General features: G+C 36.1%; 1 long non-coding RNA gene across 1 annotated transcript; it reads left to right on the forward strand.

Annotated features, from left to right (window-relative positions):
- Positions 1 to 12,848: 12,848 nt before the first annotated feature.
- LOC135970788 (uncharacterized) lies at positions 12,849 to 108,828 on the forward strand. Its single transcript, XR_010586640.1, has 3 exons — positions 12,849 to 13,052; positions 92,420 to 92,554; positions 106,641 to 108,828. It is a non-coding gene; the product is annotated as an uncharacterized lncRNA (long non-coding RNA).
- Positions 108,829 to 144,179: the final 35,351 nt, after the last annotated feature.

The raw sequence follows: 144,179 nt of genomic DNA on the forward strand, positions 1-144,179 counted from the left end.
TATGTTTTCTCTGGCCCCAGATGATAAGGATTTTGGCTTAGAGATGTGATTAAACTTTATTCCCATGAGACATGAACTTTTGGTAGAGTTATTTGTACAATGATGTAGTGGTATATTATTAAATTTTACCACTGGTTATGGTTATAGAGGATGGCACCAAAGAACAAAACCATTCATATCATTACTATTCCTTTCATTTCTCCTTCATTTGTACCTTTTATTGTATGTTTTCCATCCTACAGGGTAGTTTTAGCCATCCATAATGGTGTCCATCTAGTACCCTAAGTAAAAGCCCTCAACCATAGTAAGTTTGGTACTAGTCTTCTCATCATATCATTTTCAAGCCCCTGGCCATCTGGCCTAACCTTAACATTTGACACCAAATGGATGTACAGGATACATTAGGCTATCTTTCCTTCTAAGAGAAATAGACAATGAGATACACCACTGAAAGTTCTGCCTTCAGAGGAATTTTGAAAGGATTATGTGGTTTTCCAGGGTCTCCTCTTTATAAGTATGTAAAGTAAGAGCATGTCATTTTATTTTTTGCCAGAGTATTATTTATCAGACTCACAATTTTTTTTTTCTCGGATGATCATGGACAGTACTCACTGAGTCTGGAAGTGCATATTATGGAAAAGATGATAGATGTTAGTATGGGTAGAGTTACTTGTTAATTAAATTTATCTGTGGTTTCAGTACTAGCTCAGGTCTGGTACCAGACACTTCACTTTAAAATAGCATGTTACTGGATATGTTTGATATTTGGGCTAGATAAATATCATCCTGTGTATTATGGGCAGCTAGCTCCCTTTGTATAATGACATGGAGGAGGATAAGTCTCCTTCTACCGGTGCCCAACATATAGTGAAGAGCCATTTTGCAGAAGAAATTAGTCTATTGCACAGTAAGGTGACTATGGTTAAATAGTAAAATATGTGGATTAAAAATAGCTGGAAGACACACTTTGAATATTCTCAACACTAATAAATACTAAATGCATGAAGTAACAGATATATTAACTACCTTGATTGTATCTTTATACATCGATGTGCGTCAAAATGCCAAACTGTACCCTACAAATATGTACAATTACAATGTGTCATTTGAAAACATTAAAAAAAATGGTTACTACTTGATTAAGTGGCATTACTTTGCTATAAAAGTCAAGGGACTTCTGTCGTGATTTCCATCACCTCATTCAGCACAGGATCTGCCACAAACTCTTAGAGCATCATTATATTATTTGAATCACAAGGTCAGGGCTGCTTTTACTGGAGTCAGAAACCATGCGGAGATCTTTTCTCTTCTTTCAAAGCCCTACTGTGAGTTGGTGGCCTTTTGGTAAATCAGATGGCATGGAGAAAAAGAAAAACTTGCAAATTACTTCCAAAAGTCAAAGAAGCTCAATGAGTAAGTTTCTTTCTCCTTCATTAGTGATGATTATGCAAAGTCTAATGGATATACTGCTATAGTTCAGACCACAGAAACTTCACTGAGGTAACAGTCCCCTGTATGTTTGTGTGACATACCTATATCTTCTAACATGCAAGTGTCTCACCAAAACTTTTAGGTCATTTTCTATTTTCTGCTTTCGTAGTCAAGTGAGAGTGATGTCACCATCTGAAATGATTGTGTAACAATTAAGGTTTCATAGCCCAAGAGCTGATGTAACTCTAGCACAAAATGATCTGCTTCTCTTTCATAAGTAAATGTGAAATGAGGACATTTTAAATACCAACAACAGAAGAGAGAATTCACTATTAACAGACCTTCACTAAAACAAATATTCAAAGGAAGTTTTGATTGGTATTTACCTAATGATTAGTGATGTTGAGAGTTTTTTCATACATTTGTTGGCAAATCAAAACCCCAATGAGATTACCATCTCACACCAGTCATAATGGATATTATCAAAAAGTCAAAAAATAACAGATGCCGGTGAGATTGTACAACATGACAGTATAAGCAAATGCTTATACACTGCTGGTGGGAATGTAAATTAGCTCAGTCATTGCCAAAGGCAGGATGGCAATTTCTCAAATAACAAAACAGAATTACCACTCAATCCAGCAATCCCCATTACTGGGTATGTACACAAAGGAAAAGAATCATTCTACCACAAAGAGACATGCACGTGTATATTTATCACATCATGATTCAGAATAGTAAAGACATGGAGTCAACCTAAATGCCCATCAATGGTAGATTGGATAAAGAAAATGTGGCAAATATATACCACGGAATACTGCAAAGCCACAGAAAAGAATAAGATCACGTCCTTTGCAGCAACATGGATGGACCTAGAGGCCATTATCCTAAGCAAACTAACACAGGAAAAATAAACCAAATGCCATATGCTCTTTCTTATAAGTAGGGGTTGAACATTGAGAACACATGGACACAAATAAGGGAACAATAGACAGCAGGGCCTACTTTAGAGTGGAGGGTAGGGGGTGAAGGTCAAAAACCTATGTATTGGATACTATGCTTATTAAATGGGTGATGAAATTATCTGTACACCAAACCCCTGTGACATATAATTTACCTATATAAGCAACCTGCACATGTACCCCTGAACCTAAAATAAAAGTAAAAAAAATAAGAAAGGTCATTGAATATAAAAAAATAAGATATCTGAGAAAAAATTGTATGGGCACAAACAACAAAAATGAAATCTAGACATGATTAAAATGAAGGTATATATAAAAGACCTTCATAAAATTATTTATAATCTCTATTAAATATACCTTTCTAATGTAAAAATAGCAAGTTATTGTGAGTTTATAGAATATGTAACAATAAAATTATACAATGGCAATAGCAAAAGAAATGGAAGGAAGCAATATTTTTGATGAGTGCAACATAATCCATGAATGAATCCATTTAAGTCTAAAACTACATTCTCCTCTTTTTGTACAAACACTTTCAAAATTCTTGGCCCAAATATAAGATGCAAATTGTAGCCTTTTTATAAATTAACAAATCCCTGATATTGTTTTGCAGATATATCTTCTCATGGGTTGACTTTGTTATTATCATCTATAATTTTACTGGGACCTGGTTTAACTTATCACTATAGAGAGCGTTGCAAAGTAACTCCCTCAAGTTAGCGAGCTTTGGCATGGTCAGAACTTTGCTATGGCAACCAAATGAGATTAATTGAGTGTTATGCTTTTTATATTCTGAATCTCCAAATCTCCATTCAAATTATCAGTTGTCCACTCTTTGCTGACAAGGACTGGGGGAATCAGCCCCCAATATTTCAACATAGGTTCTTTCTATTTTCCCTAAGTGTAGGCCAATCTGAGAAATAAAGTGAAAGAGTACAAAGAGAGAAATTTTACAGCTGGGCTCCTGAGGGTGCCATCACATGTTGATAGGAGTGTGACGGTGACCTTGGGCCACAAAACCAGCAAGTTTTTATTAGAGATTTTAAAAGGTGAGGGGGTGTATGAACGGGGAGTAGGTCACAAGTATTACATGCTTCAAAGGGCAATAAAGATCACAAGGTAAAATCAAAATTACTAATGAGGGCCTATGTCCTGCTGTGTATCACATTGTCTTGATAAACATCTTAACAGGACACAGAGCTCAAGAGCAGACAACCAGTCTGACTAGAATTTACCAGGCTGGCATTTCCCAATCCTAGTAAGCTTGAGGTACTGCAGGAGACCAGGGCATATTTCAGTCCTTATCTCAACCACATAAGACAGACACTCCCAGAGTGGCTGTCTATAGACCTACCCCCAGGAATGCATTCCTTCCCCAGGGTTTCAATTATTAATATTCCTTGCTGGGAAAATAATTCAGCACTATTTCTCCTACTCACACGTTCATCTATAGACTCTCTGCAAGAAGAAAAATATGGCTCTATTCTGCCCAACCCCACAGGCAGTCAGACCTCATGGTTATCTTGCCTTGTCCCCTGAAAATCACTGTTATGCTGTTCTTTTTCAGGGTGCACTAGTTTCATATTGTTCAAACACACATATTTTACAATCAATTTGTACAATAGTGGTCCTAAGGTGATGTACATTCTTGGCTTATGAAGATAACAGGATTAAGAGATTAAAGTAAAGATGGGCATAAGAAATTATAAGAGTACTGATTGGGGAAGTAATAAACGTCAATGAAGCCTTCACAATTTATGTTCAGAGATTGCAGTAAAGACAGGCGTAAGAAATTATGAAAGTATTAATTTGGGGGACTGATAAATGTCCATGAAATCTTCAAAATTTATGTTCTTCTGCCTCGGCTCCAGCTGGTGCCTCCGTCGGGGTCCCTGACTTCCCACAACAGGCAGTCTGCTACATTTCACATAAAAGACTTTGTGGGCCAGGCATGGTGGCTCTTGCCTGCAATCCCAGTACTTTGGGAGGCTGAAGCAGGTGGATTGTCTGAGGTCAGGCATTTGAGAACAGCCTGGCCAACATGGTGAAACCCCGTCTCTACTAAAAATACAAAAAAAAAATAGCTAGGTGTGGTGGCAAATGCCTATAATCCCAGCTACTCAGGAGGCTAAGGTGGGAGAATGACTTGAACCCAGGAGGCAGAGGTTGCAGTGAGCCGAGATCACCCCATTGCACTCCAGCCTGGGCGACAAGAGGGAGACTTCATCTCAGAAAACAAACAAACAACAACAAAAAGACTTTGTTACCCTTTGAACTCAATTAATACTGTAAATATGTAGATTATACTTTATCCTTAATTCTTAGTTATCTTACTCCTGAGACTCTAACTAGCAGTTTCTTTTAACACTATTGTAAGGAGCCTGGGTTTCTACTCACGCTTTGTATTAAAGTTTTCTATTATTGTTTAACACCTGCCTTCCAATATAGTGGCATGACATAGCAATAACTATTTATTACTTCTCACTATTGTATAACTTTTGCAGGAGTCAACAGAGGCATTGTAATCGTTGCCTATTGTTGCTGTTACAGGTTAACAAAAACTAAGAGGCTTAAAACAACAAAAATTTATTTTTTTACAGCTTGACTCCTAGGTTCATGACTCCTTCACATCACTTCACTCCAACATCTTGCTTTTTACATGAATATAACTTTTCTTACACTAGTAAGAAATGTGCATGAATATTTACGTGAATATAACATTTCTTACACATGTTATATTCATAAAAATTGCTACTTTTCTTACTACTGTGAGAAATGTGTCTCAGACTCTTTGCCTCTCTCTTTAAGAACCTATGGGATTCTTACTTAAGAATAAATAAATTGAGCCTTACTTAAGGCTCAACTAGATACTCTAGGATAATCTTCCTATCTCAAGGTCTTTGACTCAGTCACATCTGCAAAGTTCCATTTGCCATAAAAGATGTCATTCATAGTTTCCAGGCATTAGGGTGCAGAAATACTTCAGAGGACCATTATTCAGCCTATTGACAGTGACTTGTCTCTGTTCCATATGGTGTTGTCCAGAGCCTCAGCCAGGACTGCAGGATCCCAGATGGCTACCCCTGTGTTTTTTAGAGCCTTGCCTAGCATGACTATATTATGGCTGGGGATCCATTGGTCCTTTCTGTTTCGTGAATTCTTTTATCACTCAAAGCTGTGATTCAAGCTTTTTTTCACAGGAGCTGAATCCCAATAAGTTGAAAGTGGAAGCTACTAGGATCTCTGAAGTGCAGGCCCTAGAAGTCGTACCGTATCATTGTTCATTCCTTCTGTTGATCAAAGTCAGTCGCAAGACCAGCCCAGATCTGAGGAGAAAGGAGCTGACTTTATCTCTTTATGAGTTGAGTGGCATAAGCATAGAAGAATTGGATAAATTATTAGTGTTCATTTTTGCAGTCTACCACACTGTGAACTAAGAATTTAGAGATTTGATATTATAATTTTTTAAATTTTTTAAATTAACTTATAAGTTCCATGACAAGTAGTCACATCACACAGTCTCGAATTTATCATATCCTTTGTTCTGTCTTAAAGAAGCTATAATTCATTTCATTCAAAGTTTTTCCTTCACTGGCTACTTGATTCCAGGTGATTACTGATGGGATTTTAGCTTAACAATTATTATATGCTGTGTTGTGTGAAGGTCTCATTCTGAAGCACTAATGGAGTTCCATTGTTTTTACCTAGTAGTTAGACCGGTCTAGGCTCTAAACTATTAGATTTTCCAATTTCCCTTAAGGTTGGTTATGTAATCCATTCCTGGAAGAGCTGCAGTCAATTGTTTTAACTTGTTTTAATTACCACTAACCTCCTCCACTAAACTCATCCCCATCCTTCATAAGTTTAAAACACGCACATAACACGCCCCCTGCGACCCTAGACACATACACATTTACTCAAGGGCTGTTTGTGTGAGTGTGGGTGCGTCCATGGGTGTTTGTTTTAATATGTTGTTTCTTGGTGGATTTTAAAAGAAAATGAAATCCAACTACTGACAACTCTTATATAAAAATCCAAAACATGGACCAAAGGCAGTGAAAGAAAAGGCATATAATGTCTTATTCTTTCATATACTTCAAAGACTGTAAAAAGTTATAAGTATCACTTCCTCTATTTAATTGAAGCTGCCAGTTCATTATAAATAACTTTAGCCTTCTAAAGATAGATTTCTTGGGAAACATCAGTGATATATCTATGTGCATAAATTAAGGAAGAAAGATGATTTATTAAATACAAGCTACAATCAAACAAATATTCCATTTGATGCATTATTAGTATAACCACTTTTAATGTACAAAGACATTCGTGGTTGACTTTTGATGGAAAATCTGATATTAGAATTTGACAGGTGATTTGTTTTTGCTAATTCCCTTTGGAAGCCTCTTTACCTTTTTTCCAAAAAAAATCTGTAATTTCATGAGTCCTTGGAATATGTTGATAGTGAAGTTCTACTAATATCCAAATACTTTTAGAATATAAATCTTTGTAATAGTCCACATTACATATATTTAAATGAATACAATTTAGTACTGTAAAATCAGTTTAAATAATATGGAGTTCTAAACATGGAAAAATCATCATAGTTTTTAGTATAAAATTCTAAAAGCAATGCATACAATGTTTACTTTAAGAACTTTAGTGAATTTATCTAAACCTGTAGGAGTATTTTCAGTGGATTTTATGAAATGTATTAAATTACATTTGCATTTGGATTACAATTTAAACATACACTTCACTCAGTCTCCCTTTATTCTTAGTGAATTGCAAAATAACAGGAAAAGCTAAAAGATGTTTTACCTTTCTCTAAGAAGAATTTGGTTATTGACATGTACTTCATTGAATTGATTTGTTTATATTGCATAATTCTGTAAAATGTGTGCATATGTATTGAATTTAGATACATTTTCAGCTGACACTAATACATACAACTTTAAAAGGTATTATAGAGTTTGAAAAATTCATTTTACAACTTGTAATCTAACAATCATGATATTATGGACTGTTATATTTAAAAGAGAGTTTCAAGTGCGTTTATTTTAGTACTTACTAAGTGTTTTAACCATTACAAATTCAAAGCTTATATTTTAACCCATGCTTTGACAAATCTCTAATCACAGTAGTGTCTTATTTTGCTTGTTTTGTTTTTCTCACTACTCACTTTTATTTCCTCAACTAATATATTTAATTTTGGTTTCCATCATGTCAGTCACCTCTATATATACCTTATATTTTCAAAGATTTATTGAAAATGTCATACCAATGATTAAACATTAGTTGATGTTTAACCCCTTTAAAATGTAATTGGATGATTCTTTCCTGTAATCTGGGTAATATAATTTTGACAATCTAAAACTGAGCTTCCTTTCCTTCCTCCCTCTCTCCTTTGACCCTTCCATCCTATGTTTCCTCCACCCTTCTTTATTTTCTTCCTTCCATTCTTCCTTCTTCTTAACTCACTGAAATATTTCACTCCTTTCTTCCTCATAATTTCACTTCTTTGCCTTTTTAATTTTGTGGGGGGGATGGATATGTAATGACAGTTGTAATGCTATGTGAGAACTGTATAAAACTTTTTATTCATTCAACAAGTATTTCTTGAGTGCTTTATTAGCTTTCTATTGCTGAAAGAAATAACCACAATTTAGCAGCATAAGACAACACAAATTTATTCTCTTATAATTCTGGAGGTAAGAAGTCCAGAATAGATTAGCAGTTTAGAGCTTTTCTTCTGAAACATTTAGGGGATAATTTGTTTCCCTGCCCTTTTCAGTTTCTAGAGACTGCCTGTATTTCTTGGCCTTTTCTTTGCCATCACTGCAACCTCTTGCTTCATCATTGCATCTCCTATTCACTCTGATCCTCCTCCCTTCCTCTTTCAAGGGCCTTTGTTATTACACTGGCCCACCCAGATAATTCACCATAAATTCTATATCAAAATCCATAACACAATCATGTTTGAAAAATCCCTTTTTACTATGTAAGGTAATATAGTCACAAGTTCAGGGGATTAGATGCAAACATCTTTGGGGACAGGCAGTATTTAACCCAACACAAGTGCCTAATATGGCCCTGCAGTAGTCAGAAAGCTGGAGATACAGTTTTAAACAAACATTATATTCTGTATCTGTGGCCCTTACATTCTAGAAGATCAAAAGTATTATGCTGAAGTCACAGAATAATGACTGAATTTAAAACTCCAAAATATTGTTTGGTGTAGGGAGAGTCTAAGATGGCCCTGAATCACCTCTGTCTCCTAATATTTATGCCTTTATGTATTTCCCTCCAATTGAGTGTGGGCAGAACCTAAAGATTCCCTTCCTAGGAATGGGATATGGCTATAATGATGGAATTCCATTTTCTGGAGTAGGTTACAGAAAGACTGTGGATTCAATTTCTTTCTTTTTTTCTTTTTTCTTTTTCTTTTTTTTTTTTTTTTTTTTTTGGAGATGGAGGTCTCTCTAGGTTGCCCAGGCTGGAGTGCAGTGGCTATTCATAGGCACCATCCCACTACTGATCAATACTGGAGTTTTGATCTGCTCTGTTTTCTACCTGGGGTGGTTAACCCCTTCTCAGGCAACCTGGTGATCCCCAGCTCCCAAGAAGTCACCATATTGATGCTGAACTTAGTGCAAACACGGATCAGCATAGGGCACTGCAGCCCAGAACTCCTGGACTCAAGCTATCCTCCTGCCTTAGCCTCCAGAGTAGTTGGGACTGTAGGTAAGCACCACTGCACACATCCGTAGGCTCCATTTTGCTCACTCATTTTCACTCACTCACTAGCTTGTTCTGAAGGAAGATACTTGACAAGTTGTGAGCTTCTCTCCGGAGAGTCCTATGTGGCAAGAAGCTGAGGGAAGCCTGAAGCCAACAACCAGTAAGGAACTAAGGTCTTTTTTTTTTTAACAACTCACTAGGAACTAAAGTGTGACAACAGTTATATGAGTGAGCTTATTAACATCCTTCCCTCAGTTGCAGCTTTGTGAGGAACCCTGACCTAGGGGAGCCCAGCTAATCTGCACCCAGACTTGTAAGCCACAGAAACCATGAGATAAATGCTTGATGTTTACATTACTAAATTCTGGGGTCATTTGCTATGTAGCAATAGATAGCTAATGTAGATTTTGTTTAAACTTGAATGTGAATGCCATAGAAAGGCAAATAAGTTACCAGTGGAAGGTGTCCAGGATCTTGGCATTTTGAACAAAGAATTGGACAAAATGCACAAACAAAGCAAGGAAAGAATGAAGCAACAAAAGCAGAGATTTATTGAAAACAAGAGCACACGCCACAGGGTGGGTGGGAGCAGGCCTGAGCAAGTAGCCCAAAACCCCGTTACAGAATTTTCTGGGGTTTTAATGTCCTCTAGAGGTTTCCCATTGGTTACTTCGTATATGACCTACGCAAATGAGAGGATAAAGTGAGATTATGAAGTAATTTACTTGATGTACACACTATGCAATTGAAGAGGATGTTTTCTGCTATAGCTGAAGTGAAGTTACAAAGTTATTTACTTGGTCATAGGAAGTTATTGTTGTTGTTGTTGTTGTTGTTTTCATTTGATTTACTTCTAGGTTCACTGCCCCCAGACCCTATTTTCCTGCCTGAATAGAGAAAGGTAAATACATTCATAATTTATGTATCTCTTGTTGTGGGACAACAGTACACCCACAGTAAATATTTAAAAAACAAAACAAAACAACAAAAAACCACAATTATCCTATTGCTTTAATCGCATTTTTTTAAAAAAAAATCTCAATTAAAAACAATTCTCATATCCACAATAAATACAATGAAGTGAAAAAATAGTGTCCTGTGATAGTAAATAACTGAGAAACTGAATTAACTATGAAATCAGGAAAGTTCTCTCTGTGAATATCCTTTGTAATTCAAGAATTAAAAAAAGAAATAGCTAGCCAAGTAAAGGTTAGAAACAGTGTTTCATATACAATAAATGATTATGCATAGAAACTAGAAGTAGGAATGAGCACAGTCTTCAGATATTCAAACAAAAACAAAATATCCAAAGAGAATAATCAAAGATGAATCCTGATTTTTGTTTGAACACATTGGTAAATATTATCTCATTTATTTAAATATTATAAAGAAAAAATAAGTTTTAAAGCATAGAGACAACTAAAAGTCTAGCTATGACCGTAATATATTTTATTTGAAACATTCAATTATAGATGTCAAATAGGAATTTCTTAAAGATATCAAGTTTTTTTATTCATTAATTAGTTAACAAATATTCACCCTGTGCAAAAGATGTGGCAGTTCACAAGAGTTCTGAGAAAGGTAGGTTAAAAAGCCAACATCATATAGATCGTATATCAATTAGATATTCTATCCCTATGAGTAACAAAATGCTTAACAAATAGTGGCTTAAATAGCAGGAGTTGATTTTTCTCACATAGCAAGAATTTTGAAGGTAAAGGCTTGCTAACATTGGTCCAAGGACTCAAAAATGTCAAGAATCTGTGTTTCTGGGTGTTTGTTTATTTGTTTGTTGCTTTTTGATCTCCTGCTCATAGTAGCAGGTTCACTTACTTTAGTAATCTCTAATCTTATACTCGTGCAATTCTTTGAAAGTAAAAAAATTGATAATAAAATTTTTATTTACTCTCGTGAAACTACATTATCTCGGTTTTACACAAAAATGTCATTCAACTCATTATTTAAACAAGGTTTATGATAGCTAGTATTAGTTCTGCTTTTCTAGCTTCTTGGATCTGCAATTGTGGTAAACATATATTTTCCATGAGATTGATGTTCGACATTGGTCTGCACTGAGCCTAGAACAAAGATCTGTAGCCCTCTATAGAACTCTATTAGGATCATTAGCAGTAGGAATAGTTGGTATGTGGCGTGTGTGTGTGCATATGTTTGTGTGTGTGTGTTTGTGGGTGCATGTGTAAAATATTCAAATTTGTTTTCATTGCAGAATTCAAAATTGAATCAAATTCATGATTCCAGAAAAATCTAAATCGTAATCAAATTTTTACCAAACTTGATTTTAAAGGTGAGAATTCCATTAAAGTGTATTTAAATATTATTCCAATGTAGAAATGTTATTATTTATAGGCAACATATATCTGACTTCTGTTTTTCAAATTATCTATTGCCATTCAGTGGAGTTTCTTTTTGTTTGTTTATTTTGTTTTCTTTTTCTATAAAACATATATTTCACAACAATTATTATTGTTAGGCTATTTTCAGGGATGTATTTCAATATCAATTCATATTTCCTGCTTCTCTAGGGGTGGCATGAAATTCAAGAATATGAAATTTCCTCATTCTGATATTTATTCATTATGTGACCATTAAAAAGTTATTATATCCTCTCCATATTAACAGATAGGGAATAATTATCCCATATTCAGATAGTAATTTGGATAATAAAAGTACAAACTACACAGTGTTACTAACAATAGCTAAAGTTATTTAAGGATTATTTATTACAAGGCACTATTCTAAGCACTTTAGCTGTATTATTTCATCTTATCATCATAGCAACCCATAGAACAAGTATACTGATAACCCTATTTAATAGATTAAAAAAATTTAAATAATTTGCCCCTGGATACCCAGTTGATAAGTGGTAGAACTGGAATTGAACCTGAAGCACACTGCCCTGAGAGTTCACACATTTAAAATTCTCTAAATCTCAGTGGTTAAGTGAAGTTCATAGCTAGTACCTTAAAAGAAGGTATCAACTGTTATCATGATTATGTTAATAAACTTTTACAATTTTGCTCATTGACCTTGGACGACATAATTCTACCTACAAATTTGGTAGGCAACCAATCAATTTATCTATACTGAAATCTCCTCGAATCTTTTGTGAATTGACGTAGGTTTTGAATGGCCATTAATAAAAACAGCAATCAAACCAATCCATAAAAAGCAGGTAAACTGAATGGCTTACTTTATAATTCAGGCCATAGTGTAGTCATTATATGACATTGTAATATTTGAAAATAAATTTAAATACATAAAATTGCCAGTTTATAGATCTGTTCATTTTGACTCTCAAACATTTTTTATCAATACATGAGACGGTTATTGAGCAGCCTGAACCTAGTATGTTCATAGTAAAGTTTTATGTGTCTTCAGTCACTTCTCTCTTACCTTGCTTTTAAAACATGTAATTACATTTTAAGCAAACCCTATAGCTTTCAGGTCATTTTCAGTCACTCACAATAATCTAATGCAGTTTAAAACATCAGTAATCACAGATATGGATGAGCCAGCTGTCTCAATACTATTCCCTCTTTCTGCCCCATCATCTCTCTTTAATCCCTGCTCAAATTGATGAGAAAAGAAAATCAGCGCACAGATTTCCAAACAGAGAGATTCCCTCATTCACTCAAAAATATGTATTAATTACCATTTGCATGTACTGGGGATTTAACAGTCAACAAAACTGATAGAATTCCTGCTTTCATGTAATTTATATCCAAATGGGTAGAAACGATGTCAGGTGGTGATAGTGCTTAAAAGAAAAACTAAAACTGGAAAGACAATAGAAGTTCATGAGAAGTTATTCTCTAAAGTTTATCAGGAAAAGTCTTTATTGATAATGGTTGGATACAAGATGTGCTGATGCATTTATGAAAATGTGGAAGAACAAAAGAGGTCAGTACTTACCCTAAGATTTGTTTGTTGTGTTTGTTTTGTGGTGAATAGTAGTGCTATTTTCTGAGCTAAACAGCAAGCTGGAGGGATATCAATAGTTTAACATAACACATTTAAGTTTAAGGTGCCTTTTAGATAACCTGGTAGAATTACAAAGGTCCATACTATGCTGATGAACATAAATTGCGTTTAAAATTTAGAAAGACACGAGGCGGAGCAAGATGGCCGAATAGGAACAGCTCCAGTCTCCAACTCCCAGCGCGAGCGACACAGAAGACCGGTGATTTCTGCATTTTCAACTGAGGTACTGGGTTCATCTCACTGGGGAGTGCCGGACGATCGGAGCTGGTCAGCTGCTGCAGCCCGACCAGCGAGAGCTGAAGCAGGGCGAGGCATTGCCTCACCTGGGAAGCGCAAGGGGGAAGGGAATCCCTTTTCCTAGCCAGGGGAACTGAGACACACAACACCTGGAAAATCGGGTAACTCCCACCCCAATACTGCGCTTTAGGAAACAGGCACACCAGGAGATCATATCCCACACCTGGCCGGGAGGGTCCCACAACCACGGAGCCTCCCTGGTTGCTAGCGCAGCAGTCTGTGATCTACCGGCAAGGCAGCAGCGAGGCTGGGGGAGGGGCGCCCGCCATTGCTGAGGCTTAAGTAGGTAAACAAAGCTGCTGGGAAGATCGAACTGGGTGGAGCTCACAGCAGCTCAAGGAAACCTGCCTGTCTCTGTAGACTCCACCTCTGGGGACAGGGCACAGTAAACTAAGACACACAGACACCTCTGCACAGACGCAAACGACTCTGTCTGACAGCGTTGAAGAGAGCAGTGGATCTCCCAACACGGAGGTTGAGATCTGAGAAGGGACAGACTCCCTGCTCAAGCGGGTCCCTGACCCCTGAGTAGCCTAACTGGGAGACATCCCCCACTAGGGGCAGTCTGACACCCCACACCTCACAGGGAGGAGTACACCCCTGAGAGGAAGCTTCCAAAGCAAGAATCAGACAGGTACACTCGCTGTTCAGAAATAGTCTATCTTCTGCAGCCTCTGCTGCTGATACCCAGGCAAACAGGGTCTGAGTGGACCTCAAGCAATCTCCAACAGACCTACAGCTGAGGGTCCTGACTGTTAGAAGGAAAACTATCAAAAAGGAAGGACACCTACACCAAAACCCCATCAGTACATCACCATCATCAAAGACCAGAGGCAGATAAAACCACAAAGATGGGGAAAAAGCAGGGCAGAAAAGCTGGAAATTCAAAAAATAAGAGCGCATCTCCCCCGGCAAAGGAGCGCAGCTCATCGCCAGCAACGGATCAAAGCTGGACGGAGAATGACTTTGACGAGATGAGAGAAGAAGGCTTCAGTCCATCAAATTTCTCAGAGCTAAAGGAGGAATTACGTACCCAGCGCAAAGAAACTAAAAATCTTGAAAAAAAAGTGGAAGAATTGATGGCTAGAGTAATTAATGCAGAGAAGGTCCTAAACGAAATGAAAGAGATGAAAACCATGACACGAGAAATACGTGACAAATGCACAAGCTTCAGTAACCGACTCGATCAACTGGAAGAAAGAGTATCAGCGATTGAGGACCAAATGAATGAAATGAAGCGAGAAGAGAAACCAAAAGAAAAAAGAAGAAAAAGAAATGAACAAAGCCTGCAAGAAGTATGGGATTATGTAAAAAGACCAAATCTACGTCTGATTGGGGTGCCTGAAAGTGAGGGGGAAAATGGAACCAAGTTGGAAAACACTCTTCAGGATATCATCCAGGAGAACTTCCCCAACCTAGTAGGGCAGGCCAACATTCAAATCCAGGAAATACAGAGAACGCCACAAAGATACTCCTCGAGAAGAGCAACTCCAAGACACATAATTGCCAGATTCACCAAAGTTGAAATGAAGGAAAAAATCTTAAGGGCAGCCAGAGAGAAAGGTCGGGTTACCCACAAAGGGAAGCCCATCAGACTAACAGCAGATCTCTCAGCAGAAACTCTACAAGCCAGAAGAGAGTGGGGGCCAATATTTAACATTCTTAAAGAAAAGAATTTTAAACCCAGAATTTCATATCCAGCCAAACTAAGTTTCATAAGTGAAGGAGAAATAAAATCCTTTACAGATAAGCAAATGCTTAGAGATTTTGTCACCACTAGGCCTGCCTTACAAGAGACCCTGAAGGAAGCACTCAACATGGAAAGGAACAACCGGTACCAGCCATTGCAAAAACATGCCAAAATGTAAAGACCACCGATGCTAGGAAGAAACTGCATCAACTAACGAGCAAAATAACCAGTTAATATCATAATGGCAGGATCAAGTTCACACATAACAATATTAACCTTAAATGTAAATGCACTAAATGCTCCAATTAAAAGACACAGACTGGCAAACTGGATAAAGAGTCAAGACCCATCAGTCTGCTGTATTCAGGAGACCCATCTCACACGCAGAGACATACATAGGCTCAAAATAAAGGGATGGAGGAAGATTTACCAAGCAAATGGAGAACAAAAAAAAGCAGGGGTTGCAATACTAGTCTCTGATAAAACAGACTTTAAACCATCAAAGATCAAAAGAGACAAAGAAGGCCATTACATAATGGTAAAGGGATCAATTCAACAGGAAGAGCTAACTATCCTAAATATATATGCACCCAATACAGGAGCACCCAGATTCATAAAGCAAGTCCTTAGAGACTTACAAAGAGACTTAGACTCCCATACAATAATAATGGGAGACTTCAACACTCCACTGTCAACATTAGACAGATCAACGAGACAGAAAGTTAACAAGGATATCCAGGAATTGAACTCATCTCTGCAGCAAGCAGACCTAATAGACATCTATAGAACTCTCCACCCCAAATCAACAGAATATACATTCTTCTCAGCACCACATCATACTTACTCCAAAATTGACCACGTAATTGGAAGTAAAGCACTCCTCAGCAAATGTACAAGAACAGAAATTATAACAAACTGTCTCTCAGACCACAGTGCAATCAAACTAGAACTCAGGACTAAGAAACTCACTCAAAACCGCTCAACTACATGGAAACTGAACAACCTGCTCCTGAATGACTACTGGGTACATAACGAAATGAAGGCAGAAATAAAGATGTTCTTTGAAACCAATGAGAACAAAGATACAACATACCAGAATCTCTGGGACACATTTAAAGCAGTGTGTAGAGGGAAATTTATAGCACTAAATGCCCACAAGAGAAAGCAGGAAAGATGTAAAATTGACACTCTAACATCGCAATTAAAAGAACTAGAGAAGCAAGAGCAAACACATTCGAAAGCTAGCAGAAGGCAAGAAATAACTAAGATCAGAGCAGAACTGAAGGAGATAGAGACACAAAAAACCCTCCAAAAAATCAATGAATCCAGGAGTTGGTTTTTTGAAAAGATCAACAAAATTGACAGACCACTAGCCAGACTAATAAAGAAGAAAAGAGAGAAGAATCAAATCGACGCAATTAAAAATGATCAAGGGGATATCACCACCAACCCCACAGAAATACAAACTACCATTAGAGAATACTATAAACACCTCTACGCAAATAAACTGGAAAATCTAGAAGAAATGGATAATTTCCTGGACACTTACACTCTTCCAAGACTAAACCAGGAAGAAGTTGAATCCCTGAATAGACCAATAGCAGGCTCTGAAATTGAGGCAACAATTAATAGCCTACCAACCAAAAAAAGTCCAGGACCAGATGGATTCACAGCTGAATTCTACCAGAGGTACAAGGAGGAGTTGGTACCATTCCTTCTGAAACTATTCCAAGCAATAGAAAAAGAGGGAATCCTCCCTAACTCATTTTATGAGGCCAACATCATCCTGATACCAAAGCCTGGCAGAGACACAACAAAAAAAGAGAATTTTAGACCAATATCCCTGATGAACATCGATGCAAAAATCCTCAATAAAATACTGGCAAACCGGATTCAGCAACACATCAAAAAGCTTATCCACCATGATCAAGTGGGCTTCATCCCTGGGATGCAAGGCTGGTTCAACATTCGCAAATCAATAAACATAATCCAGCATATAAACAGAACCAAAGACAAGAACCACATGATTATCTCAATTGATGCAGAAAAGGCTTTTGACAAAATTCAACAGCCCTTCATGCTAAAAACGCTCAATAAATTCGGTATTGATGGAACGTACCTCAAAATAATAAGAGCTATTTATGACAAACCCACAGCCAATATCATACTGAATGGGCAAAAACTGGAAAAATTCCCTTTGAAAACTGGCACAAGACAGGGATGCCCTCTCTCACCATTCCTATTCAACATAGTGTTGGAAGTTCTGGCTAGGGCAATCAGGCAAGAGAAAGAAATCAAGGGTATTCAGTTAGGAAAAGAAGAAGTCAAATTGTCCCTGTTTGCAGATGACATGATTGTATATTTAGAAAACCCCATTGTCTCAGCCCAAAATCTCCTTAAGCTGATAAGCAACTTCAGCAAAGTCTCAGGATACAAAATTAATGTGCAAAAATCACAAGCATTCTTATACACCAGTAACAGACAAACAGAGAGCCAAATCAGGAATGAACTTCCATTCACAATTGCTTCAAAGAGAATAAAATACCTAGGAATCCAACTTACAAGGGATGTAAAGGACCTCTTCAAGGAGAACTACAAAGCACTGCTCAGTGAAATCAAAGAGGACACAAACAAATGGAAGAACATACCATGCTCATGGATAGGAAGAATCAATATCGTGAAAATGGCCATACTGCCCAAGGTTATTTATAGATTCAATGCCATCCCCATCAAGCTACCAATGAGTTTCTTCACAGAATTGGAAAAAACTGCTTTAAAGTTCATATGGAACCAAAAAAGAGCCCGCATCTCCAAGACAATCCTAAGTCAAAAGAACAAAGCTGGAGGCATCACGCTACCTGACTTCAAACTATACTACAAGGCTACAGTAACCAAAACAGCATGGTACTGGTACCAAAACAGAGATATAGACCAATGGAACAGAACAGAGTCCTCAGAAATAATACCACACATCTACAGCCATTTGATCTTTGACAAACCTGAGAGAAACAAGAAATGGGGAAAGGATTCCCTATTTCATAAATGGTGCTGGGAAAATTGGCTAGCCATAAGTAGAAAGCTGAAACTGGATCCTTTCCTTACTCCTTATACGAAAATTAATTCAAGATGGATTAGAGACTTAAATGTTAGACCTAATACCATAAAAATCCTAGAGGAAAACCTAGGTAGTACCATTCAGGACATAGGCATGGGCAAAGATTTCATGTCTAAAACACCAAAAGCAACGGCAGCAAAAGCCAAAATTGACAAATGGGATCTCATTAAACTAAAGAGCTTCTGCACAGCAAAAGACACTACCATCAGAGTGAACAGGCAACCTACAGAATGGGAAAAAATTTTTGCAATCTACTCATCTGACAAAGGGCTAATATCCAGAACCTACAAAGAACTCAAACAAATTTACAAGAAAAAAACAAACAACCCCATCAAAAAGTGGGCAAAGGACATGAACAGACATTTCTCAAAAGAAGACATTCATACAGCCAACAGACACATGAAAAAATGCTCATCATCACTGGCCATCAGAGAAATGCAAATCAAAACCACAATGAGATACCATCTCACACCAGTTAGAATGGCAATCATTAAAAAGTCAGGAAACAACAGGTGCTGGAGAGGATGTGGAGAAATAGGAACACTTTTACACTGTTGGTGGGATTGTAAACTAGTTCAACCATTATGGAAAACAGTATGGCGATTCCTCAAGGATCTAGAACTAGATGTACCATATGACCCAGCCATCCCATTACTGGGTATATACCCAAAGGATTATAAATTATGCTGCTATAAAGACACATGCACACGTATGTTTATTGCAGCACTATTCACAATAGCAAAGACTTGGAATCAACCCAAATGTCCATCAGTGACAGATTGGATTAAGAAAATGTGGCACATATACACCATGGAATACTATGCAGCCATAAAAAAGGATGAGTTTGAGTCCTTTGTAGGGACTTGGATGCAGCTGGAATCCATCATTCTTAGCAAACTATCGCAAGAACAGAAAACCAAACACCGCATGTTCTCACTCATAGGTGGGAACTGAACAATGAGAACACTCGGACTCAGGAAGGGGAACATCACACACCGGGGCCTATCATGGGGAGGGGGGAGGGGGGAGGGATTGCATTGGGAGTTATACCTGATGTAAATGACGAGTTGATGGGTGCAGTACAGCAACATGGCACAAGTATATATATGTAACAAACCTGCATGTTATGCACATGTACCCTACAACTTAAAGTATAATAATAATAAATAAATTTAAAAAAAAAAAATAAAATAAAATAAAATTTAGAAAGACACTATATTTAAAATATAGCAGGAGAATTGTTTTACGTGTTAAAACCTGTTTGATTTTTTTTCACAAGCGTAAAGTAATTCAATAGAAAAGATGTTGGCAATAATTTATTAAGAGCAGACTTGCAATTACGCTAGTGTGTTAAATGCAGTCACCCTTATAGATGTGTGCAATTGACCAATATAATGTGCTGTTTGCTAGGTCATTCAGTTTAAAAGGGTTATAACAGCTCATCATTTTAGCAATCAAGAGGATCTTATAACAAATAAACATTTAGGAAAGGGATGAATTTTAACTAGTGAAAGCAAAAGGGAGTATGATTTTCTCAACCTTGAAACAACATCTACATTCTTCCCACATAAATAAAATATGAAATGTTAATCTCTTTTTCTCTTACACTCTCTCTCTCTCTCTGTATGTGTGTGTGTGTGTATATATATATATATCCATTGTCACCTCATTTCATCCAGTCTGAAAAGAATCTGTCTTTTCTCATGTTCAAATAAATCCCACTACTTGTGCTTCTGAAAAAGTTTCTTGCCTTTACTCCCTTACTCGTAAAATAGATTGCTGTCTTCCCCCTTCTTGTATTTTTAACTTTTTTTCCTCTCCTTCATCACTGTTTTTTAATATGCAACAAAATGTTTGTCTTTGCAAGCTTAAAAAATGGAAAATGTCCTTTGTTTCTGCAATTATAGCTTTTTTCTTCCTCCCACTGTGAAATTTTCGCTAAAAAGAGAATGTTTGTTACATTTATTTCAAATCGGGAGATCTCACATTCTAGTTACTTCTTACCATTCTGCCATCAGGCCTCTGCCTCTATGATTTTACTGACACTACTCTCTAAAAGGTGACCAGTGGGATTTCAATAAATTATTTTTTTCTTTCACGTTCCTTGGATTTCTTTAATTTATCTTTTCATAAAATTATAATTCTTGGCTTTTCTCATTCCTTGGATTCTAAAACATCAATTTCTACTCTAAAATTCTAGTTCACTGTTTTTACTTTTCTAAGCATTTAATCTACTTTGGCAGTGTTTCTACTGATGTCCCTTAAAGGTTGAAATTTACCCGTTCCATTTGAAAACCTCCTCTGTTTCTCACTTCTCCCTTTCCCTTTCTCTTTCCCTCCTTGTTCCTCTATCTCTCCTCATTTTATTTGTTACAAAAATGATCATCCATCCTTATGAGGACAACTTCTGCTGTTGACTACTATACTTAGTCTAATGCAAGAGGCTCCTTCAGGGAAGGGTTATTACTCATCACTGCATCCCCAGAACACTACCTGATACTTAGTAAGTTCTCAAAAATGTTTATTAAACTAATCCGTATTTACTCCATAAATTCATCCTCTGAACTCTGTTCCTGTATATACAAGGGTATAGAGGATGGTTATAAATAGCTTCAAGTTACCTCATACACAACATAGAGAATAAAATCATCTTTCCCCAAATGTTTATCATTATTCACCCACACATTTAAATTCTATATCAGGGATGCAATTTAGATAGTCAACTCTCTCTTAAGCCCACAGATAATCAATCAGCCAGTCCTGTAAATTCTACCTTCTTTTTTTTTTTTTAATTTATTTATTATTATTATACTTTAAGTTGTAGGGTACATGTGCATAACGTGCAGGTTTGTTACATATGTATACTTGTGCCATGTTGGTGTGCTGCACCCATCAACTCGTCATTTACATCAGGTATAACTCCCAATGCAATCCCTCCCCCCTCCCCCCTCTCCATGATAGGCCCCTGTGTGTGATGTTCCCCTTCCTGAGTCCAAGTGATCTCATTGTTCAGTTCCCACCTATGAGTGAGAACATGCGGTGTTTGGTTTTCTGTTCTTGTGATAGTTTGCTAAGAATGATGGTTTCCAGCTGCATCCATGTCCCTACAAAGGACACAAACTCATCCTTTTTGATGGCTGCATAGTATTCCATGGTGTATATGTGCCACATTTTCTTAATCCAATCTGTCACTGATGGACATTTGGGTTGATTCCAAGTCTTTGCTATTGTGAATAGTGCTGCAATAAACATACGTGTGCATGTGTCTTTATAGCAGCATAATTTATAATCCTTTGGGTATACACCCAGTAATGGGATGGCTGGGTCATATGGTACATCTAGTTCTAGATCCTTGAGGAATCGCCATACTGTTTTCCATAATGGTTGAACTAGTTTACAATCCCACCAACAGTATAAAAGCGTTCCTATTTCTCCACATCCTCTCCAGCACCTGTTGTTTCCTGACTTTTTAATGATCGCCATTCTAACTGGTGTGAGATGGTATCTCATTGTGGTTTTGATTTGCATTTCTCTGATGGCCAGTGATGATGAGCATTTTTTCATGTGTCTGTTGGCTGTATGAATGTCTTCTTTTGAGAAATGTCTGTTCATATCCTTTGCCCACTTTTTGATGGGGTTGTTTGTTTTTTTCTTGTAAATTTGTTTGAGTTCTTTGTGGAACCAAAAAAGAGCCCGCATCTCCAAGACAATCCTAAGTCAAAAGAACAAAGCTGGAGACATCACGCTACCTGACTTCAAACTATACTACAAGGCTACAGTAACCAAAACAGCATGGTACTGGTACCAAAACAGAGATATAGACCAATGGAACAGAACAGAGTCCTCAGAAATAATACCACACATCTACAGCCATCTGATCTTTGACAAACCTGAGAGAAACAAGAAATGGGGAAAGGATTCCCTATTTAATAAATGGTGCTGGGAAAATTGGCTAGCCATAAGTAGAAAGCTGAAACTGGATCCTTTCCTTACTCCTTATACGAAAATTAATTCAAGATGGATTAGAGACTTAAATGTTAGACCTAATACCATAAAAATCCTAGAGGAAAACCTAGGTAGTACCATTCAGGACATAGGCATGGGCAAAGACTTCATGTCTAAAACACCAAAAGCAACGGCAGCAAAAGCCAAAATTGACAAATGGGATATCATTAAACTAAAGAGCTTCTGCACAGCAAAAGAAACTACCATCAGAGTGAACAGGCAACCTACAGAATGGGAGAAAATTTTTGCAATCTACTCATCTGACAAAGGGCTAATTCTACCTTCTTATATACCTCATCTAACTCCTCCTCTCTACTTTCATGACTTCTGCCATAGTTTATACACTCATCTCTCACCAAGACTTGTGAGTACAACTGGTCTGTTAATGGCACCCCCTAGTCCAATTCATCCTCCACATTGCAGCCAAAAACTCTATCTGAAATATAAACCTAAAAATTTCCTCCACTGAATTAAAACATGTAGTAAGCTCTATCCTACACGGTGACTATAACTAGTAACAAAGTATTATATGCATGGAAATTGCTGAGAGAGTAGATTTTGTGTTCTCACCACAAAAAAGACATATGTGAGGTAACATATAACTAATATAAGATAATTAGTTTGATTTTAGCCATTCAAACATTTCTAAACATCGGGTTGTACATCATAAATGCATATAGTTTTTATTTATTAATTGAAATAAATAAATAGAATAAAATGAAAAAGAATATTGCCTTCACCTGGTATTTTAAAAAGTAATACTAACAGCCTGTCATTTCCCCAAGTTTGGATATTTTCAAGGCTGAATTTATATGAAGATACTAAAACCCATTTGTCAGCTAACTTTCAATGAGAAAAACAATGATCCTTAAATTATAAAGAAACTTATGTAAAGCAAACAACAACAATGAAATACAAACTCAGAAACAACCTCATCTCAACTTACTTAATACCACAACAATAATAGTTCGGGACATTCCTGAGTCAACTCCTGTGGAGTAGAACCAGATAGTTATACTTAGAGGGTTAAACTGTTACTGCGTATAACCCTTTTTCTGTCCTGAGTGCAGTTCAAAGTGTAGAAGAGAAACATTTTTTAAAAGGCTGAAGCTGGGGTGCTGCTTTCTTTGTACATAGAGTAAAAAATAAATGCTTTTGTCTGATTTTTAAAAATATATTTTATTTTATATTATTATTATTATTATTATTTGAGATGGAGTCTCGATCTGTCACCCAGACTGGACTGCAGTGTCACAATTTCAGCTCATTGAAACCTCTGCCTCCCAGGTTCAAGGGATTCTTCTGCTTCAGCCTTCTGAGTAGCTGGGACTACAGGCACGTGCCACCATGCCTGGCTAACTTTTGTGTTTTTAGTAGAGACGGAGTTTCACCATGTTGGGCAGGCTTGTCTCAAAATCCTGACCTCAAGTGATCCACCTGCCTCTGCCTCCCAAAGTGCTGGGATTACAGGCATGAGCCACCGCGCCAAGCCTGATACATATTTTTTTCATTTGCAGACATTTATTGCTCAGGACAATGTCCAAACTCTTTGGTGGCATACATAGGACTGTCCAGAATTGGTTCCCTGTTTAGAGCTAATGTCTTACAATTTTACAATCTTTCTTTCCTCCAGATCCTTTAAAACTTATATTTCAGCCTAGTTTCTCAAACAAAAATCAGACTCATAAAAATTAAGACATTTTTAAACACGACAGTTTTCATCTTCTCTTCATACTGCCAATCTGACAATCCCTTCCTATTTTCATGACACAGTTCAAGTGTCATCTCCTCTGAGATGACGTTCTGAGACCCTGCTTCACAGATAGGACTAAACACTTCCATATTTTTTTATGACAGCTTTATTTACCTACCACCTGATCATTGACTGCAGATCCCTTAACAGTATTTTTACCTTATCTGCAACATGTTTTACTGGTTCTTATGCATCGTAAGTTATAGAATTTTTCAAATGGAGCTTGGCTTTTAATATTCGTTTTTGCTGTTTCAAGTCAGACAAGCAATACAGAAGGAAAAAATTCATGTGGACCACACAATACATTATAGAGAGAGTTTATATAAATTGAAAATTTGGACAAACTGAAACTAAGAACCTACATTACAATTATGTATCTGGAGAAACTACAACTAATGCTCGTTTAAAAAAGTCAGATCACCAGCTTCTGGTGAGCCAAAAAAATATGTGATTGGTTTTGAATATCACTTTGTTTTTGAGATGGAGTTTTGCTCTAGCTGCCCAGGCTGGAGTGCAATGGCACCATTTTGACTCTCTGCAAACTCTGCCTCCTGGGTTCAAGTGATTCTCCTGCCTCAACCTCCCAAGTAGCTGGGATTACAACCATGTGCCACAACGCCCAGCTAATTTTTGTATTTTTAGTAGAGATGAGGTTTCTCCATGTTGGTTAGGCTGGTTTTGAACACCCGACCTCAGGTGATCCACCCACCTCGGCCTCCCAAATTGCTGGGATTACAGGTGTGAGTCACTGTGCCTGGCTTTGAATATAACTTTTAATAAACCATGAGTCAGGGCACAGTGGCTCACGCCTATAATCCCAGCACTTTGGAAGGCCAATGAGGGTGGATTACAAGGTCAAGAGATCAAGATGATCCTGGCAGACATGGTGAAACCCCATCTCTACTAAAAATGCAAAAATTAGCTGGGCATGGTGTAGTCGCCTATGGTGTAGTCGATACATACTCGCCTGTAGTCCCAGCTACTTGGGAGGCTGAGGCAGGAGAATCTCTTGAACCCAGGTTGCAGAAGTTGCAGTGAGCTGAGATCTTGCCACTGCACTCCAGCCTGGTGACAGAGTGAGACTCCGTCTCAAAAAAGAAAAAACAAAACAAAACAAAACAAAACAAAAACAATGAAAGCTCGCCAATAAATGCTATTTAAAAGTTGTTTCAGATAATTAAATATTAGTATTCAAGAATTGTTTTTTAGAACAGCTTTTGCAATTATCATCGAAGTGCTGCCTAGAGAATTCTAAGGTGAGAAGGTCACAGCAATTGGTGCAGATTAATTAAACTGATAATCTGCCTGTACAAGTATGGTTGCAGGATGTGGTTTGGCTCTGGGGTCCTCATCCAAATCTCATCTTATATTGTAATCTCCATAATCCCCATGTATTGAGGGAGGGACCTGGTAGGAGGTGATTGGATAATGGGGACAGTTTCCTCCATGCTGTTTTCATGATTGTGAGTGAGTTCTAATGAGATCTGATGGTTTTATAAGTATCTTAGAGTTCCACCTTCACACACTCTCTCTCTCCTGCTGCTTTGTGAGAAGGTACCTGCTTCCCCTTCTGCCATGATTGTAAGTTTCCTGAGGCCTCTTTAGGCATGTGTAACTGTGAGTCAATTAAAACCTCTTTCCATTATAGATTACCCAGTCTTGGGTAGTTCTCTGTAGCAGTGTGAAAACTGACTAATATAGGAAAATGGTACTGCAGAGACTGGGGTACTGCTAAAAAGATAACCTGAAAATGTGGGAGCAACTTTGGAACCGGGTAACAAGCAGAAGCTGGAACAGTTTGGAGGGCTCAGAAGATGACAGGAAGATATGGGAAAATTTGGAGCTTCCTAGAGACTTGTTGAATGGTTGTGACCAAAATACTGATGGAGATATGGACAATGAAGTCCATACTGAGGTGCTTTCAGATGGAGATGAGGAACTTCTTGGGAACTGGAGTGAAGATCATTCTTGCTATGCTTTAGCAAAGAGGCTGGCAGCATTTTGCCCCTGCCCTAGAGATCTTTGGAACTTCAAACTTGAGAGAAATTATCTGAAATTAGAACTTATGTTTAAAAGAGAAACAGAACATAAAAGTTTGAAAAATTTGCAGGCTGATCATGTGGTAGAAAAAAAGAAAAAACAAAAAAAACAAAAAAGCATTTTCTGGGAAGAAATTCAAGCCAGCTGCAGAAATTTGCATGAGTAACAAGGACTCCAATGTTAATCACCAATACAATGGGGAAAATGTCTCCAGGACTTGTCAGAGACATTCACAGCAGCCCCTCCCATCACAGACTTGGAGGCCTAGGAGGGAAAAGTAATTTCATGGACGTGGCCCCAGGCTCTATAGCTTTGTGAAGTTTTGGGACTTGGTGCCCTGCATCCCAGTTGCTCTAGTTCCAGACATGGCCAAAAGGGGCCAAAGTATAGCTTGGGCTATTGCTTCAGAGGGTACAAGCCTCAAGCCTTGGCAGCTTTCATATGGTATCGGGCCTGCAGGTGTGCAGAAGTCAAGCATTGAAGTTTGGGAACTTTTGCCTGTATTTCAGAGGATGTAAGAAAACACCTGGATGTCCAGGAAGAAATTTGCCACAGGGGTGGAGGCACAGGTAAAGCCTCTACTAGAGCAGTGTGGAAGGCAAATGTGAGGTTGGAGCCCCCACACAGAGTCCCCACTGGAGCACTGCCTAATGGAACTGTGAGAAGAGGGCCACCATCCTCCAGAACTCAAAATGGTAGATCCACTGACAGATCACACTGTGTGCCTGCAAAGGCCACTAGTTCACAACACCAGCTGTGAACACAGGCAGAAGGGCTGTACCCTGCAAAGCCAAGAGGGTGGAGCAGTCCAAGAACATGGGAGCTCACTCCTTTCATCACCATGCCCTGGGTGTGAGATGTAAAGTCAAATGAGACTACTTTGGAGCTTTAAGATGTAATGACTGCCCCACTGGATTTCAGACTTGCATGGGGTCAACAGCCACATTGTTTTGGCCAATTTCTCCCATATGGAATGGGAGCATTTATCCAATGCCTGTACTCCCATTGTGTCTTGGAAATAACTAACTGGATTTTTATTTCACAGGCTCCTATGCAGAAGGGACTTGCCTTATCTCAGATAAGATTTTGGACTTGGATTTTGGGTTAATGCAGAAATGAGTTAAGACTTTGGGGGACTGTTGGGAAGGCATACTTGATTTTGAAACATTAAAAGGATGTGAGATCTGAGAGGGGCCAAGGGTGAAATGATGTGTTTTGGCTCTGTGTCTCTACCCAAATATTATCTCAAATTGTAATCCCCATAGTCTCCAAGTGTCAAGGGAGGGACCTGGTGGGAGGTGATTTAAATATGGGGGCAGTTTCTTCCATGCTTTTCTTGTGATGATGAGTGAGTTCTCACAAGATCTTACTTTTTGTAAGTGTTTGACAGTTCCTCCTTCACACACTCTCTCTCCTTTCACCTTGTGAAGAAGGTGCCTGCTTCTTCTTCTACCATGATTATAAGTTTCTTGAGGCCTCCCCAGCCACATGGAGCTATGAGTCCATTAAAATTCTTTCCTTTATAAATTATCCAGTCTTGGGTAGTTCTTTATAGCAGTGTGAAAATGGACTGATACACTGCATTTATTTCGTAAATAGTTATACTAAGAGGTAAAAGCAATTATTTCTTTTTATTTTCTCTGTAATATAGTTCAGTATCTGTAGGAGGGCATATTCTTAAAGAGCATTTTTTAGACAGATAGAGGGAAAGAAAATCATCATTTAAAATGATTTATTAATGTTAAAGTACATATTCACTTAATTAAAGAACATGAAAAAGAATTATAAGCTACTAAAAGTTAAATATTATTGAACTTATTAGAAAACAAAATAAATATCAGTTAACCATTGTTAGTTTGGGGAAAAAACATTACACCTTGTGGAAAAGTACAATGTTTAAATTAAATTATGAAAATTTAATTTTTTTTCGTTTCTTTTGTTTGTTTGTTTATTTAGTATACTTTAAGTTCTAGGGTACATGTACTCAACATGAAGGTTTGTTACATATGTATACTTGTGCCATGTTGGTGTGCTGCACCCATTAACTCATCATTTACATTAGGTATATCTCCTAATGCTATCCCTCCCCTCTTCCCCCTCCCCACCATAGGACCGAGTGTGTGATGTTCCCCTTCCCGTGTCCAAGTGATCTCATTGTTCAGCTCCCACCTATGAGTGAGAACATGTGGTATTTGGTTTTCTGTTTTTGCGATAGTTTGCAGAGAATGATGGTTTCAAGGTGCATCCACGTCCCTACAAAGGACACAAACTCATCCTTTTTTACGACTGCATAGTATTCGATGGTGTATATGTGCCACATTTTCTTAATCCAGTCTGTCACTGATGGACATTTGGATTGATTCCAAGTCTTTGCTATTGTGAATAGTGTCACAACAAGCATCGTGTGCATGTGTCTTTATAGCAGCATAATTTATAAACCTTTGGGTATATACCCAGTGATGGGATGGCTGGGTCAAATGGTACTTCTAGTTCTAGATCCTTGAGGAATCGCCACACTGTCTTCCACAATGGTTGAACTAGTTTACAGTCCCAGCAACAGTGTAAAAGTGTTCCTATTTCTCCACATCCCCTCCAGCACATGTCGTTTCCTGACTTTTTAATGATTGCCATTCTAACTGGTGTGAGATGGTATCTCATTGGGGTTTGATTGGCATTTCTCTGATGGTGAGTGATGATGAGCATTTTTTCATGTGTCTGTTGGTTGTATGAATGTCTTCTTTTGAGAAGTGTCTGCTCATAAATTTTGCCCACTTTTTGATGGGGTTGTTTGTTTTTTTCTTGTAAATTTGATTGAGTTCTTTGTAGGTTCTGGATATTAGCACTTTGTCAGATGAGTACATTGCAAAAATTTTCTCCCATGCTGTGGGTTGCCTGTTCACTCTGATGGTAGTTTCTTTTGCTGTGCAGAAGCTCTTTAGTTTAATGAGATCCCATTTGTCAATTTTGGCTTTTGTTGTTGTTGTTGGTGTTTTAGACATGAAGTCCTTGCCAATGTCTATGTCCTGAATGGTATTACCTAGGTTTTCTTCTAGGGCTTTTGTGGTTTTAGGTCTAACATTTAAGTCTCTAATCCATCTTGAATTAATTTTCGTATACGGAGCAAGGAAAGGATCCAGTTTCAGCTTTCTGCTTATGGCTAGCCAATTTTCCCAGCATCACTTATTAAATAGGGAATCCTTTCCCCATTTCTTGTTTTTCTCAGGTTTGTCAAAGATCAGATGGCTGTAGATGTGTGGTATTATTTCTGAGGGCTCTGTTATTTTCCATTGGTTTATATCTCTGTTTTGGTACCAGTACAATGCTATTTTGGTTACTGTAGCTTTGTAGTATAGTTTGAAGTCAGGTAGCATGATGCCTCCAGCTTTGTTCTTTTGGTTTAGGATTGTCTTGGCAATGCGGAGTCTTTTTAGGTTCCATATGAAATTTAAAGCAGTTTTTTTCCAATTCTGTGAAGAAAGTCATTGGTAGCTTAATGGGGATGGCATTGAATCTATCAATTACCTTGGGCAGTATGGCCATTTTCACAATACTGATTCTTCCTATCCATGAGCATGGTGTGTTCTTCCCTTTGTATGCGTCCTCTTTTATTTCACTGAGCAGTGGTTTATAGTTCTCCTTGAAGAGTTCCTTTACGTCCCTTGTAAGTTGGATTCCTAGGTATTTTATTCTCTTTGAAGCTATTGTGAATGGAAGTTCATTCATTATTTGGCTCTCTGTTTGTCTGTTACTGGTGTATAAGAATGCTTGTGATTTTTGCACATTAATTTTGTATCCTGAGACTTTGCTGAAATTGCTTATCAACTTAAGGAGATCTTGGGTTGATACAATGGGGTTTTCTAAATATACAATCTTGTAATCTGCAAACAGGGACAATTTGACTTCTTCTTTTCCTAACTGAATACTCTTTATTTCTTTCCCTAACTGAATACTCTTTATTTCTTTCTCTTGCCTGATTGCCCTAGCCAGAACTTCCAACACTATTTTGAATAGGAGTAGTGAGAGAGGGCATCCCTGTCTTGTGCCAGTTTTCAAAGGGAATGCTTCCAGGTTTTGCTCATTCAGCATGATATTGAAAAAAACTGGATAAGAGCATCATAAATAGCTCTTATTATTTTGAGATACATTCCAACAATACCGAATTTATTGAGAGTTTTTAGCAAGAAGGCCTGTTGAATTTTGTCAAAGGCCTTTTCTGCATCTGTTGAGATAATCATGTGGTTTTTGTCTTTGGTTCGGTTTATATGCTGGATTACGTTTATTGAGTTGCATATGTTGAACCAGCCTTGCATCCCAGGGATGAAGCCCACTTGATCATGGTGGATAAGCTTTTTGATGTGCTGCTGGATTCAATTTGCCAGTATAGTATTGAGGATTTTTGCATTGATTTTCATCAGGGATATTGGTCTAAAATTCTCTTTTTTTGTTGTGTCTCTGCCAGGCTTTGGTATCAGGATGATGTTGGCCTCATAAAATGAGTTAGGGAGGATTCCTTCTTTTTCTATTGATTGGAATAGTTTCAGAAGGAACGGTACCAACTCCTCCTTGTACTTCGGGTAGAATTCGGTTGTGAATCTGTCTGGCCGTGGACTTTTGTTGGTTGGTAGGCTATTATTGCCTCAATTCCAGAGCCTGCTATTGGTCTATTCAGTGATTCAGCTTCTTCTTGGTTTAGTCTTGGGAGAGTGTAAGTGTCCAGGAAATTATTCATTTCTTCTAGGTTTTCTAGTTTATTTGAATAGAGGTGTTTATAGTATTCTCTGATGGTAGTTTGTATTTCCGTGGGGTTGACGGTGATATCCCCTTTATCATTTTTTATTGCATCTATTTGATTCTTCCGTCTTTTCTTCTTTATTAGTCTTGCTAGCAGTCTATCAATTTTGTTGATCTCTTCAAATAACCAGCTCCTGGATTCATTGATGTTTTGGAGGGTTTTTTGTGTCTCTGTCTAATTTAGTTCTGCTCTGATCTTAGTTATTTCTTGCCTTCTGCTAGCTTTTGAATGTGTTTGCTCTTGCTTCTCTAGTTCTTTTATGTGTGATGTTAGGGTGTCAATTTTAGATCTTTCCTGCTTTCTCTTGTGGGCATTTAGTGGTATATATTTCCCTCTACACACTGCTTTCAATGTGTCCCAGAGATTCTGGTATGTTGTATCATTGTTTCCATTGGTTTCAAAGAATATCTTTATTTCTGCCTTCATTACATTATGTACCCAGTAGTCACTCAGGAGTAGGTTGTTCAGTTTCCATGTAGTTGAGTGGTTTTGATTGAGTTTCCTAGTCCTGAGTTCTAGTTTGATTGCACTGTGGTCTGAGAGATAGTTTGTTATGACTTCCTTTCTTTTACATTCGCTAAGGAGTGCTTTACTTCCAACTATGTGGCCAATTTTGGAATAAGTGTGATGTGATGCTGAGAAGAATGTATATTCTGTTTCTTTGGGGTGGAGAGTTCTATAGATGTCTATTAGGTCTGCTTGGTGCAGAGTTGACTTCAATTCCTGGATATCCTTGTGAACTTTCTGTCTCGTTGATCTGTCTATTGTTGACAGTGGGGTGTCGAAGTCTCCCATTATTATCGTATGAGGGTCTAAGTCTCTTTGTAAGTCTCTAAGGACATGCTTTATGAATCTGGGTGCTCCTGTATTGGGTGCATATATATTTAGGATAGTTAGCCCTTCCTGATGAATTGATCCCTTTATCATTATGTAAAGGCCTTCATTGTCTCTTTTGATCTCTGATGGTTTAAAGTCTGTTTTATCAGAGACTAGGATTGCAACCCCTACTTTCTTTTGTTTTCCATTTGCTTGGTAGATCTTCCTCCATTCCTTTATTTTGAGCCTATGTGTGTCTCTGCATGTGAGATGGGTCTTCTGAATACAGCAAACTGATAGGTCTTGACTCTATCCAATTTGTCAGTCTGTGTGTTTTAATTGGACCACTTAGTCCATTTACATTTAAGGATAATATTTTTATGTGTGAACTTGATCCTGTCGTTATGATATTAGCTGGTTATTTTGCTCGTTAGTTGATGCGGTTTCTTCCTAGCATCGATGGACTTTACATTTTGGCATATTTTTGCAATGGTTGGTACCTGTTGTTCCTTTCCATGTTTAATGCTTCCTTCAGGATCTCTTGTAGGGCAGGCCTGGTGGTGACAAAATCTCTAAGCATTTGCTTGTCTGTAAAGGATTTATTTATCCTTCATTGATGAAACTTAGTTTGGCTGGATATGAAATTCTGGGTTGAAAATCCTTTTCTTTAAGAATGTTGAATATTGGCCCCCACTCTCTTCTGGCTTGTAGAGTTTCTGCCGAGAGATCTGCTCTTAGCCTGATGGGCTTCCCTTTGTGGGTAACCTGACCTTTCTCTCTGGCTACCCTTAACATTTTTTCCTTCATTTCAACTTTGGTGAATCTGACAATTATGTGTCTTGGAGTTGCTCTTCTCGAGGAGTATCTTTGTTGCATTCTCTGTATTTCCTGCATTAGAATGTTGGCCTGCCTTACTAGGTTGTGGAAGTTGTCCTGGATGATATCCTGCAGAGTGTTTTCCAACTTGGTTCCATTTTCCCCCTCACTTTCAGGCACACCAATCAGACGTAGATTTGGTCTTTTCACATAATCCCATATTTCTTGGAGGCCTTGTTCATTTCTTTTTACTCTTTTTTCTCTACACTTCTCGTCTCACTTCATTTCATTCATTTGATCTTCAATCTCTGATACTCTTTATTCCAGTTGATTGACTCTGTTAGTGAAGCTTGTGCATTTGTCACATAGTTCTCATGTTATGACTTTCATGTCTATCAGTTCTTTTAAGGGCTTCTCTACATTAGTTATTCTAGTTAGCCATTTGTCATATCTTTTTTAAAGATTTTTAGTTTCTTTGCGCTGGTTACATAGTTCCTCCTTTAGCTCTGAGAAGTTTGATCGACTGAAGCCTTCTTCTCTCAACTCATCAAACTCATTCTGTGTCCAGCTTTGTTCCATTGCTAGTGATGAGCTGTGTTCCTTTGGAGGGGGAGATACTCTCTGATTTTTTGAATTTCCAGTTTTTCTGCACTGCTTTTTCCCCATCTTTGTGGTTTTATCTGCCTTTGGTCTTTGATGATGGTGAAGTACTGATGGGGTTTTGGTGAGGATGTCCTTTCTGTTTGTTAGTTTTCCTTCTAACAGTGAGGACCCTCAGCTGCGGGTCTGTTGGCGTTTGCCTGAAGTCCACTCCAGACCCTGTTTGCCTGGGTATGAGCAGCAGAGGCTGCAGAAGATAGAATACTGCTGGACAGCGAGTGTTGCTTTCTGACTCTTGCTCTGGAAGCTTTGTCTCAAGTACCCCACTGTGTGAGGTGTGAGGTGTCAGTCTGCACCAAGTTGGGGATGTCTCCCAGTTAGGCTACTCAGGGGTCAGGTACCCACTTGAGCAGACAGTCTGTCTGTTCTCAGATCTCGACCTCCATTCTGGGAGATTCACTGCTCTCTTCAAAGCTGTCAGACAGGGATATTTACCTCTGCCGAGATTTCTGCTGCTTTTTGTTTAGCTATGCCCTGTCCCCAGAGGTGGAGTCTACAGAGGCAGGCAGGCCTCCTTGAGCTGTGGTGGGTTCCACCCTATTCGAGCTTCCTGGTGACTTTATTTACCCACTTCAGCCTCAGCAATGGTGGGCGCCCCTCCCCCAGCCTTGTTGCCGCCTTGCACTTAGATCTCAGACTGCTGTGCTAGCAATGAGGGAGGCTCTGTGGGCATAGGACCCTCCGGGCCAGGTGTGGGATATAATGCCTTGGTGTACCATTTGCTAAGACCCTTGGTAAAGCACAGTATTAGGGTGGGAGTTATCCAATTTTCCAGATGTTGTGTGTTTCAATTTCCTTTGGCTAGGAAAAGGAATTCCCTTCCCCCTTGCACATCCCAGGAGAGGCAATGCCTCGCCCTGCTTCAGCTCTTACTGGTTGGGCTGTATGCGCAGACCAGCACCAACTGTCCGACATGCCCCAGTGAGACGAACCCGGTACCTCAGTTGAAAATGCAGAATCACCCATCTTCTGCGTCGCTGACACTGGGAGCTGGAGGCTGGAGCTGCTCCTATTCGGCCATCTTGGGCACGTCCCCTGAAAATTTAATTTATATTTCAAGTCAGAATATAGTGTTTTTCACTCTATGCCTAATATATAGTTTCCTGTCCTTCAAATTATATTAATGCCATTCAAAGTCCAAAATAATTTCATACAGAACTAGCACATTTATGGGAGAATATAAAGTAGAAAAATACTTTTTATTTTATCTTTCTTTTATTCTCTAGAGAATATAAAATAGAAAAGTACTTATTTTATTTTTCAGATCATATGGTCTTTCAAAAAGAAATATTTGTTGCACTGGGATATTTTAATTAGCATATTTGTGTTAGGTTTCTCATCCTTCTAAATTTTTACATCATTTAAGTTTTTATTTCAGAAGAACATATTAACCTCCCAATACCTGTTCTATTCATGTTACCACAAAAGAAAAGGAAAATGCTCTTCCAAAAGATGCATTGAGTTCAGATCTCCCTGCTGTTTTCTTTGTGATATTTTAATTTATCCTTCCCTCTGAACTGCTTTTAAAAGTTCTCTCTCTGTCTCTGTTTGTCTCTCTGGCTCTGATCTTGCCCTTTTTCACTCCCAGAATTCAAATGTACATTTTTCCTACCTCTGATCCAGCCTAAGAAGGACCCTGAGGAAGATGCTTTCTCAGATCTGCAAATCTGTGGAACCATTTATCTGCTGTCATTTTCCAACTTTCAGTTATAGATCTTTTTTTTTTTTCTTTCTATTAGTTTTCTCATACAGCACATAAAGTTTTGTTTCTTACCAAATAAATCAAATTTTGCATCAATACAGTCTTACATCTAATGTAGTTCAATTCCTGTAAGGGTGAGTAGTCAAAGTTACCACTAAGTACATCAACAGTTCTCTTTGCAGCATCCACCCTGACAACTGTGATTCTCTCTCCTCTCTTCAACTGACTATTTTAAACTCATTTTAACATGTTCTTGCTCACTCACGTAAATTCATTAAAGGATTACTGTCCCTTCCCAGACTTTTCATTTGGGCAGACATTCGGCATCCACATTCATGATGTTATATTTCATGTTGTTTCTTTTGGTTTCTTAGTAGCTTAAAATAATAAAACAAAAATATTTTGAGTATTGGCCTCTAACATACATATTTCGATCTCAATTATCCAAGGTAATAGCCCACATGAAAAAAAGGGATGTAGTTTACAAAAGAACCCTAGCTTCTTGATTTAAAACTGCAATTAATTAACATTAGCCAGGTTTTCGTTTCCTTAAGAGACGTGAAACAAGAATCAGCTGAATAATTAAGTTCCTCAGAATAAAATTTATGAAATTTCAGGCTCTACAAATGGTGTATTTTAAAACTTATTTTGGATATATCTCAAAATGCTACTGTTAGTATCTATAATTGGAAGTTAAAATGGTTTTATAAATATTGCTTTTGAGTCACTATGTAGAAATATGAAAACATAAATTAACTGGCAAGTGACTAATATTCAGAGATTGGAGGAGAGAGTATGTGCTGCCTGTAGAGGTCAATAAAGGGAGAATACATACAACCACTGTAATTGTTTTTTAAATGCTTTCCCATAAGGATGGAGATTGAGAATATTCAAATTTTAGAACAGAGGCAGCTTTATTCTCTAATTTGAGACTGAACAAACATACATACACGTGTTGAAGGTTTGTTTTTTACTTTAAAATAGTTTGGCTTTCCATATAGTAGACAATTTTTTGAAATCTCACAAGTCAATATGTAGTATAATGATCTCTAATGGATATTAAATAGACATTTATGTGTGGAGTTCCTGAACCATTTTGTTAATGGCAATAGGGATTGAGAATTTTACAATTTTGTGTATTGATCAAATAATTGATTCCACCAGCTTTCATTTTTTTTTTTTTGATGTAAAAAGTTGAGAAAAGTTTGAGTTGCTTTTTTTTTAAACTGGTGTCCTTGCTGAAAGAAATACACTTAGGACAAAAGCCAAAATAGACAAATGGGATCTAATTAAATGAAAGAGCTTCTGCGCAGCAAAAGAAACTATCATCAGAATGAACAGGCAACCTACAGAATGGGAGAAAATTTTTGCAATCTACCCATCTGACAAAGGGCTAATATCTGTAAACTACAAAAAAACTTAAACGAATTTGCAAGAAAAATACAAACAACCCCATCAAAAAGTGGGCAAAGGATTTGAACAAACACTTCTCAAAAGAAGACATTTATGCAACCAACAGACATATGAAAAAGTGCTCATCACCACTGGTCATCAGAGAAATGCAAATCAAAACCACAATGAGATACCATCTCATTCCAGTTAGAATGGTGATCATTAATAAGTCAGAAGAAAACAGATGCTGGAGAGGATGTGGAGAAATAGGAACACTTTTACACTGTTGCTGTGAGTGTAAATTAGTTCAAGCATTGTGGAAGACAGTGTGGCAATTCCTCAAGGATTTCTAAATAGAAATACCATTTGACCCAGGAATCCCATTACTGGGCATATACTCAAAGGATTATAAATCATTCTATGATAAAGACACAGGCACACATATGTTTATTGCAGCACTGTTCACAATAGCAAAGACTTAGAACCAACCCACATGTCCATCAATGATAGACTGGATTAAGAAATTGTGGCACATATACACCATGGAATACTCTGCAGCCATAAAAAAGGATGAGTTCATGTCCTTTGCAGGGACATAGATGAAGCTGGAAACCATCATTATAAGCAAACTATCACAAGAACAGAAAACCAAACATGTTCTCACTCATAGGTGGGAGTTGAACAACGAGAATACATGGACACAGGGCAGGGAACATCACACACCAGGGCTGACTAGGGGGCAGGGGGCTGGGGGAGGGACAGCATTAGGAGAAATACTGAATGTAAATGATGAGTTGATGCGTGCAGCAAACCAACAAGGCAAATTTATACCTATGCAACAAACCTGCACGTTCTACACGTTGTGCACATGTACCCTAGAACTTAAAGTATAAAATAAATAAATAAATAAATAAATAATAAAGAGTTCAGGCCTGTCACAGTGGCTCACACCTGTAATCCCAGCACTTCTGGAGGCCCATACTTCCCAAGTGTTGGGATTACAGGAGGGAGCCACCACACCCAGCCAGTAATCATTATTAAAAGAAGTTGTTTAATTAATCTTCTGGTCTTCCCTTTTGGTGCTAAAATGCTAAAGTAGCATGGCTTTTTTATATCAATACTTTCAAATTGTGTTTTATTGCTCAAAGTTTCAATCGATATTTTTAGTTACCAAAAAAAAAAAAAAAAAAAAAAAAAAGCCAGAATAAGACCTTGTTGTATTAGGAAAATAAGATTGCATTAAAGGACATAAGGTAGATTGTAGAATCTCTGGAATGACTAGAGAGTGGGGCTCCTAAATTATGCAGAAATCTCTGGAATGACTAGAGAGTTGGGCTCCTAAATTATGCAGCCAGAATCCCTGTAGGCATTTTTGGGGATGTTCTGGCAAGAACCTCACAGCTACTACTGATGGGCACCTCACCATAATGTACACGGACTCTCCATCTTGCACATACGAAGCTGGAGGCACAGCTGTTATTCATACTGGTGGAGCATGGCAGCTCATTTACAGGTGTCCATATGAAGCTACATTTCTATGTTATCATACTCTCAAAGCCAGGGGTTCCTCACCTATCCACTTACTTTTATCACATCACAGGTTATGCAGGTGCTTGCTTATGCTGAAGCTTTGAATACAGCCTAGAAAACATTTTTGTGTTGTTATTTTCACTGTGATAAGCTGGGACACACATTATAAAAAATGATTTTAAAAATGAGAAGGATGTTCAAAGATGATCAGCCACACATGCCTGTGGAGCTAATCCTTGCAGCCTTCACATCATCACACAACTTCTATCATATTTAAACTTTCCATCATCAGCAAAAATTGCATCACTGCCCACTAAAAATAGGCAATATAGGAGAGGCAAATGTCTGCCTCTACCCTCTACTTCTTTTTTTCAGCTAGAATTAAATTGACATAAGACAGATTTCCAGGAGAAAGGCATCCAAATTTATGTAAGTTTTGAGTGACATAGGAGCCCTCATAAGGAGGAAGTGAAGGCCCAAAGAGCTGTCAAAGTCTTAATGCTTTTATGCTAGATTGAACAAGGAATATTTTAAAAAGTAACTAAATAATGTGGGAGGTCAAAGGAAGATAAGAATTATTTTAACAAGGTCTGTTTGTACAGGATTCTCTTGGTCGTGACTCCCCATCAAAAAACTTACTATTTTCTCCTGGTAGAAGGGAGGCATCTTTCACATGGGGGTTCTAATCTTCTGTTTTCAGAAAGAAAAGGAAATAATTAGAACTCCCTTGTTACATCTGCTGTTTCTTCAAGTGTCTTTAGCCCAAAATAATCCTTACGCAAGAGTGGCATGTTTTAGGTGGCATATTCTGCCACTTTTCGGTAACTTTCCTTTATTAAATGGTAAACCTCCCTCCACACATACCAAACAGCACAAATCAATGTCTAATCTCTGACTGTAATCACTTCTAGGTCTGACTTTGTTAGTTCTGTGGCAATCTTGTCTTGGTATCTATAATCCATGACTTATGTAAAAACAAACAAACAACAGCAACAACAACAACAAAAACACTACTCCACTTTATATAAAATGGTTGAACATGATGGGGAAAAAGGTATAATTAAGTTAAATATATAAATGACACAACAAGAGTGAAGGTTGAGAAGACAGTAAACTTCCTGTTTTTGTAACATGTTATGAAACCACACATAGATTTAATAACATCACAAGCCTTTCAATGTTTATTTCACTCTTATCTAGCAGCTCCTCTGTGATGCTTTTCCTGCTGTGAAAATTGGGTTTTTAGTATGCAAATATTTGAGTCCTGGTGGCCCTTCCTGAAAGAAGTTGTTAAAGTAATCCATGTGCTTTAACCATTGGACGTGACAATATTAATAAAATTCTGAGAGAAGCCCCTAACTTTTTGACTTATTTATCCATGTGCTTAGAGTATAACATCAGATCCCATAGTGATAATGATGTGAAAAATAGTTTTGCGAGAAGAGTAAAAAAAGTAATAGGGGCTGGGTGCAGTGGCTTATGCCTGTAATCCCAGCACTTTGGGAGGCTGAGGTGGGCGCATCACGAGGTCAAGAGTTTGAGACTAGCCTGGCCAATATGGTGAAATCCTGTCTCTACTAAAAAAAAAATTAAAAAAAATACTAGCCAGGCATGGTGGAATGTACCTGTAGTCCCAACTACTAGGGAGGCTGAGGCAGAAGAATCACTTGAACCTGGGAGGTGGAGGTTGCAGTGAGCCAAGATCATACCACTGCACTCCAGCCTGGGCGAGAGAGTCAGACTCCTTCTCAAAAAAAAAAAAAAAAAAAAAAAAAAAGAAGAAGAAGAGTAATAGGGAGAGAGATACCACTTTCACTCCTTGGATTTTGGAATTATAATTTTTGACTATAGGAGAACTACCTTATACATGGACTGTTAGCTCAGTATACATAAGACATGCCTCTCAACTTCACAAGATGTCCTTCAGCCGATGCACCCTTCAGTGAATCTTTATTCTCTTCTGTAGGGCCAATTTCTGCCTGATAATGATACCTGTCCAAAGTGAAGTGAGGCTCATAAAAATTAGCTCATTGCCTTATTTTGTGTGCAAAGGATAATGAATATGCAAGCTGGAATTTCTTCAAACGGTAGAAAACATTATCCTGCTTCCTATGGATATTGTGAGGTTTAAGTAAAAGAACAAAAGAGTAAGCTGACTTCCAACATCAGAGTGAGCTTGTTAGTGAGAAACCTGGTAGCTTCAATTTGATAAAAATAAGAGCCACTAACAGTTATTGAGTACTTAGTTTATGCTACAAATTTTATGTGTTACTATATTTTATTCTAAAAAAATCTGATTGATTAGATGCAACTATGTTTCCCAATTTATAGAATATGAAACTGAGTCTGAGACAAGTGAAGTCATTTGACCAAGGACCATCTGAAAAACAATTTCTAATTCTTCATGGAAAATTTTGTAAATTTAATCTTTAGGTATAATAAGTGTAGAGCTTTGGAAGGCAGCAGTATGCTGTGATTTTAGCTTGGTTTTATTTATTTATTTATTTTTTTCGAGACGGAGTTTCTGTCACCCAGGCTGGAGTGCAATGGCATGATCTCAGCTCACTGCAACCTCCACCCCCCAGGTTCAAGTGATTCTCCTGCCCCCGCCTCCCTAGTAACTGGGATTACAGGCACATGCCACCATGCTCAGCTAACTTTTGTATTCTTAATAGAGATGGGGTTTCACCATGTTGGCCAGGCTGGTTTCAAACTCCTGACCTCAAGTGATCTGCCCGACTTGGCCTCCCAAAGTGCTGGGATTAGAGGCATGAGCCACCACACCTGGCTCTTGGCTTGGTTTTCTATCCTGGGAAATTTACAAAGGTCAACTTTCCCAAGGTATTTGAGTCTTTTATTCTTGTTAAACACATATTTGACAAATATGTCTAAGATGGATAGATAGATAGATAGATAGATAGATAGATAGATAGATAGATAGATAGCATATCATTCATGTGGGTTGGGTCATAATGCAAGTCATTTGAAAACCTACATAATAAATAAAAACAGGTTAAAATATCAAAGCATTCCATAAAGATCCCCTCACAGAGTCAAAGGATCTAAGCAAAACTAACACTGTGCTAGTAAGTTCTAGAAAAGAACTTATTAAATTAAGAGTTGAAAAGGAAAGACTGTAAAATGGACTGACTTGATCCAGATCCTAGCTCCACCATACTCCAGCTTTGTGAGTGTGAGCAAGCTACACAAATTCTCCATGCTCAACTTTCTTCATGTGTTCAATGTAGATAATAATGCCACTCTCTCTTGCAGGGTTGATTGAGGACTAAGTGAATTAATACATTTAAAACACTTTCACATGTACTATGGGTTTGCCCTTATTATGAACACAGACATTTTAGCCACTTAAGATTGCAATTTCTAGGTAATGCATTATTTTATACCAAATTGTAAATGCATTGCAAAGCAAATTTACTTAAATATCAGGAAACGAGATGAAGATGAGGCTCCTGGCAGTTTGGGAAAAGAGAAACTATGGTAGATGAACATAATAGAAGGGTAAGATTCAGGATATGTGACTATGGTAAGAGGAAAAGGAATCTGATAGAGCTCTATGATGCATGTAAATATGAACCTGAGTGAAAGCCTTTTTATGGCCTCATGTCATGCTAATATTCATGTTGTGAGCTTCAGGCACTTTGTCAATGGGATCCAATCTCTAAATCATTCTATTACCAAGGCTATAGTCACAGCTTCTCCCGCTAAAACTACACGTTTATGATAGTTTATCTCTGCCCTTTGCAGCACACTGTTAATGGGATCAATTCTTCATGTCAGGCAATACTTTTAGGTCTTCTTAAAAGGATGTCAATCCATCTAAGTTTTATACCCGTGTAAGTCTACAAAAATTTATAACTCTTTTCCTCTTATACTTTACAACTTTATAGCAACACTACAAAGAAATTAAATGACAGAGAGAGAGACAACTGAATTACAGGAAAACTGGAGGTTAAGGTTCAGCCTTTGTAAAAAAAAATCACTGACAATGTTTAATTTATATTACTTCACTCTCTGGCACAACATAATATGTGGATTGTTATTTTATAGAAAAATAATTCTTAAAATGTATTTTACATTGAATTAGTCTCATTGACTAAAAAGTCCCAAATAACGTCACTATATCAGGTGCATAGCAGTAAAGACAAGATGACATAGCTTAGAGACTCTTCTTTTTAAATTATCATCTATTTTCTTTTAAAAAAATTTTTTTTAAATTGATTATACTTTAAGTTCTAGGTCACATGCGCACAATGTGCAGGTTGTTACATATGTATACATGTGCCATGTTGCTGTACTGTACCCATTAACCCGTCATTTACATTAGGTATATCTCCTAATGCTATCCCTCCCCCCATCAGCTCCTCACAATAGGACCTGATGTGTGATGTCCCCCTTCCTGTGTCCAAGAGATCTCATTGTTCAATTCCCACCTATGAGTGAGAACATGTGGTGTTTGGTTTTCTGTTCTTGCGGTAGTTTGCTGAGAATGATGATTTCCAGCTGCATCTATGTCCCTACAAAGGACACAAACTCATCGTTTTTTTATGGCTGCATAGTATTCCATGGTGTATATGTACCACATTTTCTTAATCCAGTCTGTCACTGATGGACATTTGGGTTGATTCCAAGTCTTTACTATTGTGAATAGTGCTGCAATAAACATCCGTGTGCATGTGTCTTTATAGCAGCATGATTTATAATCTTTTGGGTATATACCTAGTAATGGGATGGCTGGGTCAAATGGTATTTCTCGTTCTAGATCCTTGAGGAATCGCCACATTGTTTTCCACAATGGTTGACCTAGTTTACCGTCCCACCAACAGTGTAAAAGTGTTCCTATTTCTCCACATCCTCTCCAGCACCTGTTGTTTCCTGATGTTTTAATGATTGCCATTCTAACAGGTGTGAGATGGTATCTCATTGTGGTTGTGATTTGCATTTCTCTGATGGTGAGTGATGATGAGCATTTTTTCATGTGTCTTTTGGTTGTATGAATGTCTTCTTTTGAGAAGTGTCTGTTCATATCCTTTGCCCAATTTTTGATGGGGTTGTTTGTTATCATCTATTTTCTGTGATTTCAGCCAGTAAAATTGTTAAGTGAGGGAAAAGTTAACTGAATTAAATGTTCACTATTTACCTGCCTTTCATTGATTCTGATCCTAACATATTTTAATAAGAGGTTTTCTAGGAAAAGTGAGAAAATTTTTTAAAATAATTGAAGTCTTTCAGTTACACTCTCTTGGATGTAGGGTATAATCACAACAATAATACTAATAGTAATAATAATAATAACTTATTTTAATACCTAACTTTTAATAATGATAGCTAACTTTGAAAGGCTATTTGCTAAGTCCCAATACAGTTTTAAATATTGTATATATAGTGACTTATTTAGTCATCATGACAGTCTAATGAGGTAGGCATTGCCATTTACCCCATTTCTCAGGTGACAGAAGGTAACCACAAAAAGGTTAAGTAATTTGCCTGAGGAAATCTAGCTAATTAGTAGCAAAGCCAAGATTCAAATCCAGTCTCTCGAATCATAAAAACCCCTGCTTTTTAAAAGAACCACCATGTCAGTTTGCCATGTGTACCTGCAGATCTCCATTCTGGCAGTATGTGTGGCATTATAAGGGTCTTCCCAGTGCACTTACTGAGGGTTGAGTCCAGGTATTTCACCTTAGCTTCCATTTTATCTCTCACTGTACTGGCATAAAGTGAGAATTACAGATGTTACTCAACTCAAGCTTATAGGAAATGTAAGTTGATTGTTCTGTATATATGTCTTCCCTCAGATTTGTGGGACTAATTTTAGGAAGTATCTGCTCATATTCTACCTCCTCAGATAAATCTCTGATAAACTCTGGATGTAATCAAAAACTAGATTTCTGTCCCCTTAGCTTGTTACATGTTTTTCTTCATAGCATTTTCCACTGACATTTTTTTTTTTTTACTTTTATACTTGGTTTACCTTATTTTTTTACTTAACTATCTGTCTCATCATTGATATTGTAAAGTTCATGACAAAGTTTGTGTTGTTCACCTCTGTATCCCTAGTATCTGGAAAATTACCTAGTACATAGTAAATGCTCAATAACTATTTGATGAGTAAATTGTTAATGAACAAGAGTTCAAGGTTCGGTGGAATAAATACCTGGAAAAAAATCACTCACAGGGAACTCATAATAATGATTAATTCGAGAGAGATAGATTATATAAATGAAAAATAAGAAAAAAATAAGACTTTTTCTTGTAAAACTTTCTGCTGTTAGGATTTTATTAAAGTAAATATAGATGTTTATTATTTTTAGTTTAACATGATTACCATTCAGAACTACTTTTTGTTTCCAAAAAGATTTTGTAAGGCCTATGCAACCCAAACAGATATATTTTTATACCAATATAAATTAAATACTGACTGTCATGCACACGTTTGTGGCGTCTTCTGCTGCCCGGTTGGAGATGTGCACAAGCATGTGGACTCCCATCAACTTGCCACTCCCTTTGCAAAACACTTTTGATGAGCACCATCCATTTGAGTATTGTTGCCAGCAGACTGAGAACACCTCTGATCAACTAGCACAGCAGGTGCTTAACCTCCAGAGACCAGATAACAAAGCAGTGGACCAAGTCCTAGCCCTGCAAAAGTTACAGCATGCAGCCCAGGAGTCCCAGCACTTTCCCACTGAGATTATCAAGAAATGAAGCCAACCAACTAAACCCAACTTACACCACAGTCAAATCCTCAAGGGCATCAAAAAATATAGAAACAAAAAGCGCCATATTCAAACATTAAAGGATATTCCAACATTAAAGCCCACCTAGATGAGAAATAACCAGTGCAAGAATTACAGTAACTCTTAATGCCAGGTTGTCTTCTTACCTCCAAATGCCTCCACTAGCACCCCAGCAAAGGTTCTTAATCAAACTGAAATGGCAGACATAGAATTTAGAATCTGACTGGCAATGAAGATCATTAAGATTCAGTAGAAAGTTGAAACACAATCAGAGGAATCTAAAGAATCCTATGAAATGATACAAGTGATGAAAGAAGAAATAGCCATTTTAAGAAAGAACCAAACTACTCTAAAGCTGAAAACTCACTACAAGAACTTCATAATACGGTCAGAAATATTAACAGTAGAATAGACCAAGTTCTGAGAAAAGAATCTCAGAACTTACAGACTGGTTCTTTGAATCAACTCAATCAAACAAAAACAAACAAAAAGAATTTGAAAAATGAAGAAAACCCCTGAGAAATACGAGATTATGTAAGGAAATCAAACCTATGACTCATTGCCATTACAGCAAGATAAGGGGAGAAAGCAAGCTATTTTGGAAATATATTTGAGACTATTGTCCAGGAAAATTTCCATAGCCTAACTAGAGAGGTTGATAAGCAAATTTAGGAAATTCAGAGAATCCCAACAATATTCTATACAAGATGACCATCCTCACGGCATAATCATCAGAATCTCCAAGGTCAATGTGAAAGTAATAAGTATAAAGGGCAACTAGAGATAAGGGCAATATCACATACAAAAGGAACCTCATCAAGCTAACAGTAGATATTTCAGCAGAAACCTTACATGCCAGAAGAGAGTGAGGGCCTACATTCAGTATCCTTAAAGAAAAAATTTTCCAACTACAAATTTTATTTCCAGACAAGCTAAACATTATAAGTGAAGGAGAAATACAGTCCTTTTCTGACAAACAAATACTAAGGAAACTCATTACCAGAACACCCCCTCTACAAGATGTATTTAAGGAAGTGCTAAACATGGAAACGAAAGACTGTTACCTGACTGAGCACAGCGGCTCACTCCTGTAATCACAGTACCTTGGGAGACCAAGGCAGGTGGATTCATTGAGGTCAGGAGTTCGAGACCAGCCTTGCCAACATGGTGAAATCCTGTCTCTACTAAAAAAATACAAAAATTAGCTAGGTCTGGTGGCATGCACCTGTAATCCCAGCTACTTGGGAGACTGAGGCAGGATAATTGCTTGAACCTGGGAGGCGGAGGTTGCAGTGAGGTAGGATCATGCCACTGTACTCCAGGCTGGGTGACAGAGCAAGACTTCTGTCTGAAAGAAAAGAAAAAGAAAGACTATTATCTGCCACCACACACACACACACACACACACACACACACACACCCCAAAGTACATGGTCCACTGACACTCTAAAGCAACTATACAATCAAGTTCACATAACAATCAGCTAACAACATGACAGAATCAAATTCTCACATATCAATATTCACTTTTAAAGTAAATGGACTAAATGTCTGTTAAAAGACATAGAGTTCCAAATTGGATAAAGTAAGCAAAACTCAACTGTTTCCTGTCTTCAAGAGACCCATCTCATATGCAATGACACCCATAGGCTCAAAGTAAAAGGAAGGGAAAAGATCTATAAAGCAAACAGAAAACATGCAAGAATGAGGGTTGCTATTTTTATTTCAGTGAAACAAACTTTAAGCCAACAATGATCAAAAAGGACAAATAAGGGCATTACATAATGATAAAGGGTTCGATTCAACATAATCATCCTAAATATATATGCCCCAAGTCAGGAGCAGCAGATTAATAAAATAATTTTTAGAGACTTAAAAGAGACTTAGATAATAACACAATAATAGTGGGAGCCTTCAACATCCCACTGACAGTATTAGATCATCAAGGCAAAAAACTAGCAAAGATATTTGAGACCTAAACTGAACACTTGACCAAATAGACCTAACAGACATCTACAGAATATGCCACAGAACAAGAGAACATACATTCTTCCATATGCACATAGCCAATACTCTAGAATCAACCAAATGCTCAGCCATAAGGCAATTTTCAAGAAATACACACACAAAAAAAACCCAAAATTATACCAATAACACTCTTGGACAATGCACAATAACAATAAAAATCAATACCAAGAAGATCTCTCAAAACAATACAATTAGATGGAAATGTAGAAACCTGCTCCTGAATAAATTTTGAGTAAATGACAAAATTAAGGCAGAAATTAAGAAATTCTATAACAACAATGAAAACAAAGATATAACATACCAGAATATTTGAGACACAGGTAAAGCAGTGGTAAAAGAAAAGTTTATAGTGCTAAGTGCCTACATCAAAACGTTAGAAAGATCTCAAATTAATAACCTAACATCACAATTAGGGGAAGAAGTAAAGCAAGAGCAAATCAACCCCAAAGATAGCAGAAGAAAAGAAATATCCAATATCAGAGCAGAATTGAATACAATTTAGATGTGAAAATCCTTTCAAAAATCAATGAAAACAAAAGTTGCTTCTCTGAAAGAATAAATAACATGAATAGACCACTATTTAGACTAATAAAGAAAAAGAAGAGAGAAGATCCAAAACACAATCAGAAATGACAAATGTGACCTTACTGCCAACCCCGTAGAAATACAAAAAACTCTCAGATACTATTATAAATACCTCTATGCAAACAAACTAGAAAATCTAGGCAAAATAAATACATTTCTGGAAACATGAAACCTCACAAGATTGAACCAGGAAGAAACTAAACACCTGAATAGACCAATATGAGTTCTGAAATTGAATAAGTAATATAAAACCTACCAAACAGAAAAAGCCCTAGACTAAATAGATTTGCAGCCAAATTCTTCCAGATGTAGAAAAAAGAGATGGCACCAATCCTGAAACTATAGCAAAAAATTCTGGAGGAGGGACTCCTCTGTAACTCATTCAAAGAGTCAGCATCATTCTGCTACCAAAAGCTGGCAGAGACATAACAAACAAAGAAAAAATTTAGCCCAATGTTCCTGATGAACACAGATGCAAAAATCTTCAGGAAAATACTAGCAAACTAAATCCAGCAGCATGTCAAAATCTAATACACCAGGATCAAATAGATTTTATTCTTGGGATGCAGGTTTTGTTCAACATATGCACATAGGCTTTTTAAAAATTTTAACATCATTTCCTGTTAAAATCCCTCAACAAACTAAGCACTTAAGTAACATACATCAAAATAAAATGATTCATCTATGACAAACCCACAGCCAATATCACACTGAACAAATAAAAGTTGGAAGCATTCCTGTATTGGTCTCTTTTCACACTACTATAAAGAACTACCTGAGACTGGGCAATTTATAAAGAAAAGAGGTTTAATTCAGTCACAGTTCTGCATAGCTGGGAAGGGCTTAGGAAGCTTAGCAATCATGGCAGAAAGGGAAGCAAGGCATGACTTACATGGTGGCAGGAGAGAGAGAGAGAAAAAAAAAGAGAGAGTGAGCGAGCAAGAGGGGATGTGCCACAGTTTTAAACCACCAGATCTCAAGAGAACTCACTGTCACAGTAATAGCATTGGGGAAACTGTCCCCATGATCTAATCACCTTTCACCAGATCCCTCCCCTAAAATGTGGGAATTACAATTTGAGATGAAATTTGAGTGGTGACACAGAGGCAAACCCCTGACCCAACCCAAATCTCATGTACTTCTCATATTTCAAAATCAATCATGTCTTCCCAATATTCCTCCAAAGTCTTAACTCATTCCAGCATTAACTCAAAAGTCCATGCCCCAAGTCCCATCTGAGAGAACGTAAGTCCCTTTCATCTATGAGCCTGTAAAATAAATGAAAAACTAGTTACTTCCAAGATAAAATGGGGTTCAGGCATTGGATAAATGCTCCCATTCCAAATGGGAGAAGTTGATGAAAACTAAGGGGCTACAGGCCCCATGTAAATCTGAAATTCAGCAGAGCAGCTATTAAATCATAAACTCCAAAATAACCTCCTTTGACTCCATGTCTCACATCCAGGGCATGATGATGCAAGATATGGGCTCCCAGGGGACTTTACTCTGTAGCTCCACCCCTGTGGCACTTCAGAGTACAGCCTCTGTTGCTGCTTTTATGAGCTGATGTTGAGTGACTGCAACTTTTCCAGGTGCACAATGCAGGCTGTTGGTGGATCTACCATTATGGAGTCTGGAGGACAGTGGCCCTCTTCTTACAGCTCCACTAGGTAGTGCCCCAGTGGGGACTCTGTGTAAGGGCTTCAACTGCATGTTTCCCTTTTGCATTGCACTAGTAAAGGCTCTCCATGAGGGCTCCATCCCTGCTGCAGACTTCTGCCTAAACATCCAGGTGTTATGCTAATTTCTGCAGATGGCTTGAATTTCTCCCCAGAAAATGGTTCTTTCTTTCTACAATATGGTCAGGATGCAAATTTCCCAAATTTTTATACTCTACTTCTCTTTTAAACATAAGTTCCAATTTCAGACCATCTCTTTGCATATAGTCATATGCATTTAGATACAGTTATGTTACTTCTTGAATCTTTGCTGCTTAGAAATATCTTTCATGAGATACCCTGATTCATCTTTCTAAAGTTCAAAGTTCCATAGATCTCTATAGCAGGGGCACAATGTCATCATTCTCTTTACTAAAGCACAACAAGAGTGACCTTTCCTCTAGTTCTTAATAAGTTCCTCATCTCCATCTGAGACTACCTCAGCATGGGTCTCATTTTCCATATTACTAACAGCATTTTGGTCAAAACCATTCAACAAGTCGTAGGTAGTTACAAACTTTCCCACATATTCCTGTCTTCTTCTGAGCCCTCCATACTGTTCTAACCTCTGCCCATTACCCAGTTACAAAGTTGCTACCACATTTTCACATATCTTTATAGCAATGCCTCACTCTTGGTACCAATTTTTTGTATTAGTCTGTTTTTACATGCTATAGAGAACTACTTGAGATTGGGTAATTTATAAGTAATAGAGGTTTAACTGAGTCACAATTCTGCATGGCTGGAGAGGCCTTAGGAAACTTACAATCATGGCAGAAGGGGAGGAAGCAAGGCACAACTTACATGGTGGCAGGAGAGAGAGAAAGAAAGTGAGGAAGTGCCACACTTTTAAACCATCAGATCTCATTAGAACTCACTGTCATGAGACCAAAATGGGGGAATCACTCCCATGATCCAATCACCTTCCACCAGGTCCCTCTATTGACACATGGGAATTACAATTTGAGATGAGATTTGGGTGGGGACATAGAGCCAAACCATATCATCAATTCCCCATTGAGAACTAGAAGAAGACAAGGATGCCCACTCTCACCACTCCTATTCAACATAGCACTGCAAGTTCTAGGCAGAGCAATCAACCAAGAGGAAGAAATAAAAGGCATCCAAAAGGAAGAGAGGAAGTCAAAATATTTCTCTATGCAGACAATATGATTCTATACCTAGAAAACCCCATGGTTTCTGCCCAAAGGCTCTTAGATCTGATAAACAACTTTAGCAAAGTATCAGGATATAAAGCCAATGCTCAAAAATCAGTAGCATTTGTATAAACTAATAACTTCCAAGCTGAGAACCAAATCAAGAATGCAATTCCGTTCACAATAGGCACAAAATGAATAAAAAACCCAAATGAACACTCAAAGGAATATAAATCATTCTAACATAAAGACTCATACATGCTTATATTAATCACAGCACTATTCACTATAGCAAAGACATGAAATCAACCCAGATGTCCATCAACAATGGACTGCATAAAGAAAATATGGTACATATACACCATGGATACTATATAACCATAAAACAAATTATATCATGTTCTTTGCAGCTACATAGATGTAGCTGAAGGCCATTATTCTAAGAGAATTAACGTAGCAACAGAAAACCAAAGACCACATGTTCTCACTTATAAGTGGGAGCTAGACATTGAGTACACATGAACACAAAGAGGAGAACAATAGACACTAAAACTTACTTGGGGGTGGAGGATAGGAGGGCAAGGATTGGAAAACTACCTGTTGGGTACTATGCGCACTACCTGGGTGACAAAATCATTTGTACAACAAACCCCAGTGACACACAATTTACCCATGTAACAAACCTGCTCATGTAACCCCTGAACCTAAAATAAAAGTTAGAAGAGAAAAAATAAGAAAATAAATACTGTCTGAAATTAAACTAAATTTTTTTCCCATAAACCCCATTTCAAATTTTGTATGTTTCAAAATATTTATGCTTTTTATATATTAATGTTATAACAGATAAACTTCATAAATTTGAGATTATTAGTTACATGTATACTAATGCAACTGTAAAGCTGCCTTCATATTGTTACTTTTCAAATATGGTCAGATAGTACATTTTAAAAAGTTGAACCAGTTTTCTTCTCTAAAAATATTATTTTAATTAGAGGCAAGGTAATATTAATTTTTAAAAATGTTTTTTAATGAGACTAATGAGCTATTTTTACTTAAAGACAAAAAATATAATTTAAATATATCATTTTAACTTTGTTGCCAAAGTTAAAATAAGTTTTAAATCAATTATTTTTGTTGTCAACCTAAAAGGGAGATATTCTATTATTTCAAACCTCAATGTTATAATAAACATTCATGAGGACTAAATTTATTTAAAATTATCATATTTCTATCTTTATTTTCATGAGGAAGTGATTAAATCCAATTGCTTAACTTTAGTATATTTTTAAGAAAAATTTAGGAAAGAAAATAAAATCCCCAAATATTACAAAAATTAAATCAGCAGTAGTGTGCACTTCCTGTAAGGCAATTATAACATTTAGCATATTACCAATATAAACCTTGGAAAAATCACTATTTTTCTAATAAAATGTTTAATTTTCTTTGATTATTTAAAAATAATATTGAATCAATTTCTATTAAGCAAAAAGTATTAAAGCAATCTCACAATTATAGGTGAGTGGTACTTAAATTTTCTTTGTATACTATAGAAATTTTGTTGATCTAAGATTCCAACCAGATCATTTTAAATAGTAGAAATATGTTTAAGCCTGCAATTCAAAAGTAAAACATAATTTGTAAAAATCAGCATCATTAAAGTTTCAAAGATTTATTCAGTGCGCTCTCTCTCTCTCTATTATATGTGTGTGTGTGTGTGTGTGTGTGTGTGTGTGTGTATATATATATATATATACACATTTTTTTTTTTTTCTGAGACAGAGCCTTGCTCAGTCACCCAGGCTGGAGTGCAGTGGCATGATCTCGGCTCACTGCAAGCTCCACTTCCCAGGTTCACACCATTTTCCTGCCTCAGCCTCCAGAGTAACTGGGGACTACAGGTGTCCGCCACCACACCTGGCCAATTTTTTTTTGTAATTTTAGTAGAGACAGGGTTTCTTCATGTTAGCCAGGATGGTCTTGATCTCCTGACCTCATGATCCACCCGCCTTGGCCTCCCAAAGTGCTGGGATTACAGGCATGAGCCACCACACCCGGCCTATTCAGCTATATATTTTAAACATTTAAAAATATGGCTTATTGTATAATGTACATTAAGATAATATATCAAAACATAACTGCACACAAAATTTTATACATGCATATGTACATATTATGCATTCTATAACACTGTGCTTTAAAACTAATGTGAGTTGAGAGCTGTTATTTTCATCACAACTTGTGACAAAATTCACCTATACTCACAAAACCAAAAAGTTTTATTCCTATACTTTAATTTTCTCCACTGATTGTTTTCTCACTTCAGTGACAAATCCTTCTTCCAGGTGCCTTAGGCTGTAATATTTACTCAATTTTTCCTTCACATAAATAAGTAGGCATTATATGTGCACACAAATTTCATAATGTTAATGTATTCATTCCAAAGAGCTTTATTTGCATAAACAGACTTTCATTTTCCAGACTAAAATACAATCACTCATTCATCAGTTCAATCATTATTTCTCATTTTCATTTATCTATTTATCCGTTTATTCACTCATTCAACATATACCTAATAAGATTTTTCAGAGACAATGACACATTAGTAGAGATTGCAATTATACGAAGACAAAAAGTTTTCATGGAAAGGTTCTGAAATACCTATATTCAACGTAGAATGTATAGTAATTATATAGGCACCGGGGCAGGAATTAGAAGATATGTTTGAGAAAGAGTAAGACAGTCAGCTAGTTAGAATAAAACAAGAAAATGGGAAAAGGTGGTATGTACTGAAAACTGACATATCACATATATAGTGAGAGCTGTATTATCTAAGGCTTTGCAGGCCATGGTGAGGGGTGTGAATATACTACTGAGTTAGATAAAACACTATAAAAAATTATGAATCAGAAGATATAGTTTGGCCTATATTTTTGAAGAATAAATGATATGTTGAGTATATACTGTACAATGAAAGAATAAAGGTGGGAGTAAGTAGAGACTGGTATAGTCACATCATTAATAGCTAAGCTCAGAAGGCCAAAGCAGAAAGAGCAAATGGGAAGAAAAGCAGTGATCTTAACACGGGAGCAAATTTAAGTGTAAGTCTTTTTTTTTAGCTAGGCAAAAGAAGAGATGAATCTGAAAAAAATACAAACAACAATAAAAACAATGGTAATAGCCAAAAGTTAAATAGTACTTAATACATACTAATAAAATTTTCACATATTAACTTCTTTATTTCTGTAAAGTGTAAGCCAAATTCACAGGACTCAGAAAAGTGCTATATTTGCAATTTCATTTTTATTGTCACCAAAGCATACAATCAATACCTACCACAGGAAGAGATTGGGTGGAATTTGAGACTTAAGAGCCTTCCAAAGACAAAGCTTCCATGTCCTCAGGGATATGTTATTTCTCCAGTATTAATGGGTAAAAATATGTGAATTGAGTATTGCCAACATAAGATACTCACCCGAACTTCAGTGTCCAGAGATTTTATTGAGGTTTCATTACATAAGCATGATTAATTAAATTATGATCTAAGTGGTTGAGTTCAGTCTCCAGCCCCCTTCCTCTTCCTCCAGAGGTCAGGCTGATTGATATTTTCTTGGCTCAATATCTCAACTCTATAATCACAAGGTTGATCTTTCTGCAAGATCAGCCTTCACCCCAAGACTATCAGATGTGGCTGGCATCATCTAGAGTCATCTCATCAGCATAAAGTTTATATGTGGTTTGATGGGTCTATTACGAATAACAAAGACACTCCTATAACCTGAGAAGTCCCAAGAGTTTAGAGCTTACCTACCAGGAACTGGGACAAAGGCCAGATCTTTCTTTGTGTAAGATTAATTTTTCACTACACTACTATTAGTACTACTACTACTACAAGCAACAACTAAAATAATGGTAATAGCAAATAATTGGAAAGTGCTTACTACATATTGAGAAGATTTGTTTATTTCCCATAACCAATAAGATTATTATCTCCATACTGTAGATGAAGAAACTGAGGCACAGCTTAATTAACTTGCTCAAAGTTAAAGATCAAGAAGGATGTGGTGAAAGAATGGAACTCTGGGACATAGTCTTGAATCTGTGCTTCAATGGCAATATGGTGCTGCTTGTCTGTAAGACTATCTGAATTTAAATCTGGATACAGGAGATCAACATCAGGAGGCAGGGCCAAATAGGAAATGAGTGCCAAACGTACTAACCATCTTAGACTCTACACCTTTAAGCTTACAAGAAATGGCCAAACCATGAAAGAGACTCTAAATCATGTGATGCCAAATACATGATGATTAATGTTACTTGGATCCTTAGTAATACCTTAAAGTCATGCTGCTTTCCTCCAGATCACTTTCTCTCATACTCCTCACAATCACGATTTTAAATATTCTTCAAACTCTATTTAATGTGCTCATAAATTGCAATTAAAGCCTCTTCTGTTTTAAATGTTCAGAGAAGATGATTCTCTGATATTTAAATTTTTTAAACAACATATTCTTTTGAGAAGAGCTTGAGATATAAAATTGCTGATCCCTGTAAAATCTCCTGGCTTCCAGTCAACCAAATTTCTCAACTTACTAGGGACAAAAAAAACTTGATTGGTCTTTTGTAGGTTACCCCATGACCTAAAGAAGACCTTAAGAGTTTAGGAATGACAGTGATTGTAGGGAGTTTAAAGGGCGGATAATATACTTCAGGGTCTACCCATGTTCTCTTCTTCTTGCAATCTATGCACCATCCCTAGCCAATCTCTGGAATGCTCATAGTTTGAAATAGCTGTTTTAGTTGTGAGAAAGAAAAGAGCAATCCTTGATATCTATCAGCTGATATCTATTCTGCTCTAACAACTAGATTACAATTTTCCCTACTCAACATAAACAATTTCATAGAAAACCACTGTCAAACAATTTCACGCTGTGACTGGTGGAACAAGAAAAAAAAAAGTGTAGCCATGTTTGAGTGAACAAATAAAAAAAATAAAAATAAAAAACTAGAACACTTAGGAAACGCAAAAGAACCAACTATCCCATTCTCTGGGATAAGAGAGATGACTGCTGCTTCTTCATCAATTACAGTTCTGTCCCCATTCCATTACTCAAACGTCCTAAATAAAAATTATTGGGATACTGTCTTAGTTCATTTGTGCTGCTATAACGGAATACCAAAGGCTGGGTGATTTATAAATAGAAATGTATTGGCTCACAGTTCTGGAGGCTGGAAAGCCCAACGTCAAGGCACTAGAAGATTTGGTGATTCTGTTCCAAATGGTGCCTTAAACACTGCATCCCCTGAAAGAGAGAAGTATAATACTTTGTCTTCATATGGCAGAGGGTGAAAGGGCAAAGAGGCAAAAGGGGGTTGAACTTGATATTTTATAATGACATCAATTCTACCCATGAGGACAGAGCCCTGCTATCCTAAACACTTCCCAAAGATTCCACCTGGTAAGGTCGTTACATTGGCAATTAAATTTTAGCATGAGTTTTGAAAGTGACAAATGTTTAAATCACAGCAGCTACTTAGTCATAGAATGACCATGCTTTCTGAAAGCGCTCCATTGAGTATACATTCCTTTGCATCCTGTCCAAAATCTCCCCACACAAAGCCAACTTCCTAATACCCCTTGCGTGAAACACCCCACAGTTTCCCACAGTACATGGTTTCCTTCACTGTAAGAAGTCAATGAACCTAACTGTATTTGAACACAGGTATGTTCCTTGGTCTTTGACAGTTGGACATTGGCAATCTGGTAACTTCCTGGTATTTTCCTCAAATTTTCTATTTCTTTGTAAAATCTAGAAACATACAACAACTCTCTACTGCTCAGTCCCAGGGCCTACATCATAGGTGCCTCGTAGTTTGTAGATTTCAACTGAAACGTTATATATCTCCCTCATTCGCATTTTTTCTATATTCTTTATTTGAATAGATTACACTAGTTCCCACCAACTTTAAGAACAGAAATATTGATTTGTTACCCCACATATTGGCACTAAATTTCTTGTGTCCCAGGAAATGCCTCAGTCCCAGACAAAATGGGACAATTAATTATTTATATTGATTTACCCTTTTTAAACATCTCTAAAATGTACACATTTAAAATTACGGCAAAATCCATAATTGTTATCATAAGTGAATCAGCTATTTGATCAGTTATTTAGCGAATTCAGACAATGGAGGCAATCAACTGTGTTTTAAAATCTTTCCTAAATAGACTTCTATTTGAACTTGCTCTTCCTGAAAAAGAATCAAGCTTATTATTAGCTTCTATTCAGTCCAAGAAATGCCTTTGCTTCTTTATTAGAAATAATATGTACATTTATTTGCTTTCTGGAACTCTTGACATGTCCAGCTAGCTCCTAGAGATCCATATTATTCCTCTCCTCAAAACCCTTCAGAAGTCATTCATGCCTGATCACTGGATGTCCTGGTGGTTAAAGGAGGAGCAAGCTCTCTGCCTTCACAAGTTTCTAATTCTAAATAATTTGAATAATTTTTAGAGCTGCAGTTATTGTTTGTTTATTAGAGGATTAAATTATTCAATTTATCTAGCTTTGTGTGCTCTCATTAATGACTCTTCTGCATAGTTTTATTAAGATGCACAGGCAAAGATATTGATGACACATATTAACTAATCTGATATAAGATATTTTTTACTTGTAAATGAGTAAATTTCTTCATTATATAGCACTAGTGATTGCAGAATTATTTAATGTTGTCCTGTAAATCTTCCTGTACTAATAGTGATTATTTTAAATTAATTAATGGAATTTTCTATATTATTCAAATACCACCACACATACACACACATGAAACCAGTGAGCCATTTTTGTGCTAATATTTCTTAGAAAAGTCACTGTGAATTCTTCTTGCTACATTATTTTATTATGAATATGGAAAAGTTATATTACACAAGGATGAGAAGCACTCAAATGATATTTAAAATATTTCATGTCTTCCAAGAAGCAATTAATTCAGGCACACTAAAAGAAAATTCCATCTTCACATTTTAGTTAATATCTTGGAAGACAATATAAGCTCCTCCAGGAATTCCTGTGCTGAGTCCCAACCTTAAGGCAGTGGCCTCACATGCATGCTCTTTCTGTAATTTTCCAATAAAGGTATTTATCAAAATTGTGTAAAATGTCAGTGGAGTAAGAACAGTCAAAGGGGATATTAAGCCAGTACTCTTGGAAATACATGAATCCTGATCCAGATCACAGCTACCTCTCCCCCATGGGAAAATGGCAAAGAGAAAACACAGTATTGGCTTACATGTAGTTGACCTTGAGCCACGTTGCTGATACAGAGCACTATATTGAGCTTAACAGGAGCCTGGATAATAACTTAGAAGCCTAACAGGCTTCTTAATTTTCATAGTAGGCTGAAAGAAGAAAGTAGAGAAAAGATTTCTGGCATGGTTAGGGTGAACTTTAGATGAGGGAGAATACTGAAAATAAAGGAGAGGTTTATTAAAACTGTCCTTAATTTATTCATGTATTCCATGGGGTGTGAACAATACATGTCATTAGATTCAAGGATTTAGCAGTTGAGAGAGACAGACATAGTCCCTGGCCTCCTGGAGCTTAAAATCTTCCGGTATTGCTATAGCACTTTTGTCTCCCCTACCTGATCTCAAATTCTCTGAGTGAAAACTGGTCATTCTGTTCACCAGTTATAATGTCTCCAACACAGCAGATGTGCAGTGACAATCTGCCCACTTACTGTGCAGAATAAATACATAGGTCCTTACACATGTGTTCATTGTTAATAAAAGAAGTATGAATATAGGGCAAAATTAGATCTGTAAAGTCTGCTACATGTTTACAAATGTAGAAAACACTTACCCCATTTCTTCAGTGAAGTGCTCACTACCGAGGAGACTTTTTTCAGGTTTATGAGCTCCAGTTCACAAACAAAAATGTAGAAAAGCCCAGAGTGCACACACAGTAGAATTTTCTTGAGACTGCTTTTTTGCCAGTAAATATACTCACAAACTATTAACAAGAAAGGATCTTTGAATTCCTGAGAAATAAAAAATTTAATTAAAGATTGCCAACCAAATGGAATTTGATGCTTTTATTAATGGAGTCCTGCCCAAGAACAGGAAAACTGAAGAAACAGAAAAGAAAAAAAAATTTTTCTCATTTTTGTGATTTCAAAGGATAGTTTGTTATACCCCTCCCCCCCATAAAAAGGGTATCTGATAGGGCATTGTTAAAATAGTTGAAATTCTAACACCCTGAAAACTTATATAAGGCCATTTCTGCCCAACATTCCACTGAAATACAGGGGAAGTGCACAGGTTGATTTTTCTGCCCACCCTAATTCGCCTTCTCTTATGTCAGAGAAAGATTACATTATACTTTTGTAGTGTGGTGGAAACAAAGGAAGGAAGGAGGGAAGGAAGGAAGGAAGGAAGGAAGGAAGGAAGGAAGGAAGAAAGGGAGGGAGTGAGGGAGGAAGGGAGGGAGGGAGGGAGAGAAAATTTAGTTCCCTAATATCACAAACGAGTTGTGATCTCATTGGGAACTCATTGAGAATGGTAGTCTCACATTCTTTTTCTTTAGATATTTAAAATATTTTTAAATAACTCTGAAATATAAGCTGAAAAAATAGGTACTCTGGGAAAAGGAATAAATGAAGAAAATTCTTTATCTGTACTGAAGCCAAACACTTATTTTCCAGGACATATGAGGAACAGGAAAGTATTTCTAATCTGTGTTTTTTTTTGTTTGTTTTTTGTTTTTTGTTTTTTGTAGAACATATGAATGTGGAGAAAACTGAACAACCCTGTATCTGTCAATATTATCCAATAAAAGCAAACTGAAACAAAAGGGGTAAATATTTTAAAAGAAACTTGCTAAAATTCAATAGATAGCAAAAGCTGAATACATGTCACAAGGACAATAAAATAGAATGAGGATGTTAGACAACTTTGACAAATATTTTACTGTTTCTAATATCAAATATTATAAATAATAATACACATGATCATGCAAAAATGTTGATCACAAACAACAACACTAAAGATTAAATTTATTGAGAACACTTCATTTTTTAAACCATTCATCTATCTGCATGTTTATCATTTGTCCTTCTTTGATATGCATGGTTTACTTCAAGAATTTTAAAAAGAGAAAAATGGATTAGAATGTTATGAACAAATGAAATAACTTGTTTTATTAGTCTCATTACTAGAAGAAGAAAATGATAATATTTCATATTATTAGCACTGTTGACTTCAAAAAACACTTTGCAGTCACAGACTCACAGTAATTTTGTGAAGAGGTCGTAACAAATGCTGGCCAAATCTTAAGGATATAGAGGTCCAGAAAAGAGACCGACCTTCATGTAGGACACTAAGTGATAAATACCAAACAAATAGAAGTGGTTCCTCATTGTTAATTCACTGCCTCTGTTATAAAATTCTACTAACTGATTAGCAGTGTGTTGAATACTCCTTACTTCCAATCATGTAAAAACACAGCAAACCAACCAACCACAAGGTCAGTGTCAATATTCCCATCCACCAACCATCATCATTTGCTCTAAGCATGTGGGCAGACTTGAGGTTTTCAATATATTCTCTTCTCACAAGGTGCTACAAAATGAACCTCAGAGATAATGAGGCCAGAGAAGTTTTCTATTTGTAAGCTCGCAGAGATGTATTGGAACAAGTCTTACTGACTGGTCAGTGGTTCATAAACTTTGCTGCATATTAAAGCTTTAAAAAACCCCAATGCTCTGGTGGCACTATATTCCAATTAAATAAGAATGTCTGGGGTGGGAAGAATTAGTACGACTTTTTTTAAAAGTCCATAATGAAGTCATGTTTGGAACTACTCAGCAAAATCAAGCAAGTGGTCAGTTATTTGTGAATAGATATGGTTTGGCTGTGTCTACACCCAAATCTCATCTTGAATTGTAGCTCCCATAATCCCCACGTGTTATGGGAGGGAGGCGGTGGGAGGTAATTGAATCGTGGGTGGGGGTGGGTTTTCCCATGCTGTTCTAATGATAGTGAATAACTTAAGAGATCTGATGGTTTTATAAAGGGCAGTTCCCGCACATACCCTCTTGCTTTCCTTCATGTAAGATGAGCCTTTGCTCTTCCTTCACCCTCCACCAAGATTGTGGAGGGTGTAGCCAGCCTTTGGTATATCTTTATTGGTAGCATGAAAATGGATGAATACATGAATCCTAGATTATTCCTCTCTGTACATCAGTGTCTTTCAAGTTTCCCTCACCTCAGGAGTCACGGGGGAACTTTGTTAAACTCCTGATCATCTTTAACCCCTCTCTTGTACATTCTACTTTAGGCGATAAATGCCTAGTAATGTGTGTTTTAACAAGTGCTGTCTGGTGACTCTTAGCTCAGTTTGAAAGTTTGGGAAACATTGTTGACAGGTGATGGTGACAGAAAATTTACTGTAAACCAATGCCCCTCTAAGTAGAAATCCCAGAGAATTTTAAAATCTCCTTCATCAAGAGAGAAAGCCCTGCTGTGGAGGTAAATTATGTCTCCATATTTTCAAAATAAGAGTATATTAATTCTAAAATAATACAAAAATGAATAGTAACTGATTCCCCTGATCTCTACTAGGTAAATAATCCCTCCCTTATATAAGTTCAAAGAAGGCATTCAGAATTATGAAAACACAGCAAAAAGTCAAAACACTAGACTTGTTAATTTGTACCTTCTGTATTTTTAAAAAATATTTTAAAAATAAGTAATTGTTCCTATCACTAAAGACATAGATACAAAATTCTCTGGAAGTTTGATTTTAATTTGCTAAGTAGCAAAGTGATGGGAAAATTACATGGCTTACAAGTTGATATAACTTTCCCTGTCTAATAGTCACAGCTTCACAAATATTATACAGAGTATTGTAGTGAAGGGTGTTTGGCATTTTGAAGAGAAAATTAGAGAACTAGATAGTAAATGAGGAATTTAGAACAGTAATTCTCAAAATGGTATCCCGGGATCAAAAGCATTTTTATCACTTAGAGATTTACTAAAAACACAGATGTTTGGATCTCATCTTACCTTACTGAATCAGAAATTCTAGGGCCCCACAGTCTGTGTTTTAACAAGCCTTACAGATGATTCTAATAGAATAATAAAATTCAAAACTAGTTGTTTAGAAAACATTTTTGTATATCTGAACAATGATGGATGTTAAAATATAATTTTATGAGGTAAAATCATAACAAACATAAATATAAAAAGAACATGTATCAAAAATTTTATACAACAAATTAATTAAAGAAGGAACCAATAGAGGTAAAAACTGGTGCAAAGAACAATTATAAAACTATATATCGATCATATATTTATAGGGAATCAGGATAAAATTTCTAGGTTACATAAACAGCTAATGTTTAACAGGGCATAAACTATAACTTTTGAAGGTGACCATTCCACTAGGCAGAAATTCTTCACGTTTCTAACAGGAAAATTTTAACCATAATGTCTGCCGTGAAAATGTTTTACAATATGCTAGGCAGTAGAAAGTCACAACCAGTACTTTTCTGAATAAACACCCAGTAATCATTATTTTTCCTATTTTCAATGTTCAGATCATTCTTATGACATGAGTATTTATATGTGTCTATTCATGGTAACTTTTAAAAAATCGAATGGATTATTTTAGAAATTCCTTCGTCTCTGGAGGTGATCAAAAAGAGGTAATGTTGGTTCCTTACCGAACGTTACAAAAGGGAGATCCATATGTCAAATAAGTGTGATACATTACCTTGGTGTGTTAAGTGATAACCAAGCTGTAGTCAAAATACAAATAAATATATGGTCTCTGAACTTTAGTGTGATGTACGGTGAAGTGTGGAACCAACTAAGAAATGTGATACAATGTACAGCCAGCTATCTGTATTAATACATTCTATGTTTGCAGATTTGACCAGCTACAGATAGAAAATTTATTGGAAAAATATATAAAATAACAATACAACAAAAATATGCAAATAAATAATATTGCACCTATTCATAAAACATTTACATTGTAGTAGGAATTGTAAGTTATCTGGAGGTGATTGAAAGTATATGGGAGGATCTGCATAGGTTTTATGCAAATACTATCCCATTTTATATCAGGGACTTGAGGATCTCTGGATTTTGGTCACATGAAGGCTCCTGGAACCAATTTCCAGCAAATACTAAGGGAAAACTACACTTCTTCAATTTAGCTGAGTAAGAGCAAGATTTTGAAATGTTGGGCTGAGAAAGCATGGTATATTTTTGTAGTCTGACTAAGATGAACAGTAGTCAAAAATGATTCATTTTGCAGCCACAAAAGAGAAAACTTTTTTTTCTCTGCAATATAATGCTACCTCCACCCTCTAGCTCAAATTTATATTATGTGCTAAAGCATGCTATTTTGAGTTATATTTGTAGTATTTGTGGTGAGTTTCTTCTAATCTATTCATATGTTCTAGTTCACAATCTGAGCTATCAATGGCCAAAAACAACATGAGTATTTGGAGAAGATGTATAAACCATGAATGAATGACAATCATAAGATGTTAGTCTCATTAACATAGGTGTAATTTTACATTAACTTTTAAAATGTTGCCTCAAATGATTTTTAAACATTTCTCTAGTTTCTGTTCTGAGAAGAATATGGAAAATAAAAATAAATAAAATTTTTGCGCATACTTTATATTAGGCTGGAACACTCAGGGTAGGCTCAAGAATCAGAACTCTGTTATTCTGCTGTTGTTTGTTTTTGAAGGAGTGACATTCTAAGTTTGTTTAACAGTCACTGTCTCCCATTGGTGCTATCCTGGGCTTGCCTTTTCCTTCCAATTGTTGGAGTATTCATTATTTTCCACACATGATACTGTGCTATCTTTTGGCCACATAATCTAAGCACTTGGTTCTATGCCTAGAAGGGAAACAGAAAGCTCCTCTGCATTGTGGAGAAAATAATCCTCCCAGAAATAATGATGCTTCTAGGAAAAGTTCCACCTATTTCTTTCTGTTTTACTGGAAAGAACACAGCATTTAATGGGTGAAGTATAAAATATTATATAGAAGTTAGCAGGAGAAATCTGCTTAGGCTGGATGTCTTTTGTTAGAGAAGCGCCAGTTGGGTGAAAATGGCAGAGCAAGGATAAATTGAGTGGCAAGTAGTTAAATGCTAAGACCTTGCTCAGCTCTAGGCATTAAGCGGTAAGAATAAACCATGTATTTAAGTTTCTTTATTTCCCAACTCAGACAATCAAGATAGAAAAACAAAAACCTAGGGATATGGGGCCAAAGACCTAGCCAGAAATTAGAAGTGTATATGCAGTGTATATGGTGTCTCCAGAATTATGTTTCCTCAGTAACTTAATGACGTAGAATAGGTGTACAAGCAGTCATTTGGAATGTAATGATTTGAGATCCTGTTTGCACCACAACTAACGCAAGGTGTTTCAGATTTTAAATTTTCATCATCCAGCATTATACATTATACACACATACACACACACACACACACACACACACATCGTTCTTTTGTAGTTTTGAATATAACTGATAATATTAGTCTTTAATTTTAACTAATCTGCTATTTCTGGTTTTCCCCAATAACTTGTATTTGTGCTTTGGGGACTGTGTATTTTTGTTTCCATAAAAGAGTGAGCCTATCTTTGACTCTACTTATAATCTTCATTGAATTTGAGATAGTAGATATTCACCAATAGACTTTCTGGGTATGAAGCTTTAAAAATGTCAGTGTGATTAGAAATAAGAAACAGCTAAAATGGCTTTCAAATAAAAAGTCTAAATTACGAATTCAAATCTTATCCTTTTTTCCCCCTTTGAAAAGGGCTTTTATTTAGCATTAAAGAATTTATGTTGGGAAGAATATGGAGCTTAGCTAAGTCAGAGATTAAATCTATATCAATAAGGATATATATATGTTTCTACATATGAAGCATTACATTTTAAAAAGCTATTGGTAAAGAAAGCTCAGTATCTTAAGAAAAATAACATTTCTATAATCGTATGTTCTAGGCAAAGTCTCTTCTATGAATAACTACCTTATCCTTTATGAGTAAATTCATATGTTCTCCCGTTGCTGTCACGAATGTTACGAACTTTTTAGTGTTCTTTCCATTAGACTCAGATTTCTGATTCAGTATCTGTTCCCAAATGAGTAATATAGAAAATATTTGACGTATCTAATAACGATAGCTGTAAAAGAAAAACACATTTTATGTGGCATGAAAATAAACATAACATGTTCATTTGAGGCAAATAGAGATGCTTTTAGGCAACTTAGGAGTTTGAAAGGAAGGAAAAATAGAATGAGTCAGATCACTTAATGCTAGAAGCAATAACAAATACCTGGCTGAGGAAAGAAAAGGAAGGAAGGATGACAAGGGGGAGGTAATTAAAGAAAAAAGAAAGTTGAACAAATACAATATTCAAGTATGACTTCAAGTACCACCTCAAGAAATGCTGTGGTTTACTCCCCAATATTCCATTCTATAGAATGTTTAGGACATTCTATAAATGACCCTACCCTTGATCAGAGGTTAAGACGCTGAGACTCAATTGAGAAAAAAGGGATGAGGGCCTAGTTGTTAGGTTATGCTCTGTGGAGCCTCACACTGTGTTACTATACAACAAAAAGTCTCTGTACAACTATCAGCAGCACGTGAGTTAAGCAGATGGGGCTAGTTGCCATCTAGGTCAAGGAACAGTATAGATGTATTGTACACCTTGAGCTGCTGTCCTGAAATGCCATTATATCCACATATATTCCACATAAAATACCGCTTCCTTGAGCAAGCCATGCTAGGATTATAGTTTCCCCAATTCCCTGGGGAAATAGGACACATGTCTCAGACATGAGGCAGCCTGATTTCCAATAAACTGTGACAAAGATATGCAGAAGAACATGATCTTTAGTGCTCAACACAGGCCTAATAATAAAAAGTAATAATCATGATTTTTTAAGTAAATATTTTAGATATTCCAGTTAGGCACCATTCTAAGAAATTTACATGTGTGAATTCATTTGAATTTTACTACCCTATGATATAAATACTAATAATATTCTTTCTTTACTGCCATAGAAACTAAGAAGTTAAGTGAATTTCTCTGAAGTTACAGAACTAGTAAGAGGCTGAGTCTAAAAATGAATTGAGAGACTCTGGATACAAAGATTTTACTCTTAACAATTGATGAACTGTGGACATATCTAAGGTTTTCAAGTAACAAAAATTTCATACCATAGACAGTGGTATAACAGCAAAAACTTGTGTCTGCTACAGGTAAAAGTGATAAAATTGAGGTCAAATACATAGTTCATCAATACCAAAGAAGTATTTAAAGTGGTAGTGTGCCAGTATATGTCAACAACTAATTCTCTAGACTAAAAATATATGCATATATATAATATATATATTTGTGTGTGTGTGAATATATGTGTGTGTATGTATGTAAAGTTACATACACAAAGATTTTACTATTAACAATTGATGAACTGTGAACGTATCTACAGTTTTCAAGTAACAAAAATTTAATAGCTATAGACATCAGTATAGCAGTAAAAACTTGTGTCTGCTAAGGGTAAAACTGATAAAACAACTGAACACATACACATGCATTGTGTAAATGCACATACGTGCATGTAAACACATGTATGCATACATACATGTATGTAAGTACACACGTATGAAAACACATACACATGTGTTCATATAGAGCTTGTTTTAAATTTTACTGATATAAAATATATGTAACACATAACTTAATAATTATAATAAATGCAATATTTCTATTGTAAATTTTACACAGCCAAATGATTTTTGCAAAATGCTTTTGTTGACTTTTGGTGAATTCATTTATCTGAAAATAACCAATGTCTGCAATTCAACTATGGTTGACAAACGGAATTGCATTTCAACCCACCCACTCTTTCTCAATAATTTAAGATATGATATGTGATCTACTCTTAAACAATTCCTGACCTTCACATAAATTATACTAATTGCACTGAAATTACTTGTATCATTTAGACTATATATGTCACACTTTATTCTTCAATTATGTGAAAACTGATGTATCAGACAATAGTTGTAAAATATTGAAAAAATATTTTGTTTTTTGTGCTATTTATAAGGTAATAGCTAGAGACACAACATACTTCTAACTACAATTGGCATTATTAACACTTTCTTCATCATTTCATTAAGTCTAGCTAATCAACAAAACAATCAACTAAGCCTCATTTGGTAGCTTTGACTGATTTCTATGGTCTACTTTTTCACCACGGCAAATGTCAAGCTATTAATGTGATGTTACTGAACATGGAGTTGGAAAGAGATGGGTGGTAGCACATGGTGAAACAGTAATCCCACCATACAGCTATGGTAGAGGCAAATAATCTTAAGAGTATAAGCAATAGTAAAACATTGTGAAATAGCTAGGAAGTGATATGTAGAGGATATAATTGTTTTTTTTTTTTTTTTGAGACGGAGTCTTGCTCTGTAGCCCAGGCTGGAGTGCAGTGGCGCGATCTCGGCTCACTGCAAGCTCCGCCTCCCGGGTTCACGCCATTCTCCAGCCTCAGCCTCCCGAGTAGCTGGGACTACAGGCGCCCACAACCGCGCCTGGCTAATTTTTTGTATTTTTAGTAGAGACGGGGTTTCACCGTGGTCTCGATCTCCTGACCTTGTGATCTGCCCGCCTCGGCCTCCCAAAGCGCTGGGATTACAGGCGTGAGCCACCGCGCCCGGCAATTGTTTTGAATATAATTAATTTAATTATAAGTTTGTAAAATTTAATTTTGAATATTGCATGTGTTTAAAAACTGGCTCAAAAAATTTATGTAAAACTATTGATTGGCTCTTGTAGGTCAATATTGAACTGACTTCAGCACCACACTATCAAGGACAGCAAGATCTGGAATGCCCAAAGAGAAGAGAAACAGATAAGACAAGAATAAGAAACAAGTCAAAAAACAAGGAACAGGAGAAATCAAGGTTACGTATTAGAGTGGTGCTGAAGTTAGTTCTATTGTCCCTAGAAGAGTGTGATGAACATGAGTGAATTCCAGATATTGGACCTACAGAATGAATGACTGGTACCCAGGTATTCTCTGGAATAGATTCCTCCTAGGGCACTATTTTGGACCCTATGTTGCCAAGAACCAACAAAAACAACTCTCATGAATTCCTTCTGCACAAAATGTTGGAATCTGTCACAGGTGTGCTATACTAAGGGGCCAGTAGTAGTGGAAATCACAAAACTAAGAGTGAATTGACTCAATAAAAGGCAGCAGAAAGGAACTCACTGTGTTAATCAGCTCAGTTCCTGGCAGTGTTTTATGTGAGTACTTTCTAGCATAAAGCAAAACTGGATGGCATAGAGTTTATATTTGGCGAAATTATTCTTTTATCCCCAAATTGCTATGATTAGGACAAGTATTCATCTATTTTGCTCAGTGCTATCATCCCAGAGCATAGAAAATGAAAAGCACCTGGAATGAACACATGAATGACATGAATAAAGATGAAAAAGCATACTCAGGTGATATCTGGTTATTCTCACCATGTGTGATATTTCTCACCTATGGTCCTGCATCCTTTTACGGTGACTGGTCTTCATGTCAGCATATTTGGCTTCTCTTTTGCAAAGTTGTTGACAAAGGTGGGAAAGGCTTTCGGCTTGAGTTATTTAAACCTGAGTTTGATTCCCAAGTCTGTCACTCTGTCACTTACTGTGTGACATTGAACAGGGCACTCACAGCTTTAAGCCTCATGTTCCTCACTTTTTAATTCAGGATAAAGTGTGATTCTCATACTTGTAATGATAAAATTATATGGGGGTGTGTGTGTGTGTGTGTGTGTGTGTGTCTGTGTGTGTGTATGTGTGTATTACCAGACATGGTGCTGTAGGAAAGAACTCAGTTAATTACAACTATTATTATTACTGAAACCGCACAAAGAATGTGTCATTCTGTGTATGTGCGAGGGGTGATTTTTTGTTTTAGTTTTGTTGTTACTATTTTAATGATTACTGTTCTAATGTTAAAGTTTGTATAATTAGCAAGATTCAAATCAAACTAAAGCATACAGCTCTTGTTACTTGTCATTTTCTTTCCAGGTCAGATCTTCATATATCTGGATAATAGCCTTTCATGTAGGTAAATCCCGTACATGTACATGGTATTATCATATTTTAATTGGAAATGATATATCGGAGAACAAGAAATCAGCACTCTTTCGTTTAAGGGGTAGAGCCAATACTTGCAGCTTGTCTATGGTGGGCATCTCTTTTGCCTCCTGACCTTAAAGCCTTGTTCTATGTACTCTCCTCTTCTTATTCTACACCCCTTCTCTGTGAAATATCATTCCCTCCTATGGCTTTAATAAGTATCTGTTGACTTCAACAACCCAAATATATCTCCCTAATCTGCTAACTTAATCCACATAGGTAACTAATACCTGTCTATGCACCATGTCAAGCATTTTATATATACTATTTAACTTCATAGTTAAAAAAGAAGTATGATTTTACCGGGCACAGTGGCTCACGCCTGTAATCCCAGCACTTTGGGAGGCCGAGGCAGGTGAATCACGAGGTCAGGAGATCGAGACCATCCTGGCTAACACGGTGAAACCCCGTCTCTAGCAATTGAAACCATAGTTTTTAATTTAAATTCATAATTAACTAAAATCAAACTTGCTTTCATCCCAGTGTTTCCTATATCTGACTTGTTTATCAGACTAGTAGTCTGAACCTCGTGAATCATCCTTGACCCATCCCTTTCTTTTGGCTTTAATAATCAGCAAACATTAAGATCTGCTGATGATTCTGTCTCCAGCAATCTTTGCATTCCATCTATTCTTCTCTACCCTAGTCTAGGTCACCAAAACCTCTGACCTACAATATTACACAGCGAATTGCTTATGATCTTTTCATTTATAACCAAATTTTTATGAAATTGCCATAGTGAAATTTTGAAGACATACATCAGGTTCTATTCTTCCTGTATTTAAAAATCCATCAGTGCCTTCTCATGACCCACAGTATAATGTACAAAATTCCCAACATGATCACAAAATCTTGCATGGCCTAACTCTTGTTTCCTCTCAAAAGAATCAACTCTTCTAACAGTAATAGCTCTACAGTTCCAGTTGCCCCAATCATACTAAACTTATACCACCTCCTTATCTCCTATTCATCTTTCAAGCTTTATCTTTAACATTATCTCCTCAAAAAGCTCTCTCTGACCTTAACCCATTTGAGATTAGGTTATTTAGAATACTTTTTATGTTTTCAGAGAATACAGTATTTCTCTTTTGTGACATTCCAAACATTTATAAAAGCTGAGTTAGCATCTGCCTTCCTTACTAGTTGTAAGTTTCCTGGTGGTGGATGCAGTGTCTATAAAGCTCACCAGTATTTCTCTAGTAGCCTCCAAAATCACATCTGTCAGAGAAGGCATTTGATCAGTACTGCTTGATTGACTGGATAAGTTGTTTCCATCAGACTAGTGATATCCTCTTGCTTGTACCAGCTACCTGATTAACACAGTATTTAAAAATTTTTATTTATTTTTATTTCTTATTGTTTTTCAGTACAGAAATGTTTAATTATGCAAAAGGTAATATTAAATCCACATGTGTTTTAGCGTTTATATTTAATGTGCAGATTAATCATGGTATGACAGATACTGTGATTTGATGTAAACAATATTTGCTCCAACCTTCTCATGAAAGTTTCAGCTTTTCTGAAACTAAAAGGCTGGACAGATAAGAATTCATGACACTTTTTCAATGATAGCTGTAGATTTGATTTAAGGTGTGCCAATAAGGCATACTCTGACAAATTCTGAAAAAAGGTAGGCTGTGAGGCATCTGTTTTGCAGAGGTGGTTGCAGATATGGATAACAGCAAACGAGGCATGGACATGGAGATGGTAGCTAAAACTTCTGACTCTATAGCTTCCTGGTGTTGCAGTAACAGCAGATTCCAGGGGGTTCAGTCAGTGGTGTCACTTGGAGAGTCATTACTGTAAGCCAAACCTAGAATTTATATCTTTACCTCTCTTAATAACTTGGTATGTCCTTTTTCACACTGCCATAGGATATTTTCTGCTCAAATTAGCTGCAGTAGAATCTGTCATTGCAACTGCAAACTTATCAATTTGAGAATTATCACCTCCTTTCACGTTTCCTATGGAATTTTCCATTCCACTCATTATTGGATACCCAGGGATTGTAGTTGCATGGAATCATGCAGAAAAATGGAGGCATTTGACTGTGGTTGTACTCAATTGTATATTTTAAGGAAGCATAATTCATATGAAAATGTTCTAGTGCCAAGAAAAAAATTCATGTACAGATGACAATGATAAACAATACAGTAGACCCTTGAACAACACAGGTTTGAGCTATACAAGTCCACTTATACATGAATTTTTTTCAACAAAATTTATACCAAATGTGCTGCTTCTCCTACAGCCCCTTTACCTTTACAGGTCTTCTGCTTCTGCCACCACTGAGACAACAAGACCAAACCCTCCCCTTTTTTCTTCTCTTCAGTCTACTCAACATGAAAACTACAAGGACAAACACTTATGACAACCCATTTCCACTTAATAAATAGTAAATATCTTTCCTCTTCCTTATTATTTTCTTAATAACATTTTATTTTCTCTTCCTTACTTTACTGTAAGAATACAGTATTTAATATATATATATATAAAACACATACAAAATATGTCTTAATTAACTTTATATTATTGGTAAGGCTTCTAGTCAGAAGTTATACACAAGTTTTCAAGTTCTTGGGTGGATTGGTGACCCTCACTCCCTTATTGTTCAAGGGTGAGCTCTATATGGAAATATAAGCTGCATGGTCAAGAGAAACCATTCAAGGGAGCATTAAAGTTTAATAAATGGTAAAATTGAAAGAAACAACCCATTACTGGGTATATACCCAAAGGATTATAAATCATGCTGCTATAAAGACACATGCACACGTATGTTTATTGCGGCACTATTCACAATAGCAAAGACTTGGAATCAACCCAAACGTCCATCAGTGACAGACTGGATTAAGAAAATGTGGCACTTATACACCATAGAATACTATGCAGCCATAAAAAAGGATGAGTTTGTGTCCTTTGTAGGGACATGGATGCAGCTGGAAACCATCATTCTTAGCAAACTATCACAAGAACAGAAAACCAAACACCGCATGTTCTCACTCATAGGTGGGAACTGAACAATGAGATCACTTGGACGCGGGAAGGGGAACATCACACACCGGGGCCTATCATGGGGAGGGGGGATGGGAGAGGGATTGCATTGGTAGTTATAACTGAAGTAAATGACGAGTTGATGGGTGCTGACGAGTTGATGGGTGCAGCACAGCAACATGGCACAAGTATACATATGTAACAAACCTGCACGTTATGCACATGTACCCTAGAACTTAAAGTATAATAATAATAATAATAATAAAAGAAACAATCAGATAAGATTCAGGTAAGTCAAGGGCTGGCTCAGAATACATCTCTTCAAAAATTGTTCTTGTGTTTGGTATATTCTATGAATTGGAAGTAAATCCTTAAAGCTAGCAAGTATAATAGTTTTCCTCATGAAAATAACCCTCCAAAAACATTCCTACAAAATGTTTCTCTTCAGTGATAAATTACATCTAGTCCCACAACACTGGCTTGGTTAGTCAGTTGCTTCAGGCTCCTGTTGATCACACCAGTTTTGCCCCTCTTCATTGCATCCTACTTAGTTACCTCACACATAGCATGGTTTACACAAGTAATTTATTAATTAATGAATGTCTGTGCTTTGCCACATGGCAATATTGCTTTTACTTATCCATATTGTATTGCCCAAAATTGTAGCATATTGTTCAGATCTACTCCAAAACCATCAGTAGATAAAAGAACAGCACCCATTAATCTCATGTACCATAAGAAAATATAAGAAAGCATATAAGAGTTCTTAAATATGAATTTCCTTTTGAAGAGGACAGAATATAAATACCTTTTAAGTGTTATACAACTTTTTTTATTTGTTTTTAATAAATGTAATTTTTTTCCAACTCTTAGATGGTGTTTTTCAGTAGTATGGCTTTACACTTGTAAAGTTGAAGTTCTGCTTCTATCAAAGCTATAACTCAGCAACCTACTATGCCCAGTGATTCTGCAAGAAGTACTCACAATTTGTCTATTATGATTTCTCTGAGTGTAAAACTTTAATTCCCCATTATTTTCCAATTCAATTTCATTAAATTCAAATTTTATTCTTAGTCTGCTCTATGGATGTGCTAAAAATTCACAAACACTTAATAAACTTGAGAGACAGTATATTAAAAAAGGATGTTACAGAATTGAAAATATTTTTCTTGTCATTATGTCCTTTCTTATATAATCTCCAATTTAGTAGCTCACCAGGAAATATATTTAATATATTTAAAAATATATCAATTCCATATTGTCCTTTCTCTTCTAGTAATATTACACAATAAATTGACTACAACTAAACATGAAAATGGTAAATAAAATATTTCTGGGGACTCTCGTTTTGATAAATTTTGATGAATAAGGCAGAGAATTCCAATTATTATTATTATTATTTATTTATTTATTATTATTATTATTATTATACTTTAAGTTCTAGGGTACATGTACATAACGTGCAGGTTTGTTACATATGTATACTTGTGCCATGTTGGTGTGCTGCACCCATCAACTCGTCAGTACCCATCAACTCATCCTTTACATCAGGTATAACTCCCAATGCAATCCCTCCCCACTCCCTCTCCACATAATAGGCCCCAGTGTGTGATGTTCTCCTCAGTTCCCACCTATGAGTGAGAACATGCGGTGTTTGGTTTTCTGTTCTTGCAATAGTGTGCTGAGAATGATGGTTTCCAGCTGCATCCATGTCCCTACAGAGGACCGAAACTCATCCTTTTTTATGGCTGCATAGTATTCCACGGTATATATGTGCCACATTTTCTTAATCCATTCTGTCACTGATGGACATTTGGGTTGATTTATTAATGAAAATAAGGAAAATGCTCACCAAATTTCAAATGATGCTTCTACCAGAATGCAGTTAACGAGTCAGTAGGTATAAACCCATAAAGAGGGCATAAAACAATCACAAGTAGAGTGATTGGGAGAGGATTCGTGTGATTCTTTTTTCAAATTATTTCAGCTCTGATATAAGTTTTACATACACACTCAAGAAAAAAATGCTGGTGGGTAATTCTCTCCTCCTGAAAACATCTTAAATTGAGGCTACTTGGAATTTCTTGGGAGGTGAAAAGGGTGTATATGTTTTTCCTGTGTACCAAACAAGAATCATGAGGAGAGTTGGCATCAGTTCCTCTTGATATTGTCACATAAACTGTTCTTCAAAGAGGTTTCTTCCTCTATATTTTTGGCACCTCAGTCTCAGCTTAGGCCCAGACCTTCATCATCTTACACTTCTGTTATTTGTGACTCCTGTCTTGTCCCTCTTTCCCATAGTCTATCCTAATTTAAAACAAATATCCATAAAATGCAAATCTGATCCTGCCATTCACCAACTTGAGTGCTTTCAGTGACTCAGCCTAAAAAAAATCATCCTACAACCTCCTTGTAATGGCTTACAATAATTTATCACTCTATAATTGTCTGCCAAATTATTGAGCAAATCAATCAATACATGAACAAATATGGTAATCTCTGAGTTATTTGATACACATAAAGTAAACATATTCCTCTTCAAGCCTGATCTGGATTCTTGGCAAGATGTATTAGTCCATTCTTGCACTGCTATAGAACAATACCAGAGATTGGGTAATTCATTTAAAAAAGAGGTTTAATTGGCTCACAATTCCACAGGCTGCACAGGAAACAGGGCAGGATCTGCTTATGTGGAGGCCTCAGGAAAATTTCAATCACGGCAGAAGGTGAAGGGGAAGCAGGCACATATTACATGGCCAGAGCAGGAGGAAAAGAGGAGAGAGGAGGAGGTGCCCCACACTTTTAAAGAACTAGATCTCACAAGAACTGACTCAGTATCATGACACAGTACCAAGGGGGAAATCTATCCTCCTGATCCAATTTCCTCTCACCAGGCCCCACCTCCAACATTGGGGATTATAATTCGACTTGAGATTTGGGTGGGAACACAGATCCATACCATTTTTTTCCTCCCCTTCCCCCTCTAAATCTTTGTTCTGACATTGCAAAATACAACCATCCTTTCACAACAGTCCTCAAAGTCTTACCTCATGCCAGTATTAAGTCTGAAGTCCAAAATCTCATCTAAAACAAGGCTAGTCCTTTCTGCACATGAGCCTGTAATATCAAAAATAAATTACTTACTCCCAAGATACAATGGGGGTATCATTACTCCCATTCCAAAAAGGAGAAATCACACAAAAGAAAGGGGCTGCAGGCTCCATGCAAGTCTGAAACCCAGCAGAGTCGTCATTAAATTTTAAAGCTCCTAAATAATCTCTTTTGACTCAATGTTTCACATCCAGGGCATACTGGTGCAAAGGGTGGGCTCCCAAACTCTTGGGCAGCTCCACCCCTGTGACTTTCCAGGGTTCAGCCCCAGTGGTTCCTCTCAAGGGCTGGCATTGAGTGCCTGTGTTTTTCCAGGAGCGGGATATAAGCTGTTGGTGGCGCTACCATTCTGGAGCCTGGGGGATGATAGCCCTCTTCTCACAGCTCCAATAGGCAGTGCCCCAGTGGGGACTCTTTGAGGAGGCCCCAACTCTGCTTTTCCCTTTCATACTGCCCCAACAGAGACTCCCCATGAGGGCTCTGCCCTTGCAACAAGCTTCTGACTAGACATTCAGGGTTTTCCATACATTCTCTGAAATCTAGGTGGAAGGTCCATAGCCTCAACTCCTACACTCTGTGCACCACATAGAAAACACCAAGACTTATGTCTTGCACTCTCTGAAGTAGCAACTTGAGCTGTACTTAGGCCCCTTTGAGGATGGATGCCAGTGAGGATGTGGGGAACAGTCATCTGAGACTGTGCAGAGTAACATGGCCCTGAGGCCCTAAGTCCTGAACGTTGAAACTCTTTTTCCCTTTTAGGCCTCTGGTCTTGTGATGGGAGGGGCTGCACTGAAGGTCTCTGAAATGCCTTGGAGGCCTCTTCCCCAGTGTCTTGGCTATAAACATTTAGCTCCTCTTTCCTTAAGCAAATTTCTACAGCTGGCTTGAATTCTTCCCCAGAAAATGGGTTTTTGTTTACTATGTTAAGGGCAGACTGCAAATTTTCCAAACTTTACTATCTGCTTCCCTTTTAAATGTAAGTTCTAGTTTCAAGTCATTTCTTTCAAGCATGTGAGCATAGGTTGCTAGAAGCATCCAGGTCACATGTTGAACACTTTGCTGCTTAGAAAGTTTTTCCATCTCTTAATCATCTCTCTTAGGTTCAAAGTTCCACAGATCCCTGGATTGGGAACACAATGCTTCCAGTCCCTTTGCTAATGTACAACAAAAGTGACCTTTCCTCCATTTTCCCATAAGTTTCTCATCTTTATCTGAGATCTCCTCAGCCTGGACTTAATTGTCTATGTCACTATTTGCATTGAGGTCACAACAATTTAACAAGTCTCTAGGAAGTTTCAAACTTTCCTAGCCAACTTTCCCTCAGCTTCCAGCCTTCTGAGACTTCTATGCTCCTCCAACCTCTGCCTGTTGCCCAGTTCCAAAACTGCTTCCATACTTTCAGGTATCTTTATAGCAATGCCCCACTCCTTGGTACCAATTTTCTATATTAGTCCATTCTTGCTCTGTTATAAATAAATATCTGAGACTGAGTAATTTATTTTAAGAAGAGGTTTAATTGGCACACAGTTTACAGGCTACACAGGAAACATGGCAGTATCTGCTTCTGGGGAGGCCTTGGGAAACTTTCAGTCATGGCAGAAGATGAGGGGGAAGTAAGCACGTCTTACATGGACAGAGCAGGAGGAGAAGAGCGAGAGGAGGAGGTGCCATACACTTTTAAACAACCAGATTTTACGATAACTCACTCACTATTGCAACACAGTACCAAGGAGAAAATTCACTGCCATGATCCAGTCACCTCCCATCAGGCCCCCCTCCAACATTTGGGTTACAATTTAACATGAGATTTCAGGGAGGACACAGATCCATACCATATCACAATGCAAAGGCATTACTATAAAAGATTCCTCTAATTATATGGCTGGAGGGAGTTCAATGGCTCATGTCTTTAATCCCAGCACTTTGGGAGGCCAAGGCTGGAGTATTGCTTGAGGCCAGGAGTTTGAGACCAGTGTTGGCAACATACTGAGATCCTGTCTGTATTAAAAATACAAACGTTAGCTGGGCATGCTGGTGCATGCTTGTATGCCTGTAGTTCTAGCTACTCTGGAGAATAAGGAGGGAGGATTGCTTGAGCCCAGGAGTGTGAGGTGGCAGTGAGCTACAATTGTACTGCTGTGCTCCAACCTGGGTGACAGGGAGAGAGACTCTGTAACTAAGAGACTCCTAGTCAACCTGGGTGACAGAGAGAGACTCCTAGTTAATAAGGAAACAAATAAATAAAAATCTGTCTTCATATAGATCTTGTTTATTGAAAGGAAACAATTTGACAGCCTTCTAAATTTCATATATGGACGATATCAATTTTCTGATATGTGATTAAGAGACATAAATTATCAAGCTTGGTGATGATTTTGCAAATGTTTAAAGGTTTAATCCACAGAAAATATGTACTGTTAATGTTGTTTTCTGATAGGCCAATTCTCCAGAACTATTTTTAAAAATTAAAGAGAATTCTTTCCAGGTAAAGTTGTTATTGTCACAATTTCATTATGTTAAGCAGCGATCTCTGGGATAACTCTAGCAGCGGTTTCACTTACATCGTTCAGTAATGGACAGCATTAGAAGTATGTCTTAATTTGCCTATCAAAACGTATCTTTATTTTTTCTATGCATAATGAAAACCATTCAGCAAAGCCCTGTGAAACCTACACCCATCCTCAGAATTACAATCCGTGAATAAAATTAGCTTTACAAATAATTTATACAATGGCGTTTCTGGAAAAAAAAGATAAAATAGTTTGAGTTTCTGTTTAATATATGAAATAAACTTCTGAGTAATGATAAATTATATTTTTCTCTGCACGATCTGTGAGATTTTTTTCTATAAATATATAACGTGCGTGATAGACTTAATGTCCAGTTCAGTGCTCTTTTTTTTCATATAGACAGGGACTTCTTTCAAGATAAAATCAAGCTGTTCCAGAGAGAATAAAGGCATTACAGCCTCTGATATATCTTTATGGTTATCTGCTGATAATCATGGGGATCTGCTAATCCTGATCCCTCATAACCCTCCCAGGACTCCTTCAAGAAATAATCAACCTAATCAGGAAGTCATTTCTCATATATTGAGAAAATGAGTATCCATTAAGAAATTACCAGAACAAATTCATTTTAGAAAGCTACAAGTCATCCCAGAAACTGTAAATCTTGGGAACTATCTCTTTAGGACTTTCTTCGGTTTGATATAAACACTGCACTTCACAAACTGTTTATCTTACTAACAGTTTCCCTCTGAAGCCTTTCCATCAAACATGTTAATATATCATTTCCATGATAAAATATTTAGGTATTTCTTCTGGCCTATAGGCACTGTGATAAAAATTACTGAGACTTAAGGGCACTGTGACTCAAGACAGTTTAGAAATCTTTGAAAAACTGTGTAATTTCCCAAACTAGATGTGAAGAGAAGGTACAGAATCTTATTGAGGGATATAAGTTAAGACAAAGTATGGAGAGAATGGGCCGTGAAGATTTTATATACACAAGAAAATGATTAGCAGAGTGTGCTTCTCCAGAGGGTTATATGTTTTCTTTGGCCAGGTGGCTGTGTTTATGCCCCACTCTCTACTGTTTCTTGATTTGTTGGAATGAATCTTTTGTTCATTCTATACATTTACCTTTATGAATTGGAGAATTGTGTATTTTTTCTTTATTTACACTTGATATTTTAATGTTTTTTCAAATTAAACTCTAAAATTTCAACATCTTTACCATCTACCAAAACATCAAATAACTTTGAGTCTGTTTCCTCAAATACCTTCTCCTAATTTAATATGTACGTTACTCAATAACTAATTCTATCTTTATTTGTGTTAACTCCACTAATCAGACACATAGTTATTTTTATATAGTCCATGCTTGTTTAGGTTTACCAGTGTGCTTATTAACACTTGGAAGAAAATTTTCCACTTTACGTTATGCTTATTTTTCTCTTGTGGTTATGTTTGTTTTTCACATATGAACTTTAGCAGTTTCTTTACTGAAATCAATTAGTAGCAAAATTTTGTCTATAGCTTTATAATTTGATCATTTTTGTAGAATATATATAGCCCATGTTATAGAATTTTTGGTTATTGGCAGATATCTTTCCTGCAGTGTTTTCAAAATAAATCTTACAAGACCTTGCCTTCTAAACCTGTTAAATAAACTATCAGTCTAATTTTAATTCATCTGTGGGGAATCTGACATATTTCTGACTTCCCAGACCTCCATATCTTTGACAATCCTCAGTTTTATTACCAGGTGTGTATGTATGCATATCTTTTTATCTTTCTTGCTTGGGATTCATGATCTTCCTGGCTCAGACAATAAGGGTTTTTCATCAATTACAGAAAACTATCAGCCATTATATGATTTTTCATGTTGTCATATGTTCCTGAGGATCCTCTTTGGCTTTGCATTACAAATTTTAATTTTGTTCTCCACGTTATTAACTACATTCCCAAATTTTCCTTCTCTTTGTCTGTGTGTGCTGCCTTCTGTGTAATTTTCTTGAAATCTATTCTCCAGGCTGTTGTATTTACTTTTTCCTTTTATCAGTTATGTCTTATCTATTTTTCATTTCTAGAAATAATATTTGATTTACCTTCAATTTTGCCTTGTCATTTTGCTAGACACCTGGTTCATATTTTGTTCACTCTTTTTATTTTTCTAACACATATCAAACAAACTTACTTTAAATTGTTTTCGTTCACTGTATTATCTTCAGTCTTTACTTGTCTGATTTTGCAGTTTGCTGATTCTGCTTATTACTGTTTAAATGGACTATACAAAAATTTTGTGATTTAAAAACAATACATAAACTCATAATTTGGAACTTTTTAAGTGGGAATTCTTAAATACGGAATTAAAACAGTTTCTTCCAGAGAGGATTTTTGGTTATTTCTCAAAGACTCCTGAGAGTAGAAATAACAACATCAAACCAATTTTCAAATTTCTTTTAGAGCCCATAGATAATATAAATTCTGGCCCTAAATCTTTGTAAGTATAGGTTTGTCGTAGGGAAAATTCCAGAAAAATTTCTGTCATCTTCCCCCTTCATCCTTCAACATTGACAGAAGCATGCATTCAAAATTTCCCTTTCCATGGAGGGATTGCTTTTTTATCTCAAGTCAATATGTGGTTATCTAGGTTTTATACAGAGATTTCCAGTCCAGTCTCTAACCAAGCTCAAGTCCCTGACTTTGTGTGTTCTTTTTTCTATACACAGTCAATTAATATCTACGTACTCCACAAATGCCATAGGGCAAATTCTACAGGGAAAATGCCATAATCAATGCTAACTTGTTTCTGTGGAATAATATGTTATTGTTTTTTTACTGTCTGAGGAATATTTAATGCTCTAGGAGAATGAAAATGTTCTTAAAACTTTAGGTTTTACTATATGATAGAGCCCATATAATGCAAAGGTACATGTTAACTTGATTTCTGACTGATAAAGAAGAGGACATCAAAGCTGATGATTTCACTTGCCCTATAAAATGTTAATCATTCTCTTCTAATCTAGCAATCTTATTCTAAGATTTTTAAACATGTCTGCAAACACCCCATTTTACTGGTTCTCTCATTAATGATGAGTTAAATTTTTATGTGTTCATTTGCATTTGTATGATAATCATGTTTTTATTCATTTGAAAATTACATTTTGATAAAATACAATTGACTATCTTGTCAATTTTATTATTCTGCTTTACTTTTGGAAGCACCCACAACATCATTCTGTTCCATCTCTCCAAAGCAGAAACAAGAATTATGCAACACCACTTATGCACATGCACACACACACACACACACACACACACACAAACACACAAGTTGGTATAGCACACAAATTACTTAACTTTTTCTTTTTTAGAGCAGTATTTTTGGTATTGTTTATTAATTCTATTAATTCTATAATACTTATTGATTAACATTTTAAAATTCATTATCTCATAAATAGCCCAGTTCACTACTTTTGCTAGCATTTAAGGGTCATTTTTAAGATTACCCAGGTAAGCAGAATTGCAGTTACGAACAGGGCCTTGGTTTTCTGATTTTTATTCAACCAAACATTCATCATAAGCGTTTTTTTAAATAGGGATTATATATTTATCTGAAAGCATAAGACTGTTAAATTTTGAGTTACTTTTCAATATTATTATCTTCTGATGTGATGTTTTATAACATAGCTAGAGACTATTACCTCCCTATCTGAAGAGCATACCTTCTAATTTTATTTGAGCAATGTTTGTATCTGTAGTAGAAAATATTTTACACCATATTTACAGTAACTACTGTATATTGAAGGATGCTTTTTGGTTTCTGCTTTTGCTACATGTAAAAATGTGTTTCCTGTACATCAGCTTACTGGTCTACTAAATGCCAATGTTTTTGGACGTTGAAATGTCTGTGACACTAAATGGGGTATTTGCTGAAACTGATTAGATCAATGCATCTGTTGCAGGTTTTAGATCATCCTTTTATGACAGATTTATTGAACAGTTCAAGAAACTTGGCACAAGGACACTTGGCCACATTGATTCAACTGGAAAGTTAAATATGGATGTGATGAGCATTAATTTTGATGACGTTTTATCCAGAAGCAAATAAAATTCTTTCTAAAAATGAGAAAAATAAAATTTTAAAGCTTCTGTAAGCTACTAAGTACTGTTTCTTCTATTTGTTTAGGCAAATGTAGCAGAAAACTAGTGGTTGACAAGAGATTTTATTTATTTTATTTCTTAAATAGTTATACTTAAGTTTCATTTATATTTCTTTTCCTGCCCTCCATAAATTTTTGTCATTTTGTCAATTTGCACTTTGTGTTACTGTCGTTTCCTTTTTCTGTGCTTTCCACACAAATATTTATCATGTTTTATTATCCTAATTTGTTTTATCTTTTATTCCTATTTCCGTATTTTAGGAATACTTTTGTTTAGCATAAAGAATCATCCTAATTTGAGACAACTTGGTTTCCTTAAATATTCAATTCAAAGACAAAATTATAAACAAAAGAAATAAAAATTAGTGCTCATGAAACTCTTATTTCAGCTAAGGACATTAACTTCATAGCAATAAAAGCTCTTCATGATTAGATTTAAGAGTACAAACAATGATTACTTGCAGGAGTGTGATTCCAAATCAAGCAGCACTTGATACTCATTCTTAGCTCATTATCAAAAATCAGAAAGCAGGAGTGCAAACTAAACATTTTGAGAGCTATTTAGTAGGCTAAGGTCAAATAGGTTTCTTGATATTATTTCTGGAAACTATTATAAATGAGTTTAGGAAAAGTAACGAATTAATAATAATTCATGTGCAGTAGTGGCATAATGCAACTTTGATTTTAACCAAATAGAATTTCAGGCCCCTTCTCTCCACCTTTCTCTCACTGTTGCAACGTACCATATAGTACTGGTGAAGGAAGTCGGCTCTGCAGCGGAACTGGCTAAGTTCCAGTCCTTGCCCTACTATGTACTACCTGCATGTGATGGTTAATATTGAGCGTCAACTTGATTGGATTGAAGGATGCAAAGTACTGTTTCTGGGAGTGTTCATGAGGCTGTTGCCAAAGGAGATTAACATTTGAGTCAGTGAACTAGAAGAAGCAGATTCGCCCTCAGTCTGGATGGGCATCATCTAATCAGCTGCCAATGCGGCCATGATAAAAGCAGACAGAGGAATGTGGTAGGATTAGACTGGCTAAATTTTCTGGCCTCCATCTTTCTCCTGTGCTGGATGCTTCTTGCCCTTGAACATTGGACTCCAAGTTCTTCAGCTTTTGCATTCTTGGACCTACACCGGTGGATTGCTAGGAGTTTTCAGGCCTTCAGATGCAGACTGAAGGCCGCACTGTCAGCTTCCCTACTTTTGAGGTTTTGGACTTGGAATGGTTTCCTTGCCCCTCACCTTTCAGGCAGCCTATTGTGGGATGTCACATTGTGATCATGTGGGTCGATGCTCCTTAATAAACTTCCTTTCATGTATACATCTATCCTATTACTCAAGTCTCTCTAAAGAACCCTACTAATACACTGCATGACATTGAACAACATATGTCATCTTTCATTGCTTAGTTTTTTCATCCCTTAAACAGGGAATTAATATCTACTTCATGTGGTTATGTAACAATTAAATGAGATAATATATGTTTGGTTGTTACTGGCACTATTAAATGAGATAATATATGTTTGGTAGTTACCAGCACTGTTTACCAAATATTTCTGGCTCGCTTCCCTTCTAGAAAGGTGACAGAATTGACCTTCATGATCTTTTATGATTTTATAGCTTATAAAATTACATGTGTCACCTCTGGATCAGAACATTTACTAGACTGTACAATCACACAAGAAGTACCCTTTCCTCTCTCACAGCAACTGCTGACATTTAAAATGATGACTGCTCTGTTATCCTGTGTCCCCAAGTGACTAACAATTGGGACCTTTTGAAAACCCATGATGAACATATATAATAGATGAATAATAAGCTCTTGTTTAATTAAATCCCCAAGTTCTTTTTATCTTTTAATTTTTCTTAGCACCATATAAAATCTTCTATCATGACTGATGCAAATAACAACAACTAGAAGTGAGTGATGCCATTAAAAACCCTAAATATATGGCATTGGCTTAGGGACTGGTTAGTGGATAGGGAAGAAACTATTACCAAATGCTAGAAGGATGTAAATCACTCTCATGTAGGGCAACATCTTTTATAATTTGCTTCGGCAATAACGCAGAAATTAGACAATGTGCCCAATGGCAACATAACATTAGGAAAAGAACCTGGACAATAGAAAGTACTACATAATAGTTGCTGTTGGCTACATTTGGCAAGGTATTACAAAAATTGTATAAGTACAGTTTGAAACGGGAATGGAAGGGAGTAGAGAGAGAACCAAAATGTGGGAACTTGCAGTGTTTGAAGAGACAACACAGGCACCTCATTCTTAAACCATTTGTAGGAAACTGAGAATGCCTCTGAACAACAAAGTCCAATTAGTTGTCATCCATTTTTTAAGAAATCAAATGAAGATGTGATTAGTTCACTCACTGTTAAAACCTCTAGATTAATTTCTTGCCTCAAAAATCCTTTTATTTAGACAAAATGGCTTAGAGAATGGATGAGGGAAGGCTCAAAGTATCTGTAATTAAGTTGAAAATAACTGCACGTGGACCTTTGGAACTAAAACTCGAGTTAGATGTGTAACTACTATTAAGATCTTCAGAAAACTGTACTAAAGAAAACAATCATGACCTTATGTTAAAATTTTATTTGACCAAGACAAAAACTAGCCCTTGGTCTCCCAAGTTTCTAAGGATAGGGGATTCAGAAATTTGCTCAGCCCCCAAATAGATGTGGTCATGAAGAATAACGGAAAATGAATAATTCTATAAGAAATAGGACATTACGAAGGTCCAGCAAAAGCAAAGGATTGGGAAGCACATCTGATAAATAATATCACAGATCTAATTAAGGAACAATCCTATACCCCAAGTACGGGAAGTCTCTTGTTATATTTGTCCAGGCAGAGTTTTAATTCCTGTAATCCAAACAAACTTCTGTGTCCCTATTCTTGTCCTTCCAAAATAAGAGTGTTCTTCAAAATGATCCTGTTTTTCTATAGTTGTGGTAGATGGTTTTGAAGTGCCTCTAAATGTTGTGTGTCCTTCTAATGTTCATGCCCTTGTAAAAATCTTCTCCCTTTGTGTGTGGACTGGGCCTAATGACTTGTTTCTAACAAATAGCAAGTGGTAAAAATGTTGAGATGTCACTTCCAACATTAGATTATAGAAGAGTAAGACTTTCTTCTGGCTTTCGCTCTGTCTCATCCTTTCACTTACTGGCTCTGATGAAGCCAAATTCTATATTAATACCTACCTCAGGGAGAGGCCCACATAGTACGAAAGACAGAGGCCACCAGTCAACAGCTTGAGAGCACACCAGACCCTCCATTCAATGACCCAAAAGTAATGAACCCTTTCAACAATCACTGAGTGGCCTTAGAAGATGATCTTGCCTCCAGCAAACTTGAAGTGACTGAGGTCTTGTTTCAACAGCTTGTTGTCTTGCAAGACCAAGACCAGAGAACCCATTTAACTCATGCCCAGACTTCTGATGTACAGAAACGGCAGATATAAATGGTTTCAGGTAATGTGTCACTCAGTAATAGATAACTAATATAATTCTTTTTGTACTGAATAAGTTAAAAAGCAGATTCAAACTGTTTAAAGTTACTATTTCTTCAGATCATGAGCAGTTACATCCAGACTTGACATGAAAACAAGAATTTATTTCTCTCAGGTGCTAAACGTTCAACGTAATTTCATTTTGGAACGAGATTTACTCAGTGAGCAAGAAGGGAAGTGAATTAAATATCCAATGACAAAAGGAAAGGTCTCTGGAGGTCTATAGAGCTATTAACCAAATGTTTCTTGTTCTTTTCTCTTCCGGACATGAGGTAGGATAACTTCTTGAGCTTTTTGGGATTGGGTGGGCCATTTGACTTTTCAAACTGTTAAGCTCCGATCATATAAAGGGATCTTTCCAGCATAGAAACTGGCAACGTTTGAAATTGTTTCTTTGTTCCTTGATATAGTGAAAAGAGTACCTCTTTTGATCATCAAAGAGTATGTAGCATGAATAGTAAGTAAATTATCCATGCGGCAAACCACAGAGATATTAGAGATGTTTCTTTGTGTAATATAACCTTGTCTATTCTGATATGCTCAATACATGAAGTACTAAAAGTTTTCTTTACATGAAGAATATAAATAATACATGTGTGTTATTCTTGTCTGCATGAATATACCACTGTAAGTCTAGAACCTCTTATATATTTAAGGCCAGCTCTAGATTAAGGCAGGATCCACAAACTAATAGGCAGATTGTAGTTATGGGACACTAAAAAACCATGGAATTATTTTTCCTTTATGTTCTCTATTTAGCAAAATGTCAACTCATACTTGAAATTTAATAATTCTTGAAGAAATTTCATACAAAAAAGTGAAAATGTAAAATTGTACAACTATTTGGAAGCGAACTGGGCAATTTAGAAACATAAGAAACGATTATCCCAAAAGACTCAGACAATTTAGCTTCTGGGTATCTGCAGCTTGTTCCTGTTTGTGAGGATAATTGGTCTTTAACACATCTCTCATAGAGTAAATCTAAATAGAAAACCCATTACAGTTTTATTAAATGTTTAACAAAGCCCACAGTGTAGTGGCTCATGCCTATAATCCCAGCACTTAAGAGAGGCTGAGGCGGGCAGATCACCTGAGGTCAGGAGTTTGAGATCAGCCTGGCCAACATAGCGACATCCTGTCTCTACTAAAAATACAAAAAATAGCTGGGCGTGGTGGTGGGTGCCTGTAATCCCAGCTACTTGGGAGGCTGAAGCAGGAGAATCATTTTAACTCAGGTGGCGGAGGTTGCAGTGAGCCCAGATTGCATCATTGCTGTCCACCGTGGGAAATAAGAGTGAAACACCCTCTCAAAAGAAAAAAAAAGAAAAAAAAAACTCAACAAAGCAACAACACAAACACAAAGTCCACCAAACAATGAAAATTTTACAGATAATCACTATTAGAAACTGATAATGAATAATAAGGTGATATAGTTAACATGCATTAATGAAATGGTTGCATAGTAAGCACAGGATTATTCTCACTTGTTTTACTTATCTGTGTTTCATGGGAGTGATATCCAAGTTGTTTCTTAAAAATTTGAAGAAATGACATTTCAGATATATCATTTTACAAACTCTTCATGAAGTCAAAATTTTGTAAAACACAAAACCTTATTTTTTTAGGTTCCTTCACAAATATTTCTTTTGTTTCTTATTTCATTAATTTATACCCATTTTCTATACAACCTTTGATTTTCTTTAGGCTTTCTTTGGTTCTATTTTTCATTTTTTACTTGTTTTAAATGCATTTGACATCATAAATTGATCTTTGTTACCTATTTAGATGCATTCAACTAGTTTTGTTAGGTAGTACTTTCATTATATTTCACTTTAAATATTTCGTATTTTATAGTTATTTCCCTTAGATAAAACTGTCATTTTGAATTTCACTTTTTTTCATTAAAAATAAAAATGTTTAAATATATTTTATATAAGTTATATATAAATTGTTTAATTGCACTTTAGTCAGAGAACTTACCTATATGATCAAATTATTAAAACTTTATTGAATTTTTAACTTAGATTTTAAAGAATTCATTCATACAATTTATACATGAAAATCTTGTATGGTCTTTATGTATTTGTGAGTTATATATGAATTTATATATGTGTGAATCCCCCATGACACACACACATCCATACATATATACTTGTTAATTTTTGCTAGTGTTTACTACAATATATAGCCATTTCTGATGGAGGCAGGTTAAAAGTTCTTGTTTTATGGCCTTATGAATTTTGTGATATTGTTACTTCATGCTTTATACAATTTTTTCATACACATAAAATATTTGTTTATGAATACTCTTTATAAAAATAATTTTAAACATCCCTATATAAATAATTCTGTGTCATTTATTAGTTTTATGTATTTAATATAACATAAAAGTATATAAGTATATTTACTTAGCTGAATTTATAATCTGTCTTTTAATGGATACTTTATTCTGTTTATGTTGATTGGATATATTGCAGTCAGAGAGGTTGCTGAGCAGAATTTTGGAAGTTGTCATGGCAACATAGGTGATTGATTATTTCCAACTGCTGCAAATTAAGATCCGCCATATCATTCATGCCAAAGTCACACTTCCCCTGGACTGCTACCAGCAATAACTGCACAGTATACTATTGCTGAGCCATGGATGCCTAACACAGGACTCCTCCAACAGACATCTCTTACATGAGGTATCGACAAGGACCAAGACTTTTCTCAGAAGTACATAGTAACCTCTCCTCCAATTCAATTCTTCCTCCTTTTTCTCCACTCACTTTGGTCAGCCCTCATACCGTAAAAACCTCCTTTTCATTCTTCAAAGACATTACTTATGTGCCCAATTTATCTAAGCATCAGTGTTTAGAAGGTTTAAACTGACACGTTACTAGACAGACAGATGAGGATTTATTTTTTCCACCCACTATCTTGTGCCTTTTAAATCTTCTTTTTATTTACCAGTTCATTTCTTCCTTCCCGCTTCTGTTTAAATTGATAAAGCTTCTGTATAACAAATAAATGTTCTCTCTATATTTAGAAACTTTGCCCTGATATCTATTCTTCTATTGTAACACCCAGTTTTTATTTGGTTGCAATAGCCAACCGAAACAAAAAACCCAAAAAACAGAACAAAACAAAACAACAAAACAATGAAACAAACAGCAAAAATAAAATATTTTTAAGCTAACTAAACTAGATGTGGCCTTGTGACTCTATGCTGACTTACAAATATTACCTGATGTGGTAATAGAAATTACACCAAACATGACCCAATAAACCAGCAACAGAAAGAACACGTTGAAATAAAAGGACAGCAGTCCGAAATGGCAAGGGTACTGTGCAAAATAAATATGGATTAAAAGAACAATAAACTCATGATAGCTCAACTAAGATTTTAGAAGAAATTTACAAAAGAGAAAGCAATGCATACTTTGTAATAGTGGTGTAGACCACAAAATTAAGAACAAAGGGCCCAAAAAATCAGAGGAATGGTAGATAGAAATGAAGAGAAGAAGATAACTGTAGAAGTAAATAATAAAAAGTGGTTATCTCACCTAAGAATTATAGATATGCACCTAACAATGAAGTCTGAACAACTAGTAAAAATTGACACTAAATTTTCTAGAAAATATTTTGAGGTATGATATGAATATTCAGCTAGAAAGGGCTTTCTTACTTGAAAATAATTCAATAATACAATATATACACAAGGATTTCCTAGCAGTAGTTTTGAATTAAATAATAATAAGCTATCTTGCAGATAAATATCAATGTTACATAAAATTTCTTTGTAATGCTAAATGTTAGAAAATGATTAAGTAGGAAGCTTTGACTGAAACATTATTATATATAATGTTTATATATATATAGCGCCAGACTGTATTTCATGTGCAAAGGCTATGTCAAAAATTATCAGATATGATACAGGTCCAGCCTATGTAACCTCAGCAAAAGTGTGTAATGATTCAATCCATATTGCCAAAAAAAAGAACTAAGCTAAGCTTATAATAAGTAAACACATGGTCAGAAATGACTGACAATTGCTTTTGAACATGAATTTTTATCTAAGTAATTATTATAGTTCTAAACTTTGTAACATCAAAACCCATGAGGTAAAAATGGTAGAAAATGCAAGTTGCCTGACATAACAATGGGATATTAAGAAGCCCTTGTTAACTTTAAGGAAAATACAGCTTGAAAAATACTTTTGGAAATGTTAAACATAACCTGTTATCAAATTGACAAAATAATTCATTAATCTATTTCTTCACCTAATATTAATACATTTGTATTATATTTCTATTAAATATCAAAAAATGTCCAGTTTCTAGAAAGATAAATGAAAAATATTATGCATCTCATGCACTCAAGAATATCACAGTTCAGTAAGAAAAACTGACACAAGCAGTTAATTATAAAAAGTGTACAAATAACTATAGTATACCAAGAAAACACTGTCAAAGACTATAAATCCCTGTTTGAGAATAATCAGGGGAATTGGAATTGTAGCAAATGGGACTGAAAAAGCATTTACAAAATAAACATTAGGTCATTGTCAGTGGAAAGCAAAGCAAAACAATCGTTTCCCAGGTAAAACACACAATAAAAATTATAAAGGCAAGGAAAAACATGGTAGAGAAAAGAAAATCAGATTGGTGATGCTAAATAGTAATGGGACAGTGACTAGAAATTAAAATGGAAAGGCTCATCAATAGGTCTTGCCTGAGGCTGCTGTTCTAATTGCTGTGGTGCGATCCTGGCTCTATGCAACCTCCTCCTGTTGAGTTCAATGGATTCTCCTCTCTCAGCCTCCCAAGTAGCTATGGTAACAAGTGTGTACCACCGTACCAGGCTAATTTTTGGATGTTTTTGTAGAGACACAGTTTCACCACCTTGGCCAGACTGGTCTCGAACTCCTGACCTCAAGTGGTCCACTTGCCTCAGCCTCCTGCCATGGGTTGGCATTTTATTTTATTTTATTTTATTTCATTTCGTTTCATTTCATTTTTGGCAACAATTGTGAAAGGAGTTGAGTTCCTTATTTGATTCTCAGTTTGGTTACTGTTGGTGTATAGCAGTGCTACTGATTTTTGTACATTGATTTTGTAACGCAAAACTTTGTTGAATATTTACCACATTTACAAGCTTTTTGGATGAGTCTTCAGGGTTTTCTAGGTATACAATAATGTCATCAACAAATAGCAACAGTTTGACTTCCTCTTTACCAATTCGGATGACCATTATTTCTTTCTCTTTTCTGATTGTTCTGGCTAGGACTTCCAGTACTATGTTGAATAGAAGTGGTAAAAATGGGCAGGTTTTTTTTTTTTTTTTTGTCTTGTTTTAGTTCTCAGGGGGAATGTTTTTAATTTTCCCTGTTCAGTATAATGTTGGCTGTTGGTTTGTCATAGCTGGCTATTATTGCCTTAAGTTCTGGCCCTTCTATGCCTATTTTGCTGAGGGTTTTAATAATAAAGGGATACAATATTTTATCAAATGCTTTTTCTACATCTATCGAGATGGTCGTATAATTTTTGTTTTTAATTTTGTTTATGTGGTGTATTACATTTATTGACTTGCATGTGTTAAATCATCCCTGGATCCCTGGTAGAAAACCTACTTGATCATGATGGATTATCTTTTTGATATGCTGTGGGATTCAGTTAGCTAGTATTTTTGTTGAGAATTTTTGCATCTACATTCATCAGAGATATTGGTCTGTAGTTTTCCTTTTTGTTATGTCTTTTCCTGGTTTTATTATTAGGGTGATACTGACTTCAGAGAATGATTTAGGAAAGATTCCCTCTTTCTCTGTGTTTTGGAATAGTTTTAGTAGTATTGTTACCAATTATTCTTTGAATATTTGATATAATTCGGCTGGGAATTTATCTAATCTTTGACTTTTTTGTTGACCAGTTTTCTATTATTATTTCAATCTTGCTGCTTGTAATTGGTCTTCTCAGGGTGTCTATTTCTTCTTGGTTTAATCTAGGAGGGTTGTATCTCTCCAGGAATTTATCCATCTCCTCTAAGTTTTCTAGGTTGTGCATGTAAAGGTGTTCCAGTTAGTCTTGAATGATCCTTTGTATTTCTGTGTATTGGTAGTAATATCTCCAATTTCATTTCTAATTGAGCTTATTTGGATCTTCTTTCTTCTTGATTAATCTCACTAATGGTCTATCAATTTGTTTATCTTTTCAAAGAACCAATAAAATTTTTGTTTCATTTTATATATATATATATATAAAATTTCATTTATTTCTGCTTTTATCTTTGTTATTTCTTTTCTTCTTCTGGGTTTGGCTTTGGTTTGTTCTTATTTCTCTAGTGCCTTGAGGTGTGACCTTAGATTGTATATTTGTGCTCTTTCAGACATTTTGATGTAGGCATTTAATGTTATGAACTTTCCTCTTAGTACCATTTTTGCTGTATCCCAGTGATTTTGATAGGTTTTGTCACAATTGTCATTCAGTTCAAATAATTTTTTAAATTTTAATCTTGATTTCATTGTTGACCCAAAGATCATTCAGAAGCGGATTATTTAATTTACATTTACTTGCATGGTTTTGAAGGTTCCTTTAGGAATTGATTTCAAATTTTATTCTACCATGTTCTGATAGTGTACTTGATATAATTTTGATTTTCTTAAATTTATTGAGAGTTGTTTTGTAGCCTAGCAAATGGTCTGTCTTGGAGAATATACAATGTGCTGATGAAGATAATGTATATTCTTTAGTCTATTGTGTCTGTTATAAGAATAGCTATGTCTGCTTGTTTTGGTGACAATTTGCATGGAATATCTTTTTTCACCTCTTTGCCTTAAGTTTACATGAGTCCTTATGTGTTAAGTGAGTCTCTTGAAAGCAGCAGATTCTTGGTTGGTAAGTTCTTATCCATTCTGCCACTCTCTATCTTTTAAGTAGAACATTTGGGTCATTTAAATTAAACATTAGTATTGAGATGTGAGGTACTATTCTACTCATCATGCTACTTGTTGCCAGAACACCTCGGGTTTTTTTTTTTTTCTTTATTTCATTGTGTTATTGTTGTACAGGACCTATGAACTGTGAAATTTATGCTTTAAGGAGGTCTGTTTTTGGTGTATGTTGTGGTTGTGTTTCAATATTTTGAGCTCCATTTAGCAGCTCTTATAGTGCTGGCTTGGTAGTAGTGAATTTTCTCAGCTTTTGTTTGTCTGAAAAATACTTTATATCTCCTTCAATAATGAAGCTTAGTTTCTCTGGATACAAAACTCTTGGCTGATAATTATTTTGTTTAAGAAGGCTAAGGATAGTATCCCAATCCCTTCTAGCTTGCAGTGTTCCTGCTGAGAAATTTGCTGTTACTCTGATAGGTTTTCCTCTATAGGTTACCTGATGCTTTTGCCTCCTGTCTCTTAAGATTATTTCCTTCTTCTTGACCTTAGATAAGCTGATGACTACGTACCTAGGTCATAATCTTTTCGTGATGAATTTTCTGAGTATTCTTTGAGCTTCTTGTGTTTGGATGTCTATATCTCTATCAAGGCCAGGGAAGTCTGTTGGGGTCCATGTGTTTCCTAAACAAAGGAATGAACACACAAGACAACACAGGACGAGACAAACATGGCGGCCACCCCAAACGGCACGCTCTGCTTTATTTTATACAACTGGTTGTGGAATGTTGCCAAGTCACAAGTCACTTGTTGTTTTTCTGACCTTTTCCTGACTTTCTGGTTTCTCAAGATGTTTACACATTAACCAGTCCCCAGGGCCTGCTGTTTGCAGCTGGCTCCTTTGTCCTCCCTGTTTGCAGGGAAGGAACGCCCTGCTTTGTTTGCAAGAGCAGGACTTATCGGGAACATCTCGTTTGCGAGCATGTAGTCCTCTACATCTCCCCCTTCTTTATTTACAGGTTTGAATTTCTTTTAAAACCATCATCACATGTTGGGCTCGCTGGGATTTGGTGTTTGCCCTTTGGCACCATCTCCAGCAGACTGTGAAAATGACAAAGGCAAGAACAACAATCAATACATTACTAGAAACAGAGGTCAGTAAAGTTTTCACAGGACTCATAGGGTTCAAAGACGTCAAACTTTGTGCAATACCAGTCATTAAATCTGCTCCGGTCAGCAATGGTAACTGATTGCGAAATGTTTCAGAAATGTTTTGTGTTAATTCTTGTATTTCTAGGGAAAGATTATTATGGCCAATTAAAGACTCTTTATCTCAGTCCAATTATGTACAGTGCTGTTAAAAGGAATAGGCGTAATACAAAATTGGGTAGTATTCCAATCACATTTTAACAAAGCTCAAGTATTCAACACTGTTAGCTGATCTCCTATCCAAGAAACCACTTGTTCCAAGTTATCCACTCGTTCGGTCAGATGAGCATCTATGTCTCGTTGTTGTTGACACAACAAATGAGATTGTTCATGCCATTGTTGTACGAATTCTGCATTTTGTATGCTCTGGGGTAGAGCTAGTCCAGCAACAGCAGCGGTGGAAGCAATTGTTACAAATCCCACCACCGCTGCTACGACAACCCCAACCACTCTCCAGCTGTGGTGGACAAGATCTTGCATTACTTTGTAAATTTGAGTAACCCCAGCAGATTCACTCCAGGCATGTGTTAAGTTCACAGGTAGTCAGGTTTCTTTTCTGGCTCTTAGTATATATAAATTGGAATGACACTCATTCCAATTATTATTCCACCAAGTAGTATTTATACAACTTAAGAATGTACAATTGTCCATACAGTTAACTACCCCTGTATAATTATCCCATTTAAAAATTCCTGTTAACAACAAATAAGGTTTTCTTTCACATGCAATAACATATCTAGAACTATTTTGATGCAAAGATATATGGAAAGGGTTAGCAATATTAGTAGTAAGATTTAAGGACATGTTTCCCATGAAAGTGAACATTGGTTTATCAGCAGCTAGCAACTTCCATATATGACTTTGTATTTGTGAGGTATTAGCCAAATGCGGCATAGGGGGTGATAAACCACCATCATGCCAAATAATAGTTTCATTGCCATCTGCAGCGATGCTGTGATTACACTTATGCCAGTGTAGGTTGACATGACTAAATTTAGTTTGAAAATCTCCATGTACACTCCAATCAGTAACAAGGTATTTACGACCTTTCCCTTTTACTTCAAACAACAGTCGCGGCCCACTATCTCTACATCTAGTCCACTCTAGTTGGGAAACACCTCCAGACACATCAGGGATGGGGCATAAAGATAATGTAGTTGGCAGAGTTTCATTAAGTAATGCAGTATGATTATACTTGAAACTTTGAGCAACAATAATCATAGTAAAGGCAGAGATATGACTATGGTTATAGCAGACAGCCCAAGCCTCATGAGAAAGATGCAGATAATGTGGACTACTCCCAAGACATATAGGTAACCCTTCAACCCCAAATTGATATGAACTATTTACTGTGCCAGTGTCTAATTCAGGATCCTGGTTTAAAAAAGGTGATGGCATCCAAGCAGTATCATCAGTAAGTACTGGGACTTTTCTCTCTCCCCAGGCCACACCTTGATATAAGGGTGGAAAAGGAATATAAGCCCAGTATGTAAATTCTTCAGCCTTTACCTGGCAATTTACTATGGCCAGCATAGCCAGGAATAAAGTCAGTGGGGTTTGGGGCTGCCCAGCTTGTTGAACAACCCCTTCAGCTTTCTGAGTAAGCTTTTTCAGTTGACCCCATGTCGGGGGCTCTGCACGTCAAGTCCCGAAGGTGAATGTTCTCTGAGCGCTCAGATTCAGCTCCTGAAATTCCTTGAGGAACTCTTCGGATTGGCTCCTTTTCGCCATGGCACTGTTTCAATCATCGAGATGGAAACCACTGATCTCCGGCACCTGTACGGACAAGAGCATAGCCTCGGCCCCATTGTAAAACTTTTCATTTTAAATATTGCCCTTGTAATGAAGGATAATACACCCACAGATTACTGTTTTGCAGCTTTTCTAAAGGCTGTTGAAAATGTTTCACCACTGCAGACTGCTGTAATTGGCACCAATGGTTGAGAAAATTTAAAGTAAAAAGGGCTTTCAGAATTTCATGTTTTGGGGAATCTCGCCCATCTCCCCCTTTTTGTTTTAAAAGTTGTAATTTTAAGGTAGCATTGGCTCTTTCAATAATTGTTTGGCCTTGAATGTTAAATGGAATACCAGTGGAATGACAAATATGGTATAAAGAAAGGAAGGCAGCCAATTTACGAGAGCAATAAGCAGGGGCATTATCAGTTTTTAGTTCAGCAGGAACTCCCATAACTGCAAAGCAAGTAAGTAAATGAGTAATAACAGAGTCAGCCTTTTCAGAAGGCAATGGTGTAGCCCATTGGAAATGTGAACAGGTATCAATTGTATAATGAACATATTTTAAATGACCAAAGGAAGGAACATAAGTAACATCCATTTGTCAAATGTGATTTTGTTGAGTGCCTTGAGGATTAATACCTGGACTTAAAAAAGGTGCAATAATAGGAGCACAAGATGGGCAGGCTCTGACAATAGCTCGGGCTTGATGGCGTGTTATAGAAAATCGCCATTGTAATCCTAAACTATTAGTATGTTGTAGTTGGTGCTCATCCTGAGCCCGTTGGACACTTTCAATAAGTAAGGAATCAATCTGGTTATTCCCAAAAGTTAAAGGTCCTGGCAACGCCTAATGGGAACAAATATGAGTGATGAAAAGGGGACAGTGCAAGAAGTAAGAGCCATAATTAATAAAGAAGATAATTTTTGTAAAGGAGTTTGAGGAAATAATGGTAAAGAAGTTTGAGATATATATTTAGTTACATATACAGCGTATTGGGAATTACTCACAATATTACAAGGGGTTTGAGGCCAATTTTGTAGAACCATAAGAATGGTAAAAAGTTCTCCTTGTTGTACTGATTCAAATGGGTAGTGAGAAATTTTGAATTATCTGATGTCCAGTATCCAGCTTTTCCATTGCTGGAAGCATCAGTAAAAAAGGTAGGACCTTTAGCCAGAGTGTAAGAGATAGGACTATATGGCAATAAAGAATATTGTTGCAGAAAAGCAAATAATTTATTACTAGGATAATGCTGAGAAAAAGAACCAGTATACTCAGCGCAAGTCACTCGCCAACCCTCATGAGTTTCCAATAGAGATTCAATGTATTGATTAGATAATCAGGTAATAATTTTTATAGGGTCAACACCAAGCAACTGACGAGCTCAATGTCTTCCTTTGATAATTAATTCAGCCAATTTATCTATATATGAGTGAATTTTCTTAATGGCTTTATTAGCCAAAAACAGCCACTCCAGAATATTATTATCTTGGTGTAAAACAGCCGTTGGCGAATGGGGAGTATGAAAAAGACACAATGAAAGTGGAAGATTGGGTGCAATATAATCAAGGTGAACTTCACTAATTCTATTTTCTACAAATGACAATTCTTTTTCTGCTACAGGGGATAATTGACGAGAACTATTTAAATCTGAATCTCCTTCCAAAGCAGCAAAAAGATGTCTTAATTTGTAAGTAGGGATGCCTAAGATGGGGCAAAGCCAATTTATGTCTCCTAACAGTTTTTGAAAATCATTAAGGGTTAAAAGTTGGTCTCTTTGAATTTGAACTTTTTGTGGCTGAATATGCTTTTCTGCTAAAAGGTATCCCAAATATTGAATAGGAAATTGAGTCTGTATTTTCTCAGAAGAAATACGTAAACTATATTGAGTTAATTGTTGTTATAAGACCTGAAAAACTTGACCTTGTAGGACTTCGTCAGGAGTTGCTAATAGAATATCATCCATATAATGGTATATTAACACAGTAGGGAATTGACTTCTAACAGGGTTTAAGGCTCTATGAACAAACTCTTGACATAAAGTAGGACTATTAAGCATACCTTGAGGAAGATCTTTCCATTGATATCTTTCAGTAGGCTGTCCATTATTATTTTCGGGAACAGTAAAGGCAAATTTTTCACAATCTTGGGGTTGTAACGGGATAGTAAAAAAAAAAAAAAAATCTTTAAGATCTATAACTATTAATTTCCAATTTTGTGGGATAAGAGCTGGATTAGGAAGCCCAGGTTGTAAAGTCTCCATAGGTTGAATACAAGCATTTACAGCTCTAAGATCAGTTAATAAGTGTCTTTTTCCACTTTTCTTTTTAATGATAAACACAGGGGAATTCCATGCAGAAGTACTTGGTTCAATATGCCCCTTGGCCAATTGTTCCTTAACTAAATTCTTTAAAGCCTTAAGTTTTTCTTTAGATAATGGCCACTGCTCCACCCAAATAGGAGTTGTAATTTTCCACTTCAATTGTAAAGTTTGAGGCTTGTGGACAGTGGCTAAGAATTTAAAGGATTGTAGCCCATTTTGAACATCATATTTTTGGCAGCTGAAGAAATATGAGGAATGCTTAAAAAGGCACCAAAATGTTGTAAAAGATCATGGCCCCAAAGGTTAATATTAATGGGAACAATATAAAATAACACTTTTCCTTGTTGTCCTTCAGGTCCTACACAGCTCAGGAACTTGACACTTTGGTAGACTACAGAAGCAGTACCTATGCCAGATAGAGTAACCGATACTTGTTTCTTTTTCCAATGATCAGGCCATTGAGCCAAACATATAATAGATATATCCACTCCAGTGTTGACTAATCCCTCAAAAAGTATCCTATTAATTTGTAATGAACATAAAGGTTTTTGATCAGAAACTAAAGTTTCCCAGAAAACAGTTTTCCCAGTACTACCGAAACCTCCTTGATGAGACACATCTCTAGATAGGAAAGGAAAAAAAAGGCAATAAAAGCAATTGTGCAATACGTTCCCCTGCCTCTAGGCACATAAATTGTGAGACTTGTACCATAATAAGGATTTCATCAGTAAAATCAGGATCAATAATTCCTGGGACCACCATTAACCCCCATATAGCTCTGCTGCTTCGACCTAACAAAAGTCCTACATGTCCCTTTGGCAAAGGGCCACACACTTCAGTAGTTAACTTATATATTCCTCCATTAGGAGACAGAGTATAAAGTTGAGTAATAACTAAGTCAGCAGCAGCATTTTGCTTAGTTGCAGCATAAAGCTGGGAAACGGGTAGGGGGTGATACCCTTAAGGATGACTCGAAGTCATTCCCTGATGTTGTAAGCCATCGCTCACTGGGTATTGTGGTAGGCCTGCATTGTAATTGTTGGGGGCCCAAGCTTGCGGGCCCCGGTTCCCATTTTCCCATAAATTTCCACTCTTATCAGTTTTTGAACGACATTCATTTGTCCAATGTTGACCTTTTCCACATCATTTGCACTCCCCAGCAGGTAACTTTTTCTCTTTAGTAGTCGGGAAGCCCAGTTTTTTCCAGCATTCTTTCTTAAAATGACCAGGTTTCCCGCATTGAAAACATACACCTTGTTTAGAATTACTCTTTAAGGCCTTAGAAAGTGCTCCATCGAACAATTGAGCATTGTAAATAGCTCCTCCAACGCCTGCACAAGCCCGAATATACTCATCTAAATTAGCTTCACTGGCCTTTAAAGGTCTTAATAATTTTTGTTGCACCTTTCATTTCTTTCAAAAATTTAAATTGTAGGGCTGTAAAAGTCACATTCTGGCCACCGTTTGGGAACTGTGCATTGGGGCCGAAAGCAGCCCGTGTTATTGGGAATAGATCTAATTCCTCAAAATCATCCTTTTCCTTTTATTCCTTCTTTTCTCCTACAGGAGGAAAAGGCACAGAGAAAACCTGACCTTACATAGGCAAAGAGGTTGGAGGTGTAGGCAAAGGGAAATCTTTTTCCAAAGGAGCAGAAGGGAAGGTAACAGGGAAGGCTCGTGGCAGAGAGATAGGAGAAACAGGAGCAGCGGCACCTTGCAATTTTAACAACTGTTGTAGCATCTCTAAAATATGCTGCAAATCAGAGTTTCCTTCAGATGAAGGGGGCATTAGCTCTTCTTCCAATTCCTTGTCCTCAGCAACCAGGGCATAAATATATTCCTCTCTAGGATCATTCCTCTCTAAAGCTTCAGATGCCTCACCTCCAGTGGCAGTATCGCCACACTCTGAGTCAGTTTTAAGTAACTCTAATGCCTGAGTGATAGAACTACACAAAGTCCACAAAGTCAGAGGCATCATTTGCCCTTGCTGATGAGCTTGACACAGGACTTTAACCACTGATAGCCATTCCTTTTGATTCAACTGCACTTTGGTTTGATATTGAAACCAATAACAATGTTGTTCAACATGGGCAAACAATCGCTTCAAAGTCTTTTCTTTTACTTCTACTCCTATAGACATCAACAGTCCCTGGAGTAACCACAAATATTCAGAAGGCAGAGAGGTGGGATTCCCCATAATTTTCCCATGGGTCCCTCTTCTTTATTTACCTGCCCGGGGTGTTCCCCCTCCGATTCCTTGCTCTTGTGGAGCCACGGACCCTGCTCGCTGTGCCAGATGTTGGGGTCCACGTGTTTCCTAAATAAAGGAATGAACACACAAGACAACACAGGATGAGACAAACATGGCGGCCACCCCGAACGGCATACTCTGCTTTATTTTATACAATCAGTTGTGGAATGTTGCCAAGTCACAAGTCACGTGTTGTTTTTCTGACCTTTTCCTGACTTTCTGGTTTTTCAAGATGTTTACACATTAACCAGTCCCCAGGGCCTGCTGTTTGCAGCTGGCTCCTTTGTCCTCCCTGTTTGCAGGGAAGGAATGCCCTGTTTTGTTTGCAAGAGCAGGACTTACCGGGAACATCTCGTTTGCAAGCATGTAGTCCTCTACATCAGTCTTCTTGAGTATTCCCTCAAATAAGTTTTCCAAACTTTTAGATTTCTCTTTTTCCTCAGGAACACCAAATATTCTTATGTTTAGTAGTTTAACATAATCCCAAACTTCCTGGAGGCTTTGTTCATTTTTTTAATTTCTTTTTTCTTTGTCTTTGTTGGATAGGGTTAATTTAAAAGCTTTGTTTTTGAGCTCTGAAGTTCTTTCTTCTACTTGTTCAAGTCTACTGTTGAAAGTTTCCAGTGTAGTTCACATTTCATTAAGTGGGTCTTTCATTTCCAGAGGTTGTGATTGTTTTTTAGTTATGATATCTATTTCTCTGGAGATTTTCTCATCTGTATCATATATATATCTATATATATGTGTATATATACACACACACATATATAAAAATTCCTTTAAGTTGGGTTTCACCTTTCTCTGGTGTCTTCTTAAGTAGCTTATTATCTCAGAAGGCAACCTTGAATTCTTCTGATTTTTTTTTTTTCCTTGCAATTTAGAAATTTCCTCTTGGTTTGGATCCATTGCTGGTGAGCTAGTGTGATCTTTTGGGAATGTAGTAGAAACTTATTTTGTCAATTACCAAAATTGTTTTCCTGGTTCCTTCTCATTTGGGTGGACCATGTCAAATAGAAGGTCTGAGACTTAAGGGCTGCTGTTCATATTCTTTTGTCCCATGGGGTGATCCCTTGATGTGGTGCTCTCCCCCTACCCCTAGGGATGAAGCTTCCTGAATGCCAGTCTGCAGTGATTATTATTACTCCTCTGGGATTTGCTGTCCTGTGGAACTACCAGGCTCTGGGCTGGTACTGGGGAGTGTCTGCAAAAAGTCCTGTAGTGTGATTCATCTTCAGGTCTGTCAGCTGTGGATACCAGCACCTGTTCTGGTGGAGGTAGCAGGGCAGTGAAGTTTACTCTGTGAGAGTCCTTGGATGTAGTATTGTTTACTGTGTGATTTCTTCAAATGCTGATTATACTAGCAGGGAAGTTGTCACATAGACAGACTCAGGCCTCTGGCTAGACAGGATTTTACAGGCAGTGAAATTAGTTGCTGTCTTCTCCTTCCTTGGAGCAGGGTTGTTCTGTTATGAGTTGCTGTAATGACTTTAGTTGATTGGCCTCTAGGAGGTGGCTCTTTCAAGACAGCACCAGCTGTGGTAGTCTAGGTGGATCCAAGTTTGCCCTAAGATCATCTGGATAAGAGTTTGGGTTTGTCAGGTGATGGACAGGGTCATAGTGCTCCCCAAAGTTTATGTCTTTTGTCTTCAGCTACCAGGTTAGATAGAGGAAAACCATCAGGTGGGGGCAGGGCTAAGCCCACCCAGGGCTTAGTCTGAGCTCAGACTCTCCTTGTATGGGGCTTGCTGTAGCTACTGTGGGGAATGGGAGTGGTTCTTAGGCCAACAGAGTTATGTTCCCAGGGGGATTATGGCTGCTCTGCTGCTTTGTTCAAGTTGCCCAAAGAGTGGAGAAAAGGCATCAGTGACAGGCCTCACCCAGCTTCCATGCAGGTGGTAAGGTCAGTCTTACACCTGCCATCCTTCCTCAACAGTTAACAGAGCCAAATTTATATCCAGGCCTCTGCTGCACAGGGCTGAGATCTTGCCCCATGCCACAAGTCTATCCACTGAGAAGGCAAGCCAGGCTTTCAGGTCTTACCCCTTCCTGTGTGTTGTGACTTCTGTGCTCCTATCTGCACTTCCTGCTCTCACTCCCTGGATTCTACCCAGGGAAATGTGTGCTCTCTTGAAATTATTACAAAGTTCACCCGGATGTCTCTTTCTCCCTGTGACCCTTTCCCAATTCCACTGGCTGTCCTCCCCAAAGACCTCTGTGAGAGAAAGTCAGAAGTGACTTCCCTTTGCTTCTCTGAGGACTAGGAGTGCCTGCAGGGCTCTTCCTGCTGCTTCTTCTATTTTTATATTTTGCTCGGCTCTCTAAAATAATTTCAGCTCTAGGTGAGGTTCAACCTTTCCTCCCATGATCTGGATTTTCAGGTTCCCTAGTGAGGATGTGTTCAGAGGTGGACTTTCCCTCTCTTACACTTTGGGCACCCACAGTTTTTCAGCTATCTCGGAGTTTACAGCCACAGGCCACTTCTTTCAAAGGTTCTGTGGATGCTTTAAGTTTTATTGGTATGTTCCTGCAGCGGTTCTTGGAACAAAAGTTCACGATGTGAGTCTCCACATGTTGCTCTGTCAGTCCGAGTGGGAGCTGCCTTCCTCCTTGTTTTAATTACTGTAGAGGAATATCACTGAAAGCTATCCAGTACACTTTAATTTTAAAAGTGGGGATAGTGTCTAAACATTATTTTTATCAACAGTGAAGGGCATAACTTATTGGTGAGTTATAAAACAAATCAGTGAGATTTCACTTTTAAGATGGTTAAACCATTAAAAGGAATATAAGCTGGTAAAAATGTTTTTCTTAAAAGCAAATTGGATGTAATAAGTCTTAAATTGTGTATATCCTTTAAATCGGAAGTAATGTATATTAAATTGTATATATCCTTTAATCTGTATTTTTACTTCTAATAGCATCTTAAAGATAAGAGAAATATATATGGAAATATATTATTTTTTGATATTTTACTAGCAAAAAATAAGTATGCAACCTAAATGTACCATAGTATGATAATAAATGTAGTAAATTAAATATGATTTACATTTATTTGAAATCTTATGTTGCTATTAAATATCATGTATGATGAGATGGGATCATGGTAAATATATATATAATAGTAATTTTAAATAATGTATTTGCATGTATATAAAGACTGTTTTTATAAATGCATTCAATTAAGTCTGAACTTCTACAATGTGCCAGTCACTCTTTTAAAGTGATGCAAACACTTGGATGTAAAAGACACTGGGATACAAGAGCTCCATCCTTGCAAACTGGATTTTAAGGCTTAGTTTGAAAATACTTGGTAAGGAAATGAATGATATTTTAATTTAAACTAATTTTGATACATATGTGGTTAAAACTTCAAGTCTCTTGAAATAATTCTTACTACTTAGCATCTGGAAAAAGGAGATAGAATGGCTGAGTGTTCTTAGTGAATATTGGTGCACTAATACAGCCTTAGCTCATAAACTAATTGATTCAGATTGGCTGAGATTGAGTTGACTTGTATACATTTCTTAATCTCCCCAAGGCTCTTTCCTCTTCATAAAACAAAGGGCTAAATAAATTTGTATTTGCTGAATTGTAAGATTTTGAAATAATACAATCTAAGTATTCAGCATCATAACCTATTTTAAATTCTCAAAACATTATTCTCAAAAAATAATTATTAATTCTTAGAAGAGCAGGTGTGAAGGAGAGAATGGAAAGTGAGGAGAAACAGCCAAAAGCTTCAATGGGGGAACACAGGAACTAGCTTTGACACAAAATATGATGTGCTAAACTCTGCTTAGCTTGAGAATGAAGGATAATATTACTGAAGATTCCTTAGAGCAGATGATATTTGACTTTGTCCTTAAAGGCAGGGTTTTGCTGTCTGAAGAAGAAAAAAAAAAGGCATTTTCACACACAGGTATTATTTTTGGAGATATGATGGTAAGTAGATCGTATGCCATTTTGGGGAATATTTTACTTAAAAAGACAGTTTTGTGATACCTTTTGGTTTTAAAAGAACAATGTTTGTGGTATTGTTGGTAGAGGTGTTGATTTTTCTTTTTTTCCTTGCCAAGTTCTTTTCTCCTAATTTCCACTTATTTTCTCTTTTGGCCAAACTGCTTTGATTAACCTAACTCTAGGCCTAAATAGCTGAAGACATTAATGATTCTCTGGAAACAGGACTTGGCAGTAATAATTCCTAGCTTGAACTTGGGAACAAGATTTGGGGAAGCTTGCTAATACTTTCTGGCATGGAGCCTGGCTAAAAAACTTACAACAAATACAGTTTCTTCAAATGAAGAATAAGAATATAGTTAATGGCTGTAGAAAAATCCCCCAATGGGGAGTCTCGGTCCATCTTTAACATCTGCAACTTTTTAAAGAGAATATTTCTTTTAATAATAAGACTGGCCTTTAAATTAGTTGAAGAGTGTATGTCTCAAGTTAAAAATAGATTAATTCACCTGGTTTACAATAGAGTAGTTAAAATGTATGCACAAAACATGTGTTGGAAACAGAAAGTGTGACCAACTTTCAGCAATATTATTTATTTATTTATTACTTTTCTTTTTCCAATATTTATTTTAGGTTCAAGGGGTACATATGCAGATTTTTTTTTCCTATGGATAAATTGCATACTGTAAAGATTTGGTGTACAGAATATTTTATCACCCCAGCAGTCGGTCTAATACCCACTAGGTAGTTTTCAATTCTCACTCTCCTCCTATCCTTCACCCTCAAGTAGATCCTAGTGTCTATTGTTCCCTTCTTTGTGTCCATGTGTACTCAGTGCTTAGTATCCTTTTATAAGTGAGAACACGTGGTATTTGGTTTTCTGTTCCTGTGTTAACTCCTTAGGATAATGGCCTCCAACTCCATGCACGTTGTTGCAAAGGACATGATCTCTTTTGGTTTTTTGTGTATTTTTGAGTCAGAGTCTTGCACTGTCGCCCTGGCTGGAGTGCATTGGCATGATTTTGGCTCAATGCAACCTCTGCCTCCCAGGTTCATTCGATTCTCCTCTCTCAACCTCCAGAGTAGCTGGGATTATAGGCGTGCACCACCAAGCCTGGCTAATTTTTTGTATTTTTAGTAGAGACAGGGTTTCTCTATGTTGAACAGGCTGGTCTTGAACTCCTTGTGATCTGCCTACCTCAGCCTCCCAAAGTGCTGTGATTAGAGGTGTGAGCCAACATGCCCAACTGATCTGATTATTTTTTATGGCTATGTAGCATTCTATTGTGTATATATACCACATTTTTTCTTGTCCAGTCCACCACTGATGAGCATCTAGATTGATTTCAGGCCTTTGCTGTTATGAATTGTGCTGTGATGAACATACACATGCATATGTCTTTAAGGTAAAATATTTGTACTCCTTTCAGTATATATCTATTTATGGGATTGCTGAGTCAAATAGTCATTGTATTAAGTTCTCTGGAAAATCTCCAGACTGCTTTCCGCAGTGACTGAACTAATTTACATTTTTACCAACAGTATATAAACATTTCCTTTTCATCTGCAGTCTCATCAGCATATGTCATTCTTTTAACTTTTTAATAATACCCATTCCGACTGGTGTGAGATGATATCTCATCATAGTTTTGATTTACATTTACCTAATAGTTAATAATATTGAGAATTTTTTCATATGCTTGTTGGCCAGGTGTATGTCTTATTTTGAGAAGTGTCTGCTCATGTCCTTTGCCCATCTTTTAATGGGATTGTTTGTTTTTTCTTATTGATTTGTTTAAGTCCCTTGTAGATTCTCAATATTAGACCTTTGTCAGATGCACAGTTTGCAAATATTTTTCCCATTCTACAGGTCAACTGTTTACTCTGTAAGTTTATTTTGCTCTGCAGAACCTCTTAAGTTTAATTAGGTCCACTTGTCAATTTTTGTTTTTGTTGCAATTGCTTTTGGAGTTTTCATCCTGAATTCTTTGCCGGGGCCAACATCCAGCATGGTATTTCCTAGGTTTTCTTCTAGAGTTTTTATAGTTTAGCAGTAGAATTTAAAAGGCATGGTAAATATTTCTGTTTGGGTCTCAGAACTCATTAATGCCTGGTCACTCAAGTCATGGTCAAAGCTTTGATAGCCTCTTTAAAAAATTATCCCATAGCTCTTTTCTCTCTGGTGAAGTCTAAGTAAGGCAGCTGCTACTTCTGAAAACAAAAGCACTTATAGAAATGTCATTTTTTTTTCAATTTTCATATGAGACAGGCTCATTTGCTATAAAAACTTTAGCTTTCCAAGGCAATTCCACTCCTCCCACCTCCATACTTTTCTCAGTCTGTAAATGTATCTTCTTGAAGTAGAAGAAATGAATCCAAAATTGTTTGTTTTAGGGATAAGAATGTAGTAGACAGCCTCTAATATAGTACCATAGTACCCAATGATTTCTACCTCCCAGTGTACGCACTCTTGTATAATCCCCTCCCCTTTAGTGTGGGCTGGATTTATTAACTGCCTTCTACCAAATAGAACACACAATAAGTTATGTGATACCAGTTCTATCTGAGATTAGAATATTACAGGTCATGACTTCCATCTTGGATTCTCTCTCTCTCTCTCTCACACACACACACACACACACACACACACACACACACACACACACATTCCTTCTTGAATTGCATGTTCTGGGGAAAGGCAGCTGTAATGTCATAAGGCAGCCTTGTAGAGAGTCTAACATGAGTGAAATTGAAGCAGATTTTTCCCCAGTTGAGACTTCGGAAAAGATGAAAGTCCTGGCTGACAACTTTACTGCAGTCTCATAAAAACAAGGTCTTTCTGAAAGACCTTGAGACAGAGGCACCCAGCTCAGCCACCTACAGATTCCTGACCCACTGAAACTTTGAGATAATACATTTTTATTGTTTTAATATGTATGGTTCAAGGAAATTTAAAGAAGGATTTGACAAAGATTTTCTCACAGGGCAAGATAATAAATATTTAGGCTGTAGGCAATACTGAATCTATCACAGCTCAAAATATGTCATTGTACCATGAAAACAGTCATAGATAATACAGAAACAAAAAGGGATGACTGTATGACTCTCTTTCAAGATAACTTTATTTACAAAAAGAGAAACTGGTTCATGAGCTGCAGTTTTCAGACACCTTATTTAGAGGAAATGCCAATAAGAATAAAACAGGAGGGATAAGTAAAATAAGAAGTGTTCTAAATGGCTTGAGGCCTATAACTTCTATCTAGTTCTATAAGTATGTAAAAAATGTTTGTTATTTTTTTCTTCCTTTTTTCCTTCTTTCCTTTATTCTTTTTCTCTTTTATGACCTCACTTTTTCACTTTTGCTTTTCTCCCTCTCCTTCCTTTTTAAAGCGTCCTCTGCTTTTTGCTTCTCACTCACCCTCTGTGAAATAGTTGCAAACTTGATTTACCATTACCTGGACAAATCACCAAATCTTTTATTAATACTTCCTATGTTATGAATATTAGATGCTTTTATGTCTTTTTATAAGGACATTCAACTGTGAAATATATTGGTATTAATAAGTTAAAAATTTTAAAGTGCATCTCCTTCCATTTTTCTTTAATATTGTAGTTGTAATTCCTGGGCTAAGCTCGACCACTAAGAGATCTAAGTTATTTTACTGATGTCATATGCTTTTATTCAGAAATAACCATCATACTATGATGATCTCTTTCTCTGTTTCTGTTGCTCTCTGTCTCTCTCTCTCTGTCTCTCTCTAGATTATATTGACATCTAGCAGAACCCAACTCCAAAGAATAATATACAGAAGAAGTTAGATCTCATCATGATGGGTGGAAAAATAAAATGTCTGAAGATTGGAGAGCAGCTACAGAATGCTGCACCATTTCTTTAAGAGAACAATTAATTCTGAGAATCTTAATGTGGAAGATAATGAATAAATATAGTTTAATTTGTATTTTCTATGTCTGTCTCTCCTATAAGCCACAAAGCTTCTTGCTATTAAAAAAATAAATGTATCAATGTTTGTAAAACTGTTTTCTCATCTGTAAAATGAGAATCATGTTGGTATACACATGTCGAGATTTTTGTAAGGATTAAGTAATATGTGAGGAGGTACATATCACATTCAAAATGGATATGAACGTTCATTTAGGAATCAGTAATATAAAAAGCCTTATGGTAGATAATGTTTATTGAATTATTTCCAGTTTGAGCACCTCAATTTCCATATAAGATTATTTCAAATACTACCAACTATTCTCTTATCATGTCTTGGCTAAAACATTGAATTTCATTCCATTTGCCTCTATGCTAGAAGGGCAACCTATTCTTTATCCCCATTTGGAACTTTGTATGAATATGTAATGCCTGGTAGCTCAAACGGCACAGTTATAAAAAAGATGGAAATCTTTAATTTTGTTCTAGACTTTGATGCCAGGGCTGTAGGCTAATCAACTGTGGCAATTGTTTCTGTATAATTTTCTAATTTCAGTTAAGACCATTTAGTTTACCAGTGAAGTCCCTCAGTGTTAGAAGCCAAGGCATTTACTTCTGAGCAGTAATAATACCTTCTAATAGCTATGTTAATATCCTAGGGGAAGTAGAAGCCTCGGTGGTCTCTTCAATAATTAAAACAAAATTTTGTGTAAATTCATTAAAACAGAATGTACATGGGGCCTGGAAGATGCTTGGTATGTGGTAGGTACTAAAATGTTTGTTGACAGTATCTAGAAATAAATAGGTGTTTGAAAGTTTAATGCATCTACGTATATTATTTTCCATACTGGGATAATTTTGAAAGCCAAAAGAAAATGTATCAGTGACACAGGCATAAACAGGATCTGTCCTAAGTGAAATAGGATTTATGTGAATGCTAATGCAAGTTTATATATTTTAGTGGTCTACATCTTTTGGTGTATTAGACAGTTGCACTTTATAGAAGCCAAATAATTAAACAATATGGAACATTCTCTTTGAACCTACTAATTATTTTGAGAAGTCAAAAATCAACATGTATATTTTTCTATTTTCAGAAGTAAGCTCTAAATTTGTTCCTCTGGAGTAACATGATGACCATTCTGGCTGAGTATTACTGAGAATTTGTAGGTTATGACTGAAAAAACAATTCAGAGAGAACTTAACTTCAAATCTTTGTATAGTGTGTGTTCATGGGGTAAGTAAAAGATAAATTTGCAAAGCCACCCAAAGTTTTTGGGTATTCCTGATTAGTTAAGTCAATTTTAATATCAGTTTCTAGGGGCTTTGTAATCAAATTATTCAGAGACACAACGTTCCAGATGAAAACAAAATGTAATCTTCCACTACAGATGTGTCTTTTGGAGTCTTTATCTGTCAATAAATTTTGTTAACTGACAAGAAAAATAATACATAATATGTGCTAATCTTTATTTTCTTTTGAAATTATATCTTTTTTTGGTCATACATTTAAAGGATAAGCTTGCAACTGAAGCTTAGAGAATTGTATCTGTTTAGGATTGAATAATTTGAGAAGGGAATGATTATTTCATGATCATTTTGGCAAACAGCAGCCTGGATATTATTTAATTAAAGGCAGTCCATAACTCCAGTTCCTGGAGGAAAAATATGGCAACCTAGTCCTTTAAATCTTGAGACTCGAAAACTAAAATATTATTAGTACCACTGAAATAAGCATTTGAAATTTTACCACCTGCCACTCATAGTTACAATTTCAAGTGGTTTTCATATTTTGATTATGAAAGGCAAGCACAAGTACTATTATCAGTGACATAAAAAGCTTATTTTGTATAATAAACTGTGATCACAGTTTGATGATACTTTTCTCTCATAGCAAATATCATTTTTTCAAAGTCTTAGTTTTCTCTCAATGTAATTGATATTTCCATTGTAATTTTACATTACTCTTGCTCTTTAAATTATTCCTTGAATAAAATGATACATTAAAAATCTTTACAGAGCAACTTATTCTAATCATCCCATTTAAATTTTGTATTTCTTATGTTTTATAACAAATGAATTATGTAGTTTACTCTTAGTAGTAGAAGCATCTCCAGAGTAATATTTACTTAGTACTATGGTCTGCCATTACACAGATGAGTTAAAAACTCTGAGTCATTTGTATGCCTTTAAATTGTCTTTCTGGATGAATTAGGACTCAATTGAATTCCTAATTTTGAGAATATGTTTATAACTTTAACGAGCTTTATTCAGTTTAAATTAAAATCAAGCAAAGGCTGGTGCAGTGGCTCATGCCAGTAATCCTAGTGTTTTGTGAGGTTGAGGTGGGAGGATCACTTGAGGCCAGGAGTTTGAGAACAGTCTGGACAACATAGCAAGAGCTAATCTCTACAAAAACAATTTTAAAAAGTTAACCAGACATTGTGACATACGCTTGTAGTCTTGGCTACTTGGGGGGCCAAGGTAGGGGGATCACTTGAGGCCAGTTGTTTGAGATTACCATGAGCTATGATCACACCACTGAACTCCAGACTGGGCAACAGAACAAGACCCTGTTTTTCATTTTTGTTTTTAAATCAACCACAAAAATTCAGTGTAACCCATAATATTTAATACTTATTTGACACTTATTCAGAATTAAGCATTATCGCAAGTGTTTCATGGGGTTGGCAAACTACATCTCACAGACCAAGTTCAGCACTGCTGTTTGTTTTTGTAGATACCGTTGTTTCTTTTTAAGTTGGCCACACCTATTAATTTTCATATTTCCTATCGCTGCTTTCATGCTACCACAGCAGAGTTGACTAGTTACCACAAAGACTGTATGTCCTATAAAGCATCAAATATTTACTATATGATCCTTGAGAGAAATAGTTTGCTAACCACTATATTAGCATTTTGATCTCCTCACCAACCCTACAAAGTATTATTTCACCATAATCTCTGTTGTAAAGAAGAAAATGGTGTACGTAACTTGTCCAAGTTCATGCTTCCACTAAATGGAGGAACACAAATTTATTCAGGCAACTGGTTCAACCAGTCTCCATTCTCAACTATGCCAAACTGCAGCTCACATGGAGCATTACGTCTCTCACCTATCAAGGAACAATTATTCCAACAGACATTAGGTTTTTTTTTTTTTTTAATTGGCTGGGCATAATAGTTTTTCCCCAAAGCATAAAATTTCTTGCAATTGTAGATTGGAGATTAAGAATAAACTTCTGGCCAGTTGGCATTGTTTGCATTGATTTCTGATAGCAAAATTCTCTGTATTTGTAATATAAAATGGATCTTTTATATTGTTCTCAGAAGAATTTGATGTGAATGATATATATATATATAACATTTTATATAATATCTATGGTTTAGCTGGCTTAAGACAAATAACAATGAAAAAAGCAAATATAAAAAGAGTCTATACCCTCAAACATTTCCTTGTCTCCACAGCAGTTATGGGAGACACTTAGAAAATAATAGTAATTAGTGAAAATAATAGAAAATGTCATCAGAATCAAAATTTTAGGCAATGGTTATGCTTATTTGGGGAGACCTTATCACTATTTAAATCATTTATCCACACCCAAGCCCTTTGGAAAATTAAAATTTTGCAGTAATAAGAGCAGGATTTTTGCAGCTGCCAGCACATGATGGACTTCCCAATAACAGGCAGGACAAATGTTCTTTTTCACAGTTGGAGCACGGTTCCCATGGCAACACTTGCTGTATGCATTCAAATGAAACTTCTCTTTTTCCCTTCAAGAATCTTTCCCTTTTCTTCTCCCTAGCCTAACATTTTTCATTAAACATAAAAACCTTGATCTTTAAAAGGCTAAAACCTACTGGTAAACTCCAGTTTTCCATTTTCCCTATATTTTAGAAGGAAAATATGCACACTAAAATTTGACTGGATATTGATTTTCTTCCTTATTATGTCACATGCAGAATGCTCAAGATTATCTTTGACCAAGAAAATGTCCAAATTTAACTGTGACTTAGAAACCTGAGTTTTGCACACATGCAACAATATATTAGGGGTTCTTGTTCTAGTGCCTGAAGATAAAATGTAATACAGAATACAGGGATTGTGTTGAGAGCAGACTGTGTTGCACATATTGGCAGCCTATTTATCACCAGGTAATTTGAATATTGATTAGGCACAGATTCTGCTATTAGTACCTGACATTCATTAAAGGCATAAACCACTTCTAATAAATAATTCCCCAGGAGAAATCTGGGCTTGGGTGAATGTCCTTGGGTGGGAGGAATTTATTACAAAGTCACAAAAAGCAAGAAAAAGAAGAAAGACATAAAATGTATGGTGGGGAGGTAGCTGATGTACACAGAAACTGGTCTTTACAAATGTCATCAACCAGAGTGTGGTACATACAGAATTAATTACTGCAACACAGTGATTTTCAATGTATGGTTATGAACTAAGGCTGATCTGCCAGATGCTTATTATGGGTCCTCAACAGGAAAAGTTCAGTCCGTGTCTGTTGCCAGTGCAAACACTTTCAATGAATGTGTTCAGTTTGTTTTTAATTCTTTGTTTGACTTCTTCATTATGTTTATTATGATTATATTTATTAAAATGTACTTGTATATGTATTGAATCTGATAACAGAAATAGATATGTTAATGTGATTGAATCATTTTGCAATGGACACACAGATGAAAATATCACATTGTTTTCCATAAATATGCAAGAAAAAAGTTAACAAAACAAATACCTAAAAATATAAAATGGAGCTTGTACTTTGAAAGATTTTGATTCTTTATTTTGTTTTTCTTAGATTTAATATGTGTTGTATTGTTGTAATTGATGTCAAATAAAAAAGTTATGGCATGAGAAGCACTATGTAGTTTTTTTTTTTTTTTTTTTTTTTTTTGAGATGGAGTCTCGCTGTGTCTCCCAGGCTGGAGTGCAGTGGCGTGATCTGGGCTCACTGCAAGCTCCGCCTCCCGGGTTCACGCCATTCTCCCGCCTCAGCCTCCCAAGTAGCTGGGACTACAGGCGCCCGCCACCACGCCCGGCTAGTTTTTTGTATTTTTAGTAGAGACGGGGTTTCACCATGTTAGCCAGGATAGTCTCGATCTCCTGACCTCGTGATCCACCCGCCTCGGCCTCCCAAAGTGCTGGGATTACAGGCTTGAGCCACCGCGCCGGGCCAGCACTATGTAGTTGACATCAGATTTCACTGGGTCATTGGGGTCTTCTGCCTCTGCGTGCTTGAATAAATTCATTTTATTGTTTGTTTATTCTGAAAGAAAAAAAAGTCAAATGGTACAAATTAAATAGTGGTATATATTTTTTATGTGTTGTCTTATTTTATCGTTATAAAACATCCGTAAAATAGATCTTATGTTGTCCATTTTACATGCAAAGAAATTGATGCTTTAGGAGATAACTTGCCTGTATTAGCCAGGAGGTTGCTGAATTCTGGAAAGTGGATCAAATTCAGGTTAGTTAACATACCTTAGTGAATAGACTCCTCTTTGAGTTGTTAACAAAATAAAAATAATGAAGAAGGGATGTTGAGGTACTCAGAAATTGGCAAAAGCAGGAAGTTATTATCCAATGTGTGTCTGATGGGACACATAAAGAAAGTTGTTAATGGAGCGATGGCTATGCACCTTTAGGAGAAAGGCTGTCCTATAGGCACTGTGAGGTGGACAACCACAGCCACTGCCAACACATGCCCTTTCAGGGATGGAACAAAATATACAATGTCTCTCTCCAGTGAGAATGAGAGACATAGAAAAGGAGACACCTAACAAAATCAATAGGAAGTGTATTAGTCCATTCTCATGCTGCTAATAAAGACATACCCAAGACTGGGTAATTTATAAGGGAAAGAGGTATAATTGACTCATGGTTCAGCATAGCTCGGGAAGCCTCGGGAAACTTACAATCATGATGGAGGATGAAGCAAACATGTCCTTCTTCACATGGCAGCAAGAGAGAGAAGAACGAGAGCAAAAGGGATTTGCCCCTTATAAAACCATCAAGTCTTGTGAGAACTCACTCACTCACCATCATGAAAACAGCATGAGGGTAACCACCCCCATGATTAAATTATCTCCCACCAGGTCCCTCCCACATCGCATGGGGATTATGGGAACTACAATTCAAGATGAGATCTGGGTGAAGATACAGGCAAATCATAACAGCCACTGCCAGAAATCATAACCCAGAGGAGAGAGGAGGCAGGGAAGAAAGATGCTAAACTTTCTCTTTTTCTACTGGTGCACTGCTTGCCTGTGGGGTGGCTTTATTAAGGCTTAATAAAATATAAACCTTAGGTCTTTTTCTGGAAGAAGTCTCTTCCAAGGTTTTGGGACGGAACCCATAAAAATATCTATATCATCGGTTCTGTGTCATTTGAAATAGTAATTTTTTTTAGTCACTATTCATTAAGAGCTCTTTTTTCTAATATTTTCTCTCCTTGATGGGTGTATTAGGGAGCCCACTCGTATTTTGGGGATCTAGTTAAGGAGAAGTTGAGTTAGAGACTCAAAAAAAGAATAAGATTCAAAAAAAAGAATAAGAAAGAAAAGAAGAAAGAAAGAAAATATGAAATAAAATTCAGTTTTATTTTATATTTTTATGAATCATGGTCTCTTTTTTGTATATTTCAGTAGTTGCTGGTTATGCAACTGTAGGAATAGCCAGAAATCCAGAAATCTACCTACCACCTCTGTGTCAATTAACCTGTCATTATGACTAGATAGTGCAGGGCCAGAGGTGATGTTTTATAGGAGCATGTTTAGACCACCTGGAATGGAATGTATGTAGGTAGAGAAGAAGATTTAAAAGGAGCAACCAGGTTAAAATATTGGAATCCATCCTTGGAAAAATGTTCCAAATCTTGTACTTAAGACATAAGCAAAAACAAACAAACAAACAGACAAAAAACACCTGTTAGAGATTTTCTGATATTTGACAACAATCCTAAATATTTACATAATATTATTAAAAAGTTGTGAATTTAAGAGACATTTAAAAGTCTGTAGTAAAATCCAAAATGAAATATTGATCAACCATACAAGAATAAATGCAGAATTACCTTTCTATCCTCCATAGAGAGAATGTTATTATTAAAATCATTCTCATATGAAAAGCATGCAGAAAAAAGCATGTAGGCAAAAAGTATTAGAGATGCAATCAATGAATACAAAAATATGCTCTTTTCTGGATTTTGCTATGTTCATCCTGTTTTTCTTGAACATTTCTTTTAAGAATATGTCTTAATATTCTTAAAATATGTAATTTGTTGTGAATCCTCAATTTGAATATATATTCATTTCTCTACCTAATTTTTTATGTATAATTTTATATCATTTTTCTAAAAGGGCTTACTCAGTTTCATGCCCCATAGTGCTTAGTCGGCCTCTGCTTCTGATAGTGCCAACCATTGGCTAAAGCCAAACATAAACTTGTTTCCCACATTGGTCTATTTGAAGGAGCGATGGAGAAGGTGAATGACAATCAAGGTTGAGAGAAGAAAACAAAACAATAAGCTCGTCATTCAAGTTCACATAGCTACACCAAAGCAGGGTCAGGAGTCAGACTACAAATGTCCATGACTCTAAGGCACATGCTGCTTCTACATATCTCTCTACATGCTCAGTCATTAAATATAAAAAGATGAGGAGTAGGAGGTGGAAGATGGATTAGATCATCCTCCATACTCTATTTATATACAGTCCCCAAATGGGGAACAGAATATTATTATCCTTAAAGCATATGAAGGGTAATAAGATTTGCAGAAATATGAACAAAAATAGTTTGCTGACTTTCTTATCTCAGAAGATTTTTATTTCACTATGCAATCCACATGGCTAACAACTTGCTTTTGAAATGATTGGTTGATTATAAACAAGTATCTGATCAAAGGAAAACTTTAATAAGAGAGGAAAGTTATTTTCAAAGGTATTCTTTGGCACAGTCTGGATGGAAAAATAAGTTCCAGAAACTTTCAGAATAAAACAAAACAAAGCAAATATAAATATTTGCTTTAATATAAATATATAAATATATAAATACCAATTGATTTTTCTTCTTTCTTTCTCTTAACACATACCTTAACTGAGCATTTATTTTTGCCTTGTTTTGTTTTATTTGGATGCCATGAAACCTTGTCCTCAACCTTGTATTCTGAAATATGTAAAATATTACTCTCATGACTGAAAAAATACACATATTATATTTTACTGATGCATTTCTGGGAATCTTGTTTCGTTATTTGTGATGTCTCCTTGGGGATATTGAGCTTTGGCATTATTTTAAAAAATCAGGATGAGGAGAATCAGGGAGAACCATCAATCTTTCAGCCAAGAGGAACAACTGCTAATAGCTAATGCACTTTAACCAGCTGGATTATGCTTATGATAAGGTTTATTACATTCTGAGGGGCAAGAGCTCTGGCATCCTCTGAGTGGATTCAGCTACATTATCAGTCCAGGATGTATAAATTGCATTTAAAGTCAGAATAGCAATCAAGGCAAAGTAATTACAGTATCTAAAATAATACAATCAGGGATTACCACAGATTACCAAGTGACATTCTAAAGGTCACTTGGAAAGAAAATGGAAGGAATTTGGTTCTTAGTGGATAGCTGGAGCCTCTTTCAGAGAATCACATATTCTTTCACCTCTCATGGACCCCCATCAGACCCATTTGCCCATGAGCAAAAGGAAAACTTCACTAATGGTTAGTACTTCTGGCTAAGATGGCTACATCTGCACTCATATCCACTCTTCTCTTTACTAAGTGGTAGAAGCCTTACATTTTAGCTGAGCACAATGACTGCTCTAGAATAAAGCCTATATGTCCAGACAAGTTTGCAGCCACAGACATGTTCATATAAATAAGTTCTTACCAATGAGATGTGAGTGGAACTAATTGTTGCACCTTCTCACACCTGCCTTATTTTTGTTCTTTGATTTCCTGGTGCTTGTTTGTTCTGGACTTGATTATGAGACACCTTAGACCACACAGACAAGGGCAATACCTTAAGACCTATAGAAAACAGAAGGCACTCACTATGCCATCATATCTGCCCTGGGCTTCATAAACTCAAGCTATTCGATGAGGAGGACATAAACTTGTCTCTCATTAAAATCTCCATTATTTGGTATCTTTGATGCAGCCACGGAATCTACATTCTACTGTAAAACAAAACAAAACAAAACAAAACAAAACTCATGATTCTTGCTAAGCCCTTTTCTGGAATATTTATTTACCTATCTTTTAGAAAGCAACCTCCCTTGAAGTCCTCATTCCTGTTTAACAAATGATTCCAACCTTCTTGTAATTAAAACAGGGAATACTTACTTTGTATGACTCCTAGACATCTCCCCAATTACAATAGTAAAGTAAATTAACATTAGTTAATAGTTATGAATTGCTTGCTAGTGTTAGGTACTATTCTAGGTACTTCAAATACGTAAATACACTTGGTCCATACAGCAGTTCTGTGATATAAAGGTTATAATTATTCTCATCATAAATACTTTGACCACTATCACATAGTTCTTAAATATCTGAACCAAAATTCAAAGCCAGGCAGTTGTAGTCTGGTGATTTTGCATGTAGTCATAACACTACAGTTCTTCTGATTCTTTTCTTATCCTGCTTACTCAGATTTTTTCTGAAGTATACTATTCCCTGGTATTTACATTCATTGGTAAACTAACCAGGGCTTAACATATGTAACTACCCTAGTTAGTTAACCAGGGCTTAACATATGTAGCTTGGATATTTATTGAATAAATTATATGTGGAAGGCAATGCTTAGGACATGCTAAGCACTCAGTATGTATAATTTCAATGGGTAGTGGAGGGCTGGAGCCAGATCATATGGACTCTTCAACAGCCAACTATGCATCTTTTCCCTACTCTACATTCAGTTCAATGAAGACAGGTTGCTCACTTGAAATGTTCCCTGGTAGGAATATGAAATTTACAAACACTATAAATCAGGATTTTTGTTTCCTTTGGAGAACCAACTTACTAGCATACCACTTGTTAGGAAAATTGAGAAAAATTACATAAAGTTTTTATAGGCAAAAATCATATTCTATCTGAGGATATCAACATCTCAGGGTAATTGTCATATAGGATAATATAAGAATATTATTTAAACTTATCAGTGAAAAATTGATGAAACAATTTAGCTTAAGTATGCCAGAATTTTTTCTTAAAAAAGCAACTGAGACATGGCATCTGAGCTAGACTCCAGTTCAAATTGAGATTAAAAAACTGATATCAAATTTTTTGTGTGTTTGTAATAAAATGACTGTCTATAAGGGAAGGCCTCAATTGCTTGTTCTTATTCATATATTATGTGACAAATGTAACTTTAGACTTGAGAGAAAGAATTGATTATTTATACTATATGATGAAAGAAATCAAGAAGTGACATACATATTAAATCCCTTGATAAAGACTTCCTGTCCATAAATATCTTCATCAGTTCCTGATAGTTCTGACATTAAAGATTGATTTTCTAGGGTACTGAAGACTTTTCTTATTAAAATGCAAATATATCTGGAAGTCATTTTCTTGTAACACCTTATCAGTTATTGGTTTTGAAGCTCTGACTGATTAGTAGTCCACATAACTGGTCTCCTTTACTCTAAATTATAAATTAAAGATAATCAGCACATTGAAAATAGTCATGCCCTTGGTTTAGTATATAAAGGGAAACTTTGATCAATACTTTAGGTGTTCTCACCATATAGTTAACCTTTTATATCATTCCTACTTTTTTACTTATTTCTAGTTACTAATACCAAACACTTCAGCAGTTTTAGTGGCATTGTCTCTGTCAAGCTTTATAGAAAATGTTTTATACATTTGCTAACAAAGTATATCCCACAGCAACAGCATGTATGCTAGACTTCATGTATCTTGTGTTCATTTGATTAAAAAGTTAGTTTTCAGTGATGGTACATAGTCCTCATATTTCTGAATACTTGCTTGAAACATATGCTCTGTAGATGATTGTCCTGTGTTGCTTTGGCCAATCCTACTCTAAGATCCTCATGTTTGCTTAATCCCTCAACTCCTCTCAGCTAGAATTTGCCACTGATCTCTATCCCTGTGATTTGGGCCCTGTTTCTCAGATCTTTTAAAAGTTGACTGCTAACCTGGGCTTCTATACATTGCTTACTCCTAGATTTGCCATTATCATGGTCCTTAAACAGATAGGACATAGCCGTTTTTTGCAGGCGTTGCCAGAGAGTAACTGTCCGCTCACTCATCAAACTGTCTGAAAATTAGGCCAACCCACCACCATGTCTTGAGCTTCTCTCAACACTTATATCCAGTTTTACACTTTGGGATCCATATGTAAGTGGAAACCTTCCACTCTACCTTTTTCCACTTCCTATTTAGACCTAAAGTTAACAAACAAACAAAACAGGAGAGAGGTGGTTCAAAGAAGGGACGTAAAGAGAATAACAGGGCGAGTGAGTGGGATGGTGTTATAGGCCTCAGAATGTAGAGAAAAAAAAAAACCAGAGAAATTTTGAAAGAAGAGACAACTTCTTACTTTATAATTTTTCCTAGACTTCTGCCATATCAGAGCTACATTGGAATAAACTATGGCATACAACACTTTATCTGTTGAATAGCTTTTTCTGACAAGTATGACAGACAGATGAGCTGTTGAACAAATGTGGACAAATGCCTCTTTACAATGGAGTTGTGCAAGTGTGAAATTGACCACCTTGTAAACATAAATTTCACAGTTATATAGCCTGTTGATTGCTGAGCCTACATGGTTGAAAGGTTACATGACTTGGGGATTTTGGTTCAGTGGATAGCATAAATGCATTTGAGAAAAACCACTTAAATATTTTGTATTTCAGGTAAATTATAGCAACATTTAAATCTACATTTTTCAATAGTACTACAATGAAAAAAATATGTTCTGTTTCTGAATTTGTCTGTTAATACAGCAGATAAGCCATCAAAATGGGTTGATCATATGTGAAATAATGTTTATATTCAATAAAAACATAAATTTCATGGGAATGGCATATATTGTATCTTTGTAAATTTTCATTTTGATGCATCTGGATATTGAATTTTAGAATATTGGATGACATTTGATCCACTAAAAGAGAATACATGTTTCAACTTAAAAATAATATACTTGTTCTCTATGACACTAAATAATATTTTAGAAGTTAAGCAATGTTTTAAGGACTAAGAAATTTTGGGGAAACAATAATAAAGAAGAGAAATTATTCAATCAGTCTTGTGTTATATTTGATTTTTTGGAGAGTTTTCCTTACAGTTCATTCAATATTATCAATGTACCAAATATAATTCTTCCACTTGCCCATTTAGGGATGCCTAGATGGCTTTAAATTTTAACTACTGAAATGTTATGTTAATGGATAGTCTAACAGGAGCTCACTTGTAGAACTGGTCAAATGGCCTCTGGGCACCTGTAGTGAGGAGTAGGGTTGGTAGATGGTAGAATTTACTTATATTTTATTTCACTAAATACTGCTAGGTTACATTATATATTGACTTCACTATTTTATAATCAGGCTAGCAGTGCATTATGGCTTCCATTTTCCCATATCCTCACCAATAATTTGCATTATCAACCTTTATTTATTTATTTTTTTCTAATCTGATGGATAATGAGTCCCACCTAATTATTTTAGTTTTATTTTCTCTAATTACTAATAAAGCACGTAATGTGTGTTTCTGCTTCAACAAATCCCATTTTTATATTGTATTTCTCCTTTTTACTTGTTTTGTCTTCTTCTTCGTGTTGATTTAAAGGTGCTTTTGTGTATTTTAACTATTATTCTATTGTTTGTTTTATTTACTGAAAATATTCCTCTCCATATATAACAATCACCTACTACAAGACTCAGCTACTGAAAATAGTTGCCTTTGTAGAGCTTTATTGATGTTATCTATGCAAGTGTACTGACGTGATCAAGCAAGTCACAGAGACGTACACAGAAATAATTTTGGTAGCTGAGAAGTAGAAGCTACATAAAAGAACAAGAAAGGAGAGGTAGATAAAGTCTGAGAGAAACATGTTTACAAGTATAGATGTGTCACCAGGATAAGAATGAATACATGAATGAGTGTATGATGTGACTGTCTGCCACAAGCTCACATATTTTGGCTTGGGTCACTGGAATTTCTCATTCAATATGAATACCTATGAGAAATTCTAAACTTCTTCATGAATCTGCTAAAGCCATTAGGTTTTTTTTTTTTTTTTAAATTTTTAACTTCTCTATGTTTTACAATAAAATATCTTCAATTGAATAACCAAAACTTGGCCCTTTTCTTTTCAATTTAAAATGAAATTAAGCACACAGCTTAATATCCCAGAGTTGTGTCACCACCACTATACACTGGGGATTTTCAGTGACATAATCTACTAATTTGCAATTAATAAACTTTCAATTGAATTCAGTACCAAATGAAACTGGCTTTGACACAAAAAATACATTATCCAATGATACTACTTTGGTATACTTATCAGAATTTAATTAATTTTCAATCAACCATATACTATCAGGCCAGTTAAAATAGCAGACTTTTTTCTCCCCTTTGAAAATTTAAATACATTTTTATGACAACCAATATTAATGTTCTATGCTTCCATTCAAAAATTGTGACAACAATAATGGGTTAATACAAAATTATAGCTTTGAGTTAGAATTTAATGTGTGTCACAGACTCTTAGAACAACTGTTTATTAAAACAGTGGATAAACTAGAAGCAATGTGATGTCATTGCAGTATAATTTCATAATCCAGAATCTTCCACTTTAAATCTAATGACCACTTTGAAAAGAATTGGTTTGCATCACTGTACTTACTTTATAAGCACAGTTTAACTAGAACAGACTATCTATACAAAGTTGTTTCAGACTTACTAAGTTTTCTTTAGAGAAATCATTAGTTACAGATTCAATTTAAATAAAATTGAGTCATTGATTCGAAACAATTACAACCAGGAAATTAACCTTATATTGTAAAAGTTGAATAAGAGATTATGAATCTAAGTAAAAAATATGTCTTTTTAAAATTAATTTTAATTTTTAATTTTTGTGGGTACATAATAGGTGTATATACTTATGGGGTACATTAAATATTTCAGTACAGGCATGCAATAAGTATCAATCATATCAGATTAACTGGGTTATCCATTACCTCAGGTATATATCATTTCTTTTTGTTACAAACATTCCAATTATATTCTTAGTTATTTTAAAATATACAACAAATTATTGTTGACTGTAGTCACCCTGTTTTACCATCAAATACTAGATCTTATTCAATCCACCTAACTATATTTTTGTTATTGACCATCCTAACATTGTCCCCTCTCCCCCATTACCCTTCCTAGCCACTGGTAACCATCATTTTTATTCTCTGTATCTGTGAGCTCAATTGTTTTAATTTTTAGCTCCCACAAAATGAGGGAGAACATGCAAAGTCTGTCTCTCTGTGCCTGGTTTACTTCACTTAAAATAATCTCCTCTCATTCCATCCATGTTATTGCAAATGACGGTACCTCATTATTTTTATGGCTGAATAGTACCCCATTGTGTATATGTAGCATATTTTCAATATTCATTTATCTGTTGAGGAACACTAAAGTTGCTTCCAGATCTTGGCTATTAAGAATAGTGCTGCAATACACATGGAAGTGCAGAAATGTCTTCAATATGCTGATTTCCTGTCATTTGGGTATATATCTAGCAGTATGATTGCTGGATCATATGGTAGCTCTTTTTTTGTTTGTTTTCTTCAGGAACTTCCATAGTGGCTGCACTAATTTACATTTCTGCCAACAGTGTATGCAGCTTCCCTTTTCTCCACATCCTTGTCGGCATTTGTTATTGCCTGTCTTTCAGATAAAAGCCATTTTAACTGAGGTGATATAATATCTTATAGTAGTTTTGATATGCATTTATCTGACAGTCAGTGATGATGAGCACCTTTACATACACCTGTTTGCCATTTGGATGTCTTCTTTTGATTAATGTCTATTCATGTATTTTGCCCATTTTAAAATCAGATTATCAGATTTTTGTCCTAGTGAGTTTTTTGAGTTCCACATATATGCTGGTTATTAATCCCTTATCAAATAGATAGTTTGCAAATACTTTCTCTCAGCAAATACTTTCTCTCATTCTGTGGGTTGTCTCTTGACTTTGTTGATTGTTTCCTTTGCTGAGAAGAAGCTTTTTAACTTGACAGTATCCCATTTGTTTATTTTTGCTTTGGTTTCCTGTGCTTATGGGGTACTATTCATGAAATCTTTGCCTAGATCAAGGTCCTGAAAAGTTTCCCCAATATTTTCTTGTAGTACTTTTAAATTTGGAGGTCTTATATTTAAGTTTTCAATTCACTTTGTTTGACTTTTGTATATGGTGAGAAATACAGGTATAGTTTCATTCTATTGCACATGGATATTGCTTTCTCAGTACCATTTATTGAAGAGACTGTCCTTTATCCAATGTATATTCTTGGCATATTTGTGGAAAATGAGCTCACTGTAGATGCACGGATTTTTTTCTGGTTTCGTTATTCTATTCCATTAGTCTATGTGTCAGTTTTTATGCCAGCACCGTGCTGTTTTGGTTACTAAAGCTCTGTAGTGTAATTTGAAGTCAGGTAATGCAATTCCTGCAATTTTGTTCCTTTGCCTTAGGATAGCTTTGGCTATTCTGGGCCTTTTGTGGTTTTGTATAAATTTTAGCATTTTTTTTTCTATTTTTGTGAAGAATGTCATTGTTGCCTTAGTAGGGATTGCACTGAATCCATTAATTGCTTTGGGTAGTATGAACATTTTAACAATGTTGATTCTTCCAATCCGTGATTGTGGAATATTATTCAATTTTTGGCTGTCCTTTTCAGTTTCTTATATCAAAATTATATAGTTTTTCTTTTAGAAATGTTTCTTTTCTTGGATTAAGTTCATTGCTAGGTATTTTGTTTTATTTGTAGCCATTAGAAATGAGATTGCTTTCTTGATTTATTTTTCATATTGTTTACTGTTGGCACGTAGAAATGCTACTGATATTGGTGCATTGATTTTGTATCCTGCAATTTTATGGAATTTCTTTATCATTTCTAATAGGTTTTTGTTGGGGTATTAGGTTTTACCACTTATAAGATTATATCATCTGCAAAAATGATAATTTGACTTTTTCCTTTCCAATTAGATACTCTTTTTATCTATCTTGTCTGATTGCCCTGGCCAGGACTTCCAGTACTATGTTGAATAAAGGTAGTGACAGTGAACATCCTTGTCTTCTTCCAGATCTTAGACCAAAATATTTCAGTTTTTGCCCACTCAATAAAATAAAAACTTTGGGGCTTTCATATGTAGGTTTTATTGTGTTGAGGCATGTGGCTTCTATACCCATTTCTTTGAGGGATTTTATGCCTTTAAGGGATGCTGAATTTCATCAAATATTTTTTCAGCATGAATTGAAATGATGATGTAATTTTTTCCCTTCATTTTGTTGATATGATGAAGCATATTGATTAATTGCATATGTTGAATCATCCTTGCATCACTGGAATAAATCTCACTTTATCATGATGAATGATCTTTTTAGTGGATCATTGAATTTGGTATCCTAGTATTTTGTTGAGGAATTTTGCATTCATATTCATCAGAGATATTGGCCTATTTTTTATGTACCTTGTCTGGTTTTGGTATCAGGGTAACACTGGCCTTAAATAATCTGCTTGCAAGTATTTCTTGGTCTCTATTTTTTGGAACAGTTTGACTAAAATTGAATTAGTCTATCTTTAAATATTTGGTAAAATTCAAGTGTAAAGCCATTGGGTTCTTGGCTTTTCTTTGCTTAGAGAGTTTTTAATGTACCTTCAATCCCATTACTTGTTACTAGTCTATTCAGGTTTTGGATTTCTTCATGGCTCAGTCTTGGTAGGTTGTATGTGTCTAGGAATTTGTCCATTTCTTCTAGATTTTCCAGTTCGTTCGCATGTAATTGCTCACTGTAGCCACTACTGATCCTTTAAATTTCCAGAGCATCATTTGTAATGTTCGTTTTTAAAATCTCTGAGTTTACTTCTTTGGGTCTTTTGTTTTTTATTCTTAGTCTGGTTGAAGGCTTATCAATTTTGTTTAACTTCTCAAAAAATTCACTTTTTTTTTCACTGATATTTTGTATTTTTTCCTCATTTCATTTTCACTTATTTCTGTCTTGATCTATATTATTACTTTTCTTTTACTGACTCTTGTTTACTTTTTTTCTGGCTCATGTTTGCTCTTGCTTTTCCAGTTCTTTAAGATGCTTAATTAGGTGGTTTATTTTGTTTTTCTACGTTTTGATGTAGGCACTTATAGCTATAAAATTCCCTGTTAGTACTGCTTTCGCTGCATCGCAATGGTTTTGGAATATTGTGTTTTCATTATCAATTGTTTCAACACATTTTTCAATTTCATTTTATTTTCTTCATTTACCTACTAGTGATTCAGGAGTGTATTGCTTAATTTTCATGTATTTATATAGTTTCCAAAATTCCTTTTGTTATTCATTTCTAGATTTATTCCCTTGTGGTCAGAGGAGATGCTTGATATTATTTCAAATTGTTTTTATTGTTTTAAGACTTATTTTGTGACTTAACATATGGTCTACCTTTGAGAATGATCCATATGTTGGGCTGAGAGAAAGAATGTGTATGCTACAGCTCTTGGATGAAATTTTCTGTAAATACCTATTAGGTACATTTGTTCTACAATGCAGTTTAAGTTCCATGATTCTATGTTGATTTTCTGCCTGTAAGATCAGGATGTTGAAGTGTCCAACCATTATTGTATTGGGACCTATCTCTCTATTTAGGTCTAAAAACATTTTTTTTTATATATCTGGGTGTTCCAGTGTTGGGTTGATATATATTTAAAATTGTTATATCATTTTCCTGAATTGACCCCTTTATCATTATGTGGTAATATTCTTTGTTTCTTCTTCAAGTTTTTTACCTTGGAATCTATTTTGTCTGATACAAGTATTGAGACTGCTGCTCCTTTTAGGTATCCATTGGCATAGAATATTATTGTCCATCTCTTCATTTGCAGTATACAGTGTGCCTGCTTTGTTCTGTTTTGAGACAGCGTCTCCCTCTGTTGCCCAGTCAGAGTGCAGTGGCAGAATCGCAGTTCACTGCAATCTCTGCCTCCCACTTTCAAACAATTCTGGTTGTCAGCCTCCTTAGTAGCTGGGACTACAGGCATGCACCACCATACTGGGCTAATTTTTGTATTTTTGGTAGAGATCGGTTTCGCCACATTGGCCAGGCTGGTCTCGAACTCCTGGCCTCAAGGGATCTACCTGCCTCGGCCTCCCAAAGGGCTGGGATTACAGGAGCAGGTCACGTGCCCAGCCCTGTGTCTTTACAGGTAACGTTTGTGGTTTTTTATTTTATTTTACTTTCTTTTATTTTATTTGGTAAGGAACAAGTCATTGGGTCTTTTTATGATTGAAGAGTTAAGTCCATTTAAATTTAATGTTATTGTGAATCCATAAAGACTTACTTCTCTTATTTTGTTATTTGTTTTCTGGTTGCCTTGTGGTCTTCTTTCTTTCCTTCCTGTCTTCCTTTATTGAAGGAGATTTTTTTCTGGTGATATGATTTAGTTTCTGTCTTTTTATTTTTTGTGTATCTTTTTTTTTTTCTTTTGGTTTTTGGTTTGAACTTACCATAAGGTTAGCAAATACTATCTTATAAACTATTATTTTAACCTGATAACACTGTTTACATAAACAAACAAATAAAAGAAAACTAATAAAAATTCTACTCCTTAAATTCAACTCACCCGTTTTTAACTTTTAGTTGTTTCTGTACATATCTTATTTTACTCTTGTCTTAAAAACTTTTGTAGTTATTATTTTCAACTGGCTCATCAGTTAGTCTCTTGCACACCACAATTACAGTCATAACATAGTCTGTGTTTTTCTGTGTACTTACTATTACCAGGGAGTTTTGTACTTTCAGATGATTTCTTTCTCTTTTTTTTTTTAACTTTTATTTAAAGTTCGTTAGTACATATGTAGTATAGGTAAACTTGTGTCATGAATATTTTATCACTTATGTGTTAAGCCTAGTACCAATTAGTTATTTTCCTGATCCTCTCACATTTCCCACTCTCCACCTTCCAAAAGCCTCAGTGTGTGTTGTTCTAGTCATTTAGATTCCACTTATAAGAGAGAACATGCAGTATTTGGTTTTCCATTCCTGTATTAGTTTGCTAAAGATAATGTACTCCAGGTTCATCCATGTCCCTGCAAAAGACATGATCTTGTTGATTTTTATAGCTGCATAGTATTTCATGGTGTATATGTACCATATTTTCTTTATTCCATCTATCACTGATGAAGATTTAGGTTGATTCCATGTCTTTACTATTGTGAATAATGCTCCAATGAACATACACATTCATGTGTCTTTATGATATGACAATTTATATTCCTTTGAGTATATACCCAGTAAAGGTATTGCCGAGTTGAATGGTATTTCTGTCTTTAGGTCTTTGAGGAATCGCCACAATGTCTTCCACTATGGCTGAACTAATTTACACTCTCACCAACAGGGTGCCAGTCATATTGGAGCTGCCAGTCATACTGGAGCTCATTTGTATGTTACTGGTTTCTTTTCTGTTGCTGCTTTTAGGATTATTTCTTTAACCTTGACCTTTGGGAGTTTGGTTATTAAATGCTTTGAGGTGGTCTTCTTTGGGTTAAAACTGCTTGATGTTCTATAACTTTCTTTTTCTTGGATATTGATATCTTTTTCTAGGTTTGGAAAGTTCTCTGTTATTATCCCTATCCCTCTGTTATTATCCTCTATAAACTTTCTACCACTATCTCTTTCTCTACCTTCTCTTTAAGTCTAATAACTCTTAGATTTGCCTTTTTAAGGGTATTTTTTAGATCCTGTAGATGTACTTCATAGTTTTCTTTTTTAATTATTCTTTCTTCTTTTGTCACTTTTGACTGTGTATTTTTCAAATAGACTGTCTTCAAGCTCATTAATTCTGTTTAATCAAGTCTTCTGTTAAAGGACTCTGATGCATTCTTTAGTATGCCAATTGCATTCTCAGCTCCAAAATTTCTGCTTGATGCTCTTTAATTATTTCAATCTCTTTGTTAAATTTATCAGATTGAATCTTGAATTCCTTCTCTGTGTTATCTTGAATTTTTGAATTTTGTTTCCTCAACACAGCTATTTTGAATTCTCTGTCTGAAAGGGCACCTATCTCTGTTTCTCCAGCATTGGTCTGTGTTGACTTATTTGACCACATGACCATTTGATGAGGTCATGTCTACCTGGATGGTGTTGATGCTAGTAGAGGCTCTTCAGCATCTGGGCATTGAAGAGTTAGGTATTTATTATAATATTCAATGGCTGGGCTTATTTGTACCTGTCCTTTTTGGTAAGGATTTTCAAATATTTAAAAGGACTTGGGTGTTGTGATCTTAGATGTGTTTGCTTTAGGGGGTACCCCAAACACTGTAATGCTGTGGTTCTAGCAGACTCGTAGACGCATAGCCTTGATGACCTTGGACAAGATCTGAAAGAACTATCTGGATTACCAGGAAGACATTCTTCTTCTCTTTCCCTACTTTCCCCAAAACAAAAAAAGTCTCTCTCCTTCTTTGTTTTGAGCCACCTCTAGCTGAGGGCAGACTGCCACAAGCATTCTTGTTGCCACCACCACTATGACTGTGCTGGATTAGACCTGAATCAAACATAGCACTGAGTCTCACATAAGGCCTGTCTTAACTATTCCCTGGGTACTGCCTATATTCTCTCAAGGCCCTGGACTCTGCAATCAGTCAGTTGACAAAGCCAACCAGGCCTATGACCTTCTTTCAGGGCAGTGAGGTCTCTCAGGCCCCAGGTGGGTCCAGAGGTGCCAGCCAGGAGTCAGGAGCTAGAGTCCTAAAATCTACCTGGTGTTCTATTCTACTGCAGCTCAGCTGGTAGTAAAACCATGAGATGCAGTCCTTCCCACTATTCTCTCCTCTTTCCAAAGGCAGAGGAGCCTCAACCTGTAGCCACTTCCACTCCTGGCCACAGGAAATACTACTAGACTACTGCCAATATTCCCTTAAGGCCCAATGGCTGTTATGACAGCTTGTGGTAAATGCTGCCTGACCTGGCAGTCACCCTTCAGGGCAGTGGTCTCTCCTCTGGCCCAGGGCACATCCAGAAATGACGTCCAAGAGTCACATCATAGATTCAGGTACTCCAAGAGCCCACTTGGTGCTCTACCCCACTGTGGCCGTGCTGGTACCTAGGGTCCAAGACAAAGTCCTCTTTACTCTTCCCTCTGCTTTTCTCAAGCAGAAGGTATTTTGCTGAGAGACACCACAGCTGGCAATGTGCTGAGTCTTACCTGAAGACAACAAGTCTCAGAGGCTAACTCAAGGGCCTTGATGTAGTACCTGGGTATCACTGCTGGTTATCCAGGACCAAGGGCTCTTCATTAAGCAGGTAATAAATAGTGCCAGCACTGGGTTCTTTCCTTCAAGACAGCAGGTTCCCTTCCAGCCCTGGGTGTATCGAGAAATGTCTGGGAGCTGAGGTCTGGAACAGCAGCCTCATGACTTCGACCAGTGCTGTCTTGCTGTGGCACAGCTGATATTCAACATGAAAGACAAGTTCCTCCCCACTCTTCCCTCTCCTCTTCTTAAGGGAAAATATGGGGTAATTTTTGGAGCCATGAACTCTGTAGCCTGGGGCTCGAAAGGGGTAATGCCAGCACTTCCTTGACTGCTCCAGCTGGTATCTTAGTATGCCACATGCCCCACCATCTATCTGTGGGCCTAGTTCAGCACCAGGACTCACCTAAGAGTTGTAGTCCTTATGGCCTACACTGCCTTTCAAGTTTACTTGGGAATGCAATGTGCTGCAGCCCTCATTGGCGAGGTTTACAAGAACTCAGGTTTGGACTGCTGGAATCAACAATTTCTCTCTGGCTAGGGCTGCTTTAAATGTTCCCTCCATGGGCAGACATCAGTTGAGTTTCATCAGTCTTTCCTTTCTGCTCTAACAGGACAGCATTAAGTTAATGTCTCATAATTACTGTGTCCTTCCTCCTCCAATGCGCAGAGATGCTCTCCGTACCATACTGCCACTGCTAGGGTGTGTGTTGGGGAGGGTTGGGGGGCATTGGCAACTGAGGACTATTTTTTTTCCATTTCATCAGTGCCTCTTTCAGCGACGTGAAATTAAAACCAGTTACTATGAGTGCTCCTCTGATTTTTGGTTCTCATGAAAATGGTGTTTTTTTTTTTATTTTTTTTTAATTTTTTATGGTGTAGATAGTTGTTAAATTGGAATCCTTGTGAGTGGAACAATTGGTGGGGCCTTCCATTCCGCCATCTTCCTCTGCCTATCAACTCCACTTATATTTTCTAATTTAAGACTTTAGTCCATATACATTCAATGTTACTGTTGATAAGTAAGAACTTACTCCTGCCATTTTGTTATTGTTTGTTTGTTTGTTTTGTGGTCTTCTCTTCCTTTCTTTCTTTCTTTCTTTCTTCTTGTCTTCCTTTGTGTGAAAGGAATTTCCTCTGGTGATATGCTTTACTTTCTTGCTTTCTGTTTCATTTGTATTTCTGTTGTCAGTTATTTGATTTGAGGTTTCCACAAGGCTTGCAAATAATATTTTTTAACCCATTATTGTAAAGTGATGACAACACTGAGAGCAAGAACAAACAAGCAAATAAAAACAAAGCTAACAAAAATTCTTCACTATAACTTCAGCCACCCTGCATATAAGTTTTTGTTGGTTTTATTTATGTCTTATACTGTCTATGTTTTGACATGGTGTGGTTTTTATTTTTCATAGATTCATCTTTTAATCTTTCTAATCAAGATATGAGTAATTTATACACTGCAATTACAGTGTTACAATATTTAGTGTTTGTCTGTATACTTACTATTGTAAGATTTGTATTTTCAGATGTTTTCTTATTGTTCATTAACAATTTTTCTTTCAGAGCAAAAACCCCCTTTAGTATTTTTTGTAAGGTGAGTCTAACATTGTTGAAATTCCTTAGCTTTTGTTTTTCTGGAAAAGTCTTTATTTCTCATTCACATTTAAAGGATATTTTCACTGGATATACTATTCTAAGATAAAATGTTTATCCTTCAGCACTTTAAATATGTCATCCCACTTTCTCCTGGCCTGTAAAAGTTCTCTGCTGCCAGATGTTTTGGAGGTCCTTTGTATGTTACTTGTTTCTTTTCTCTTGCTTCTTTTAGAATCCTTTTTAAAATTATTGACCTTTGGCAGTTTAATTATTAAATGTCTTCAGATAGTCTCAGTTGGTAAAATCTGCTTCACGTTCTATAACCTTCTTGCATTGAATATTGATATCTTTCTCTAGGTTTAGAAAGTTCTTCATTATTATCCCTTGGAAATAATTTTCTACCACAATATCTCTCTCTGCAGCTCCCCTTTAAGGCTAATAACTTAGATTTGCCATTCTGAAGCTATTTTCTAGATCTTGTAGAAATGCGTCTTTTTTTTTATTCTTTTTTATTTTGTCTCCTCTGACTGTGTATTTTCTGATAGCTTGTCTTCAAGTTCAATAATTTTTTTCTTCTGCCTGATTCACTCTGCTGCTGAGAGAATGTGACGCATTCTTCAGTCTATCAATTAAGTTTTTCTGCTTAATTTTTAAAAAATTACTTTAATCTCTTTGATATTCTATGATAGAATTCTGAATTCCTTCTCATGTTATCTTAAATTTTGTTGTGCCCTCTCAAAACTGCTTTTTTGAATTATCTGTATGAAAGTTTGCATATGCTTCTCTCTCTCCAGGATTGGTCCCTGGTGCCTTACTTAGTTCATTCAGTAAGGTCATTCTTCCCTGGGTGGTCTTGATGGTTGTGGATGTTCATCTATGTCTAGGCGTCGAATATTTGGGTATTTCTTGTAGTCTTCACATTCTGGGTTTATTTGTATCCATCCTTCCTTGCAAAGTTTTCTGAGTATTCATAGGGAATTGAGTTTTGTGATCTAAGTCTTTGGTCACTGCATCTTCATCTGCATTAGGGGGCACACCAAGGCTAATAATACTGTGAATCGTACAGACTTACAGAGGTCCTGCCTTGGTAGTCTTGGGTAAGATCCAGGAGAATTCCCTGGATTGTCAAGCAGAGACTCTGTTCCCTTCCTTTACTTTCTTTCCAACAAATGGAGTCTCCTTCTTTGTGTGCTGAACTGCCTGGAGCTAGATTAGGGGTGACATAAGCACCCCCATGGCCACCACTTTTGGAACTATACTGGTTAGACCCAAAGCCAGCACAGCACTGGGTCTTGCTAAGGTCTGTCATGACGACTGCTTGGCTACCACCAATGTTCGCTAAAGGCCCAAGGGTTTTTCAGTCAGGAGTACTGAATCCAGCCAGGCTTATTCCCTTCCCTTCAGGGTGGTGAGCTCCCCGCAGCCAGTGAAGGATTCAGAAATGCCATTCAAGATACTGGGTCTGGTGTCAGGAATCTGAGTAGTCTACTTCATTCTCTATTCTGCTGCTACTGGGCTGGCACCAAAACCACAAGGTAAAGTCCTTCTCACAAATCCATCCCCTTTTCTTAAGCAGTAGAAATCTCTCCTCATGGTTAACATCATCTTAGGGTCATGTGCGTACTGCCTGGCTATCCCTAATATTCACTCGTGGCCCAAGAGATCTTCAGTCAGCTTGGAGTTAATGCTTCCAGGTGTGGTCTCTTCCTTCAGTGTAGTGGGCCTCCTTATGGCCTAGAGCAGATCCAGAAATCCCACTCAGGACCGAGGCCTGAAATTGGGAACCTCGGCTGTCCACCTGGTTTTGCTGGAGGGTTTTATTTGGCCACCTTGCTCCCCAACATGTCTTCTTTTAAATAAAAATTTGAAAAGCCAATTGGCTATACATATGCTATTGATATAAAAATCTAATATTTATGAAAACTACTAGAACAGTGTGAAAATAAAGTAGCACTGAGATCCAGGGCCTACAGTTACGTATCTTATTCACGCTCTGGCTAAGGGCAATTCATTTGTACAGCTTAGAATTAACTAAGCTAATCCTCAGATGAATTTTCATGCTACTGCAAATGGCCAAGTTATATTACTTCATTGAAAAATAATTGCAACTAATCATGTACAATTTCATGTAGTCCCCCTGGAAACTGTAATAAAGCCAAGATGTTTGATATGCTCTAGCTTAGTAAGGTAATTTAATTGAATAATAAAGAAAAAACATATAAAAATATAAGCTACCATGCTACTTTATTACTTATGTTGAAATATATGAATAATCTGACAAATAATTCAAAATAATATTTTAAAAGATCAGTAAGCTATAAGAGACAACAGAAGCACAGCTGAAAAAAATAAGAAAAGTAATACATGAACAATATGGAAGTTCAAAAAAGTACAGAAATCGTTTAGAGAAACACAGAAATTCTGGAGGTGAAGAATACAAGGATTGAATTGATAGAGTCGATAGAATTTCAACAGCAGATGAAGTCAAGCAGAAGAAAGAATATGTGAAATCAAAGACATATCATTTGAAATTATGCAGTAAGAGGAACAGAAAGCATTACAAAGGATGAAGAAAGCCTATAGGAACTAATGAACATCATCAAGCAAAATACTGTGTGCATTATTGCTGTTTCAGAAGGAACAGAGAAAGAGAAAGGAACAAAAGCTTATTTAAAAATAATGACAAACACTTCTCATATATCAAAGAGAAATGAACATCCAGATACATAATGGCTAAAGAACCACAATAAGTGAACGTCAAGAGATCTTCACTGAGAAACATTACAATTAAATTGTCAAAAGTCAAATAATTAAAAAATAAACTTAAAGAAAAAAAGAATTTTGAAAGCAATAAGAAAAAGAAACTGATTTCATACAAGGGGAATTGTCATGAGACCAATGGCAGATTTCTCAGCAAAATCTTTGCAGGTCAGAGAAAGTAGGTTGACGTATTCAAAGTGTCAAAACAAGAAAAAATATCTGTCCTCCAAAAATACTTTAACTGGCAAAGCTATCTTTCAGAAATGAAGGAGACATAAAGACTTTTCTAGAAAAACAAAAGTTTAAGAAATTCACCACTAAACCTCTCCTACAACGGAATTCCTAAAGTTAAAACAAAATAATGCTAAATAGCAACAGGAAAACATGAAAGTACAAAATTTACTGATAAAGATAAGAATATAGCCAAATTCAGAATACACTTGTAAATGGTGATACATAAATCACTATTAACACAGTCTAAACATAAAAAGACAAATTACTAAGAAATACAGCTACAATAATTCATTAGTGAATACTGATATGGTTTGGCTCTGTCTCCACACAAATCTCATGGCGAATTGTAATTCCCATTGTTGGAGGAAGAACCTATTGGGAGGCGATTGACTCACGAGAATGGACTTCCCCGTTGCTGTTCTTGTGATACAGTGCTCATGAGATCTGGTTGTTTGATAAACGTGTGGCACCTCCTCATTCTCTCTCGCTCTCCTGCCCATGTAAGACATGCCTTGCTTCCCCTTCACCTTCTACCTTGATTGTAAGTTTCCTGAGGCCTCCCCAGCCATGCAGAACTGTGAGTCAATTAAATCTCTTTTCTTTGTAAATTGCCCAGTCTCAGGTAGCTCTTCATAACAGTGTAAGAACAAACCAATACATACATACTTTCCAAAAATATATCAATAGTGACATTATTAACATGTCAGTGAAGAGAGAATTTTTAAAGAGGAGTTTTTTAGTGTGTGATCAAAGATAAGTTGCTATCAGCTTAAAATGAAGTTTTATAGCTATAAGATGTTTCATCTAAACTTCATGGTAATCAGATACAGAAAAGATAGAGAAAAAAGAAAAAACACAACACTATAAAAAGTGTTAAAACAGAAAGGAGATGGCAAAAGAGAAAGAAATGAACTAAAAAAAGTCAGAAAAAAACAAATTGGCAACGATAAGCCCTTACCTATCAATAATCACTTTCAATATAAAGGCATTATGTTCTGTAACGAAAAGACGCAAAAAAATTTTTTTGCCAACTCTATTCTACTGCATTAGTCCATTCTCACACTACTGTAAAGAACTACCTGCCAGAGACTGGGTAATTTATGAAGAAAAGAGGTTTGATTGACTCATAGTTCCACAGCATGTACAGGAAGCATGGCTGAAAGGTCTATGGAAATTTGCAATGATGGCAGAAGGCAAAAGGGAAGCAAACGTGTCTTACCATCCTGGAGCAGGGGAGAGCAAGATAAGGTGAAGTACTACACACTTTTAAACAATCTGATCTCATGAGAACTCTATCAAGAGACAGTGTTAGAGGGATGGTGCGAAACTATTAGAAATCACCCACATGATCCAATCACCTCCTACCACGCCCCACTTCCAAAATTTGGAATCACAATTCAATATGAGATTTGGGTCGGGACACACAGCCAAACCATATCTGCTACCTACAAGAAACTAATTTTAGCTTTAAAGATATACATAGGCTGAAAACAAATATATGGAAGAAGATAATCCACGCAAACGGTAACTAGAAGAGAGCAAGGATGCCTATAATTATATGAAAACAAATAGACTCGCTGTTAAAACCTATTGCAAAAGACAAAGAAGGTCTTTCATAATAATAAAGGTGTCATCATCAAGAAGATACATCAACTGTAAGTATGTATGCACCGAACATCAGATCACCTAAATATGTAAAATAAATATTAACAGAAATGAAGGGAGAAATAAACAACAATACAATTGTACTGGGGAATATCAGTACCATCAGTACCCCACTTTCAATATTAATGAATCATCTTGAAAGAAAACCAATATGGAAGCAGAAGACTTGAACAAAACTCTGGAACAAAAGTACCTAATAGACATATACAGAACATTCCATCCAACAGCAGAATACACTTTCTTTTCAAGAGCACATGGGACACTCCAGAATAGACACTATGTTAGCCCACTAAACCAGCTTTAAAAGTTAAAGAAGATTGAAATTATGTCAAGTACTTTTTACTAATTGCAATGGCATGAAACTAGAAATCAATATCAAAAGCAGAAAATTTTATAACAATAAATGCTTACATTAAGACAAAGAAATAGACAACCCAACTAAATACCTTTATACCATTTATTGTTTCCTAATTTAACAATAAATGCTTACACTAAGAAAAAGAAATAAACAACCTAATTTTGTACCTCACGGACTAGAAAAAGGAAAAATGAAACCAAAAGTTAGCAGAGGGAACAAACAATGATCAGAGTAGAAATTAATGAAAAAGAGACCAGAAAAAAAAATAGAACAAATCAATAAAACTGAGTCAGTTTTTTGGGGAAAAAAAATAGAATCAATAAACTTTAAGCTAGACTAAGAAAAAGGAAGATTCAAATAAATAAAATTATAAATGACAAAAGAGACACTGCAGCTGATAGCACATGAAAGATCATGATTGACTACTATAATGATTATGCACCAACAAATTGGATATCTAGAAAAAGGACACATCCCTAGAAACAGTAAACCTGCGAAGACTGAATAACAAAGATTTAGAAAATCTGAACAGACCAATAGCAAGAGGTTGCATCAGTAATATAAACTTCCTAACAAAGAAAAACCTGGGGCCAGATGGTGTCACTGATAAACAAAAAAGATTTAACAGTTTTCTCAAATTCTTCCACACAATTGAAGAGGAGGAAACACTTCCAAAAATTGAAAAGGAGGGGAGGAGAGGGAAGAGGAGAGAAGGAAGAAGGGGAGGGTGGGGAGGGAAGAGCAGAAGGGAGAAAGAAGATGCTGGTGGTATCTGTGGGAAAGAGTGACATGACCAAGAGCAATGCCACGCAGGTAAAGGACAGGTGCTATCAATTCTCCTACGTATATGGCTGAATCCTTCTGACAAACTGGGCTTCCTTTTTATCTTTGACTCCCAGAGGACCTGGTATCCCTAGATACCTCACAAGCCTTCTTGGCCTAGGGCTCCCATTTTTCCTGGATGTCCCTTCAGCCCAGGCACCCTTTAACCATGTGAGCATGACAGGGAGGTTCTGCAAACTCCTAGGTGATAAGTATTACATTAACTGGGAAAATAATCTGTGTTCTTAATATATAGATAACTGGGAACATTGTTTTATTACATTTTCTTCCTAGACTGCTTAACTCAAGGGAGAAAAATGAACTTAACTTCAGGAAAAACAAAAACAAAAACAAAACATCTGAATGATTAAATTTATCAATTATGGTTTTAAGGTTTTCCTTTGTTTCTGAATTGGTAGCAAGAAGATCCATCAAAGTGTTGTGCTACTTAAAAAGACATAACTGCTCTTATTTAAAAGTAAGCAATACATTCAAGTCTCTATTAGAGACACTTTAATATTATAAATATTTTTCAACACACATGATCTTGTTTAAAAAGTTGTTTAGAACTAAGATCCTTCATCATCAGCCAAAGAACATTTCTTTTAGGAATAGATTTTTCAGCATATGAAACCTGTCCAAAATGTCAGGCAGCTATTTGAATCCAGGTCCATCTTGCAAACTTCCTCAATGATGCTGTTCCCCACAGATGGTGCTCTTCACTTTAGTTTGTTTTCACTGTGCTTATTCAGGAAATGACAGATGTTATTGAGAAACCGACTGCCTACTCTAATTACAAATAGCTTTATGCACAGAGCAAAACATAAATAATAAAACCCTCTTGAGTTAATATCGGATATTAGACAAATTAAACATACCCTTAGGTCATCAGCAAAACAGAAGAACCAAACATTTTACCAATTACCTTATTAAGGTATTGTTGTATGTAATATAATTAATTGGCTTTAACTGTACAACTTGATAAATTTATAAAAATGTATACAGTCATTTAACCACCTCTACCATCATAATCCATTTCTATCACCTCAGAAAGTTTCCTCATGCTCTTGGCAGTAACTGCCCCCCCACACACACACACACAAAGAATTGATAATGGATACATCATTTTAGTTACTTTATAGAAATATCCAAGAGTTATCCTTATTAATGCCTTGGATAAAACATTTTTCTTGTGATGCAAAAATGAATCTAATATTCAAAAATCTCTAGCTCATATCAGAATAGTTGGTATAACTCATTCACATTTACGAAACTGGTTCGTGAAAAGCAGCAGAGAAAATTTAGGATATTATTTTAAATTTCCTTGGTTATTCTAAACAAGAATTTTATGATTCTTTTTTCATTATTTTGATGACCAAGTCCTCAAAATAATGTGAAGGGGTTTCATCTGATTTCAAGTGTTTATAGCAATAATCTCAGGTCTCTGCCATACTTTTGCCACTATGAGGCAGTATCATAGGCATTGTCATGACAGTAGAAGAATTAAGTTGCCACCAGAGGCATAAAGCAAAAACAAAACAAAACAAAAAAAAGAAGAAAGAAAGTAATGAATTCTGAAATATCCATACTGTCTACTTCATAGCCAGTAATTGTAATAATTTCTCAAGCTGGCTAAATTTTTCATTTAAGAAAATTGTGATTCTTGAAGCTTTATCATACACATTACCTTTTGCCTCTTAAAATATATATTCCTTCCCATCTACTCTCCATTTGTAATTCCAGTTGCAAAATGACAAGGATTTAGACTGAAGTTGTTCAGTAGTTTTTATCAATAAGAAATGATTGCACTGCAAGTCTGAAGTTCTGACAATTACTATTTCCACAAGTACCACAAAATATTTGTAATCAGGCAAGGTTGGAGTGGGTATTGTTACTGTATACTTATTATCTGCATTGATGAATGATAGGAAGACAATGGTGTCCAAAACCTCCTCGATTTCTGTCCTTTAGAACTCAAAATCTAGAGAAGGGGGACTATGAGTTGAACAGTATTCCCCCAGAACCTCAGAATGCCCGCTTACTTGGAAACTGAATGTTTGTAGATGCAATTAGTTAAGATGGAGTCGTACTGAATTAAGATGTGTTCTAAATCCAATGACTGCTGTCCTTATAAGAAAGCCATGTGAAGGCACAAAGGGACAAAGCGTATGTGATGATGAAGGCAATGATTGGAATGGTGCATCTAAAAGCCAAGGAATGCCAAAGATTGCTGGCAACCACTAGAAGTTAGAAAAGCGGTATAGGATAAGTTGTCCCTTAGACTTTTCAGAAGGAACCAACACAGTCAACACCCACATTTCAGACTTCTGGTCTCCCAAACCGTGAGAGAATAAATTTTGTTTGTTTTATGACACTGGCAGCCCTAAGAAACTAATACGGAGAGACAGATATTAGTGAAATATTGATAAATACATGGAAAATTGCAACTATGAAAAAGATTATTGATGAGAGCTTCAAAGTGCATTGATACCCAGATGAGTTGTACTAGTCAGGGAGATCAGAGACGGCCTTTTTGGGAAAGTGTTTTTTTAAAGTGAGAACCAAAGAAGTTATCTGTAGAAAGATGAAATGAGAATGAGGACTGCAGTCCAAGTAGAAGTAAAATGTGGTTTCAAAAATAAAAATGCACTATTTCATGACTTAATAAATATGCATCTTCTATCTTATGTACTCTGATAGGATCTGGAGATTTAGAATCAAACATGCAGTTTATACTCTATGAAAAGAAAGTATTGTGATCAAGCTATTAAAATACTGTTTTATTCTATTAATGAGGATACATGAAAAAACTACATCTGTTATTGTTAAATATCTGTAGTCCCAATTACGTAGAAATAAAATATTTTTAAAGTAGTGATTTCCTTCCTGCCTTTCCCTTCCTTCCCTTCCTCCCTCCCTCCCTCCCTCCCTCCCTCCCTCCCTCCAGTCTTGCTTGCTTGCTTGCTTGCTTGCTTGCTTGCTTGCTTGCTTTCTCACAGTTTCACTCTGCCACCTAGGCTGGAGTACCATGATGCGATCTCGGCTCACTGCAACCTCCGCCTCGAGGGTTCAAGCGATTCTCCTGCCTCAACTTCCCCAGTAGCTGGGATTACAGGCGTGCGCCACCACGCCAGGCTAATTTTTGTATTTTTAGTAGAGACGACGTTTCCCATGTTGGCCAGGCTTGTCTCAAACTTCTGACCTTAAGTTACCCGCCCACCTCGGCCTCCCAAAGTGTTGGGATTACAGGCGGGAGCCACTGCTCCCAGCCAATAGTGATTTTAAGTTAAGAGGATTTCCTTTTATTGCTTCTTATCACAATGACACAATCTGATTTCTTTAAATAGTCAAAAAATTAAAAATAATGAGACTACAGACAAATTTTTTAAATTCTCCAGCTGGCTCTAAAAATCATGTTATTTATTTAGGTGACATATTTTGCATATTAAAAACATATGAACATTGATTTATTGTCAATTTGATATCTTATTTTGCTTGAGCAAAACAGATAGTGCCAGAGAATCTTTGCAAGTTTGCTATCATCATTTAATTTATTTTGTAATAAAAATAATACAAACAATTAAATAAGATACTTACAATAATTACTCTAAAAATCTAATAAATTAGCTATTTTATAATGAGGCAGAAATTTAACCCATTTTAACCAGATTAAGAAATTTCAGTTGAAGAATTTTCTTTTATGTAGAATAATTTGTCAAGGAAGTTGTTTTGTTTCCAGCAAAAAAAAAAAAAAAAAACCTTGATAGTTCTTTCATGAATAAAAAGGATATGTGTACTTTATTTCAAATTGGGAGGGTCTCATGGTTTCCTTATAGATGCCTAAGATATAATTCAGTTTATAGAAATAGTACAGTTAAAGTCTAAAGAAGGTCATTTTTTAATCTTTTTTTTTTTTTTTTTTTTTTGCATTCTTGGTTAGAAAATTACTAAGGAGACTCACTGGTTTCTCTGTCACCTGAATGAACTCAATCCCTTGGACTTGGGGGTATATTTATTGAAACTCATATTTATGAATAAAGTAATTAGAAAAGGAATAAATCCAACTTTTATATGTCCTTCTAAACAGCTAACAAAACATCAGTAAGATAAGCAAACACTCCAAATAGCTTAATATCACATATAGATAAGAAAAAAATTAATAACCAACATTAACAGAATCAACTCCAGAGCCAACAGTGAGTAGAGAGTGGGGTGAAGACTTGGTGAAAGGGAGAGGAAGTTCATAAGAACATAACCAATAAATCAGCCTCAGAAACAGAAAGTCTTACCATGAATTGGGAAACAGAAAAAAATAGGATTGAAAACTGATAAACCAAAACACCGCCTTTGGGGAATCCAAAGGCAAGGTTTGAACATGCACAAGGGCAGGTGTGGTGTGTTGTTTTGATTAAGAGAAAGTGACTTGGCTAGATAAGATACCCTTGGGTATGTAAATAAAAAGTAATTAAAAAGTAGAATTTGAGAGTCCTGATGAAAGAAAATTAAATCATAAAGTCAGAAGATGTACAAAGTGCCTTTGCAACAAAATGTCCTTGAATAAACAACAGCTGCAACAAAGCTAGTAAATGACTGTCTTAAGTTGGGTTCATTCAAACACATGGCTGAAATAGGATTCCATGTTCAAGACAGGTATTAAACGAATAGGTTCAGGATAAACTGGAGGGAAAAAAATTAGGAAAACAGAAGACAGGGAGGGAAGCAAAATAGGTTGGGAAGATCACTAAGTAAGCTTGTGGTTTCAAGGGAAGTGTAGATTCATTCTGTCTCACAGGAAACCCTGCAGCATAAATTGAACCCTAGACTTTACTGCACCTTCAAGCAGGGAGCTGGGTTCCCATAGGTCTGTACAGATCAATCACAGAGTTGTTGTGGGGAAACTTAAACTCCCAGGCACATCCAGGTGATGCAGTTTCAGTTGTCCGACTGTCAACCTCTGGAGAAACGTGAAAGTGTGAAGCACTAGCAGCAACAGCCACAGCCTCTAGGGAATGCCATACCTAATCAGCAAAAAAGATCTTAGAATAGCTGAGAAGGACCCCAACAATGTCTGCTGCAGCAATTGAAATCCCTTATCATTCTCTACACAAAACTGTGTTGATGCACTGAAAATGAACAAAAAGTAGCAAATGGATAAAATAACAAGAAGGATCAGAATATTTCAACTGATGAAAATTATCTCCACCCAAAAACAAGCAAAAGGAAACTGTGACACAACTCTTCAATATAATTAACTATGTTTAATCAGACATTTATACATCAAAAATTTTGAATTCATGATCCAAAATATTATAACGCAAGAGGTAAAAGTCATATAAAAATGTGAAATGAAAGTTGATGTAACTCATTAAAGAAATGGAAGAAAAAGTTACCTTGGAAAGAAAAATGACAATATAAGATGTGAAGACAAAATAGGATTGACTGAAAACATAATAAACATCATTTAAAAATACACATGAAAACATCTGTGAGAACAAAATAAAATCACTAAAAAAGTAAAAGGAATCAGATAAAGCAAATGATGTAGATAACAGATTCTTAACGATGGTTCTGTTATGTACATGTATGCGTCACCATTAATAAAATGTGAGCATTTTTAAAGAAGGAAAAGTAATGGAGCAAACTAATATTTAAAACTTCAGTGCACAAAACTTCCTGGAAATAAATGACACAGTTTACATATGATAAAAGATCATCATGTACCTGGAACAAATGTCCTGAAACACTGAACTGTGAGACAGAGCTTCATGCAATTATTAGAGATTTTACATAAAGAAAAATATAGGCCAAGCAACACATACAAGAAAACTTAGTTTTCCTCAATTTTTCAATTATACCTTAAAAGCAAGTAAATTATGAGCCAAAGAGTTTATGTCTTTAAGAACAAGTTAAGTGGTTCTTAAAGTATCAAGCTTATAGGAAAACAAGAGTAAATCTATAAGGATTCAGAAAATACTGTACTCAAGAGGAATTTCTAGCCAGGCAATGTGGCTCAGTGGCTCACACTTGTAATCCCAGCACTTTACGAAGCCCAGGTTAGAGGATCACTTGAGCCCAATAGTTCAAGACCAGCCTAGGTAACATAGCAAGAAACTTTTTTGTCATCAGCCAGGTGTGGTGATGAGTGCCTGTACGTAGTCCTAGCTACTCAGGGCGCTGATGTAGGAGGATAGCTGGAGCCCAGGAGGTTAAAGCTGTAGTGAGCCATGACTGCACCACTGTACTCCAGCCTTGACAACAGAGCAAGACACTGTCTCCTAGGAAAAGGAAAAAAAAAAAAAAAAAAGATGCTTTTCCATGGCATTGGGTGAGGGAGAAGGTTTATCCAGACATGAAATAGTAAACACTTCAAAAGGACAAGAAAGTATACTTAAACAAATGAAGATATACTTTTAATGTAAGCATGTTAATTTTTTAAATCAGAAAATGTCAGATGAAGAAATGTTTGTTTGAATTTTTTTCACCTCAAACTAGACAAATTGATTCTAAATTTTAAATAAAAAAAAATAAAAATAGCATGCTCCTGTAGCACAGAAGAAACTGAAGGAAAGAGATATGAAGGAGCTCCGCAATGGCACTACTAGATTTTAAACATATTACAAAGCCTCAGTTAAAAAAATAAGAGTGTGGTATGGGCACATAAGTATAGACATAGGCCTGTGGAACAGAAAAGAAATTTCAGACCCAGAACTAATTCATACAGAAATTTAGCACATGTGAAAGGTAGCATTTGAAACACTAAAGCACGGATTTTGAAGTATACGGTTATCAATAACCTGGATAGCTATTTAGAAAAGGATCAAATTGTAGCTATACCTTAAATAAAACAGAAATAATGAATAGACTCAAAATGGATAAGAGATTAAAATATAAAAATAAAATCATACAATCATCGCAAAAAACATGAGTTTTCTTTATAACCTAGGTCTACAACAAAAAAAAATGATAAATTTACTACCAAAAATGGCCTGGAGACTACGTCACATGAAAAGTCAAAATGATAAATTAGAATTTGGGAGTATATTTGCAATGTATCAAAGATAAAGACCTGATGTTTAAAATACATTTTTAAAAGCTGTAAATTATTTTGCAAAAATGCCCCTCATAAAACCAACTAACCAAACAAAGATATACTCAGTCTCTCTTATAATAATGGAAACACGGAACACAATGATACAATGATACTCTTTCTCACCTGTTAGACTGTTCACAGATTGACAACGTATTGTGTGTGTGGCCCTGTGAGGAAACAGGCACTCTCTTACATTACTAGGATTTGAAATGGTACTCCTCTTTGGAGGACCATTTGGCAGTATATAACGTAATTACATATGCATTTGCCCATTCACTCAACAATTCTGCTTCCAGGAAATTAATTCAGTCAGATTATAATGTTAATCATTACAAAATTATTTATAATAGCAAAATATTGGGAGTGTCCTTAATTCTCATCAAGAGGTTGATAAATCTATAAAATCCTCCACCCAGTGGAGTAGTATCTTTAAAAACAAACAAACAATATTGTCAATACCCTCTGTGTTTCTGTGTGTGTGTTCATCTGTGTGTAGAGAGAGTTTAGTTTTAGCTCAATCAAAAAATATGATGATGGATGGACAGACAGATTGAGAGATAGGCAGGTAGATAGATAAAATGATAGATTCATGGGATAGCTATATCTATATATCTGTGCACCTATATTTATTTTTTATCTAGAAAAAGAGTGAATAAATGTGCAAACCATTGACAATTGTCAAACCTAAGTGGAAGGGTATAGAAGTGTTTGTTGTATTTAGGTTGAACCATGTATTTCATAAAACTGCTGCTATTTGAACATTTTTACCTATAAAAATAACAGTCTCAAGTGGTTCAGTCTAAATGCAAACACTCTTCACCAAGTACACTGATGCTTTTGTAAGTTAGAAATAGTCCACTATTAGTAGTTTTATACACTTTCACTTATTCTACTCTAGTTTTTAAGAAATAAATTTTTCCAAATAAAATGTTGCAAAAATAAGAAAATGCATTTTCCCAAAAAAGGTCTTAATATGCTTAAATTCATAGAAAGGAAATAAAGAAGGAGAGATAACATTGTTTAAGGATCAACTATGTTGCAAGGACCATTCTATGTTTTCTATGTCTTGGAAACCCAGGAACCTTCATCTTTATATGTAAGAAAATGTGTTCAAATAAATTCAGAGAATCTGATAAGTTTCTGTGGTTTGAAACATTTACACAGCTAACAAGTGACAAGAAACTGTGCCCATAACATCATGAAAATAAATGTATTCTCTATTAATTTTTAAAATGCAGACTGGAAAATAGCATGCTTCATGACAAAAACATAAAACTGAAACAACCTTGAGGAATTTTTATATTTTCAACTGAAACTTTCAGTGTATGATCT

This window comes from Macaca fascicularis, chromosome 5, assembly GCF_037993035.2.
Source record: "Macaca fascicularis isolate 582-1 chromosome 5, T2T-MFA8v1.1".
In the NCBI taxonomy this organism is placed as follows: domain Eukaryota; kingdom Metazoa; phylum Chordata; class Mammalia; order Primates; family Cercopithecidae; genus Macaca; species Macaca fascicularis.